The sequence below is a fragment of the Lepisma saccharinum genome, chromosome 11, assembly GCF_977018435.1.
Source record: "Lepisma saccharinum chromosome 11, izLepSacc3.1, whole genome shotgun sequence".
NCBI classification, from domain to species: domain Eukaryota; kingdom Metazoa; phylum Arthropoda; class Insecta; order Zygentoma; family Lepismatidae; genus Lepisma; species Lepisma saccharinum.
Genome location: NC_139239.1, coordinates 54,312,523 through 54,456,701, shown reverse-complemented (window position 1 = coordinate 54,456,701; position 144,179 = coordinate 54,312,523). Strand labels below are relative to the sequence as shown.

General features: G+C 38.2%; 1 protein-coding gene across 1 annotated transcript; it reads right to left on the bottom strand.

The window, feature by feature from the left end:
- Positions 1 to 59,776: 59,776 nt before the first annotated feature.
- On the bottom strand, positions 59,777 to 114,542 carry LOC145995257 (uncharacterized). Its single transcript, XM_083131831.1, has 2 exons — positions 114,457 to 114,542; positions 59,777 to 62,656 (listed from the first exon to the last, which is right to left on the bottom strand). The coding sequence occupies exons 1-2, from the start codon at positions 114,460 to 114,462 to the stop codon at positions 60,413 to 60,415; spliced, it is 2,250 nt and encodes a 749-aa protein (XP_082987957.1). The 5' UTR covers positions 114,463 to 114,542; the 3' UTR covers positions 59,777 to 60,412.
- Between the last annotated feature and the right edge of the window lie 29,637 nt (positions 114,543 to 144,179).

Sequence of the window (144,179 nt, the reverse complement as noted above, 5' to 3'; positions counted from 1 at the left end):
AAAAATTCTTCAATGACGAGGCAAATTTTTATGTTGACGGTGAAGTTAATAAAAATAATATGCAATACCTGTGATTTGCTCAGTCGAATGGTTGTTGCTGGTAAGCTAATTATGTGGTATAATGTATGGCGAACAGAAATGGTTGGTCCATATTCAACAACGGAACCTTAAATGGTGAGGGCTTCTTGGATTTGTTAAGTGAACAGGTTTTTTCACCCTTGCTTACGGGATATGGCACTTTTCGAGAGTTTTGAAACAGGACAGAGTGTGACCACACTATGTGGACATTTTTGCAATTTCTTCATGGTAATTTTCTAGGTAGATTGATTGACACACGGGGATCTATTAAAAGGCCTGCACATTCCCCAGATCTAACATCTTAGGAGGACTTTTACCTTCAGAAACATTTGAAGAGAATGGTGCATGCACTAAAAGTCCCTGATATTGACCATCTGAGAGAAGGCATAGTTGCTGCTTGCGATGTTGTTGCACCTGCTATAGTGGAACCACGAGCAAAACAACCTGCGCAGACCCTCGGCTCCTGTGCACCGTACCCCCGCGAGTAGGGGAGGGGGAGAGTTGACCATGCTTCCTTATGGCCCGAGGTGGAGGGAAGAAGGGATATCTGCGCGGGGACTTCTCGTCCCAAGGTTTTTTTCCTTGTGGTCGATCTATACATTGCCAAATGTTCTATGCGAGTGTGAGAGACGTCAACGAGTGTGCTCACAGGAACATTGACAACATTATAATGTGCATATATCGTAAGTGAAAGATATGTGTATAACTTTTTGCTGGCGTAAGATACGTTGGAAAATCCTTCGTCACTTCATTTCTCGTGAAATTCTAGCCTCATTTGATATATCACATCACCCCCTTTTCTTTGAAATTTTTGCGTTGAATTCAAGATGGCGGTCAACAATATGCCGGACCTGCGCTTGACACACACGGCTAGGGATCTCCCTGTGCCTAACCTATTTCTTCCATGACCAATTATACCCAGGATAACTCCTTCACATTTTGTAGGGAGTGTTAAGGGACATTTGACTCTTCATAGTTCATGTAATCGGGCTTTTATCAGTCACATAGTTACACATATTATTTTGTATCTTCTGATCGCATTGCAGTCCCAGAATGATTTTTTGATATGTTTTATAGTATGGAATGAGGGACCAAATATATTTTTTTCACGATTTTTGGTGATGACGTGTTTTGAGATATTCAAGGTCAAAAGTCAAGGTCACGTGACAAAATTATAGTTTTATCCAAAGGTAGGCTTGTTATATATCACTGGAAACCTTATTCAATTCCCTGTACAATAAGCTTTATTTGAGCTTCCTAGGCAAAATAGTGGCGGAGTTACAGCAGATTTAGTATAGCTAAGCGGGCTCAAAAAGGGCAATTTCTGCAAACTTTGACCTTGAATAATTTAACAATTACAAGACGCACGAAACTAAAAAAATTTATAGTTACTAAGTTCCATGCATAGTTTCAACTCCCCAAATTTCATGAAAATCGCAGATGGTCAGGTCAAAGGCTGTGTTGATTTCGCATGGAATGACTCGTGTGTGTACTCTTGGGAACGCATCTCGTCTACAAGGGCAAATTAGTATTTATGTTATATTGCCATTTTTCAACATTCCCTACAATGGTTGATTGTAAAGAAGGGGAAAATCTGAGATTCGCAATTGTTGACCTCGGTAAGAAGTTGCAAAACAGTTCGTCAAATTACATAATTAGAGATATTTCTGAACAGCAAGGCGTAAGAATTCCCACAACATAGTACGGTATTTAACATTATGAAAACGCAGTCTGTGTAAGTACTACACTGGTAATATGTATATCCACAGAAGGAGATGAATTGCGCTTGCACACACACAAAATGTAAAAGATCAATGAGAGAGAATCAGTCACAAGTTTCCATTTCGTCATTCACAAAACCAAGGCACTTGATTAGTAAATTGACGTATGCAAAAAACATTTGAAAGGCGCCTCGCAGCCAAGCGCGCTGAAAGGTAGCAGATTCGAGTCCTGGCCTGGCAAATGCTAATGTTGTGTGGATGCTTTTTCATCAATGCATGTAAGCACCGTCACAACATACAAATTAAGCTTATAGAAACACATACTGTCCAAACAATAGTGCCTGGCCTTGTCTTTCCTGTAAGTTACAGGAATGAGGTATTGGCTTTAGTTAATTGTGGTATTTAAATTTTACTCTGTGTAATCAGTATATTAATAGTTTATATTACAAGTATTATCTTTTATTTTTCTATATTTTAATATTTATACTGTAAAACTGATTTTCAGAAAGTGTTATGTAAAGTAACAATTGCAGTATGTACTTTACGAGGGTTTCTTGTAAGAGCGGCTCATGAGGCAGAAACACGCAACCCTCTTTGACGTCATTATCTAGATATTGTAAAGAAAAATAAAAGTGACGTTAAGGAAGAAGAAAACAAATACGTTCAGTCTAAGTTAGTAAATTGAATCTGATGTATGTGGTTAATTATGTAAAGTTCGTTCTGCACTGTCAAAGGTATTCACAGAAAGGGGTCTGCAGAATGGGGCTGACCTACAACGTGAATCTCATTTTAAATCACACTTAATTGTAAATTATAAATAATCAAGCAGTGCATGTGTAATGATCCTGTTCTTCTTGTCCCTGTGATTGCTGTTTCCCATCCAATACCATTTGCTGCCACTATATCTAAGGTACTGAAACTACCATGTGCGTGAAATCAATACCGAAGCTATATTGACAATAATTTGGCCGGAAAAATACATAAGAAGAGATCTTGATATCGTCCGAGCAGAGCACATATGGCTAGCTAGTATTATAATCATGCCGTGTGACCGATAGCACGGTTCAGCTGGCGTTAAATTGGCTGATGCAACCATTTGATATGTGCCTATTAGACTCCCGTAACTCTTTGATTATGTTAGAGAGAATGCATGTACACTCAACACCAAAAGTACTTGTGGTTCCCTAAAGAAAAAGGCAACATTTCCACGTGTATCTTTTAAGGCATGCAGGGGCTCCCAAACATTTTCGTTTCACGGTGCCCTTAGTGTTTCAAGATATTTCCGCGGCTCCCAAGTCAGAATGTAGGCCTATCTAACACTTGCAAAACACTGTTAGTATGGTTAGGTTGCTTGCATTAAGTTAGAAAATAAACACACATTATTTCAAATTCAGAAACATTTTATGTGTAAAAAGTACGAAATAAGCACATATTTGGAATAAGTGTAATTTCAGTGAAACTATTGGAACATTTCGCGGCGTCCTTGTAAGCCAGCGCCGCGTCGCACACTTTGGGGACCATTGGCATAGAGTATAAATTTCATCGCGTTTATGCATTGGATTGCGTAACAAGTAAATGTATTAACCATTGAAACAGTGGTAATGAGAAAAATAATCATGCACTGCAAATTAAGTCTAGATTAAATCAGAGGAAGTAAGACCAAATGCAGAGATCGACAAACTCCCAGCGCTATTGCCAGATTTTCAAATGCATTGCAAGCTACAAAGGATGGATCATATATTTTTAAATATTTTAATTCATATAAACTTGAAGGTGCGAAACTAAATGAAATTATTCCTTTTAATAGATGAGAATACGGGCAATGGAAATAATCTGCCTTGTTATCTTTGAAAAATTGTTTGGGTCTTCATATTTACTATTACCTACTGCATAGGCGCCGACTCCATTGGGCTTGGGGGGGGGGGCTCGAGCCCCCCCCCAATGTTAATGATGTGGGGGCAGAACCCCTCAAATAAATTTTCTTAAGAGGATATAATGTATTATTTCGCTCCTCTTGTAAAGTTTACTCTGAATTGTGCAACATGAATTTAACTTTAAATACACATTTGAAATGTTCTAGACCATCAACTTTGGGGGGAGGGGGGCTATGACCGGAGACAGGAAAACACATGACTTATTACTATATACTAAGTATATAATTATGAGTAACATTTTTACTAAACAGAGTTTCAAAATAACGAAGTGATATGACAATTATACCAGTATGTTGTTTAGTGAATTCTGAACAATTTGAGGAAAATATTGATATGTACGATATTTAGTTATCCTCGAAATCTCTTCCTCTAGTCCAAAGAATAAGGGGAAAATAATTCTAAAGTCTTTGAGTTTATTTGACACTGGCTTAGAGTAAAGTACGCAAGGAAAGCTTATGAAAAGTCTGTATTGCGAAAGCGTAAACGGCTATGATCAAAGGCATTATTGCTAAAGCACGGCGTGCTGTGTGTTTTTTTATTATAGCAAAATTAAATTTAAAGAGTAAAATATTGTAGCAAGAACAAAAAAGTAAAACTAATTTTACTGCGATTTGTGTTAGCATTTATGTAAATAATTAAATAAAACTGTTAAATATTGTAAATATTCGTTATTTTTATGGGTACGTCAACACTAAGGTTATTTGCACCCGTCACATGTCCTTTCTCTACAAGTCTGTTGCGGATATTAAAACACACCCATACCCTCGCCGGGACTCGAACCCGAGACCTCCGGATCAAAGCGAGTTGAGTCGACCACGAAACACGCTCGGATACCGAGGCCGGCATAAAACTATTATGTTGACCTATTAATGTAAATACATAACCTACTTTTAAATAAAAATGTTAATTGTTATCTAAAACACAAATGAGCAGACACAAAGGACATAAGGAGACTTTGAAACATTTTCTAAACTTTTTTCATGTTACATTTCATTTGCATGAGGAATATATGGGTAATATATAAGCTGCTTAAAAACTGCTATACGAAGACGTAATTTTTGTTTTTAAAAAGGGAGGGAGTGAGTCATTCATTCATTTATTTCAGTGATCAGAGGCCCCCCAATAATTTTAACAAGTCTGACCTACTATCTGAAATATATTTGATTGTTGTCTCACACGGCCAAACAGAGAGGCGGATCTACTTTATTTCTGTTGCATTTGGTTAGTCTATTAATCCACCAAATTTTATCTTTAGAGCTCTGTAATTACTGAGATAGCAATAGTTAACATGGACAGGTCAGTGTGACGGTACATAAGATACCTTTTCTTTTATGCTTTGCTGATTAGAACACAAAAGCTCGTCATTTTTATTGGCACTCGAGTGATAGGGTTTTGTTTGTGTATGAGGTTAGGTTGAACCGGGTTCATCTACGTCTGTAAAGAAGAGTTTAGGCTACGACGTAGCGGCTCGTGCCTAAAATAACAGGTGAAGAAGTATATTTATAGGCAATGAAAACAAATAGTAAGTGCCAGTGCCCCCCCCCCCCCAATTTAAAACGTCTTTTTTGTCTTCATCCGTTCATCTGGAAAATGGTGTCTGCAACAAATTACACACTAAGTCATTTACTGGGTTCATTGTAGAAACCACACCTCAACACATGAACACAACACACGATAGGAAACGCGAAACACACACGCGGAACAAGATCTCGCGAGAACGCGAAGATTTTGCCACAAGCACTGGATGCGATGTTTTCTCCGACGAGAGAACTGCTTCATCTAGAAGGCGACACCCGTTCAAGGCCAACGCTAGGTGACGTCACCGTTGCCATGACAACCGGCTAAGTTTTCCGCAACCTAGCGGTGTTTGCTCTTGGGTTGGGACGAACTCAATACGTGCGTAGCGCCGAGCGGCGTGTTATTTGAGTATTATCGTGTGCGTTCTGCTGGGAAATAGTTAAATTTAACAAGAAAATGAAAAATGTCAATATTAATTTGAAAATTAGGTGAAAACATCTGCACTTGTTGCACTTGGCCAGCCGCCACTGGGCTACGTTTAGATGAATCCGATCCTAACTAACCTGACAAAGCCAACCCAACCCTACACGACCACATGCATTCTCCTCAGTATTAGACGGCCCCCGTGGCAGAGTGGTTAGCACATCGCACTACGACGCCAAGGGTCCCGGGTTCGAATCAAGACCTGGGCATGGATGTTTGTGAGTGTCCATTCATTTCATCATATCATCAGTCATCCTAATCTTCGCAAATTAGCCAAAAGGCTAAGAAGCGAAGTAAAATAAAGCAATTCAATCAATCAATCAATCTCCTCATTATCAATCACAAGGGTAAGGCATTTAATGATCTAAAATGTGTTCTTAAAATGCCAAATAAAAATGCATTTATAACCTAAAAATAGTAAAAAATACAAAATGCTTTAAAAAATTTGCAATATTTTTTTAAACATTTCCCAATGATTAGTTCCTTTACGCGCAATCAATTAATTTGTGTGTGTAATTTAATGGATCTCAGTGCAAAATGTAACTTCTTCGGGAATGTGGATAATGCCCATCGGTGTGAGTGTGAGAAACACTCCAATTATTACAGAACTAGCAAATACAATTATACAATTTAAAATTAATTTACAAAACAAGGTTTTATCCTGTATTGTTATTCAATATATTGCAGTCCGTTTTCATAGTAATTCTGCATTAAAATAAACATTTGGAGGAGATTTTCAAACAAAAGTGATTGTCTATTGTCTGCTAGTACTGACATTTACATCGAGAGGCTCCTCTCTATTTCCACTGAAAGCAAGTAATGTCCCCTGGATTTAATTCACAGCGAGGAAGAAAAAAATTCCACCTGAATAAATAAAATATTTAAAATGTAACAAAAATGCTCAAAATGACCTAAAATTGACCAAAAATAATCTATTCTTTGAAAATGACGAAAAATGCCCAAATGCCTTTATTTAACCAATTGTGATGCTGATCACATCACCCCCACTCACGACCGGATCAAGAAAGTGTGGGGCGTTACCCCCACACCCCCTATACGCCTTCATGGCGTGGTGCTAAGCACAGGGGAGCACTTTACCTTTTTTATTTCATAATACTCGTTTTTATTTCTTCCAGCAATATTTCAACCTTTTTAAAAGAAAGGTGTAACGTAAACTCATCAAATTGTCATATTAATCACATTGACTTTACGCATTGTGTGCATAATATACCACCAACCTATAATAATATAAATACCTCAACATTCAATTAAGTGGCGACGTTAAATAAAATACATACGACATTAAACAAAAAAAATCAAACAAGCAAGCTAAAATTCAATAAACTTATATTCCAATTCTCTGTATGTATACAGCTTCACCTACCCAAAGGTAACCTAAACCATACTCAACAGAGGGAGATGTAATAGAAACGAAGAAGCTGTTAAACTGCATCCAATACGAAGACAAGCTGACTCTTTTTCATTTGGCACATTTTGCACGATACCTTTCCTTTAACTATGCATACAATAACATTCAGACTGGTTAAGTAATATGTATCTCATGCACACGCACGCTCGAACACGCAGAAATAATATTATATCATCATTACGATTAGATTATGCTTAATTAGAAATTAAAGTTAGTAGAAGGTAAACGCGATAAGGCCGGTCGCTATTTAATATTCGCAATTTAATTTGCACGTACTTATAACTAATTTGCACGGGTTTTAATTAATTCGCATGTACTTAGAATTCATTATCAAGTACTTAGAATACTTTACATTTATGTATTTGCATGTTTATAACTTTTTATGAATATATAATTATTTATTTTATGAAAAATATGTATATAGAAGGTAATTAGAGGTACTAAACGCTATGCATATGGTTTTATATTCATTACTGCAAAGTATGTAATGTATAAAATGTTAATATTAATGTTTATAATATTGAAAATAAGTTTTCTATGGTTTATGAACCGCTATAAACGGAGGTAATGGGTGTAGGTACAGGTCCAATTACGATTGGGGACGGTCCTGGTACTCAAACCTGCGATATGTAATATTATTAATTAGTACTATGCAGTAATTTCATCATGTTATGAAACACGGTGGTGCAACACGCTAGACAGAATACTGTCTCAGAATTTCGACTCCGCTCTGATGCCAGACAGAGAGAATGAATTAATATTCAGCGCAGGTAGAGGAGAATGGAATTTTGGGGAAGCGCGTTCAAGGTCAAATGACGTCACAACGTCAGAACAAAGGAGGAATCTGATTGACCAATCAGAGAACGCGTCGGTAGATTTTCAGAACCGGTTTTTCCAAGGTTAACCAGTACGCAAGAACAGGAGAAAGGTATGCAATAGTGTAGGGCAGGGGAGGGATTCAACCAGACAACAAAGAATGTCTGAGAATGCGCAGCAAGGGTCAAATCTCTGAAACTGAGCGTCGCTTGCATGCTACGACATGTTTCTGTCAAAGTATGCCAAGGTTACCGAGAACACTAGAACAAAGGATGATGGGAAGGAGTTCAAGGTTAACTAGAACGCAAGAACAAAGAAAGCGTCGGTTTTATTTCAACCAATCAGAAAACGCGTCGGTTTTATTTCAACCAATCAGAGAAGGCGTCAGTTTTGTTTATGAAGTATAAAAAAACGCGTAAAAGCGAGAAAATGTTAGTTTGAGAAGAATTTCTGAACCATTGTGTCAGAAAAGATATCAACTTGTGATTATTGTCTGAGATTTGAAGACAAAGAACTCAAAAGAAGCTATAATTAAGGTAAGTGAATTGTTACATATATGTAGCGTGTTTTAAATAATTTGTAAACCAAATAATGAACCGAAGCACGAAACAAATATGCGTAATGTGAACAAGTACTACAACTATTTTTTCTATTTTTTTACAGGTGATTCTATTTTCTGTGCACGTGCGACTGGAAGGATCTGTTACTGAAAGATGGCGTCTACAAGCTCCACAAACGAGGCTAACCACACTGCGGTGAGTACTTCGAACGAAATTATATGTAATTTTCATTCTGGAAAGTATACTTCCCCACTAGAACTCGTTAACGCATACTATGATATGTGTGACAGAGTTATTTTCCACGACGATATTCCTTCATGTGATCCGACTTTTTTCTGCGAGACAGTGCAAACAGCAATGTGTCAATTAGGGGTGGGGGCAAATCAGTTTTCAATTGTGGATGAAAGAGAAAGATATTTTAGGCGGTTTGGAATGCTAGGGCGGGAAGTATCCATTGAAATACCTAATCAGGTTGTGGGCGACCCTGAATATTTGGTTGGGTCCATGTTTCAATTTCTAATGAAAAAGATTTTCTTTGATGTGGCACCGGACAGTCAGGTTGGTTTGATTATTTTCGGCAATGAAACCAATAAGGATATTTATATCCCTTGGCGCCGCCTTTCGGCATTAAATCCTAAAATTATTCAACACTATGTGACCAAAGTGCTGAACAGCAATGAATCCTTTTTTGTAGATAACTCTCTGAAATGCATGGCGCATATTGTCGAACCCAGGCGTGGTAGAGGGAGGAACAAGTACCCCCTTTACAGAAAATATGCCCCTTTACTATCAATAAACAATCCTAACCAGAGACAGCGGGCTATCACTGTTCTGACTAACGATGACAATTTATGTTTGCCGCGCGCTATTGCATTTGCCCAAGTCAAAGTCGACAAGAACACAAACAAAATCAAATCCTTTCGTAGATACGATAATAAACTGAAAGAAGCGGCTATGCGGTTATGCCATGAAGCACGCGTCGATCCAACCAATGGATGCACTGTAGAGGACATTGTTAAATTTCAAAACCAATTGGGACCAGAGTACCAAATTGTTGTGTTTTCAATGAAAGAGGGGGAAAGGGAGTATGAAGTTATTCGGTCAACGCCGTTCGCCCCTAAACAGATTAATTTATTGTATCACGATCAACATTTTGATATAGTCAATTCTGTCCCCACACTTATTGTGAAACATTATTACTGCCCCAAATGCCAAGTCGGATTTGGATATAAATATCAACATACTGAATGCACGAGGTATTGTTCATTATGTGAATACAGTCATGATGATCAATCCAATAACACTATCCCCAGAAAATGCACTGCATGTAATAGGAAGTTTCTGTCCCCGGAATGTTATGAAAATCATTTGCGTACAGAAGGGCGGAAATCCAGTGTTTGCCAATCTATTCACCAATGTAACGTTTGTTACAAAGTAGTGAACAAGAGATTGCGCAAAACACCACACAAATGCGATGAATTTTTTTGTAAAAGCTGTAATGCTTTTGTTGAGCCAGCACACAAATGCTATATTCAGCCTGTAAAGCCCGAACCAAGTGCAAAGTTTCTTTATATTTTTTATGATTTTGAGTGTATGCTGGTAGAGGGCGAAAATGACCAGAAACACGAAGTCAATCTGGCTGTTGCTAAGCAAGCTTGTCATGTCTGTAAAGACACTGATGCTGATTTCTGCGAGACGTGTGGTCCCCGTGTTCATATTTTCCCCAATATTCAAGAATTTATGCAATATATACAAACTCCGAGGGAAGGGTTTGATAAAATCGTGTGTATTGCACATAATGCAGGGCGATACGATTCTCATTTTGTTTTAAATTACCTGATTACTAAAGAGAATATTACCCCCTCTGTAATTATGCAGGGTAGGAAAATAATAGAAATGTCTATTACCAAGAAAATAGTGTTCAGGGACTCGTTAAATTTCATGCTCATGAAATTGAAAGATCTGCCTGCAAGTCTGGGACTAGCGGAAGATTTGCAGAAAGGCGATTTTCCGTATTTGTTTTCAACCCCTGCAAATCAGAATTATGTTGGTCCATTCCCTGATATTCAATATTATGATATAGATTCCAAGTCCCCTAAAGAAAGAGAAGAGATGCTAAAATGGCACGAGGAAACTGTCCAAGCAGGGAAAATTTTTGATTTTCAAAAAGAGTTGCGCGAATACTGTATTAAAGATGTGGAAATTCTTGCTGCTGCATGTATTAAATTTTCTAATCTGATCGAAGATCTGACTGGAATACAGTGCTTTGTTCGTTGCGCGACTCTTGCGTCGTTAGCGTCTTTGATATTTAGAAGTAAATATCTTAAAGAAAACACTCTTATTAAAGTTCCGCCATTTGGATTTCGGGAACAAGACCAACAGTCTCTAATTGCCTTAAAGTGGTTAAAGTGGGTAGAAAATACTGAAAAGATCACTCTAAGACACGCAGGGAACCTGGGGGAGGCTAAAATAGGACGTTATAAGTTGGATGGGCTCCATGAAGAAAGCAAAACTGTTTATAGTTTCCAAGGGTGCTACTACCATGCTTGTCCGATTTGTCTTCCTGACAACAGGGATAAGCCTCTTAACGAGACTGGCGAGACCCTTGACCATAGGTACGAACGTACTGTTACCCGTAAAGAAATGTTAGAGCAAATGGGGTTCAAAGTTGTAGAAAAATGGGAATGTGAATTCAATGAGGAAATTAAAAAAGATCCAGAATTACGCAAATTTATTGCTGAGAATTGTTATTCCCTGAATAATCCACTTATCCCAAAACAAGCTTTTAATGGGGGCCGCACTGAACTTTTCAGGGCAGTTTATGAAAAACAAGAGAATGAAAATACAAGCATGAAACTGCTAGATGTAGTTTCCCTTTACCCTGCAATGATGAAGCAAAGAAAAATGCCTACAGGGAAACCAGTGATTTACACGTCAGAGTTTCCCACCTTGGATAATGTGTTTGGGGTTGTAAAATGTGATATTCTCCCCCCTAAAGATTTATATTTACCAGTACTGGGCCTGTCGTGCAATAACAAATTAATGTTTGCTTTATGCAGAACTTGTGCACAAAGCGAGAATCAAGAACAATGTTCACACACAGATAAAGAAAGATACTTACAAGGCACCTGGGTATCGGAAGAACTGAAACTGGCTGTAAAAAAAGGGTACAAAATACTCAAAACATATGAAATTTGGGATTTTCCTTCGGCTGACCAGAATGATAATGTGTTCAAAGACTATGTAGACACATTTCTTAGACTGAAACAACAGTCTTCAGGATATCCTTCCGGCTGCAGTTCAGAACTTGACAAAGACAAGTATATTCAAGATTATTTCGATCATGAGGGAATTCAACTTGTAAAAGATGAAATTGCACCTAACCCTGGACTTCGTTTTATTTCCAAAATTCTGCTAAATTCACTTTTTGGAAAATTCTCAGAAAATACGTTAAAAACTAAGTCTATTTTCGTAAATACAGAACAGAAATTCCATGATATAGTGTTTAATCCACAGTATGAAATCAGTAATGTTGTCCCTATTTCCGAATCTTGTTTATTAGTGAATTATATTGATCTGGAAAGCAAAAATGAACCGTTAGTACTCTCAAATGTACTTGTCTCTGCGTTTATTACTGCTTATGGAAGAATGCATTTATATTCTTTTATGGACAAAGTCAAAGAAAGTATTCACTACGTGGATACGGACTCTGTGTTCTATGTAGAAAGAGAACATGAAAAACTTATTCCTACAGGCTCATTTCTTGGTGAAATGACGGATGAGATTAAAGAGCCCTACCAAATTACATGCTTTTTGGGTGGTGGTCCCAAAAACTATGCATATAAAATGGTGAACAAACATGATCCTCAGGATGAGAAACATGTTATTAAAGTAAGAGGCATTACCATGAATTACAGAACTCGACTCCAGATTAATTTTGATTATTTTAAGCAACTGGTCAAAGGGGAAATTGAAAAGCGAGTTGTTGAGAACCCACGTAAAATTAAACGAAAAGCCAATTTTGAAATTGTTTCTGAATCTGAGCGGAAAACACACCAAGCAGTGCACACAAAACGAAGAAAAATTGAAAATTTTGAGACGGTTCCATATGGAATCTAAATAAAAAAAACGAGTGTTTTGTTTTATTTTTTATTGTTTTTTTACAGTCCTAAGACCCTTCTTAGTGCCTCAATTTGTGTATTTATCCAGGGGCACTCCCCGTTGATGCGCCGCCTGGCGCAGACACTACATCCCCCCTCTCTTCTTCGCCTCTGACGCGACGAGGGAGGAGACACAGGGCGCAGGCGGTGAACAGCACGCACGTGGTCCATAAGGGCCTTTTTGCCCCTAAATCCCACCTCCCAGCAGATATCACATTCGCGTTTAATTTCATCCTGAAAAGAAAAGATAAAATTAATTTGTGGTATATATTTGGGCCATTGTGTGTCTGCGCTTCAAGCAGAGAACGTGTGTTGTTCAACATGGAACTGCGTTTTACACACCCGTTTGCAATGATGGTTTGTGGGCCCTCACAAAGTGGAAAAACCACTTTTGTGGATAAGCTTCTATTTTATAAACATAAAATGTTTACACAAGTTCCAAAAACAGTAATATGGGCGTATGGTGCGGTTCCTCCCAGATTAAAATTAAGCCAAAATACAAATATTCAGTTTATTGAAGGAATCCCTAATGTAGCAAATATGGATATTGAAACTCCTGGATTAATTGTCATTGATGATCTAATGAATGAAAGCAGCAAAGATTCCGCTGTCGCAGATATATTTACGAAATATTCTCATCACAAAAATATAAGTGTTATTTTTATAGTACAAAACTTATTTCACAAAGGTGCTAAAATGAGAGACATAAGCCTCAACTCACACTATCTTGTGATATTCAAAAATCCACGTGACAAACACCAAATATACCATTTAGCACGACAATTCAAACCTGACAATAGTAAAAGTGTTTTGGAAGCTTTTCAAGATGCAACTGAAACACCACACACTTATTTAATGTTTGATTTAACACAAAATACACCTGAAATTTTACGTATGAGGGCGCATATTTTCCCCGATGAACAAATGGCTATTTATGCCACTGGAAAGCATGTCAACAAACCATTTCTTGTGCGAACGTCAGAATGACATCACAACTAAAAGAACATGCTCCGGCACTTAAATTATTGTGTAAATTAAAACCTATTCAACGGAAACGCCTTTTGCAACGAGCAACACCAGGACTAGTTCGTGTACTAGAACAATGTGCAGCCAACACAGTACGCGGTAATATTCCACTTTCAGGGGTACAAAAAACTAAGCTTCAAAAGTATAAGGCCAGTTTGCGTAAACTAGCGGCGAAGGGCACTTCGCTCAAAAATAAAAAGAAAATATTAATTCAAAAAGGCGCCGGCTTTTTACCATTTTTAATCGGTCCGATTATATCAGCGTTAGGTAGTGCATTGTTTTCACAATGAGCGTGAGAAAAATGATTCTTGTTCCCGAGGACTTTGCCACTAATATGCATGCCTCCGTTGAGAAAGCTCAGAGACACGAATCAAGATTAGATTCTAATATTCGTACAATATTAGCACGTGAAGATATAGGGGAAAGTGAAAAATGGAAACTTTACCAACAGGCACTTCGACAATTTGTTAATTTTACTAAGCCTATTCCCACACATCTACCATTGATCGAAGAAGAAAATAAGCTGCCACAAATAAGTGAACCAGTGCAACAAGACGACCCACCTCCTAGTGTTACTCTCAGGGAAGAAATTCTTGCTTCAGTACCGAAAACTGTTCAGAAGAAAACAGAACTTTTACTTAAAAGACTATTCTCTTCTCAATATATAAATTGGGACGCATATGGAACAGTGTACATAAATGGAAAAAGAATTCAGGGTTCAAATATCATAGATCTGATTAATGATTCTGTTCGCCCCCGTAAGAAAAGTAGAGATCCTGTCGGGAGAGATCAGTTCCAATCTATCCTTCATTCTCTAAACATACCCAAAGAATATATAGTTACACGCACGCCCCCAACCCCTTCAAGAAATAGGAAAGCTGAGTTTATATGGGAAGATATATAAAGTATGGATCTTAAAACATTGTATTATACACATGAACTACCGACTTCATTTTCCAATACTGAAAAATTATCCAAACATTCTACGCAATCACGAAAGAATATTTCTGAGTGGCTATCAAAACAAGATGCATATACTTTACATGTTCCAGTTAGAAAAAAATTCCCACGTAAACGTTACGAAACCACTTTTCCCCTGGAACTTATGCAAATGGATTTGGCAGATATGCAGAATATCGCCAAGTACAATGACGGTATGCGCTATATACTTTGTGCAATTGACGTGTTTTCAAGGCAAGCGTTCTGTATACCAGTGAAAAGCAAAACGGGTGAAATTATGGCAAAAGCAATCACTAAAATTATAAACATGTTAGAATATCCTCCTGTTTACTCCCAGACAGATCAAGGAAAAGAGTTTTATAACGCTCAAGTGAAAAAAGTGTTTGACAAGTACAATATTATTCATTATAGCGTTTATTCAGAACTAAAGGCAGCAGTAGTGGAACGATTTATTCGTACTTTAAAATCAAAATTGTATAAACACTTCTCAGCCAATAATACATATCGTTATGTAGATATTCTCCCCCTTGTAGTAAAATCATATAATCACTCGTATCACCGTTCTATAAAAATGGCTCCTGTTGAAGTGAGCGAAAATAATGCGCTGCAGATTTGGTCTCAGTCTAGAAACAATACAAGTCAAAAAACCAATAATATCAAATTTAAATTTAATATCGGTAACTACGTAAGGATAAGTAAAGCCAAAATGAAATTCGAGAAAGGATATCTACCTAGTTGGACAGAGGAAATTTTTATAATTAGCGATCGTATGAGTACTGATCCCCCTACATATCGTATAAAAGACTGGAGTAACGATCCTGTCAAAGGCATTTTCTATGAACCAGAATTACAAAAAATTACGCTTGATCCAGACAAGCCATTTACTATCGAGAAAATTCTAAAACGAAAGGGAGACTTTGTCCTAGTAAAATGGAAAAACTACCCCCTCGCATGTGCAAGTTATGTACATAAATCAGATATTACGCGTGTTTAGGTTAGTTGCCATTATGCCGCTGGACGAATTCTATGTTACATTACCTTCCAATGTAAACTTGAACTTGTTTCCTGATAATAAAATAGCACATTACCGTACTAAGCTGAGCGAACCAATAGAATTAAATGAACAATGGGTGGTGGCGGCCACAGAGCTTCATTTAACTTGGAGTTTTTATAATATTGTTTCCGATACAAATAGCATTTCATATCAATTTAAACCGAAAAAGAAGGACCAGATTTTTTATAGTGAAAGTATAGTTCCTAAAGGTTACTACTCCAATATTCAATTATTATTAAACAATATTCCCCCTTCAAAAAGAAAACTGCTTGCTCAACATGTCCGATTTGGCTATACTTTGTCCACGCATAGTATGTATACACAAACAACGCTAGAGGAAGATGAAATTATGAAATTGTATATATCTCCACAATTAGCTCCAGTGTTTGGTTTTTCGTTGGATACTCCCAAGTCGGAAATATCTATACATTCGGTTATTGGTCCAGGTACGGCAAGATCAAGTTCTATTTATCCTTGTAATTTAGATTATCATATCCCCCGTGAAATCAACATATGCACAGATATTGTCAAATATCAAGCAAATATAGGTCCCGTAATACGAACGGTTAGTGTGGTTGATTATGAATATGGAGCAATAAAAAGTTATATATTTGAGCCCAGGCAGTATCTAAAAGTAGAGAAGCGTTACTTTGAAACAATTGAAATTATATTAAAAACAGAGCATGGAACTTTGCTTCCATTTGAGTTTGGAGCGTCAAGCGTTACATTACATTTTAAAAAAGTGGAATAATGATTTCTGAAGGCAGTGATAATGATTACTATGTAACTTTGGTTTCAAATGCATCCAAAAATATTTTTCCGACTAATACACCTTCTCATTTTTTAACTAAACTTTCTAATGCTGTTAAGCTCGAGTCTGGAGGCTGGTTAGTGGGTCTGTCTGAAATTCATTTCACAAACAGTCTGTTTAATATTCAAAAAGGACAAAATGAAATTATGTGGACTTATTATAACCAAGACTCGGATCAGTCAAGTAAACAGAGCGGTAAAACAATCGTTCCCCCTGGATATTATTCAAGTGTGGAGTCTGTTTTACAAGTTTTAAATCAAGATCATATTGGAGAAGGGCTATTTCGATTCGGTTATAACCCGTCCAGCAATATTGTTGAGGGAAAATACAATGCACAATTATCTACACTGAACCTCTCTGATATTTTGGCTCTGCAGTTAGGATTCGAACCAAATAGAAATCTTGTTAAACAACAGCATAGTTCGAAACAGACCAACCTAAATATTGGTTATCCCCAGCAGGTTTTAGTATACACTAATGTACTCAGTTACCAGTTTGTAGGAGATACAAAGGCACCTCTTTTAAGAATGTTTACATTTTCTTCGGTGCCTTATGGCCGGTCACAATCTATAATATTTAACCCCGTTCATTATATGCCTGTATCGAAATATTTATTTGATACAATAGAAATAGTTTTAAGAGACAACACAGGTCGTAAACTCTCATTTGCTTTCGGAGATCTGAGTGTTAAACTACATTTCAAGCGACAATGAGATACGATAGACGACAGTTGTATCGAGATTATTATCTCAACCAGGCGGGAACAGGTTTACCTTATTTTTCCGGTCCTCCCTATCAAAAAGGCCACGGAGCCCTCGGTTCAATATTTAAAAGCTTGTTTCGTTTTGCGGCGCCTTTATTAAAACAGGGTGCTAAAGCAATTGGCCAGCAAGCTTTACATTCGGGAATGGAATTTGTTGGGGATGTTTTACAAAACAGGCCTCTCAAACAATCTTTCAGAGATCGCGTAAATCAGGCGGGAGAAGCTCTTCGTGAAAAAGGCGAGAGAAAAATTTCTCAGATTCTTTCAGGTAAAGGCAGACAAAAAAGAAAAGCTAAAAGTATAAAATTCGAACCACCCTTTATTACCTGCCAGTCACGCAAAAAAAGGCGAAGGGTACACAGAGATATATTCGCTAATTAACTACCATGTCGTTAGTAAACTGTAACTCATCGGAATGCACAAATACAGAATTGGATTTGTTTTCTCTGCCATTAACTCAAACTAGCATTGAAAATTCTTGTTTAGTGGAGTATCGTCCCATTTCATCTTTAACTAGTAACAGTCCAGTCGAGTTTGCCATTACTGGAGACAGTGGGGAATACATTGATCCAGCACACATTTATCTGTACCTAAAATGTAAAATAACTAAACCAGATGGTACGGCCTTAGCTGCCGATAACCTGGTTGCCCCCGGAAACAATTTTCTACATACAGCATTCAGTCAGGTCGATGTTTCGTTAAATGACAAATTGATTTCGTCCTCTGCAGGGTGTTACGCTTACAGGGCATACATTGAAACATTACTCAACTATTCTAATGAGGCTAAAAAATCTCATCTCACTGCTGCTCTCTGGTATCGCGATACGCCTGGAAAGTTAGAAAATCTAACTGAAAATAAAGGAATTGAAAAACGAATGAGTTTTGCTGCGCAAAGTCGGTCATTCGACATGTACGGGCGACTGTATTCTGATTTTATGTGCCAACCTCGCCTTCTCTTGAACAATGTGTCCATGAGAATTAAATTACATAGATCAAACGATGCATTTTCATTGATGGCCGCCGAGAATACTTCTTATCGTGTAGAAATACAGGACATTTCTCTTTATGTAAAAAGAGTTACTGTATCTCCAGATATAGGTCTTGCTCATGCAAATGCTCTTGAAACTACTACAGCTAAATACCCAATTACACGCGTGGAAGTAAAATCAATAACTATCCCTCAAAATATTACTTCTTATAATCTAGATAATATATTTTTAGGTACTGTTCCTAAACGTGTAATATTAGGTTTTGTTGAAAATTCAGCTTTCAATGGTCAAATACATAAAAACCCCTTTAATTTCCATCATTTCGGATTGAATAAAATTCAACTCCAAGTTGGAACTAGAACCATTCCAAACCAACCTCTCTGCCCCAGCTTCACAGACAAAAATATTATCCAAGCATATTACAATTTATTCTCTGGAACGGGAATACATTACCAGGATACAGGAAACGGTCTCTCCCGAGAAGATTTTGATAATGGATTTGCTTTGTATCCCTTTATTCTTTCACCCACAATGGAAATTGACTCTACTTGGGACATATTACGCGATGGGAGTGTAAGTGCTAAACTGTCATTCTCTGCGCCGTTGCCTACGGCGGTCACGTGCATTATTTATGGAGAGTTCGATTCTCTTCTCCAAATAGATAGCCATAGAGGTATTTTCCCAGATAATACAAAATAATAATCAGTTGAGTACCAGCCAGGAAGGAGTACGGATCACAATATGAGGGCTGTCGTTGATTTTCAAGGATTCCGAGACAATTCTGGCAACTTTATTCCTAAAGAACTAGCTATAGTCGATGCAGACTCAGATAGTATGCAATCATGGATATTTCTACCACCTTACGAATGGGATACTTTAGATATTGGAGCAAAAAACGAAAATATGTGGCAAACACAAAACAAGCATTCTCTCGAATGGCCTATCGGTGAACTTTGCTATTCAAAATTGGTTTCCGTACTTTCCCAGTACACCAGAAACGCATCAGTTATTTATGCTTTTGGAGCTGACAAATGCAAGTTTCTGATTACAGTACTTCACCGCACTGTGGTTAACCTCGAGGACCTAGGATGCCCTAAAGCGTCACTGTTAGCCTTCCCTGCACAAAATTGCTGTCGCAATTATCACAGATTAAGGACAATCAAATGTGCTCTTAGAGACGCACATTTATACGCATCTTATCTCCGTAGCTTCATGCTTCAACAGCATATTATAGGAGAAGCCACAAGGACTGCACCTAAACAGAACACCTCAACATCAGACAGTGGATATTCTTCTTTAGCTTCGTTTTACAACGACGCATCAAGTGTGTATTACTTATCCGAGCAAGGTTGCTCTTCCGAAAACAGTGCATTTTCGGATAGTGAACAATGAATAACATTGAAATTGAAAAAACTGTTCAATCAGACAAATGTCTGTCTTTTATTTTTCGAGGTGTTTTTGCTAATAACACATTGCCAAAAAATGTGCAATTGCCTGCTGCATTGATTATTAACACCGACAATGAATCTGGACCAGGAATACACTGGACAAATTTGTTTATAAACAGTGATAAGGAGGCCATGTACTTTGATAGTTTTGGTCAGCCTCCTAGTGCAAATGTACTAAAATTTATAAAAAAGAACTGTATATCATGGTGCATCAGTGAAACGGTGGTTCAAAACCCGAACTCATCAATGTGTGGAATTTATTGTATTATGTTTTTACATTATATGTGCCGTGAGTTACCCCTAACCTATTTTCTGTCATTGTTTGGAACAAACTTAAAAAGAAATGACAGAATTGTATGGACAAAATTCTCAAGTGCCTTTAATTAATTTACAGTGTGCCTGCAGTGAATACTGCATCGAAGACCAGTGTCTTATTTTCTCTATTGCACAAGCAATAGTAGAAAATTATCCCAAGCCTACATGTTCTGAATGTGAACTTGGCGAACCAAAAGAAGAACTTCACAAATGTCTAAATCTTGAGAGCATAGAAAAAAAGAAAATGGAACAGTTGATCAAAACTTACAAGGGTGTTATTTGCTGCTACTTCCAGCAGGCTCATAAAAGAATATTTATACGTGACAGAAAGGCGTTCGATGCAAAAGTGGACAGTGTAGATATCGAACTAGTTATGAAACTGTATACTAAATTTCTGCATAGTACATTTTTCTATAATAATCATCATATTGCATATACATGCAATGATTTGTGGGCTCCAAACAAATCAAAAACAGAACAAAAAGGTGTAATGTATATAAATGAATTTATCACCTGTAATAATAATAAAGTGTACTTTTCTGGGGCGCCAGTGCAGACATTACGCAGAAGAGAATTGTACGGTAATCCCGTACGTCACTGTGTGTTTAAATATAATGAAAAGCCAACAAAAAAGTTTCACTTTTGTGGGCAGGGATATATGTATATACCAGAATGTATATGTGCGTTGGATTCGCACCGGTTTCACTCATATGATTTTTCTTTGGAGAACAAGTTCTGGGAAGCTATTTGTTCCACAAAGTAACAACTTAAAAGCATTGTAATTTAGAGTAGTTATAATGTATAAATATAGCAGCGTAGTGTTAAAGCTGTATGAGTTATGTAAAACTCATTATATATAAATGTATATGTACAATTTTGCTTGAGAAAATATAAAGCGTTATGTGAACGCTATGTATTACAACATGTGTACAAAATGACTTATAAAAAACTGTAAAGCGTTGTGTTAACGCTATGTATTCTGTATATGTATAACCTGACTTATAAAAAACTGTAAAGCGTTGTGTAAACGCTATGTATAAATAATTTGTAAAATTAATTTGACTCTGTATTTATTTTGTAGTAGATTAGTTTTAGAACAATAAACTTGTATGTAGTAGACTTGTGCGTTTTATTTCTTTTTAAAAAATAAAAGTTTTATAGTTATATGTAGAGTAAAAAAAAAAAAAAGCTAATATTGTTGGTGCAAACGGTCGTAGGTTCGATCCTTGTTAGGGATCTTGCACAAATCTCAAATACATTAATCGCGACTGTTACTAGAATTCACTTTTATTCCGTCTCGCCACGCTAAACACTTTGCCGCTAAAACACAACCGAGATAGAACTTGACAAGTTAGTTTGTATTTACAATAAAACACTAGTCAAATTCCATTCTCGTATAACTCTTGTACTTAGATAAAAAAAATGCAATACTTACAATATGGATCATCATCTTCAAAACAGAAAACTCAAAAGACAAACACAGCAACAAACACCGTAGAAAAAATAACAAAAATGTGCGGACAAATTCGGATTCCCAAGTTTAAATACCCCACAATCGGGCCGCCCCTATTTTCCATACTGGAAACTAACATTCCCTTTAAATTCACGCTGCCTCGTTAACTCTACGAGTCCAAATTTAAAACCCTCAGCCTCTCTTTCCATTAGATAAATTCCTTACATCCACCCGCCTTGAATTATATCACCTTCCACTCATGTCCTTTTAACTTAAAATCCTTTTTTTCGTCCAAATTCTGTACCTGCCTTGGCGATTACTATTTTAAAGTCCGTATCGCCCCACCACACCCACACAGAGAGGGAGTTTCCGCTTAGCGGGAGACTTTTAAAAAATTAGCATTTTACAATCTTTTGTTTTCTTTCAAGGGACACAATCACCCCGTGATACATTTTCTTTTTCCACCTGAAATCGAAGCGGTTCGTTTCTCTAACCAATTTATTTTCTCCAAAATAACTTGTCGTGTATTTGCCCCGTCACAACAACAACATCCCGTCTCATCCACAACCCTTTCGCCTTGACCTACGTTAACAGAGGCTTCATTCTTGATACCTGGGCGGAATATTAATTTATTCTCTCTGTCTGGCATCAGAGCGGAGTCGAAATTCCTTTCTCGTCTACCTTCACCGCCGAGTCGAGATTCGGAGACTGTATTCTGTCTAGCGTGTTGCACCACCGTGTTTCATAACATGATGAAATTACTGCATAGTACTAATTAATACCGTTACATATCGCGGGTTCGAGTACCGGAACCGTCCCCAATCGTAATTGGACCTGTACCTACACCCATTACCACCGTTCATAGCGGTTCATAAACCATAGAAAACTTATTTTCAATATTATAAACATTAATATTAACATTTTATACATTACATACTTTGCAGTAATGAATATAAAACCATATGCATAGCGTTTAATACCTCTAATTACCTTCTATATACATATTTTTCATAAAATAAATAATTATATATTCATAAAAAGTTCTAAACATGCAAATACATAAATGTAAAGTATTCTAAGTACATGCTAATGAATTCTAAGTACATGCGAATTAATTAAAACCCGTGCAAATTAGTTATAAGTACGTGCAAATGAATTGCGAATATTAAACGCCCGAGGGCACAAACAGTCCTTGGCGCACATCAATACTACTAAAGTTATCAAGTTTTGGTATAATATTATTATGATTTTAAAAATTGTTATTTCAAAATGATTGCAGATTGTGTATATCATTCTCTACATAATTCTTGAAACGCTGCATAATAAAATGGTTTCACTACAAGGAAAAGTATAGTTTCCTTTACTGGTTGTTATATTTATATCTTGTCGATTCTCGAGCTTTGCCACACATCTAGAGACTCCAAAAGCTTCTAAATATTCATTTTTATCAGTCTTCGAAACATATAAGGTTCCAGTGATCAAAATTTTAAAATTGAGTATGACTGTACAAACTATATATATATATACACACACACACACACATACCAGCGGCGATTGGGTGCCAAAACTAAAGGGGGTGAAAGACAGTTTACTTTCTCATGTAGACAAGACTTAGCATAAGAGGACATGGTGCGGGGGCAAAGAAGAGGCCAAAAGTGAGAGTGGGCAACTGCCTTCCACGATCCCCTAATCGCCGCCACTGTATTGAAGCAATGTTGGTTAAAGATGAGCAAGACAAAGACGATTCTTTGAAAATTGTGTCGTACAGAAGTGTGAAAGTTTCCAGTATTTGTCCAATGAGAACATCTGATATTCATCTGAATCAACGTGAAACTTTTTACCAGATCATGTCTAGAAAATATTAGTTTTGAATTTACTTGTACGTAGTTGGACTAATGGAGAATAGATTTAAAATTTTAAAATGGGATAAGGGCCAATTGAATGTGCCCACATCGGGGATCTTCCTGGAAGAAAGTCATTACAAACGAATAGAGTCACCCACTACTCTATCGGGGTTTATACAGGACACTGCACAAACTAAAACTCCGTGCACAATATGGCTTGCCAAACTCAAGTCCCATCGTTGTGTTCTGACTCGAGATCGTTCGCACCGAGGAAGAGTGATAATTCGGAAAACCGTGGCCCAGAATATGCCACTGCAAACGGTGAGCATTGGATGACTCACGAATGGACATTTGGATGTTCAGATAAAATTGCCAATTGGATAATCTTCCAGCTGGTCTCGGATGCCTTATTGGTTTTTAAGGTGTGAGAAATGCGTACAGAAAAAAGTATCTGTCATCAAGGTCGGCGTGACATTGAAACGTCAACAGCGGCGACATCCTTCGTTTCGCTAAGCCGACGACAGAAATCACGGGACGTAAAAAAGAGCGGTGAAAAACAAAGGGGAAAGTCTTTCTTTCACGGTCTCCGGGTCTACCAAGCTTCACACAACGCAGCGTGAAATCCGCCTCCTGGTTGCAGAACAGAACACGGTAATAACTTCACATTGCAGTTTCGTTTTAACAAAATACTCGGGTTTCTCGCAGGAATACGAGAACGACAAAGTACCGTGTTGATCCAATTTGCTACCATATTTTTTGCAATGGTCAGTTGCCTCTGCAATCCGTTAGTCCTTAGTTTACTTTCTCCGCTCATTTCACTTGATATGTTAATTTTTAACTCTAGTTTTTCTTTATCCTCTCTCTCTTTTCGATATTTTCCTTTTTCGCGCTTTCTATTTGCTTTTGTGTATGCAAAGGGATGACGTATGTGCGTTTCATTGTTTATATGGATTAGCGTGCGTGTAAGTATGAGTGCTTCTTGAGAGCACATTACCCTATTGTGCGGAGGGTTGACCAGTCATAGTGAGATATGAACTACAGATCTGAAAGTATGTACTTTCTTTTTCACTTACGAGAAGGAAAGTTGATCTCTGTGTCCAATTTTCTAACATCGATTATAGTCAGGGTATCCTCTTGAAATTGGATTTTGATTGATTGGGATGGCCAAACGGATCCGGATCCGAAAAATTTTAGGATCCGGATCCCAAGGATTTCGGATCCGCGAGGATCCGGATCTGGCCATCCCTATCATTGATTGGTTTGCTTTATTTTACTTTGCTTCTTGTGCCACTTTAGGCTAATTTGCGAAGATGGGGATGAGTGATGATATGATGAAACTGATGAATGGACACTCACAAACATTCATGCCCAGGCCAGGATTCAAACCCCTGGCGTCGTAGCGCGATGTGCTAAGCACTCCACCTCGGGGTCGGCTATCGAACTTGGAGACGGCTTTATTTTAATTCTGACTAATCGCGAAGATGAGGATGGATGGTTGTAATATGATAAAAAAAGGGGAGAAAGCCCCGAAATATGCCCAACCTCCACCCGCATACTATCAGAAGTATGCGCTTATCGCCCTGGTGCCTTTAAATGATAATCAGGGCGTCTGTATCCTCGGATTTGTTGTACCCCCTTTTCTTCTTGTGTTTATTTATTTATTTTATTTCATTTTGGTTTACAATAATTGATTATTTTACAATATATGGTGGTATGGATTATTCAAATAAAATTCAATCTGACGTACAAATATAAGGAGCTCTTAACCCATTGTAATCCTTCGAGAAATATGTTGAAGTCTTACGTAATATAAAATTGGTTCCAGCATGCGGAAAATGTTGATAATAGGATGTGGATGAAGGGACAATCACAGGCAAACATCGACAGGATACAAGACAGCGGATTTTACTGGTTGTGTATCCAGATGTCATAACCTCGTTAGTTTGCCAAATGCAGTCCAGGGTGTACTAGGTGGAAGACAGGTTGACATTTGGGGAAATCTAAAACGAATTCACCTCATGAGTATTTTGAGACTTGCCGAGACGAGGCCGAAAACGAGAATCCTCTCTCCGAATCTCGTTTCATACAACAGTTGAGTACCTTGAACCGAGTCTACTTCGACAACTTTTGATACATTTCTCGATAGCACGCCACCTATATATTTATTTATTGAACTCAACAGGTACATACCTAATTACAGAGCCCATATAAGGGATACATAGTGAATACAGTTACATATATTTTTCTATAATACACAGTGTGTACATAAACTCCGTACCCACTTTGAAACATTTATTTGCAACAACCTATGAAATTTATAACCATCAGGAATACAAAATATTGTAGAGAATACATGAAAGTATTTTTACATGGCAATTTGGTTACAAATGCTCTATGTGGGAACCGCGGGTGACCCGACAAAAGTCTACACGGTAATGAAACTCTTGCCAAACACGGCTCAACATGTCCTCTGTAACTGTGGCTGTTGCTTGCTCAATTCTCCCCCTAACTTCCACAACATCACGTGAAAGAGGAGGGACATAAACAAGAATCTTCACATATCCCCATAAAAATAATCGCCGGGGGTGATATCGGGGGGCCTAGGGGGCCACTTCATCACCTTCACTCATGCCTGGCCTACCACCTCCTTTCTTCGAACGCAAGCACCCAGTGTTAACAAATTTTCGATACCAATTGAGGATCGCCTTTCTGGTAGGAGGTTCTTTCCCATACTTTGTACTAAATTTCCGTTGGACATCTGTAGCAGTTTTTTATTTCTCAAATTGTAGCACTCAAAAGGCCTTCTCAGGTTGAGTAAGCGCCATGATGAATCTGGCACTCTCTAGCGGCAGAAAATTGAACTACTAGAAACACCTGCAATTAAAAAAAAATTAACTTTACTCTTTAAAATAATCCACTTTGTTACTCGATAGTGCTAACATTTTGTCTACAATAAATTTTTCAAAGTGGGTTCGGAGTTTATGTACACACTGTATTTGTGCTTGCTACTGTTATCATACCATTTCATTAGGAAATTTATGTGTTTGAGGCCAATGTGTTAGTAGTGGCTTTACTGAATTCCCTTAGGTTCATAGAAAAGATGTCAATGGTCTCATTCTTGATAACTAATTTATTACATAACTGGTGCAGATTCTCCATAATGGAGATTTGTTTTCAATTTTCGATCTAGCTTTATTGAGAAGAAAAACTTCATTCTTGAGTCAAGTTTTCGTAGAGGAGATTCGAAAATTAATCTTGGATAGTAGATGTTCAGCATCTATTTCATGATTTAACCACTTCCATTAGAATACTATTTCTAGTAACGTTCTTCAGTGACAAAGCTTTGTAAGTTACTTTAACTCTCTAGCCTTTTTTAAACCCGAAGGTTTATGGCTACAGCAACTCAAGCCTTCCATCTGTCCCTATTCGGGGCAAGATCAATCCAATCTTTTACATCCTTATTCCTACTGTACATACCTACATCCTATCCTTAGTCCAGGGACCTTCGTAATATTTTACCTTGGGAACATCCATCCTCATGTTGCTGTTTCTTGAGATTTTTTTTACAGTGCAGAGTTGTCAGCTCTACGCCTAACCCCCAATATGACTGGAGGACCGCACCTGACGCTGGTCAGCGGATCCCTCGGATCTAGCTGGAAGGACCACGTACTAGTCCACCAACCAATTGTAGGACGCTCATAGAGCCATGACAGGAAAGCTCTATAAATCCAAACAGAACAAAATTTGACCATTTTACTTTGTTGGCTGACTAACCTTATACATTAACAAACGAGTAAAAACATGAAAAAAAAACACCAATAGAACAAGCGCGGACTGTTGAAGTGAGTGGTACATTCAAAATTCCTCTGAAGCGAATAGTTGGGGAGAAAAGAAACAAAAACAAATGTGTCAAAATTACCCCGGGTTTGGTGCTACTTGCCGACAACAATTAGTAATAACGCCTTAACCGAATTGCGCACAAATCTCACTGACCTGATTTGTCCACAGATTTCGATCCAACGTTGCCACTGAAAAAAACAACTGTTTTTTTTCTTTAGACAAGAAGAGAGAGATAGGTTAGGTTAGGTTAGGTTAAACACAACAGAAGTGAGAACGGCTTGAGAACATTTTACATCTGATAACATCGCCTCATTTTTTGTGTGCAATCCTGTACATTGTGACAGCTTGTCAACGGCTTATCAGATACCACTGATAGAACTGGAAAAGTGTGCGCAATCCCGCTGTTGTCGTTTCTGTAAGCAGTCAGTGCCTATCTGCTCAGTCCGAAATTTTTAAATAAAGTTTCGTCATTGTGAGATAACATTATGACACCGAAAAGGAAGTGTAATTTTATAGCCTTCGAAGATCAGAAACATGATAATGAGACCGTTTATAATTATTATGGTCTACATGCATACCAGCCACCCACTGTTCCTAACAGGCTTCCCGCGTCCCGGGATTTTCACTTATGAAATATAGAAACCCTAACTGTAGGTCCGGTCCTGATTACCCCATCTGTGAATAAAGTGGTTTTAAAACAAAAACTCAAATCGAGTTCTGTGTGTAGCGGGCCACAGACAAAAGTTATACTGCTGCGCAAGAAAAGGAGGTCTTTTATATGCTACTGAGGTAGACTTGCTGTTTATGGAGGGACACAACGGTTATCTTGTCTCCCTCAGAACTGGTCACTGACAAACGTCGTTTATACGACAGACACGTCCTTCTGTTGAAACACCACGGTTCACGACGCAGAGTAAAATAATTTACTTCAACAGACCCTTTCCTTATCTCACGCTTCACGCTCTCGGGTGTAATGCATTCCATCGTCGACGCAAGAAGGAAATAAGAAAGGAAATATTTGCCGACTGACCGTTCCGTGTGTGTCTGCAGTTACCTGTTGATTTCTGGGCCGCGTTGAGAGGATGTGGAAACCAGAATCGTGTGTCAATATCGAAACCACAGATAATGGTATACCTTTATCTGTGCCGGAACGAAAGCAGTAAATATTAAATGGCGTGAAATAGGATAAAATTGATAACATGGGAAGTCAGCAGAATTTTTTATTGGGGCAGTCAAGCCATTGACAGAATTTTAATAGTAGAAATAATAACAGCATTAATAATTATTGTCGTGTGTGTGATTATTATTGTACAATAATAATTATTATTAGCTAAGACCTTTAAGGGTTAGGTTAGTAAGACCTTTAAAAGTTAGGGCTCAAATTTAGTCAAACTTATACTATTGTCGTCTCACACAAAACTATATCTTTTGGAATTTTGAAAACTGTAGAACCATTTAATCCAAATAAACATAAACTGGTTCCTCTAATTATTTTACACAAGTTATTTCGATCGAATGTATTTTTCTAGTTTGGTTATTTGAACGTAATTTTTGCTATTAACTACAAAAATTACTAGCATTCTGATATTTTTAAAACTTGAAATGAACGATTCTTATTTCCAGGGGTGGTCGACCGTCCCCCCCCCTTTCTGACGCCTATAATTGATAATTTTAGTGTCCGTGGTGTATTATTTCTGTTGCTGTAGCTTTAGTTATGCGATTCTAATGATTGTACTCTTTGAAATCAGAAAACTGATTGACTTTCTTATGTGGTGACTGAAGTGTTCCTAACCGCGCGTCCACACCACATGATGCATGCTGAAGCCGCCGCTTGCTCGAAGAATGTTTCCGAAATGAGAATACACATGTGATTGATCCAATTTGTGCCAAGATCCGCACCATAGCTGCACAGGGAGGTACATTGTCGTTTACGATGCACGCGGCGGGTGTGGAAATCACGTGTTAATTACTCTGAGCCAGCTGCTCGCTTTCCGGAACCGAAGCAAGTGGCACAGCTGTTCCGAAGGTGCCTTAAAAATGACGGGTTTCTGTCTAATCAAGGAATTTGACAAACTAGGCACGATGCGCATGCTGCAGGGTCATTTCTCTTTTTGTTAAATTTCAATGTTTCGTGTTTCTCTTGCGGGAGGCGGCTTTTTATGGATTGGGTAATATGTCATTGATCGAGGCTGACAGAGTTAATAGAAGCAGAAGTTAGAAAAATGCAGTTTACAGACTATAAAAAGTGTGATGCAAGTTGTTCTGCACCACGTTCTTCTGTTGGTTGTTGGTGTCTTTTTACACTATCGCATGTCAACCATCACCAATTATAGAGGCTTTTTAAATGCACCAATTGTGGTTGTTAGGGAGACAAACCCTTGCCCCTTCAATACAGTTTGTCATTTTCTTCTTATGCTAATCGTGACTACGAGGATGAATGATGATTAGATGTGTACGCCACGCCAGCACGATACTAGACTATGTTTACGTACCCCTTGAGTCTTTGTATTCAAGTCAATACAAATCCGAACCCCCAGTTTTCATCTCAATAGTAATAATAGGAAAAAATAATGAATCATTATAACAGTTGGGCTGAAAAGTTCGTAGGCTAACATAGTAAAAAATATTTTTTTGACAAAATTCGATTTTATTATTCAATATAGTTGCCTTCGAGGGCGATACAACGATTATAGCGGTCATACAATTTTTCGATGCCATTTTTATAGTACGATTTCTCTTTAGCCTCAAAATAGGCCTCAGTTTCGGCGATTACCTCTTCATCAGTGCTAAATTTCTTTCCAGCGAGCATTCTTTTAAGGTCTGCAAACAGGAAAAAGTCACTGGGGGCCAGATCTGGAGAATATGGTGGATGGGGAAGCAATTCGTAGTCTAATTCATATAATTTTGCCATCGTTTTCATTGATTTGTGACACGGTGCATTGTCTTGATGAAACAGCACTTTTTTCTTCTTCAAATGGGGCAGTTTTTTCGTGATTTCATCCTTTAAACGCTCCAACAACGCTATGTAATAATCGCTGTTGATGGTCTGGCCCTTTTTGAGGTAATCGATGAATATAATACCATGCGCATCCCAGAATACTGATGCCATAACCTTGCCAGCCGACTGTTGCGTCTTTCCACGCTTTGGATTCGGTTCATCACGTGCAGTCCACTCGGCTGACTGTCGATTGGACTCTGGAGTGTAGTTATGGAGCCATGTTTCATCCATTGTAATATATCGACGGAAAAATTCGTGTTTATAACGGTTGAATATCGCTAAACATTGCTCCGAATCATCAAAACGTTGTTGCTTTTGATCGATTGTGAGCACGCGCGGCACCCATTTTGCACACAGCTTTCGCATGTTCAAATATTCATGCACAATATGTCCAACACGTTCCTTTGATATTTTTAAAGTCTCAGCTATCTCGATCAACTTCACTTTACGATCATTTAAAATTATTTTGTGGACTTTTTTGATGTTTTCGTCGGTAACAGCCTCTTTGGGGCGTCCACTGCGTGCATCGTCTTCGATGCTCATTTCGCCTCGTTTAAATTTAGCAAACCACTTCTCAACGGTTGATTTTCCTGGTGCAGAGTCCGAATAATGTTTATCAAGCCAAGCCTTGGCTTCAACAGTATTTTTTTTCGCCAAAAAGCAATGCTTTATTAACACACGAAATTCGTTTTTATCCATTTTTTCACAATAACAAAAGCTGCTTCACTCACAATGCTATATCTCACGAACTAATTATCCGGCAGCTGTGAAATTTATACACGTATCTTTTGAAGGTTAGTACTAAGTAAAAATCACATGGATTTAATTCTAGTAACGCCATCTATGAGTCAGCCTACGAACTTTTCAGCCCAACTGTTATACTCGTATGCGGGATCAAGTTCACTATAGTACATACAATGTACATTCCAACAATACTCCTGCAATTGGTGGCGATATACATGTCCAAGGTGTAATCCAGTCTGCATTAGCCTCTCTGCAATATAGGCTATTGTCTTTTTAATTGCTATTCATAAATCAATCGATTTTAAAGCACCATGAAACGCAAATTTTCTGTTTTATAGCTAGTTGTTCATGTAAATTTGTTACAGACTTACTTTATTATATTTTTATTTTAATACTACTTTTTCATTACATTTTTTATTATATTTAAATATTTTTTTTATATTATATTAGCACATATCGTCCTACCTACGCCAAAAACCACGGGTGTGCAAATTTTTACTTTTTCACCTGACTATATTTTTGTTGATAGATGCCTACGCTAACTCTCATGTCATGACCTAATGAACAGTCATAAGCAGGTAGACATTTTACCATTGACAACATTTATCCAAACGTAAAATCTTTTTTTTATCAGTACATTCGGAGGTTATTATTATATTTATGTGTAGGGCAAAGATTTGCTCCATACATTTGTAAAAGGTGTAAAATCAACTATGTAAATTTACGTATAATCTTACAGGAAACAAGAATAATAGTAATACTGAGTCACTTTATGTATGGACAAAAAAAAACACTTTTTTTGTGTGTTATGCATAACAACCCTCATAGTAAGTGTCCTGCTCTCCCATACTCACTTCTACATTCCACATCGTAGCGCCACCTATGATTAGATAGAAATAATGAAGGAACATGCAAAGAGCCACATCCCGGTAGGGACTTGATCTAGGTATACTGAAGACTTCTTGGTTGTAGTGAACCACCCGTTATCAAGGTGGGGGGGGGGGGGTTCGACATTTCCTTACGACATCAAAGCAGCAATTGTCAGTTTTAGTCGAAAATTGCATGGTTCTTTTTAGACCTAATAGAATAGTGGGTGATCAGCATTTACTAATATTATTTGGCTTAATTGTAGGCAGGGAACCCCATTATGAACGGTCAGCACGGTTCGGCTCTGCACAGAACAGACAGGCTTCAACAAACTTATTCAAAGAATATCAAATGAGTGGTAACCTACGAAGAGAACCCGGTATATTCGGAAAATTTGGAATCGGCCCGTCACATGAGCGGATCAGCTCCAATGCCTCCCCGAAAATTAAAACCGGTTCTGAGAGTGCAGATTCTTTGTTCATTGCACACTAGAGTACTGCATGAGTCCACTTTCGCTCGCTCAATCTCGTTCGAGTCTCCCCCTTCAAGTCTGCTACACTCGAAAGTACCGCATTCGTAGTGCAATGATTGGACACGTCCCGTATTTCAGAGCCTAATAACCAGCACTGTGAACCTGAAATACATACATGGAAGGAAACCACTCTATACAATTGCAATTCTAAATAATAATTCCGTAAATTATTATGTAATACTCTAATGCAATATGTAAGAAACTGCTTAAGCAATAAAAATATCGTATCACAGTGCAACTAGTACAGTGGGATCCATGAGTATTACCGTGCAAATTGTCCATGACTACTTTCATTAATGTTTTTCTTACATCCTATGTGTTTTTGAGCGATGGATTTTTATGTGTGCTGGTGTAGAAGTTGTCAACAGCTTTTTGAGTTTTCTTTAAATTCTTGAAGCTCTTATTGGGTCAAATAAAGTGCACGAACATGGTGATGGACAATTTGCACGGTAATACTCATGAATCCCACTGTACGTGCACATCGTTGTTCACTTACCGAAAAGGATAGTAATCATATTCTGTGAAATAATAAGTTGCAGTTATAACATTCAATCTAACTTCATTTAAATGTGACAATAATCGTAAAATGTCCACCTAGGCAGTTTCATATGGCAAAACATGCACTAGTCTTACTTGTAATTAATTATCAGTCCTTCCAGTATAGCACAGAGGTATTCATGAAGAAAGTATAACATTTAAAAACTAAGTAGGAGTTAATTTGTGCCGATCCAATAATACAAGTGACAATTTGTAAAGTTCTTTCTCGTCAGATGTGTTATTTGTTTCATGTTTTATTGATGCATCTGCAAAACATTAACACACAATGAAGTTTAAAAGTGTTAGTTTCTATATGAATTACTCGGTATTTAATGGAATGCATTGTCATTGAAATGACATGTTTTGTTTTTCGCCTTACTTTAATAGTCTGGGGGAATGGTTATGGACGTCCATGTGTATACCCACACTCTATTCTGACTAGAGTTTGTTTCCATCCTCCGTGGCAGAGTGGTCATCATAACGTGCTACACTCTCAGACATTCCAGTTCATCGTCGCGATTAACACCAGTGGTAGAAGAAATGCAATATAACCGAAATAACAATAAAGTGAACTTTAACTTAATAAAGGACCTTAGGTGTGGTATTGGATCTGATCCATCCTGAAATTGAAATCTTATAATTACGATGTGCTGACTGTAAATAGTTAAATAAACAACTTAGGAAGTCATTATTGTTACCGCGAATACACGTTAGTTCATCTAATGATAATCCAAAATACAGTCAGGAACTTGTTTTCATAGCCTACTCGTTTAAAAATAGCTTAGCAGGCCCGAAATAAAATGAATTTCTTGTTTTGTATGTTTTGAATGACAAAGTTTAGGCACAAGCATTTTCTTCCAGTGGCACTCAATCTGTTAGACATGTTTATGAGGTACAAGATTCAATTTCTATTCGCTCTATACTACGTACAATTTATGTTTAGTATGGTAATTGTTATTTCTATTTTCAAGCTACCTTAACCTTTGTCACTGCCAGGTTTTGTCATGAATCCGTTGATCTTTTAGAATTACAAGATTTGTAAACAAATGACAAGCAGCATGGGGTAGTTCAACATGAAAGATAGGTAATAAAAAAAATAAAGTCCCGTTATACGTTGTAAGAACTAAGAATTGCTTATTGCTGCCGTTTGGGAAGGCGAAAGTGTTTGCTGAATCTCCCGTGGTTCTCGATAACTGTTCTCCGTTCCAATTGCTGGAGAATCCCTACTACACAATCGCTTCCAGTTTGGGGCAGGTCTCTTAGCTTAATTTAGCGTAACAATTGAAGTCAACTAGTTCCACGCCGTAAGAACGCGGGGAGAGCATACTTAGCGTATGTGGATGGATGGATGCATTGTAGTGGAAACGGTAACTTCGTTCGTAAATTGTCTCGTTGCAACGGATTCTTAAGAAAACAATAGAATGCGACATTTTTTAAAATGAGACTTGTTTGAATAACTAACTCTTGTGGGATCATTGTGACGAGGTGAAAACTGGGTCAAAGTATCGTCCGTTGCTCATTCTGTGTTTGATATGCACAAGAAGTGGTTAACTTCAGAACTTCCTATTTAAAAACTTCGATATACTTTTTAAGTCTTGTGCATCATGGCTATAGGTACTAGGTACGTACCTACAACCACGTCCGTACATATAAATAAACTTTCAGTCACCCAAACACACTAAAAACGTTAATATTGTTATTATTAAGCCTGAAAGTTTGCCAACAAGACTCTTTTCTTCCTGCTGCATTTATTGATATTTTTTTCTTGATGTACATTGTTTGTGGTGTTGCTAATGTTTTAGACGCTGTTTTTCATTTTGCCTATTTCTAGGAGCATCGGGAGATGCGGCTATGACCAAGGAAAATATTAAAAATATTGCATTTTAAATATTTTAAAGAAGAACTAGAAATAATAATAATAAGTCAGGATATTCGCATGTTTATGCGAAATTAGCCGAGCGACAGCATGAAACAGCTCGAAATACACAAAAGATTCGCTAAAGTTTAGCGCATCGAAATGAGGGCCCGGTACTACCATTCGCACCGAACCCTCCCGCCAAGTTTCCTATTGAAGGCAATGTAGTTGGACGGCTCAGCTCATCGCAGAATTGTGCGAACCTCTCTGGTCTGCCGGTGCCGAGAACAGCCGAACGCTTCCGAAAAGGCAGACCTTACGACAATATCCAAAAACTTCTACTAGTCTACTTTTCCCCCACTCTTGAAGGTCTGGGTCATAACAGTCCTTTTTTCAGCCCCCATGTTTACAGTCACACGGCAGGGTTTCTTTGGAGTCATCAATATTTTTCCGATTGCCCAGTGGCGTGCTCTAGGAGGGGTTGGTGAGGCCATAATCTCTGCGTAGGCTCAATATAAAAATAAGAACGTCAAAGGTAGAAAAAAATGGCAAAACGATGAAATGATTACTGAAAAAAGTATACACGTAACAAACCCTTTCAAAAATCCTGGGCACGCCACTGCGAATGTCCACTTGTTAAAAGGAAAAACACATATTGAACGATATAATCATATTTAATAATTCTCATCGTATGGGATAGAATTATGTATTTTGTAGTCTAAGATGTGTGGTATGAGCTTTAACGTTGAACTGGGAATGACCTTGGTGTTTATCTCAGATAAATATTATACCCCCCCCCCCCCGGGTTGAAAGATCGAACCTGACGTTTAAAAAATCTTGCGATGACTACGTGAATAGGTCACGCTTCGCCACTGCCTATTTTCTTAATTTTAATCCCTTTTTTCCCTTCAATGAAATTTTAGAATTTTTCGAAAATTGTATGTAACTTATTTTTCATACAGAAAATTATTGATTAGTACATTATGGTGTTGCCAGAGACAATTTCGAAAAAAAAAGTGTGAAACTGTCATAGCATCCATGAATGCCTTCGAGGAATCGGTGCAGCAGTTAATTGAAGTGCTAGGAGAAAAAAAAAGTTAGCTCTTGCAGAAAAATCAAAATGTGTAGTGATACAAAATGTGAAATTGGAAAAACTGCGAACAATGTTCTACATTCTCAAATGTTGAAATTCCCTCTTTGACGATATGATTCCGGTTATAATAGCCTGTGCCATGTATGGTCCAGTTACTTCTGTCAGAGAGATCATTTTCTGTTATGAAAGAGCATTCTTTCCGACAGACAGCTATCCATGAATGTCGAAAACTTAAATATTAATAATAATAATATATTACTAGTGGTTATGGGCACTCAAGGCAACAAAGGAAAGTAAACATGTTGTTTTCATAAGTAGATTTCAACTTTTTTAATGAAATTATATATACAAGCGGCTATGAATTATCCACTTTTGCGATTTATTGTGCCTATTTGTGTTGCTTTTGTTACCTATTTTCTATATTATAGGGGAATGTGGCCTATATTGACACACTCAAGTAAAATTGCATAGTGCGTGTTTGTCGGATGTGGAGGTCTACAGGCGAGGTAAAATTCAGTCCTTCCGATGCACAGTGTACAGTGGGATCCATGAGTATTACCGTGCAAATTGTCCATCACTATGTTCGTGCACTTTATTTGACCCCAATAAGAGCTTCAAGAATTAAAACAAAACTCAAAACAAGCTGTTGACAACTTCTGCACCGGCATACATAAAAATTCATCGCTTAAAAACACATAGAATGTAAGAGAAAAAATAATGAAAATAGTCATGGACAATTTGCATGGTAATACTCATGGATCCCACTGTACAAAAGAAAAGAACCTGGGAAATGGCCAATGTGTACGACGAATGTGCTGTTGTTGGCAAGTGATTTTGTGAAAAAGTAGGTGGTGAAGTTTTGCAAGTAACGCGAAATGTATTTGTACATCTAAACTGTACACTATCTGTTAAATTTTAAGAAGCCATAATTCAAACCTGATACTGCATGTTAACTTTTAAGCCATTATTCAAACGAACTAAACTGGAAATAAGAAGTTTTATTTCTCTCCTCTTCTAGGCCACAGGACAATCTAAACGTAAAAAAAATTGCTTCACAGAATATATCACATTATGAAAAATTTACATGAACATATTTGAGTATGAGAATGTTTTGAATCAAAACATTTTAACACTTCCCCTTACTCAAATATGTATACTTTACATACATGTGACCATAATTATTTTATACCCAACTGTGATACATAATTGTCATGCACAATTTTAGATACAGGTTTTGTTAACAAATCTGCTATCATATCATTTGTTGGTTGATAAACCAAATGAAAATCTCCTTGTTGAACAGCATCTCTAATATAATGATGTCGAACATCAGTGTGCTTTGTACGCCTATGGTGCTGAGAATTTTCAACAATTTTATGAGCACTTAAATTATCATTAAAAATTGTAATTGTCACCTTAATATCAATTATCTCTGATAATAAATTTTTCATGAATTGTGCCTCTTTGGCAGCATCACCCAAACTATGATACTCTGCCTCGGTACTTGAGTATGCAACTGTTCGTTGCTTCCTTGATTCCCAATTTACAATTGAGCTTCCAAATTTTACAACTAAACCACTGTATGACTTACGATCTACCAAATCATTAGCCCAGTCAGCATCTGTGTACACTTTTACTTCATTTTCACCTTTTTGAAATTTAAGTTTATAATCTAGTGTACCTGCCAAATATCTTAAGACTCTTTTTGCTGCAACCCAATGTCTTACATCATAACAATTATTGAATTGACTGAGTTTACTACAAGCAAAAGCAATATCTGGTCGCGTACAAACTGCTAGATACATGAGACTACCTACCAATTGCTGATAGGGAAATTTGGTTTCACATTTCTCAGCTTTTTCTAATTTTACATTTAGCTCCATGGGAGTTGAAACAGTTTTGCAATTATTCATACCAAAACGTGTAAGTAACTGTTTAGTATACTGCTTTTGAGATAAAGTTAGAGTATTCAATTTCTTATTCCTGTCAACCTCCATTCCTAGACAATGTCTTACTGGTCCCAATAGTTTAACATCAAAATGTTCTTTCAGTACATGGATCAACATTTGTTTTTCACATGCATCTTCACTAAATACAAAAATATCATCAACATACAATGCTACAATCATCTTTTTACCCTTTATACATTTTGTATAAACGCAAGGTTCATATTTTGATTGTTCATATTTCATTTTGATTAATACATCATGTATTTTCTGATTCCAAGCTCTACTTGCTTGTTTTAGACCATACAAACTCTTTTTGAGTAGACACACTTTATTATCAACCTGATAACCTTGTGGTTGTTCCATATAAATTGTCTCATTTAAATCACCATTCAGGAATGCAGTACTTATATCAATATGATCTATGTCCATATTGTATTCCACACCAATAGCAAACAAAAGTCTGAGAGTAGAGTGTCTTACAACAGGTGCAAACGTCTCTTCATAATCGATACCGTATCGTTGCGTAAAGCCCCGTGCTACTAATCTAGCTTTGTATCTATCTACATCCCCATTTACATCTTGTTTTACTTTATATACCCATTTACATTTAACTACACTCTGGTCTTTTGGACGATCTACTAATTCCCAAACTTCATTCTTCAAGAGTGATTTATATTCATCATCCATCGCTCTCTTCCATTTGGAATTTTCTTTGCATGTTGTGGCATCTTCAAAACTTACAGGTTCCTCAAAACTCATAAAGGATGTGTCGGATAAATCATAATCACCCATCCAAATTGGTAATTGCTTATTTCTAACAGGTCTACCATTTTCTTGTTCTACATTTTGAGAAAAATCACTACCTACATTAGAACATTCAGCAGTTTCTGAATTTGTTACTTCTGGTAATTCGCCGACATTACTATCAACACATAAAGTGTCACTTGACTTTTCTTCAGATTTCTGTCTAGCACCTACAATATTTTGACTGTCATTGTTTTTAACTTGTGATCCACTAAATGGTATCTGTACAGTCAGAGGTAAAATTACATCAGAAGACATGTCAGTGTTGACATCTGTCTTACCGACACATGCAACATTTTCCAGGAATATAACACTTCTTGCTTTAATAACCTTACCAGAATTAGAAGTATCAGCTAATCTATAACCTTTTGTAAACTCACAGTAACCTACCATAATGTATGGCTTCGACTTACTATCCATCTTTTTTCGTTTATAGTCTGGTGTCAAAACATATGCTGTACAACCAAATACACGAAGATGACTTAGATTAACTTTATGTCCTGTCCACATTTCCTTTGGAGTAGCATCTTTAATTGCAACTGTAGGACAAAGATTCTTCAGGTATACACCTGTTGAAATTGGTTCAGCCCAATATCTCTTACTGAGATTAGCATCACGAAGCATGGTTCTAGCCTTTTCTACAACTGTTCTGTTTAGTCTCTCAACAAGTCCATTTTGTTGCGGAGTATGTGGAACACTTGTCTCATGGATTATACCATGTTCACTGAGAAATGCAGAAAATTTCTTGTTACAGTATTCTGTACCATTATCTGATCTAAGTTTCTTAATTTTTAAATTACACTGATTTTCTACAAAAGCTTTGAACTCTACAAATTTTTCAAATACTTCATGCTTAAATTTGAGAAAATATACAAAACTCTTGCGAGTATAATCATCAGTAAAAGTAACAAAATATCGTGCACCACCCCAACTTGATTCGGACATTGGTCCACAAACATCAGAATGTATTAACTCTAGTTTTTCTTTAGCTCTTTTTGCCACTCCCTTGGGAAAGGATGCAGTTTTCTGCTTCCCCTCAATGCAAGGGATACATTGTTTTGGGGTGTTATCATGAAAACATACTCCATCAGCTAAATTATCTCTCAAAGATATCATTCCTTTTAGATTCAAGTGACCTAAACGTTTATGCCATACATCTTGTGAAGCATTAACTGACAACATAGCTACTGTCTCTTCACAATTTTCAAAAGAATTTACAGTAGTATTGTCTAAATTCATCATGGACAAATTTTCAGCCTGGTCTAACTTATAAATGCCACCTACCTTTGTTGCTGTAAATTTTGGAGTAGCCTTAATCTCAATATCAGATACATTGTAACCACTACACCGTTTGTCATCGAAAATCATAACATAACCTTTTTCAGTAACTTTGTTAACAGACAACAAATTAGCAGTAATATCTGGAACATACATCACTTCAGATATTAACTTCTGCACATTATTTTTGAGTTTTACTTTCACATCACCAATTCCATTACTGATCATCTTTTGATTATTTGCAATGGTAATTTCAGATGATTTAGAATTTGAATAATTATCAAACCAATCTTTACGTTTACTCATGTGTGAAGTACACCCTGAATCTAGTAACCAGTCATCATCATTAAATATTTTACTGGCATAAGCACTGTGGGTAGTCAACAAAAACGAATTATTGTGTTGCGAAGAACTTGGTCCTTGCTTCGTAACTGTAGGTTTCTTCATCCGCTTCTTAGACTTCTGTAGTTGAGGACATCTAGGCTTTATGTGGCCTTCCTTCTTGCAATGATGGCAAATAGGTACAAATGGACCCTTCTTCTTATCTGAAGCTAAATATGCAGAATCCTTGGAAACATTTTCACTTCGTCGAAAATCACCCTGCATGAGCCGTGTCTTCACAAACTCGCTGGTAAGTTTCGTCTGTGTTCCTTCAATACCCATTACCAAAGGATTAAACTCTTCAGGCAATCCAATCAACATAATTTCGGCGATTTCTTCATCATCGACACTGCAACCCACGTCCGCCAACTCTTGTTGTAATGAGATGATTTCACCAAGGTACAAGTCCATTGAAGGAAAATCTTCATAACGCACTCTGGTCAGTCTTCTTTTAATTGCTAAGCGCCTACTTATACCTTGATTTTCGTAAGCTGCCTTCAAATTTTTCCATGCTGCCTTTGCACTTTCAGCATTTCTAACATGTGGGTAGCAAGAAGAATGCACGCACAAACAAATCTTGGCATACGCTTTCTGGTCTCGAACTGGATCCACTGGAGTAGCAGCTTCGATACAGTCCCATAAACCACTATCGATCAGAGATAATTTCATTACGAACTTCCACGTGGCGTAATTCTTAACACCTTCCAGTTTTTCAATGTTTGGCTGTCCACTATTAATCACGATTGGAGTCGTCATTCTAGTATCGAATTTGTTTCAATTTTCTTGACACCGTAATTTTCGTACAAAAAAAATTACATTGCACAAATTTCGATTCAAAGCTTCACAAGCACTTCATACATTATCATATCATGTGATCAGTCATGAGTACATCACAAAAATTTACGATAAAATTTTTCACTGTGATGAAGCAACTCCAAAGTACATTGCAGCACAGTTCATGAACACCTGGGCTGGGCCCATAACCTGTTAAATTTTAAGAAGCCATAATTCAAACCTGATACTGCATGTTAACTTTTAAGCCTTTATTCAAACGAACTAAACTGGAAATAAGAAGTTTTATTTCTCTCCTCTTCTAGGCCACAGGACAATCTAAACGTAAAAAAAAATTGCTTCACAGAATATATCACATTATGAAAAATTTACATGAACATATTTGAGTATGATAATTTTTTGAATCAACACATTTTAACACTATCGGATCAACAATAGGGATTTCTGTGCATAGTGTTCAATGGCTTAAATGAGAATGTACTGTCGCGTGGAATGTTCTATTTGCGTCTGAAAAAAACACTTCGTAACTTCTTTTCATGTTGTCGGGTAAAACGACACATTACTGATAAACCTAACATTACAATATGTCATTTTACCCTAATAATGAAAATGTGGAAACATTTATCTTATACTTACCGTTGTCGCCTTGAAATCAATGTGTCCCGGGTTCGATAACCAGTGAAGGCACATAGTAGTTCGGATCCTACTTTAAACTGTAGGTCCAGTTCCGATTAGTCTTTCTGTGCATATAGTGTACTTAAAACAACAATTCAATCAAAATTACACAGTATGTCATTTTACCATCACTTACTATGTCATTTTAGGCGTACTATTTCAGTACTTGAAAGATTGCATCTTCCACTTAAAACGATTATTACTAGTTGTTCTTTGAGCATATATCATTCTAATTATTTTTATACTGTAGCTAAAGTATGTAACAATTGGTTACAAAAAAATCAGCTTTCTAACCTGTAGTCTTGTCATATTTTTAGGCATTCTACAAAAAGTATGTAATTTTAGGCCAATTTCCCCTAAATGCCTTTTTGCCTGCCTATTTTGATCGAAAGAAATGCCGGTCTCTAGTTATAATTAAACATCATACGATTAAATGATACATTCTAACCACCATAAATCTAAAGATCTAACAGACACATATTGATTAAAATATCCATAATCACAGTTTTTATTTTTTATTTGATATCTGAGCGAATAATGAGTAAAACTTGAAAACCACAAAAGTATGAAACCTAGAAAGAAGCGACTGAAAGTTTGACCATCCCGTTGTGTCATCAGGAGATTTTGCAGAAACTCGATTCAATGCTAACTTAATTTCGGACGGAGTGTGGTGTTGTCGAGTTTTAATTTTGAAATTATGTGAATTATCTATGGGTCGATAGATCTCTATCATTGTAGAGTCCATGTGGTCAGCACCACTCTCCGGTCGTAAGGCATACGTACCACCCACATGACATACGGGAACATTTTCCTATCAGAGCAAAAATGTTCGGGTTGTCTACAAATTCTTAACATACACGTTTAAACGTTTATTATAAGCATAGCAAGTCAAAACATGCTCGTTAGATGTTACGCTAGTTTCAGTCTGAACACGTTCGTCACTGAAATCGATTCACAAAGCCTTTGTTTGAGTGATTTGTTGCATTTTTATAGTTACATTTGAAAATAGAAACAAAAATATAAGTTTACAGGTGACTTTAAAAAAACAACAGATAGTTATTTTCGAAAAATTTTGTTAAATATGATTGGGGGACAAACTACATAACTGAGCCCTGTCTTGAATCCTGTTTTAAGATTTTTTTGTGAAAAGTTTTATTAAACTGTCAGAAGATCCTGTAAGCATAACCCAATAAGCCATAAACATGTTGATGTAGAGATATAATGTGTGTGTTAGTTTTGCTGAAAATTTTTAAAAAAAATGTCCGTCTTTCTTACTTTCCAAAATATGGATGCGACACATGAATTTAATACTAATTGTTTCATTATGATGACATGAGCAATAGAGTGCTTTTCGTGACTCATTAAACAAGGATAAGCACTCGCACCACGTTCTTTCTGTAAAGTCTGTGTAGCAAAAAAGGCTTGGCAACTCACAAGCAGCTCTTTTCCGACTGCGGTTCCTAAATAATAAGATTTTTGGCTAGGGTTTGGTGTAGGAGTGACGAAGGTCGTCAGACTATGTCACGCAGAATATCCAAATTTGCCAGTCGTTTCGTTGCTCGGGTGGGAGCAAAGAGTTCGTTTGTTATCCGCGGTGGCGCTATAGTGTAGCTTTGACTTGAAAGCCACCTATTCGAGTTCCAGAAGAACTAACTGATACTTCAAGGAATTGAGGTGTAATCAGGGCGGGACAGTAATTTAGAGACTCGAATTATTCTCCATCCATTGCAAGAATGAAGTTAATGCAAACAAAACCACTTAGGAAAATTCTTGGATGTGCCTTGACGGTTCTGAAAATGCGAACACAAAATTTTTTTAAAAAAAATTTTGAGGCACCATTTTGAACTCAGACGAAAAAGAAAACAATTACGCGTACATACTGCTTTAGCAAATTCAAAAAGCTTGTGAAAATGATCTTTGTATGCTTGTAATGTTGCAATATTAGTATAGTTTGAACTTAAAATATCGTCTCCAATAAAATTAGTTTCAAATTCAAAGGAGAGGGTAGTTCTGATGACACCATACCAACTTTACACTTGAGATTGAGAATGTTTGTATCCAGTGACGGCGCCAGGGGGAGGGAGGGAGGGAGGAGAGAGGGGGAACATGGGGGCGGATGCCCCTCCGGTCGAGTCTCTCAGAAAGCAAGAAAAACTTGATAAATAAATTATCTTTTAGTCCAAATATGCATTTTTCAGGCACGTATCTAGAAATATAGTTCGAAGGGGGAGGCTTCCGAACCAAATGACTCAGAAATAGAAATAATAACAATAAAAATAATATAAATGCTTTATTGATTAATATTGTTATAATTACATGAATAGTAAAAAATGTGTTATAAGAATGGAGATACAAAGCAACTATCCATTATCTAGGTTACGTGTAGTTAATATCGCTAAAATTTGTATAAAATTAACTGTCCTAGCAAAGAAATTAATGTCAAAATTCAAGAGATAAAAAGTTGATTATGTACTGAGTAACAAAAAAGTATGTTAGGTCTAGTTGATGAAAAGTACAATTCCTCATTAATATTTTATGTAACTTCGCATAAATATTGTTTGATACTGTAATTCGAAGCCAATATAATCTCGGCGAAAATAAATAACCCTCTATTGCACAAGAAATGACAAGCAAGTATATTTTGATTACTTAATTTAGTACTTGACAGTCTTTCTGGAGGATGGTGTACAGACCCCCTGGACCCTCCTAAATACGTCCTTTGGCATTTTTGTATGGTATTTAGATTATACACTAAATATGACTGCACCCAGAAAATATCCTCTGAACTTAAATAAACTTGAGTAAAATATTGCCAATGGTTTCAGTTGAGCGTTAGTAAGAAAATACTTTCGTTCTCACTGAGAGAACACTCCCAAAGTAAGGAGTGACTTTTTGGGTAGATACCCAAACGTCGAACTCACTTTCACGTAGTACACTCCGGTAACTTCAGTCTTGCAGACAAGCGAGGCTCTGGCGTCTATTTAGCGGGGGTCCGGGAGTCCGGACCCCCATTCCGTAAGACTTATCAAGATATAAAAGTAGTAATGAAAAATATATTCGTTTAGCCTTTGTGGTATACTTTTCTCTGAACTTGTTGGAATACAAGGATTATATTGGAATCATACGGCTTTGAAGAACAGGAAGGACGTATTTTGGGATCCGGATCACGCCCCTCACACGAAATACTTATTATTAGGGACACAAATTTATGGTAAATAAAATTAAAAATTAATAATTAAAAATAAATAAAATGTTAGATCAGCGGTATATACGAGCGGTGGAAAAAAAATGGTACACACTTTTTCATTATGAGAGGAAACAACATACAAAAGAGCTATAAATTGATAAACTACTTCATTTTTATATGCTGTACACATACACAAGTACTTAGCTGTCCAACCAAAAAGAAAACATCAACACAAAATCACTTCATTTCAAAATTGCATATATCTCAAGTGATTTATTCATTGTATGTATTTAAAGGATATCCTTGATATCAAACAAATAAAATAATCACTACTGCACATACACAAACACATGTTGAAAATCACATGATGATAAACAAAATTCATTCATGACCAAATGACACCATTGTTTCCCTTGATGTGCGGAACAGACTAATCTTATTGCTGCTACAGCTAGCAAGTTCAATGAAACTGGAAGTTGAATAGACATTCGGGTGAAGAAAGGAATGCAGCTTGACAGGGAGCGAAGTTTTCGAACTGAGATTATGTGCATGGGAAATCCCAATTTTCAGTGTCTTCCTGATGTGATCGAAGATAAAACGTTCTTCAGCTGCAAGTGGTAGGAAACTTTAGGCAAACGTTTCGTTACAAATCGACAGTTTGCGCACACAACCTCGATTGCCGGGTTTTGCATGTTTTCTACTTAATTTGATGATATTTCACGGTTATTTCGCGAAAAAGCGTTCATTTCGTGGAAAAGCACACATTTCGCATTACTTCGCGAATAAAACTATGCATATTTCATCAATGGGTTGTAGTTACGTGCAGAATGTTCAAAATTGCATCTTTTTTTCACATTTCGCGAATCGCGAAAATTCAATGTCCCTACTTTTTATTAAGTACGAAAATTAAATGAAAATATAGTACTCGTCTAGCATTTGTGGTATAATTTCCTCTGAACTTATTGGAAGACAAGGATTATATTGGAATCATACGGCTTTGAAGAACATGAAGGACGTATTTTAGGGGTCCGGACCACCCACCCGAAAGACTTATTAAATATGAAAATTAAATAATGTACTAAATATACTCGTTTAGCATTTGTTGCATAATTTCCTCTGAACTTATTGGAAGACAAGGATTATATTGGGATCATACGGCTTTGAAGGACAGGAAACACATATTTAGAGAGGTCCAAGGGTCGGGACCCCTGAAAGACTGACCAAGTACTAATATTAAGTAATGAAAATATTAACATTTGTTGCATAATCTATGGTTATTAATTTCCTCTGAACTTTTTAGAAGGCAAGGAATATATTGGGATCATACGGCTTTGAATTGCACTACAAAGAAGATTTATGTACAGTACTACTCAAAATGAAACTTACTTTTTTCCAACTACATACATGTAACATCATTTTTTTTATTCGATAAACATTCAATTTTTCGTCTGTTTGACATTAATTTCATTGCCAGGGCCCAGGGCACTTGCTTTTATGCAAATTATTCCGATGTTAACTACAGGTAAGCTACGTAATGAATATGCGCTGTTATATCTCAATTCTTATACAGTATTTTTACCTAATTGTGTAATAATAATATAATATTAATTTGTGTATTAGTATTAGTATTAATTTGATTTTATTTAATTATTTTAAATTAAACATTATTATTATTGTTATTATTATTATTATTAATATTACTATTATTACTATTCCTGAGGCACTTGGTTCGGACCCTCCCCCTCCTGAAACATATTTCTAGTAACGTGCCTGTTCTAGACCTACGGCCAGGGTTGTGTGCTGTTCTTTGGGGGGCAAGGTACTTTCACGTAGAGGCATGGGCGTCCGCAAGGGGGGCAAGGGGGGCAAGGGGGGCAAGGGGGGGCAAGGGGGGCCGTGCCCCCCCTGGAAAATGAAAGTCAACCAAAAATTATGTATTTCACACATATAATTTCATTTTAGCCACAATAACATGTGTTAATTATTGCATGAACACCATAATTTCAAATTTAAGCAATGTTTTTTTTAGGGAACAACACTATTTTTGGGGAAAATAGTGCCTTGTTTGCCCCTCCTGGAAAGAAATACCTTCCTTGGCTCTCCATGGAAAAAATCCTGCGGACGTCCATGCGTATAGAGGGACACATTTTATATATTGCTTATGCCAACCTTGCCCCCCCCAAAACTTACCTTGCCCGCCAAATACAGATATTAAGTTGGCGCCTCTGGTTTTGTCCATATATGTGCTGAGCCTCAGCTTTTAACATGGGTAAGGAGATTTTAGTCTTCAGAGACAAGTGTTTTTGATTGATTGATTGATTGATTGATTTTAAGTCCACTTTATGCACAGTACCGCTAATCGGGACTGGGCCTACAGTGTAAAGTCGTATCCAAACCACTGTGCCTCCAACGGGTATCGAACCCGAGAACCCTTGATTACAAGGCGACGACGCTACCACTGCGCCATTGCGGCGGCCCTACAGACAAGTGTTGATTTTAGTTACGGTAACAGGCTGGACTCTGTATAAGCTGATAGGTGCAAATATCCCGAGTGTTGATGACGCACAAAAAATATTATTCCAAATTCCAATCAATCAAAGAACAGTACTATATGTGCACTTTGAAGCTACAGGTTGGGAATTGCTATATAATAAAATTCTCTTGTAAATATTTCCAAATTTTTCCGCAGTGGCGCTGGTGCACAGGCATGACTCCGAGAGCCATCTCCTGGCACTTCTTCAAAGTAAGCGCACAGTGAATCCTAACGGATATACACACTGCAAGAAAAAGCGCTGCCCTTCGAAAATTAGGAGTGTTCAATGTAACATAAAACAAATTGGAGTTGCGCTATGATCCATGTTTAGTAATTAAAATATTTGCATGTTATTGGTCAGAGATTCTCTTAACGAATGACAAATAAGAATTTTCTTTTTGAAGTTATTGCCTTTGGAAATTGTCAGCCTACGTCTGAAATTAGGAAAAAAAGAGAGAAAGCTCATTATTTGGATAGTCGGTAACAGAAATAAATTTCAATTATTTGCATTATCTTATTACAATGAGTGTAAAATGCAAGAATCAGGCCAGTACTGCTTGTTTGCACGAGCTTACAGAATTCCAAAAATGATATTTTTATATAGGAGGTCACATCGTAAAAATGATAACTAATATTTACCCCCAAATTTTCTACGATGTTTTTCATTAAATTAACAGAACGAAAGAATAAAGAAAAACAGTATTCTGGATCTTATCTGATGAATGACTAGAAGATTGTCCCCAACAACAATTCCAACAATATAATAGGTCATTGGTGGAAGGTGATATGATCAGCACCACCCTCCGGTCGTCAAGGTACCCACTTATCAGAGACTGGGTGAATCCTAGAGTACATTTATGTAGGCAGGGTTGGAAAAATTCTCAACCTTTAGATTACTCACTCGTGAATTGAACCCAGGTCTCCCGCGTGGTAGTCAGACGCCCTACAAATTAGTCTACCACGACTTCTGTACACTTCTGTTCACAAAAATTGGCACATTCGTTTGAGTTGGTCCAGCTTCGTAGATGATCGTGTCTGGCAGTACAGCGGCAGTTCAGCCGAAGTAAGTGTACGGAAAGCAGCCGTGTTGCTTACTATCAAACTTTTTAACCACATGCAGGGAATTTTGTGTCTCTAAGACTCAAAGAAAAGGGCTAATGGAAATATTGTAGCGTAAATTAATTAACTGGACTGTTCAGGTCTACAATGAAAGTAATGTAAATGCGAAAAATTCGTGAAAAATATATTTAAAAAAAACGCATTTTTGACGTTCGTGAAGAAGTGGTTATCACAATGTGTTAGAATGCGAGGGCCCCGGGTTCGAATTTGGTCTGAGCATGGGTGTTCTTTTTTAGTTTCTCTTCATCGTTGTGAGTAGCCGAAAATGGGAGAAAAGCAACACTAAATAACGAAAAGAAACAAAAAAGCAATTAGAATAAGCAAGGCGGAAATAGTGCTGTTGTAATTCCTGAAAATGATGCTAAAAAAATATTCTTTCTTTCGGAAAAAGCTTGGAGGATATATATATACATATAAACTCCTTCCCCGTCCACTTTGGCAAAGAGAATCGCAAAGTCGGCACTGAATATGCGATGGAAAAAATAACAGAAATCCGAAAGCAACAAGAGCACATGAGAGGAGGTACCGCTCCCCCCCCCCCCCCCACACACACACCCGTCATCCAGGCTATTAACAATAAGTCAATGGTTGTCCTCTCATTTAACTATAACAGTAAACTGATTTTTTTAAAAAATAAAAATTCTGGGGCTTTCCTTTTTATCACGTGCACGTTGGTTACGTATGAAGCCCATAAATGGAATGGTCACTCTCGTAAAATCCGTACCGGCTGAATCAATGTCTCCGTAGATTACAGAATAATAACTCTTCTTTTTTAAATAAATAGATTAAAAATAATATGTACCGTTGGTTAATAAGATTCGTCGTCAGATAACAGAATCCGCTATGTTGACGGAAGGTAGATGACGATGATCATTTAGGGTTGGAAACACTAACCTTCCACAAAAGCACGACTTCCCAACGTCTTCATTAATTTTCATGCACAACCTTGACTTGTATTCTGTCAGCAATGTGCACAGCATACAAACACTATCTGATGAAGCGTATTGCTTTCAAATGAATATAATTAGCGTAAAGCAACTTCAAAAGTTTCGAGCTGGACAGGAAAAGATGCAATCTATGAAGAGAGACTCAAAAAGAACACCCATATTTAGGCCAAATTCGAACCCGGAGCCCTCACTTTCTAACGCATTGTGATAACCACTTCTGCACGAACGTCAAAAATGCATTTTTTTTAATAAGCAAGACTGTTGCTTTCCGTATACTTACTTCGGCTGTCCTGCCAGACATGATCGTCTACGAAGCTGGAGCAACTAACACGAGTATGCCACTTTTTGTGAACAGAAGTGTATAATGCACTTGTGTCATAATTAAAGCAGGCTTGTGAAGAATTTTATCCTCAATACGTAATGAGAAAGTCAAAACATTCTTGCTTTCTTGCCACAATAACGAATTTATTTTTAAATATATTACAATCACAGATAAACGTGTCTGTGCTACTATTGTCACACTAAATTATTTAGTCCTTGTTCAGTCAGTTGTTACATTTCTGCTTGATTTGCCGTTATAAATTAATTACTTCTCAGTTCGTGAATTAAAGTAAGATAAGAACGACTTGTCTTCATTACAAGTTCAAGTCCTAACTTAAGAGCAATACTAAAGCTCCACCTGTTGCATTTTAGGGTAAAGCTAGCTCATACATTTTGTTAGTTACTTGTGTAGAGGCGCCGCCAGCTAAGGGCAAGGGGGGGACATTTTCCCCTCCCTGTCTTTTACTTGAATGTTTGATCTTGATTCTGCAAGACAGGGAAAAATGCTGACAGCAAATTTGCAGAGATGTATGCACGTTCAACAAACATGTGAGCACATTGATGTGGTACCAACACGACCTCGCTGCACTTCACACCAACAGTATTGGCCATCAGGAAGTGAAGAAGAGTACTTTCGTCGGCAAATATTTGTGCCATAATTAGATTCACTTATTGCTGTCGTGGATGTACGATTTTCACCCAAGAACCATCATTGTCGGGAACTGTTCCTTTTCATCCCAAAACACCTCAGACTATTGTCTGAGTACAGTAGGTTTGTAACAAAATTGACGACTGTGAATTCATATACAGGGTGTATCATAAGTAATAGCGCAAACTGACACAGTTGAAAGTACACGATAATAGAAGCAAAAAAGTCTCAGTAAACATGGGTCTGCAAACGAGCCGTTTTCGAGATAATTGCGAATGTGTGGTTACAAGCCGCCACTGACTTCATTGTTTATAAACGTAGTCCTGGTTGGTGAAATGCTAATAATGTGTGCGAATGTGTGGTTAGAAGTCGTCACTGATTGCATTTTGTAAACACCGAGTGTATTACTTCTTGCGTGTTCCGAGGTTTGCTCTTGGGAGTCACGTCACTTGTGTTGTACTGCGTAGTGGGAATGGAACCTCACAGCAACGAAGAGTATATTTTACCAACTAGGACGACGTTTATAAACAATGAAGTCAGTACTTATGATACACCCTGTATACTCGATAACCTGGAGGCTGAAGTTATAAGTTGCTTTCTTCAAGTGGACCAATACAAGAAAAGATTTCCTCATGCCGTCAACATTCAAAAACGTGATTCATACCGCTTTAATGTATCCACAAAAATTGAAACCACTTTACTGGCTACAACGTAGAGGCAGTGGCGAAGCTCGACATTTTTACGTAGGCATCGCAAGATTTCCCAAACGTCAGGGTCCATATCATTGCCATTTCAATGTAAAAGCTCATAGCACGAACCTTAAGATTACAAAATACACATAATTCTATCCCATACGATGAGAATTATTAAATATGATCAAAACTAAAATGAAAACACCTCAATTGTCGCGTTTAAAGGTAAGAACTTTTATGGTTCGCCGTCAGTTGTTGTTTTGATAATGGAAATCAGAGTTCATATCGTTTAATGTGTGCATTTCCTCTTAACAAGTGGAAATAGCAGACATTCGCAGTGGTGTGCCCGTGTACTTTTTAGTAGTCATTCCTGAATTCCTCATTTTGTCATCCTTTCCTGCCTTTAACGTTTTTTTTTTTTTTGTTAAGATTATTGAGCCTAAACAGGGATTATGACCTCTCACCAACCCCTCCTTGATCAAGGCACTGGAGACTCTGAAGAACCTTGATGACTCCAAACCCAGACAAACCCTGCCGTGGCTGTAAGCATGAGGATGGGGGCTGAAAAGAAGGCCTGTTATGACCCAGACCTTCAAGAGTGGGGGAAAGTATGCTGACTTATGTTTTATTTCTTCTCTAAAATATATAAAATGCAATATTTTTATTTCTTTGCTTGGTCATCGCCGCATCTCCCGATGACCGGACGCCTCGCCTCTGAGTAGTCTATCCAAACTTTCATTCTAGCGCAGTAGGTCTCAACGTTCTTCAGTCCGGGTCCCACATTTAAGGATATTACACTTCATGGAATCCATAAGCATAAGAGGCCGGCAGAACTTACTTGTAGCGGTGTGCACCCAGTTTAGGCTATAACAAAATAATTTTGCTAACATCGACTATTTTAAGAAGCCTTCTTTTACACTTGCTTAAGCAAATTACATATACTTCATTCCAGAAAAGTAAATATGTAATTTAAAAGACTAATTTAGTCTAGTCTAACATATAACTAAACACAAATGCTTAAATTTGAAACATTTTTATTTTTACCGGGACCGAACTCATGTGACGGTTTAGACTCCCATTTCCGCATAAGCTGGGGTGTGTTGGGTTCAATGGTGGTCGGAAATCTATGTGCGCAACACAAACATGAGGTGGATAACGGCATGAGCAACTTCAATGCTTCATCCGAATGTCGGCCGGAAATATCAAGCAACATGCATGTGACACACAGATAATTAAGAGCTCATTGCTGGGACCGAAACAAATACCATATATATTCGATTCCCTTGAGTTAAACATCAGAGAGATGCCGGTAAAAAGCAGTGGTAGAGCGCAAATAACATTGTTCAGACTTCGTAGAACATGGGTGGAATTTAAATGGTTAAAACAATATATCTTAGTAATTTAAATGTAATAGGTTCTTAAGACACATTAAATAAATTTTCCAGCCCAACTTCGCGACCATGGGCGTCGCCAGGAATTTTTGTAGGGGGGTCGGGCAAATGATTAAAGTTGAATAGTAGAAAAATAATAAGTATTATTACCACGGTTATAAATGTTATTATACAATAATAAATATTGTAAAACAAAAGTACATTTTATTCGAAATAATAATAATTAATATTATTGTTATATAAATGGGGAGACTCGATCTACCAATCGAGTCAATACCAAACACAACTATTTTTCATTATTTATTTTGCATTTTATGCGGTTATTATCTGAAATGCATTCTGATATTAACTTTTGCACGTCTCGTTCAAGGAAAGGCTTTAAATGTTAGGGGAAATTTTCATTCATAAAATGTGTTGTGTGGCCTCTCACCTACAACTGTAATTATTAGAATTTTGAAAACTGTGGAACCATTTGTTCTTTGAATAAAATGGTAGAATATAACCTTGTTGCTGTATTTTTCACTCAATGTTTTCGATCCAATGCATTTTATTTTGATATTTCTGTTCGAATACTAACAAAATTAACTTTATTTTTGTTCTCAACAATAAGAGTAACAAACTTTCTTCTATCTTGTATCTTTGAATGAACGATGTCAATTTCCAGGGGGGGGGGTCCATCGACCCCCTCCCGACGCCCATGTTCGCGACCCACCAACATCGCCTTGGGACTCAACAGTGGATCGCGCCCTATATGTTGAGAAATGATGTTCTAGAGTGACAGACTTCTTTGGCAGTGTCGCCTTCTACATGTGAAGGAAGTGGTAAGACTTCATATTTTTACAATGTGTTCATATATTTAGCTTTGTGTTTAGTCTTTCATAAATGAAACGTACCTGCTTTTCCCTGAGTTTGCCCCCTCCTGCCAAAATTCCCATCGGCGCCCATGTAAGTATGAAGCGAATAAGCTCGCAATCAAATATCAGATGAGCAGGAAGGCTAATTATGTTTTATCTAGAATAATCGTTTTGTAAGTTTTTCGATGGAAGGGGGTATAAAAATAGATCGTTCGCGTTCCACATACCAATCCACTGACAAAAATTAACTTTCAAAGATAATCAACAAAACTGAACCAAAAGAGACCATTATAAGCCGGTCATGTTTGTTCGTCTTTCAGTGACAATTATTGTTTTGCAAAAACTATCAGACCTGTAAATACAAATTGTGGTGGACTGATAGAAATTGTGAATTAGCGTCATCTGTCTGACCACAAGAGACAACAATATATCTGAAAATAACCTTTCGCTATCTAAATTAATAATTCTAATGTTTAAAATTTTCTCAAGTTGGATAACTTGAGCACGCTCCTTTTATACTTCCATTATGTTCATGTTCAAGGAAAGATTTATGTTTTAATGTTACCGGTCCGTTCCAAAACATGGTATATTATGTATGGTCCACTACCCGTACAAATGCTACATATTCCGCATTTTTCAGACTGGATTCATAATCACTATAATACTCTGTGTGGCTCGCGTTGTGTCGTCCCTATATGTTTGTGATTGTCTCTTCATCTATCTCATCTTATCATCACTCATCCTCATCTCTGTTATTAGTCAAAAGTGGCAGAAAAAAAAACCATTGCCCCCCCCCCCTTTCCGGACGTCCATTAGTTTAACCCTCCGTGAGGATTCCGTTGTCTACTATCTATGGGTGTTTGTGATTTTTCTTTCATCTCACCCCATAGCATCTAATCATCTTCGTTGCGATTAGCCAAAAATGGAAGGAAAACGACGCAAAATTCCTAAATCAAATCGAAATTATTTATCTGATTAAAAAAAATGGACTTGAAATAACCTGTTTGTTATTTGCCACTGGAAAATAGAGATGACACCCTGTTGCCGTAAGCATGACTCCAACTTGATTATTTCAACAAGTATATCCAGTCCTAGTCACCCGTCAGCGGTGTGAAACAGGTGTCCATATCACCTAGAAACACCTTGGGTGACCGGCTTCAATGAAGTAGGCTGGTGATCTTAACATATGACGCTCTCCTAGGCGTCGAAGACCTCCATATAGCCGGTCGTAGCCACCAGCGAATTCCTTAAAAGCCAAATTCTCCTTTTTTTGCTTCGTACATTTCCTCTGCCTACTTCCAGACACACAAATGACTTCCTTTTTATTCATGGTAGGCAGCGCACCTGATTAGTTAAAAAAAAAAAAAGGGAAGGAAAAGAGAGGAAAAAGTCGAAGTGATTACAAGGATCCCATTTGGGTCAGTGGTACATGATCTCCTTGCTCTGTGTTTACTGAAGCTCTGTTGTGATCCAGTTATCTTCTCCAGGTCCAGGTGTGTTCTTCCATAGGACCTGGCGTGGCTACAGGTCGCGGCTCTGGAAAATTGGTCCCTGCTTGAATGCTTGGATGAACCAGGATGAACAGATTTTAGGTTTGAAGGAACGATGGACAATTTTCAATAAGGTTTTTCTTGTTTGAGAGATAAAAATTTACAGGATCGTGGAGGAATACTGGACACAAAGGGTTACCGAACACGATTGTATCTAATGCAATCTTTGTAGAGTATATTATAATCCAAATGACCCACAAATTATAATTGTTTTGCTGTTTATAGTGCTGGAATCATTGTAAGGTAAGATATATGCCGTAACAACGTCACGGGACAAGTATAATAATCTATGATGCCGTGTTATTCTTGTTCATTTGCATTATAACAAATCGCTGCTGCAGAGTGTCCATTGAGATCCAAAGCCTGCTTTTCTGTGGATGACGTGGTCAGATCATCGAGTCCCATCGCCGCTGTTATCTGGCTACTATCGCTTTCAACTAGTTCCTGAGTTAACCCCACGATACTGTCCATACAACAATATGTTGGATATCTTGCTGGGTATCGAATCCGGGACCGCTCACACCAAAAGCGAAAGCGCTAACCATTATGCTACACGAGAGCTTTTGTTTTTCAATATATTATATTATGTTCTTATCGCAATAGTGGCATTCTGTGACTATTTATATTCAATATTCCACTACACACAAGTCTCCATACAATATCGAAAATAGGTCCTCTCGATGGCGCAGTGGTAGCGTCGTCGCCTTTTAATCAAGGTAATCAATTTCCGGATTCACATAGTGGATCAGACCCCATTTTAATCTGTAGGTGTAGTCCTGATTAGCCTTACTGTGCATAAAGTGGACTTAAAACACCGAACCAACCAACCAAATATCGAAAATACAACCAAAACGTCTAAATCAAAGCGTACCGTCCTGATAATATCCCACCTACATTCGAAGTATGCAATGATATCCAAAACATGTCCAAAAGTGATCCAGAAATGTCCATAACATATCTCTCTCAAAACAGTACGCTTGTAAACTTACAAATAGAAATCCAGGGTACATCCTAATAATGCCTATTACTTATTTCCGGATGTCTATTGCATATATAGAATATCGGACATGAATATTCAGGGGATATCGAATGGATGTATTTTGGACAGTGGGGTGTTGTATGGGCACACATGGCCATTTTAAAACACAGTTAAAGCATCGCTCGAATTGTTCATTGTTTCTTTTTCACAGGGTTGCTCCAGCATTCAGTCGACGAGAACAACAACGTCATCTGTTGATGTAGGGTTCACTTACAAGGCTTTTTGTTCTTCCTGTGATGCATTTAAGGAACTGAAAGAACCATTGCCGACTTGAACCATGCATAAGCGCCGTTACCTTTGAGTTACAGGGTCAAGGGGAGGGGGGGGAGCGGCATCTTGTATAATACACCAATATCTTCCATACATATATTTGGTTTTATTGAATTGTTGTTTTAAGTTCACTTATGCACAGATAGGCTAATCGGGACTGGACCTACAGTTTAAAGTGGGATCCATACATGGGGGACGTTGGCAGTAGCCTTGGTGGCCTGGTGCGTTGAGTACAGTACTCACGATCTGGCTACCAAAGGTCCCAGGCGTTCGATGATGTCGTCCGTTGTGAGCGCCATTTCATAATTTTCATCCATTCATCTCCATCGTCAGGATTTGTCAAAAATGACAGAAAAGCTTCGCTTTATTACTAAAAAGGAGCCAGTGCCCCTCCTAGCCCTTCTTGGAGATTTCAATTTTTCACATATTTTTCAGCTGGAGTGTTGTGTTCATTATTGTTTAATAGAAACTGTATTTGGCCGGTTAATAACAAGTTCTTAGGAAATATAATTTTATTGTTCGTATGAGGCTTTAAGATGAACAGATGATATTCGCACAATACGAATTTTTAACTACCTAAATAACGAGGGTGCTAATTTTTTAACTCTAGATCTCGGCTCGGAAGCTTCTGTGTTCGAATTCCTGCCAGGGCATTGTATTGTTATTGTTTCATCTGTTCCATCTTATTATTATTATTAGCCTTTCTCATCCTCGTAATTATTTCAGATGAGAGAAAAGCACGACCCTGTATAGCCAAATAAATATTACGAAAGAAAATAAAACAAATAATATTTAGTGTATGTAACATTTGTTTGTAGTATTGATTGGAATTGACATCAGAATGTTATGTTACCAGTGAATAAGTGCGCTAAAAGCGACCCTTTCAGTAATAAAATTATAAGTATGAACAAAGAAAGGAAAATAAAGTGGATATTTAGATTATCACAGAAAGAGCAAAAGTGAGTTGTTGTTTGATCACATATTTGCCGGATTCAGTAATATTATTTCGTTCTTGCTTACACCTTAGTTAAAACATCAAGACTTCATGAGATTCGTTACAGACAGACAACTGTTCCATCTCAATGTTCCATAAAGAAATGAGATTTCAAAACTTCAAGAGAAAATCAATCTCTAATGCAGAAAAAGAAACACTTTTGTGCCTTTGTAGTTAGTAACTTTTTGCATTACTTATAATTGTATAAAAATATCTAGTGCAGGTAAATCCAAAGATTGACGGAGTGCCCTTGCTAATAAGTTTGAAACCTGGACAAGGCATGGATGTGTGTTTGCAACATCATCTATTTCATAATTCATTCTCATCTTCGATAGTACATACACATTCAGTATTCTTTCCCGTATTTTTCGTTTGGAGTAATCATGCCAATATTTTAAATTTTGAAGTCCATACTAAAGCATTCAGGGAAATCTTTGCATCCATTGCCTATATGTTACAGCACCTTGAATACGTAGTGTGGAAAACGGCGCTGTTCTGGGCTTTCTGGCGGGTTGCAACATGTTCCACTCGAATATGATACCGCTAGAGGCGCTGGTGTCAGCTTCGCTGCATGGTATCCGTCTGCTTATAATGGAAGTAAATGGGGTTTACCCTGCAACGTCTGATTCTTTTACATGAAGCATTTATATGAATGTGATATTTACTTTGATATTTGGTACAGTGGTCGGGAAGATATTAACGAACATTCTAGACAGTCAACCACGTCCTGTTATCGTGACTTTCATTAATAATACGGGAGAAAATATACGCGTGAAATGCTCTTGGTAACTAGATTTGTGTGTATGAATTAGGTTTATTATTTTATTATTATTATTATTAATTATTTTATAATTATGTATTCATTTTTTTAATTTTGTATAACATAGTGGTTGTTTAATCGTTATCATCACTTCAATAAATATGATGATTATTATTATTAGAACAATACACAGTTAATTGCACAATATTATATAACAATAAACAATTATTAGTATCAGAGATATAATAGATCTCGTTGAAAACTGTAGCTTGAAGTGTAAATATGCTAACTTGTTATGTTATGTTATTCTACAGCTTACCTATTTTATTCGTGTAACTTTGTACTTTTGTATTTGACTTAGTGCTGTATTAGGTTTCATACTGTGCTCAACACTTAAAATAAAAGATTATTATTATTATTATTATCATCATCATAATAATTTCTTCTAAAAATATACACACTGAAGCATTTGTGTTTTTGATATTCACTGTCTGTTTGATTACCGACTCCTCGCTCCCAAGCAACACTAGTGGTTTTTCGCCTCGGTATGAAATACCTCTCAGGATACTACTTATAGTATTCTATAGCTCTGTTCAGTTCTTACGGCGGGCGCTCTAGAAGCTGGCAGGGGAAGTGGGGAGCGGGGAAGCGACCAATCCAGCGCGATAAGAAACTTAGCAGCCAGTAGAACGAGTTTCACGTAGTACTTTTTCAGGCCGCGTCGTGTCTCTCGGCGCCACTGCTGTTGTATGGTTGGTCTGTTGCGTAATCCCTCCTCCGCACTTCCCCTGCCAGCTTCTAGAGCGCCCGCCGTAAGAACTGAAAAGAGCTATAATAACATAGAAAAATAAACTCTAGTACACAATCCAGCATCCAACACCTGACGTCCGGAATCCCATTGCGATGTTTCTTCTTGTGTTATGCATGCTATTTATTTGTTACTTATTAATTTTACTTTACTTTTCTTTCCAAATTTTTGCCATTTCGTGGCTGCAAATCACTCCACACATATAACTGTTTCCATCAATTGACGTACCGCCTTTCAAGACAAACAAATCTAAACAATATAATCCAAAAACTAACTAAGCCGCATTACTTTCATAAGAAAATTAAGAACCGTTCTGACGCACTGCTATCTATATTGTCATCCGTCTTGGGAACCAGTTTCTTGGGCCGTTTTCCACATTATGTGTTCAAGGCGCTGTACCTATGTTCTTGATGGATATTGCATTAGAAAGCAGACATACAGAGGCACGAAATTAACAAAATATCACCCTTAGATAGTCCCAAGATTAGAATACAAAGATCTACAACATAATTATTAGTGGAATTCATATTTTCTTTAGCATCAAGCTTCCTTTACAAACATACTCATAGATAAGTTTCATGTATGTACACTACAACGGATTGCGTAGCATGCTGTTAAATAAACCATCTTGAATGTGCTTGTGTCAACAACATTATTTACTTTGAATGCAATCGTTTACGTAATGATAAGAATGTGACAATTTTTAATTGTATTAAATATATACATCTATATAGTCAACAATGACTCGTGGGTAATACATATATTTAGTTTCAAAACGCAACAATGTCAACAATGAAGTCCAATTATACATGTATAAATATCAAAATATGTATTTCACATAAATTTAAATTATGAGTATCGTTTGCTTATTGACACCTAATAACTTTATATGATACAACTTACTAAGAATAATAACAAGTAGGAAAACAAAATGCTTTATTGTCAAAGCATGTGGATACAAACATGTCATAAAGATCAGTACATAACAAATAAATACGTACACAGAATAGTTAATTCATCAATAGCATGCAATAATTTATCTTCGAAGAATGAAAAATATACATTAGTTATATTTTGCATTGGTCACAGTTTGGCACCAGTTAAAATTCCATCTGTAGAAAGAAAAGACATATGTTGAGAATAAGTTGCTTGATGAACATGACGAATTCAAGATGCACGTAAACACCTTAACATAAAATAAGAAACTACACTTATAAATATTACACCCATTTCCAGTACAATGGCACCGGATGTTTGTCTGCTGGTCCTCAAACGCCAGTTTCTCGAACTACACCTTCCTGAGACAAGCTTTAAAATCAGGGTGTTTTCGACCAGTCTTGTAACACTAAGATTGTATTGGTTCATCACGAGGACTCACTAATTCTTTCCTCTGAAGCACGTCAGGAGTATTGTAAGGGAGATACTGTATTGCATGTGCACCTTTTACTTTCCGTTGCTGAGAAGGATGTATTTCTTGAAGCCATGTCCTGATGCACGTCAACTCACCCCAAAACCTAATTCACTCATGTAACCATGTTTTTGGGGTATGCCCACTGAAAAAGATTAAGTCCTACATTTGGATAAAAAGTTCTCACTGTTTCTTCTTTGGGCGTGTTCTGGCACCGAATGGTAACCTGTAACTCTCGTCGCTGTAGACAAGGTCCTCCTCGCTGCTGGTCGATTTTGTGTTTTGCGGTCTCTTCGTCTCTTGTCGGTATGGGTTCGGGTAAGTGTAGGCGGACTGGGTACTTCTTATCGACACTGGAGTGGTGCTTGGAACTTCTCGCTCAGTTACTGTGCTACCTGCCTGCTCTTGACTCTCCTCGCTTTCCTCGGATTCGCTGCTGCTGTCTCCGTACTCTCTGTCGCTCTGGCTGTACTCGTCGCTAGACTCAGCGGACGATCCTGTGTCGTACTCTTCGTAGCCTGAATCGTATTCTGGATTCGCGTCTTTCAAGCTGACGGTCACGTGAGACTTCGGGGTGGAGTAAGTCGTCTCGTATATCCTGAAGCCATTTTCGTTGGGTTTCTTCTTGTAACCTTCCGGAAGTACTGTCACTATCTTCTCCCCTTCCTCTGCATAGTCCTCGTCGACTGGTATGTCTCCTCTTGTTGGTCCCTTCGATGCCTCTTTCCCTGACGAAGATTCAAGACCTGGATGGTACAAGTCAGATGGATACGACTGAGGCCTGATGTCATGGTAATCGTAGTTACTCTCAGGCGCCCTGCCATTATACCCGAGCTCATTGTCTGGTTGTCTCACTACTGGGACGATATTGGCTTCTTGACCTTCTTGATTGGCTGAACCTCCGAACAGCTGATAGGTGACGTACTTTGGAGGTTGGTCCACGTAACCACTGCCGCCATCATTTGATACAGCCACTCGGGGATCTTCGTTAGGGTTCAATGATAGTGAATTGTCTACCGGAGATGGCGTTGTGGAATACGCAAAGTCTCCGAACGTGCTGGCTACCGTAGACGAAAAGGTTGGTCCGAATTCATCGCGTATCGTTTTCAGTACCTGAGAACTTCCGCTTTGTTTGCTGCCGAAATCATAATCGCCGTCAATCTGAGAAACGCTCGGAGGATGGATGATCTCCTGAGTGTGGGATACTAGATGAGATCCTTGGACTTCAACGCTTGTCTGAGGACCACTCGGAATGTGTCGACTGCTAAGCTCGTCAACGGATGTTGGACTGTGTTGGAGGACATCTCCTCTGTTGAACGCATAGCCATGCTGGGGAACTACAGACACGGGGCCACCTCCGGATACCGGAACCCCGTAGCTATCGATGAACACCTGTCCACTACCCAACACTCCCGTCTGATAACCCAGGAACGGATTCAGTCCAGGATCGACCGAGTATCCTTGAAAATTGGCGACTATCTCGTGAGGAGATTTGCCGATGCTGGGTTGCGAATGCGGGTCTGTTGTGATTGGTATCTTCGCCGATGGATGATTGGGATCAGGATCCGGCGCGAAGTAAGTTGGGAAGGAGTTTACCTGCTGGTGGCTTATGGCGCTAGTGTGGTGGGAGATACCGTCGTGAGGCCTGACGGACTGCTCCTGGTGCAGGATCTCCAGAGGACTTACGCTAATTTCCGGTTGGACGTAGTGGAGTTCTTGAGACGGGGTCTGCTGGACGTGAGCCAGCTCTTGCGTGATGTGTCCGAACTCTTGAACAGGTTGCGGACCTTCATACTCGGGCTCCGGTTCCTCGTGGACCTCGTATCCGTGTGACTGCTGGATGGTGACCGTCGGTTCGTCGTCAACATGATATTCCGGTCTGCTGTACGTGATGTCGGCGGAAATAGGCTTCCCGTAGGTTGGATTCGAGTACGGACCTCCGGAAGACTGCAGGTGCTTCTGGAACTCGGGGTTGTCCTGGGGGCTCAGGTTCGGCGCGGGGATTGTGTAGATCGGTCCCTTGTCGTTGCCCAAGTCCGGAGCTTCGAATTCAACAGGTGGCAGGGGGTTGGAGCCGTGGAAGAAGTTCTGGATGTTCGGCTGCTGCTTCACCGGTTCGGGGAAAGTGTAGCCTTTCCATGGTCCTTTGATTCCCAGTGGACGGGACGGATGGTAGTGGAAGTGGATCTGCTGAGGTTTCTTCTGGGGAGGAGGGTGGAGGAACGACGGCGAGTGGTGATGGTGGTGCAAGGAAGGGCGCGAGTGAGGGAGGCGGATGTGTGGGCTTCTCGTGACGATCCACTTGCTTGGTTCCTTGAAGTACGGTTTGAAGTGCGGTGGAGGGTAGGGTGGGCGGGGTCCACGGATCTTGATTCTATACTCTCCGAGTACAGAGGCCAGGAAGAACAGAAATATTATTGTAGCCACCTGAAAAGATAAGAGAAACCTGCAATTAATGTCATTATCAAACACTGGATTCACAACAAATTTCAAATTATCCTATTGGAAAATTTCTTTCAAACTCCATCACGTAGAATTGCTAGTTTATAACTTGGTCCTGTCATGTTGTGCGAGAAATCGTTTTCTTTTGTCTAGAATTATTTTAAAATCTACCACCTCTTTGTAAGTTAATTGCAACCACAACAATTATAATAATTATTACGTATAAACATTGCACAGTGATACACCTAGGGTTTCAAACCCTGAGTTTTCGTCGACAAGATGGTGAGTAGAAGAGAGGATTGTAATTAACAATCTCAATGCAATAAAGCAAAAGGGTCCAAAGTTTGCTTTTCGTTGTGGCCTTGTCCAACAATGTATGAATCTTTTGTTTTTTTATATTCCGATTTCTGGATATAATAACTGATTAGATTATACATAACGCAATTGTGCCAAATTTGACGTAGAATTCTTGTAGATTAAAGATACCAGTGAGAAAAATAAATCATTTAAATATGACCTTAATTATATAGAATTGGCTACTTGGACTTCAAGATGTTGGGTATGTTTATCATTAATAAAGGCAATGAAGCTTAGCTTACTGCTTAAATTATTTAATTAATATTGTTAGAGCAGAGGTGCTTGAGTCGGTAGGACATCTGTCTGCCACACGGTAGACCCTGGTTCAATCCTTGGGTAAGAATAATTCCAGCTGTGTGGTACACCACAGCTTCCTAATAAAAGGCTAAAGGAGACCAGAGTGTGATGCTGATCACGTCACTTCCACAAATTGCCGAGATTTGGAAAGGGTGGGGCCTCTACCTTCACATCCTTCCATATGCCTTCACGGATGTTACCATGTACAGGAGTAGGGTTTGAACTAATATAATTGTATATCTATTATTTTTGATATTGTTGTAAATTTAAACAGGTCTGCAGGTATATGATATCAAATACCTTAGAATATTTCCTGTTCGTTTAATGTTAACCATAATTAAACCCATGACAAGTTGAGGAAACAACACGCAGACAAACATACATCACCCCTGACGTTCAGTGTATGCGGGAGGGATGTAAATACATTGTTTGTATTTGGTTATTTAACGTCATCTTTCAACATCTTTAGTCTAATCACGACGATGGAGGTGAATAATGAATAGATTAAATATATAGACGTGGATAAATATAATTAAACAGTGGTTCCATAACTGGATAGATTTGGAGTTCGACTCTCTATACACTGACACCGAGGGACATTATAACCTTTGTAGTTGAGCATATAACGAACTTTGAAATTCTAACACTCTATGTGGTATTCTCCGAAAGCAAGTGTTAGGTAATAATTATTGATAACAACTCGTTTGAACCAGCTTCCAAATTCAAGTACTTAGGAGTAATACTAACAAATGAAAATGATATTAGAGAGGACATAAAAAGCAGACTTAATTCAGGAAATGCATGTTACTTTTCTCTTCATAAACTTTTGTCTTCTCGTTTAATATATAAGAAACTAAAAGTTAAAATATACAAAACTGTAATTTTGCCTGTAATATTATATGGATGTGAAACTTGGTCCCTTACATTGAAAGAGGAACATAAATTTAGAGTATTTGAAAATAAGATCCTTAGGAAAATATTTGGGCCTAAAAGGGATGAGGAGACAGATGAAGGAGAAGATTAAATAATTTAGAATTACATAATTTGCATTCATGTCCAAATATTATTAGAATGATTAAATCAAGAAGACTTAGGTGGGCAGGCCATGTGGCACGAATGGGAGAGGAAAGAAGAGTTTACAGGATTGTTGTTGGGGAACCTGATGGTAAGAGACCTGTGGGAAGATCAAGACGAAAATGGAGGGATAATGTTGAGATGGACCTAAAAGATATGGTAGGTATGGAAAAGAGTATAGTATAGATCTTGCTCAGGATAGGGACAGATGGAAGACCTGTGTTGCTGTAGCCATGAACCTTCAGGTTTAAGAAGGCTAGAGAGTTATTTTTCTATGTGGTATTCTAAAGGAATAATAATACAATCCGCCTGCGTTACTAGCGACCACTAGCCCAAGCGCGCATGCGCTAACTGGACGAGTCCATAGAGAAAATAGGAGTGGCAGGCTGCAATTGACAACCAGGTTCCGTAAAACTGTCTCCTGGTAAAATAACACTGAGGTTTCACACATATTAAGGTCTCCGGCAAAATACATAAAGAGGCGATTCAAGAATTGCAAAAGTCTTTCTTCATTCAACAAACATTCAGAAGTTTCTACCTTCCTCCCCTTTCGTGTGTAGATTACTCCACTCGAGCTAGCCTCGTCTTCCACGGTAGGCAAGTACGTCATCATAGTTACTGCGATCGCCAGTTGTTGCGCAAAAGCAAAGGTGTTCACCAGTACGGCTATTGGCACCGTTAGCAGATAGATCCTAAAGAGATTGCCCCCCGTTATCGGGTTGTTACGTGTTGCGCGGAAGGTGAAAGTGGACTTGTTTGTCTCTCGGAAGTATTCAAATTACGCGTGCACAGAGCCAGGATAAACAGGATGTTTTTTAATGCATTTTCACACTACGCAAGAGCTATGGATCGTGAAGATCAGAAACTTTTGTTTGTCCCACCAAAAGTCTTCATTCTTCTTCTTCATGTTTTAACTTTATGAAATGAGGAGACACAATATTGTCTACCTTATCTAAATAATAAAAAGAGATGAGAGATGATGATGAAAAAGAAGAAGAAGCTGATGATCTGACAATTGACCTGTCTGAGCAGACATGTAATTTGATCCACACTTCTCAAAAATATTACCATCCACACAGTATTTATTATTTTCTAAATCCAACCAACTATTTTCAATCAGTTTTTGGCATATTAAATTATTACGCGGTAAGGATATAAGTGCAGATTGTAGATTTATCCGCAAGATGTCCTACTTTTCTGTCTTTATTTCATTACATTTCGGTTATTTTATTTCCCTTCTCTCTCTCTTCGGTTAATCGCAACAATCAGGATTAATGACGAGCTTGAAAAGTTGATAATTGGACAAAACAATGATACATTTGTTTCTTTACCAGGGTGTTTCAGCCTGGAACTTTCTGCATAAGATATTTAAAAAAATCTCATTCAGAGTGCGTACAAATCCTTCTGGTTGTACAAATGCTACGTGATTTATGAAATATAATTAATGTTTTTGAATAAGCGCATTAAGTACTCGGTACATTTGAGTTCATGAAAATTTATTTCTCTGAAATTTCTCTGAAATTACCTACGGAACGGCCTATGTCTGATTTGGATCATAAAAAGGAAAAGGTTTATGATCCAAATCAGACATAGGCCGTTTCGTAGGTAATTTCAGATAAATAAATTTGCATGAACTCAAATGTACCGAGTACTTAATGTGCTTATTCAAAAACATTAATTATATTTCATAAATCACGTAGCATTTGTGCAACCAGATCATCAGATAGAGGCGTACCTTAGAAACAACACGCTCACGTAATACATATTGCATTTACTTTGATCAGGTAAGGTTGGATTAATCCAAGAAATGTTGAGGCATGTGTCCTATGATATGTAACGTTTGTCATGCTGCTGATGTAACTTTAGGACAGGCGATCTTTAAAAAGTCACTTCGAGATACGAGTCGAAGAAATTTTCCTTATTGAACGTCCTTTTTCTGACACTTTTGGCTAATCGCGACGATGAGGATGAATAGTGTTTAGATGAAACTGACGTAAAGACGCTCACAAAGAAACACCCATGCCCACACCAGGACTCGAATACGAGACCGTCCGTAGACAGATCCTGAATGCAGCACTCAGTGCGTTCGGTCACAGACGCGGCTGCATATATTAGCAAAAGCATGTATAATTTATTTCTAATACGTACATTTGTTTAGTGAATTATGCACTGTCATACATGCTGTGAAAGCATACGGAGGGAATGTGGAGGTAAGACCACCACATATTCACGATCTCGGCCCATTTGTGAGGTGACAGGATCAGCACCAATCTCCGGTTGCCTTTATCCGCCAGGGTTGCTCCAAGGTAACTATATGCTAGAGACTGGGTAAGCCCAAGAGCCACTATATGTGTGGACATTGGTGCAGATGGGAGGGGGGTATAAAATTTGGTCCCCAAGGTTATCCTCTGTTTTAGCTCTGCCGACATTATTATTATTATTATTATTAACAGTTTTGTTATCATGGGGTACTGAACAATACAGATTTGCTTTCGAAACAGAAAAATGAATTGAATTTAGGTACGTACTTTCGAATTTCCGAAAGATGCTTTTCTTTTTTCACTTTTCGTTTATGAGCGCCACTTCCACTATGAATTTCGTCAAACAACACTATTACCGCACACTCACCAAAGGAAGGGAAACTGTCACTATTTTAAGGTAGCAACACTGTCCACGAACTGCGAAACAAGGATGTTGACTTCAACCAATCTCCATGCACCTGACTTTCAATTGTTGGCATTCAAAATGTTTACATTCGCTTCTTCGAGGAACATTATTATTTTTATATCTTAGCACTCTTAACGTGACCTCACGCGTCTTCCTTTGCAATATGCCAGACACACTTGCACTCTGGTTAAAATTCAGTACTGAAAATAGAGTTATGATGAAAGAAGTTATATAAATGCTAGAACCTCCTTCCTTCTGTCTTCTTTCATGATATAATCAAGTAAAAAGACCTGCCATGTTATTCTATATCGGTATTATCTCAATATTAAGGATTTTTAATAGTTGATGGTCCTTGTCACTTCTGCCCATTCAGCATCTCCTTTTTGTTCGCCGCCTGGTCCTGGCTATAGCCTAGGATAGATTAGTGGCAAATCCTCGCTTTTATACTCGTAGATATTCCCACCACGTAAATCGAAGCCGGGTTTTCGGCAAGGCAGTCAATTGAACTAGAGAATCTAATAGACCTTATATAGAAAATAGTAATTAAGACATAGTGACTTAAACACAACTAAATATACCTCGTACATGCAAGGATTTCATTGACAATATTACCAATAAACTCGAACATGACTTAATCTTATATTCCAGTAAACCGTCAGCCGAGAGTGAATATGTAGATTACATTCATCGCGAAAAGGTAAGTCTCCTCAATTCTTTCTTCAGTACTAATTTGATAAATCAACAAATCTTACTCTCTGCTAGTGCATGACACCATTCATTTTTATCTTAGAACAGAGAGATAGCATTTACCGACCTCCGTGGAGGAGTGGTTAGCACATCGCGCTACGAAGCCAGGAGTCCCGGGTTCGAATCCCGGCTTAGGCATGAGTGTTTTTGAGTGTTCCTTGATCAATTTCATCATATCATCACTCATCCTGATCTTCGCGATTAGCCAAAAGTGGTAGAAAATCGAAGTAAAATAAACCAAATCGATCAATCAAAATGCCCCATCAGCCCCTTCCTCCTGTGTACGCCAGTGCATGCAGGTAAGGTGTGTTAAAAATTCAATAAGAAGGTTTCCTCCCATGTTTTGGTAACACGTTTGTACTGTCTTGAGGCATTTGCGTACTAGACTCATCCTTTCGGGAGATCGATGCGACTAAAAAAACAATGCACTCCAATTTTGATTCATAAATCAAGTTCGATCATAAATCTCCAGTTAATACATTGACAGGTCATGAATTCTCCAAGATAACTTTGGACTGCGATGGTGCCATGTTGCTTGGCGGTTACCGATCTGCGGCCACGAGGCGCTTAAAATGCAAGACAGGTCTCTCCGATGCAACCAATCACCTTGCCATTGACCTCAAACGAGACTCAACAATGGAAAGTTGAACTTGATAAAACATTGCCGCTTTAAGCGTCCCACTTTGCTCAGATGACAAAAAAGGGGCGAGAAAAGACCATCAACTTCGCATTCAGTCATGCGTTGCTCTTTTTTTAAGTGGTCCATGTCTGGGAGGAAAGGACTGCAGACGAAGACAGACTTTTACAAATTGTTTATCTGTGTCAGGAGACTTCGAAGGCACTTCGAGCCATGCGGGAGACAGGAAATGAGCGAAGTGACCGTGTGCGCTTTCGCTCCTACCGGAATTCTACAACAATTGGAACAATTAATTAACTTCTCACGTTCATGCTGGACGAAAGAAGTACACTTCATGCACAGAAAAGCTAATCGGGTGTTGGGTCTTGTATGCCCTCACCGTGAATCGAAGCGGGAACTCCTGATTTCAATGCGACAGAGTTAACCACTATACACTATCCAAAAACCCATGAGCGTATTGGAAAAAGTGGCTAATGTACAGCATTTTTAAAGTAATTTTGGTTTAACGTCAATTAAATTATAATGAATATGTCAATACTCTTCTGTTGACCTGTTGAGGCTAAGGAAAGTAAGGTCAATGAACTTTATAATGACAAGTCCCGGCCTGGGCATGGTGTTGTTTGTGAGTGACCTTTGATTAATTTCGTATAATCATCTCTCATCTTCTTCGTCGCGATTGTAGATAAGCGACGTACAACCACAGGTTGTTATCCATAAAAAAATTAACGCACGGGTATATAGATATATAGTACAATACAGAGAGTATTTTCATAACAGCAATCACAAATAATATATTATTTAAATGCTTCACTTTTCAAATATAGTGTACGCTACAGTATTTGAAATATCTTCTACATAATAGTAGAATGTAGTTGTTACAAAATTAGTTATTGAAAGTACATACTTATCATTGTGAGCATACATAAAGTAAAAAGTAAGAAGTGCAGCGCACATGTTTGAATCCAGACGAATAAAAATTCATGAAGCAATTTACACAAACAACCACTTACTAAGCGACAAAGTACGTACAATTTAATTATATCTAACAACGTATATTATCCAAACACCAATATTATCGAAACGTAACAAGGCAAGATACGGAGCAAAATTCCTCGCATCTCTTGTGAATAAATTGTGTAGAATTAACTGTAAAACGCAGAAAGAAAATAAATTTGGCCAAATGTAAACAAGAAATTAGGATATTAACCTACGAATGCTGACAGGTGCGTGATTTACCCTCGTCGCCTTCGTGCCACCCATATGATAAATTACGAGTTTGTTTCATTCTAATCTTGCTTATTTAATAACTAATTATAATATCCTTCACTGAGTAATTTCTTATATTTGGTATATTTATATACTATTATCATAATTGCATAGCATAACACCTTTATGTATGTAGGGCAAAAATTTGTTTTATAGGCTTACAAAACCATTAGAAATTAACATAAGCTTAACTGTAACCCTACAGCAAATAATAAATAATAATTATTAGTGACATCTCTTTGTAAGAAAGAAACCAAATGGATACATGTGATTGTCAATAAAAATTAATTTTCGTAAGTAATTATTGAGGAATTCATAAACTCAAATTCTGTTTCAACAGAAGTAGTCATACATGAACTATTGTGTAAAGGCATGTACGGGTTGGCTCAAGAAACTAAAGTTATCGTCACAAATACTTAATCACCACTACCAAACTCATTCAGATAAAGAAATTTGCGAGTTGATAGATATTGGTTCAACTTGTGGATCGGATATTCCGCAAGGAGATGTTTGAAAAACTACTCAGTCTTGTTTCAAACAGCGAGCTCCATACTCGAAAAAATCGAACTAGATGATTCATACTTTGCGGTAAAACCTGAGTTTGTAGTTTGGTCTTATACCACAAAAGCATTGGTTATCTTTCAGCTGTAAGAGTTTAATAGGGGCAAAAATAATGTACTTTATTAATCGCTTAGTAAGCGGTTGCTTGTATGCATTGCCTGATGATTCATTTGGTAGGAACGTATATTTTCATCTGGATTGAAACATGTACGCGATATTTCTTTCTTTCTGTGTAGGTAAAAAATAATGAAGTGTTATTGAACATCTAGACTGTGTTGTATTTCAAAACATTTCCAGTAAGGTGAAAATTCTAGTATAAATTCCTGAAGCGTCGGTATATTATATAAATTACACACATATTTCCCCCCACCCAAGAGTAATAAAAGTAGCGAACAGAGGGCATGAATTCTTCCCCAGCGCCTCTTTAAATACCATTGTGTCTAGACTCACTATGTGTGTTATAATATCTGAGGTTAAGGGGGGAAATCATGCGCTAGTGTACCTTCTACACTGCCTTCATTTGGTTATTGTGTCCATCGAAGGTGTGCTCGTGTAGAGGCTGAAACCCTCAACTAAAGCGCGTAGATTTATTTTAATTAAACTATTTCACAATTGCAAGTTAAGTACACTAGACTCTCGCTAATCCGGCCCTCAATAGTCTGCCCCTCTCAGTAGTCCGGCCCACATCCGGCCTGTAGTCACTCAAGCAGAAATGACGCGCACAAGAATGAATTATCGTGTTCAACAATGTTGTTAGTTAAAAATGTTAAACAATGCTATACATACGTACAGTATTTGAAATTTTGACTTTCTTACAGTAAAGTTCAGTACATACTATGGCTTCTAAAAGTAAACACGTAAAGTACAATGTATAGTATGTTTAAACTACATAGTAGTACGTAATTTCCGACCCTCTCAATAATCCGGCACTTCCGCGAATCCGGCACCCATATGTGCAAGGAATGGCCGGATTAGCAAGAGTCTAGTGTAATAATAATCAGTAATAATTTATTCCATCTTTTGTTGGAAATGTTTTCCTTGTATTGCCACACATTTTTCTCATCAGTTGAGGAAGTTCACTTAAAAATCACACATCTGCACGAATTTGTTTTCACGTAAGAATCGTGCATAGAAATTCTTTGTTCTAAAGTGTACTTACGTTGCGTCATTATAACAACACTAATATAAGCTCCAATGAGTATATACAGGGTGTTTCCAAGAGCTTGATTCAATCTGGCAGGTTGGATGAATACTGACCCAAGTACCAATATGAGGTAAGGATCCCCAGTCCGGAAATGCGTGTCAAAAGGTATAAGGCAAAAGTAGTTGGGACTGCCTTTCACAGTGGAATAAGAAGAAAACTGAAAGATGGGACTTGTAGATGTAATACGGACATGAAGGGTGCACTGGCTAGCAGTATCGGCTGACGTTTCTGTGCCGAGCCTTGTGGCACCCTCCTGCCAAGAATCCTTGGTGCCCGCGATATCGTCAGAACGACTCCAGAAATGGTAGAACGGATGCGACAGAGCACCTTGCGACGCTGTCGTGCCGTCATTTTGAGTAACTACTGTAACCTTTTCGTTGTAGACTGTAGTAAAGTCGAAAGTCCGTATTAATCTGCAAGCCGCATCTTTGAGTCGTCTTGTTTTTCCACTGTCAAAGGCTTATAACTTTTAAATGACGCGTTTACAGACTGGGGTTCCTTATCTTACATTGGTACTTGGGTCAGTCTCCATCCACCCTGCAAGTTTGAATCGAAGTCACATAAACACCCTGTATAGAAAAATAAGGATATGTGGTGGAGATTTTTGAGGTTATTGTACCACGTACAAAAGAAAAAAAAGTTGAAGAGCATCTTGAAAGCGAATGTTGGTGGGTGGGTATGATGCAGAGTCACGTTCAGGGAAGAGGGATACGTAGCGAAGCGTGCACTGCAAGGAGAAGAAAGAAGGACCTGCACAGTGAAGGGTATATTGTTGAATGTCTGATAAGACAGGCAAAAAAGCGGTGAAAGGAAATGATGGATTACAGAGAATGGAGGACAGGCCAATTTCCGCTGCAGATGTTTCTTTGCATGTTTTTTTCTCTTTTAAAGAAATAATAGTAGTGTACAAACGTAGCTCAAGTACAAACAGTGGTTGTTGTTTGTCCCTGACCTTCTTTATATTGTGCCTGACATTGGCTTCATAAAGGTGTTTGTTAATTAAGCAAGCTGTTTATTTCCCGGTACAGCGATCCCTATTCATAAAATAGTCATTATGTAGAAAATTAATTACTATAATTATGAAATGGGTTTAAAAAGGATTATATTTTTACTATTAGCAGCTTTGCTCTGACGAACATCACTGGATTACTTTTCTTAAATGTACCCAATTTTCATTTTCTTGTCATTCTCTCAATATCTCAACATTTCTTAATTTTATCAGTAATTATCTCTGTCTACTCATCTATCGTGATTTTTGTCCTCAAGCAAATCTTTTCTTCCTCTTTACCCAGAAGACTCGTATTCTTTGAGTGGTGTTGTAAGAGAATTTCGTCTGGTGGACTCAATGGAGGACAAAATATTCTTCAGGTGGGTTCGCTTCGGATGTCGAATGCTTAAAGTGGTCGACTTTAGATCTCGCCACTGAAGTTTCTCGGTTTGAATCTATATCAGGGCATGGGTATTATTTGGCAATGCCCCTTCATCAATTTAATCTAATCATCACTCATCCTCATCATCGCGATTAGCCAAACTGTGGAAGAGAAGCGACGAAAAATAATGTTTTGGTGGTCATAGCTACTAATATTTTCCTATCTTGCCATCTCTTTCCTTCCTTCAGTATTTACTTTTCTATGTTCTCCCTCTCCTCCTTCTTTCTTCTTCTTCTTATTACCTACCATTTTTCTTTCTGTTTCTCTTCATCTCTATATTCCTCTGCTTCTTTGTCTGCTTATGTATTTCTTTCTGTGTTTATCCATCTACGCTTGTTTTCTAATTCTTCCTGTCTCTCTCTTCTCACTCTATTTACCTCTTTCTCCTTTGTTATTGTTTCTCTATTACTTTATTCTCGTAATTTGCCATTTTTCTCTGTTTTTGTCTCTCATGTTTGCTATTTGAGTGCGTAAATGTGTGGGCTAGGACAATTTTACTATACTCTAGCAAACCCTTCTTTCTCTTCATATGTGCTACTAGATATTTCACTAATGCATTCTTTCCTCATTTTGTAAAATGTCTTATCTTTCTATGCAGTGGTTGTACTTATTATGTATTAATATTTATATATTTTTTCTTAAATGTTTTCGTATCCTACTACAATGTAGCTACCAGTCATTCAGTCTACTTTCGAGGTGGTTTGTCTTGTACAAATCAATCATCACGACCTACAACTAGGTCCAAGGACATTTCTTCCAAAGTATTAAGATTGGTTAATCGTAGTTCTACTATTTTAATTGCAATGTTCACTTCGAATATGGCATTGCCTATTATCTTTAATTCTCTGCAAGCTCTTTAAATTAAATCTTCATTAAATATTTCAGATTTCACAAATTATGCAAACATACAAATAGAAAAAAGTTTTGAATACCCAGAAAATAGAGTCTCGAAAGGGAATATTTGTTTAAATGGGCCCCGAACAACTATTTTTCACCAGAAACAAATTATTTTAGTAACTGTGTACCTTTCCTCAGAGTTATAAAAAAATAGTGAAAATTACATAACTTAGTAAAGGTTACTAAATTTTATGTTCGTGGTTACCATAAAGCTCGACCATAGGTGTAACTTGAGACCTAACTTTGAGTGGGAGGCACAATCGAACTTGGAGCTTAACTTTGGGGCGGGGGGGGGGGGGCAGAATTATTTTTTCCAAGCCTATAAATATATCATCCAGGACATTTTTTATAAATTTTTATTTGCAAAAACAATAAAAACTACTCGTTACTTTTCTCCTCAGGTTCCAGGAGGTTAACAAAACTACCATTTACTTGTAAATTTTCATAAACCTTAAAATTTTGAGGGGGCAAGTGCTCCACTTGAACTCGCGAAGTTACGCCTATGAGCTGAAGCAAATGTGTTTCGTTAATTCAAGGAAATCCATTTCTTGCAGTGAGCCTAAGATCCAAATTTCTAAAATGTCAACAGATTCAGTTCTCAGAGTTAGAAAGAGCAATGGCCACGCCGTGAAAGATGATCTCACCGAACAACCACAAACAACAGAAAACCAATTTCGCTCCGCAGTTCACCAACCAATTAGAGACCACCCGCTATCCATTGCTACACCGTCATCGGCATGTTGGTGTTATTGGCAAATTGTCCACGGTCATATTTTCAGTTTGTTCTTGGGCAGCACTCACTTCACTTTCACTATTACCCAACGTTGCGTTTTGGCACGACGGAGAAGAGACTGCTTTCGGAAAACAATCCCAAGTTCATGCTGGGTCTTCGGTGGATTTTCGTAATTCTCACACGCTGGTCCCGTTTCTTTCTCTTTTGGTGGTGTCTCACGTTTCTTGTTTACGGACAACTTTCTTCCAATTCTGGAAGTTGTGAAGGTTGAACGGTCTCCCTGGAAACAAAACAGAAAGGAAAGGGACAAAAAATCTTGGAAAACTCGGTCAGCGAACTAAGATCCTCCTTCCCTTGAGGCGGTGTATTATTTATCTTCTCGCGGTTATCAACAACTTTACGTCCGGTAGTTCTTCCAAGTTAAGAAAGAACGAGTGGTATTTGAAATAGCACTCACATAATGACCACTCTTTCTTGTGCTGGACCGTGGAAAGTACAATAATTGTAGTCTTGTGCTGCCCGCAGAGAATTTTCCAAAAGGGGTGGGTGGGCAACAGCGAAAATTGTGATGTATTTACGTCATAGGAAAGGAATGTTTTCAGGGAGAGATAAGAAGCGGTTATTTTACGTCGCTCTGATGAAATGGTGATTGGACAAGCCCGACCAGGGTTCTAATCTGGCATGTCTGGGGTCATAGTGCATTATTCTGACAACTCCACCACGGAGGTCGGCGAAACAAACGATAGAAAATGGAAGAATTAAAAAGGGAGAAAATTAAGAAAGGAGAGACAGAAAAGAAAAAGAAGCGAGACAAAGGGTGAAAAAGAGAGAAAGAAGAGAGATAAAGAAGCGAAAGAGAAATAAAGAAAGAGAATCGACGCTGAGAGTAAAAGCGATACAGAGAGAATGGAAAGAAGAGAAAAAGGTGAGGGACAGAGAAAGAAAGAAAGAAAAGAGGGAGAAGGGACGGGAAATAAAGAGGCGACAGACATAGAAAGAGGGAAAGAAGAGAGAGGGAGAGAGATAGAGAGAGAGAGAGGAAGAGAAAGAAAGAAGATAGAGAGAAAGAAAGGGAAATAAAGAAGCGATAGAATGAGAAAGGGAGAATGGACAGAGAAAGAGAAAGAAAGAAAATAAAGAAGAGAGAGAGGAAGAAAGAAAATATAGAAAAGAGAGAGAAAGGAAGAGAAATATAGAGACAGAGAAAGAAAAAGAAGAGAGAGAGAGGGGGAAAGACTGAAAATAAAGAAGAGAGATAGAAGGGAATGGAAATAAAGAAGTAAGAGAATAAGAAGGAGAGAAAGAACAGAGAGAGAAAGAAATAAAATAAAGAAGAGAGAGAAAGGAAGAGAAATAGAGGAAGAGAAAGAAAAGAGAGAGAGAGACGGAAAGAATGAAAATAATGAAAAGGGATAGAAAGTAAGGGAAATAAAGAAGAGAGTTAGACAGAGAAAGAAAGAAAGACAGAAAGAAGTGAGAGAGAAGAAGAGAATTAAAAGGCGAGAGACAGGGAATGGAATAAATAAACAACGAAGAAGACAAAAGAAGAAAGCGTGAAAACTTCACCGGACAGAGTTACGAACTGACATTGGTAGATAAAACGCTGGATGTTGCACGTTGCAAACTCCTCAACAGAATTAATCTCTTAAGACCATGAGAATTTCTTCTGAAAGATCATATACAACTTTCTCGAGTGAAAGAAACGAAAGTCCGTGCTGCTCCCAGAACTCCTTTGGCGAGGCAGAAAATTCGAAGATGAATTATCACTGTCCGACTTAGAAACGGACATGCTTCAGTTGCAAGAACAGAAATCTCTAATTAGTTTATTGCTCTTCGGAAAAGTTGTAAATCGCAGGTTTTCCTCTGCCAAAAGTTAGAGTGACACGAGAACAATTGAGGTAAAATGGCATTGTTGGTAGAAAAGGCCGCGTTTTGGATTTTAGATGTTCGGAAAGTTACTTCAAGTAACTGTTACTTTAACCTTAACTGTACTGCTCTACTAAAAACCCTCTGGCGCTGTCGTCAATTTTTCAGTCCTAAGCGGCGGAGAAAACATAGATGATGCAATCGTCTGGTTGTCATGTAATCCTGCCCTTGCGTTGCCAAATTGTGAGATGTTCTTCAACACATCGTCGTCATCTTTAATCAGTGCCAAGTATTTGTATCATCATGAAGGGGGAAACGGTACACAGCGAACTCAGTTTTACAGTACTTTCTGCTAACAATCTAATTACGTACATATGCATGAGCAATGGTATCCACTTACTTTTCATTAATTTCAATGAAAATGTAACTATTACGACAACAATAGAAAAGTTCAGTTCGGTATACATTAATTTTTTAGTAAAGAAAAGAGGCACATCAATCACCTCTGTACTTTCTTCAATTAGCCTCAGGTTAAGAGGCCTTGTAAAACCAAGATGTTCAATGGACAGTGTTGAATATATGAAAAATTCGATTCAAGAAATAGACGTGTATTGAGTCTTGCTTTAATTTATAATTATTAGTGGGCAAAATAGTGATGGTGGTAAAGTGAAGTAAATTTTTCAATTTTTGCCGCAAGAAACGAATAGAATGCCTAACTTGCATATTTCTTCAGTTGTTCTGTATTTCTGAATGTAACTCAAGTTTCCCCATTGCTTAAAGAGGAAGGAAAATTTCCGTTGCATCCGAGTTGATTTATCCTTTTGCTGACGAAAGACATTTTACCATGAAAGCACTTGTAATTCACTTTTGGATATCGCTTCGAGGAGTGTGAAATACATGTGAGGGAAATTTTAAGTGGGAATTTTACAAGATGGGAAATTTCTACAATGCGGAAGAAAAAAAATAGGAAGTATTCTAAGTAACTAATTGAGTCGTATTTGGAAGAAAATATCCCAAATTAGATGGATCAATGTAATGTACATGTTTAATGAAAGATACTTTACTTCTTCAAGAATCTCATGACTGTGTCGTTAAATTGTTAATAAAATGTGACAAGTGGTTGCTGATAACTCATGATCGTAGCTGTATGTGCAAAATACTACTTATTTCTCCTATGCTCTTAATTGACTTATTAATCTTCACATTAGATTTCAAATCTAGCTTTTATATAAAGTTATGTACGAAAGATAAACAAAATTATTAAATTTTAATGTAGAATGCAATATTCATATTCATATTATTTCCATGTGAGATATTTTATTTAAGCTTTATAATTATCAAAGAACTCAATATGTTCACTATTCTCTTCGTTATTATTATTATCTATATTATAGTTCTTATTATCGCAATACTTATTTCAGTCATTATTGATCTGTAACTCTGGTGAGCACTCGCCCATTACCATCAAGTTATCTGCCAAGGGCGAGTGCTCACCAGTGAGGATGAATGAATAACAAAATACATCAACCAAGCATAATGGTTAAGATTCTTGGTTTGATCTCACGAACCTCACGGTTCGTTTCGATACAATTAAGTTGCTCTGAATCATTTCTAGAAGTTACTCGCCTTATATACAAAATAACAAGTAAGAAGAGATACACAGGGGCGGAATGTTTCTCGGGTAGGGAGCTCACAGAATAAATTCATAATTGGGTTCATGGTGGCTACTCTAGGACCTTGATAAAATTCAAGTATAGTTCCCGGTTTTCAAGGCGAACTATACAAAAATTCAAGGGTACGAGCAGATGTTTTCTCTACTTCAGCCTTACGTATTACCTCCTCTCACCGGCCACGTACACACAGCCACACACACAAATTTATTAGCAATATAAAGGATCTGTGCGATTCCAATTTATCCAAAAATTCTAATTCAATTGAATTAAACGGTACATATATTTAAAATATTTAATTTAAGGTACGGATTCTAGATTTGCCATTTCACATACTCAGACTCGAAATACATCTATAAACACAAGTCACAAATGTTACGTGATATACTAATCTACAAAAAAATTGTTAATTGTATAAGAATTTGAAACTGAAATTTACCTGTCAACTTCAAGATATCTTGCAATAATATTCCGTCAATGAGATAGATTGTTCTACAAAGGAGAGTAACAAAGTAAAAGGAATTGAGATAATTCTGTTTTATTTTCGCTTTCCTTTCTTTTCCTTCCTCGGTAAAAAGAACTGTGAGAAACCTGCCTCAGGGCATTAATAAATATGTAGAAATTCAATGGGATTTGGATTAATAAAATTTGCAATTTTTCACGTCTACGGAGAAAAATTCACATGGAATTCACGCATAATCCCCGGAATTCAAGGAATTCCCGGTGAGTAGCCACCCTGGCGGTTGTAAGTTCGATCAATTTTAAAGTTTTTTTATCGTCTGTTTAAGGCACGGTACCTGGCAATGGTGCTCCCAGCTCTTCATGAGTTGTCACTGTTTGGCGGTATTTGGGAGGGGGATGGCTACCCGTGCAATGCGGTAAGAAAGTTTAATTCCCCCAATCTTTTCATTCCGGTTCTAGTATTTCCCTCCCCCCCCCCTCTCTCTCTCTCTCTCTCTCTCTCTCTCTCTATATATATATATATATATATATATATATATATCAGTGTGTATATGTGTCTTTCCTAAGCCTACCTCCGTGGCGGAGTGTTTAGCACAACACGCTACAACACCAACCATCACCGGTTCAAATCCCGGATGTTCCTTTCCAGTGTCCCTTCATCAATTTCAACATATCAAGCATCAACATCGTCGCGATTAACCAAAATTTTTAAGAAAAGCGACGTAAGATAACCTAATTCAATCAGTCAATCATGTGTGTCTTTCCCACTGAAGCACAGTGCACTCAATCATAACTTCTTTCAATCGCGCTACCTCCGTCCAAGAGAAACTGCCGAAAGTCAAAACAAAATGAGAAATTAAGTTATTGATACTAATTAGAAAAAAGAACCGTATTAAAGCGTATGTTTAATTTAGCAACAAGAAAATCGAGTATACTATTATTTTTCTAGATCAAGTACAATGTCCTAGGCTACTTAACGGAAATTCCGTCACTCCGGCACCCAGATATGTGAAATTGTGCTCTTCACAATTACCTGTAAAAATTATCGGAGAAAAGTAACTGGGTTACATTCACAGTTAATCGAAAAGTAACTCTTACTCAGCAGCGTGAGAAGTAATTCGCTACTTGCAAAGGCCTGGAGCACATCCACAAGTAGCTCAAGAAGCTCTTTCTGCCTTGTTAGCCAGCAAGGAGCTCATCTCTTGACTCGTCGAATTATGAGCGATAAAATCGCTGCAAGTTGAGAAGTCAATGGTGCTTGAAGATACGTCGTTGATTTATGGATGGGACAGAACAGGTTGCGGCGCCTCTCATCCTGCTATGTGGCACATAAGCGTGGAGATCTGGATTATGCGATGTGCCTCGGGATTCTCAGAAACAAGAAGCAACAGGATGTCCTCTGAGGAACAAGGATCAGGACGTCAATAGCTGCACGTCATAACGTCATATCTGTGTTGTGGATCTGTGGAAGTGGGAGCAAGATTTTCACTCAAGTTCGCGTGTGTTGTTTTGCTTTGGGCAGTCAATAGGTTAAGATGAAATTTCAGAGGGTTCATGAGCACCGTAGCTGTCTGAAATAGGCTGTGCCTGAGGACTATCACAAGAATTTGCCTTGCGTGATTTTGGTTGTTGCTATTTCTCTGAAATTCCTACCAAAAGTTTCCCTTCGGTTGTTGCTATTTCTCTGAATTTCCTACCAAGAGTTTCTTACCGGTTGTTGCTATTTCTCTGAATTTCCTGCCAAAAGTTTCTTACCTGTTGTTGTTATTTCTCTGAATTTCCTACCAAGAGTTTCTTACCGGTTGTTGCTATTTCTCTGAATTTCCTACCAAGAGTTTCTTACCGGGTTGTTGCTATTTCTCTGAATTTCCTACCAAGAGTTTCTTACCGGTTGTTGCTAATTTATCTGAATTTCCTTCCAAAAGTTTCTTACCAGTTGTTGCTAATTTCTCTGAATTTCCTTCCAAATGTTTCTCACCGGTTGTTGCTATTTCTCTGAATTTCCTACCAAAAGTTTCTTACCGGTTGTTGCTATTTCTCTGAATTTCCTACCAAACGTTTCTTACAATTTCATGTGTTTTACACGGAAAGGCTATATAAAACTGGCTTTTTCATTTAAAGGTAAGATTACATCTCTGAAATGTGCTGTCGTTGAAAGTCGAATAGCAAACATTTTGACAGTAATGATATCATGTTAAGTGCTACCATGTCCTAGCCTACTCAAGAACCTCCTCCTTTAGTCGACTAGCTTACCAATTGCTTACAATACAGAATAACACCACAAAAACTCTTCTCTCCCTGAGAATCGAATTCTGGACTTGCGGAAGCAAAACGGAGACTCTCGCCTAAAAGGGCCTCCTAACTGCTTTTATTGAATGAAACGTGGTCAATGTATCGAGTGCCATAGCCGCTGTTTTCTGTCTTTTGAGACAGGAGTCCACTACTATTGCTTTTACGGTACTGAGCCTAAAGCAAAATTTCCGGGTTATAACCTGGAACCGCTTTGCACCAAAAGCAAAACAGGTCATGTGAGAGGTCGACTAGAACAGTTACATCAGTCAAAAAAGTAATTTTCTCTTTTAAGAAATAATTCAACATTGGACCTTACTGTCAGATAAATATCAGTTACTAATGAGTGCTTATGGGGTTAACCGTGGTGTACAAGAAATTAAAAGTAAGGTTTCAGAATTGGAAATTAATACAATCTTGGAGTTAAATCAGAACCTGTATATATTATAGCGTCTTGTAACACAATTGTTGTTCAACCCACCCCAAGCATGCATCTAATGCATCCTAATTAAATTACCTGCACAGTAAGGTGTCTGTGTTTAATATTTCAAGTGATGACTGACGACATGTTTACTTGTTGTTGCCACAGCACAGAAAGGTAGCATCACCTCACGAAAGAACGGTTGTCAACTTTTTTTTTTGTAAACAGGGAGATTGTTTTTTTTTTTTACGGAAACTTCTCACAGTCTGGTTGCTAGTCAGTCACGTTTTCATCATGTGTTTCTGTAAAATTCTGGCCATACATAAATCATGGATTAACTTGGATTTGAACTATAGACAAGGTAGTCATTTTGTGAACCCAGGAGCCATGTCGGTTGGCTGAGAGATCCTTGAAGATGAGAGGGGCGATTGTCTTCGTTGAAGGCCTCGTCTTATCATGACTCGGGAAACTCAATTTAAAGATTGATAAAGATAAACTTTGGCGGAAGCTTTCAAGTTCACGTGTGAGTTTTTCGCCATAACACTCCTTTATTTTAGACAATAGTTTACACCTGTAAAGATTATGTGATACCATAAAAATACACAACTTGAAATTCGCAAACAAGCAAAATGAAAATACTGCTCGAATATGCTAATCTGCTCTGTAATGCAATGCCTCCGCTGGGAATCAAACCGGGAATGTAATGAGCCTGCTCGTTGGTCGAGCATAAGTGCTCGATTTTCGATCTTGCCATCGAAGTTCCCGGGTTCAAGTTTCTGCCCGGACTTGAGTATTCTCTGTGAGTTTTCCTTGATCAACTTCATCTAATCATTACTCATCCTCATCTCGCGATGAGATAAACGTGTCAGAAATGCGAAGAAGAAATAACAAAAATATAAAAGAAGAAAACTTGACGCTAAAAATACTTCATCAGTCCTTCCAGATGGGAGTTGGGATGGCACATTTAACTATGGTTCTTTCCCTCAGCCACCCTCTCATCTTTGATTGAGTTGTTGCTTTAAGTACACTTTATGGACAGTAAGGAACTGGACCTACAGTTTAAAGTGGGATCCGAACAACTATGTGCCTCCACCAGGTATCGAACCTGGTCCCCCTTGATTACAAAGCGACGACGCTACCACTACGCCACCGGGGAGGCTCCACCCTCTCGTCTTTCCCACCGCAGTTAACCTAATTGTGAAAACAACTGGCGGTAAAATGTCAACACAAAAGAAATAGCCATAGGAAGTAGAGACTGAGAAACAGGTGGATGGACACTGCAGAAAAGGATATGTTCAATGCAGGATACAGTGGACCATTCCGGTTCGACACGCTGTAGCAGCAAGTAGACAATGCGGGCCAGCGGTTCTGTTTACCTGTGGTCGTGCATTAACATCACTTTCGCGTTGGAAAGCTACCAGTACGTGAACAATCCAACACGTTTGCTCTCCCCCGACTACAAGAACCTTTCCTGGACGACCGGAAGTGCAGTACCCGTATATCATACGTGGCTCCATCACCCTTGACACCCACCCATCCGACCTCGGCCTTAATGCACAGCATGCGAGGTGCCTTGGAGACCTTAGGCTTCTTCATATTTGAAGAAGGCTAACTTACGTCTTTGCGCTCGCACAATAATTATGGATTTGTTACATTAAGGATTTTTAAGAAGAGATTCTTGCTATGGAAATATTATTTCCATTATACCTATTGTAATTATTAAGAAACGTTCAACAGGTGAAAGTGTTATCGGTAGTCAGAGGTTTTCAAGTTATTGCTGAACTTCCAGCTTTCACGACGGCCTCAGCAGCGGTTCAGTTTATTGGTTGATTGATTTTAAAATTATGGGCTCGTCAACACATCGACTACTTGCGTCAATATTGTAGGCCTACTATGAAGGCAAGACCAGGGCTCTTTCTACTTTAGTTTTTTCACGTCTGGCTTGGGTTAATCGCTATTGTGAGGATGAATGGGCTTTATGTCAAACACAATAATACATCCCTACTTTACCCAGGGTTCGAAGCTAGAACTTCTGGCTTTATAGCGTTGTTACGTCATAGACCTCTTTCAATAAAATGACGTATACATTACAAAGACGGTGTTCCAAGTTCATACCACATTTCTGTCAACATTCTTCGGTGGTTTTAAAATAACACAAGACAAATCGCTGCAGTCAACATCATTTAACATAAAATGTTATGAAAACACAAATCATTCCAATGAACACAGTTTCAAGATAAAAGTTACAATAACATAAATAAATCATTGCAATCAACACCGTTTCAAGATAAAAGTTATAATAACATAAACAAATCATTACAATGAACGCCATTTCAAGATAAATGTTAAAATAACACCCAAATAAATCATAGCAATGGACATCGTTCTAAGAATACTGACGGAAAACGTTGATCAAAATGATGTTTGTACCACGTGGGACATCTGTCCGTGTGATATTAACACATATTTATTTAAAACAAAATTAAGACAGAACCCAAATTGTTTATGAAGTACTAACACTAAAATATGTACGTGATGAATAAAATCTCAGTAGCTTTGCGTATGTAAAAGCTGATAATGCAATGAGGTTCTCAGTACAAATTAGGACAAAGCATGGTAACAAGAATTGTTGCGGTTCGGAGACCAGACGCCGAAGCTTCGTTAAACATGAAGATTCTGAGTTGTACTACGTGGAAAAAGGTTAACACGAAGTAACTCGCAAAATAGGTCGTCCCTTACAGACCGATTTACACTATTATATTTCCTAGAGTTGCCACGCAAAGTATTGTATAAGAAAGAAACGTAAAGATGTGAAGTAATGATTACATCAGGCGACGCTTCAGAGCCATCTGATTTCCCGCCAAACGATTACCGGTAGAATGTAATATTGGCGCTTGCTTCCTGGTAGATCATTAGCAACAGCAACCGCTCTTTCCTTTTCAATGCAAATTCGGCGCTCTCGTCATTGTAATGGGAGGAAACAGGAAATTTCGGATACCGTGAAGAGTGGCGAATCGCACAAGGAAGAAAGAATTCCGCAAACAACCAGTCGTTAGATGCCCTAGCTTGTGTTACATAAAGCGATTTTATCTCTAGTGCCTGGGAGATTTTCAGATTATCGTCTTGTAATCAAGTAGTTACATGTTCAACACCTGCTGTGAAGTTCAACTATTTAAGTACAATTTGTCATTTTTTGAATGTTGCAAAACGAAAAATGAAATTGAACAAGTCAGACAAATTAAATGTCAAATTAGCTACTATTAGCAGTATCATTTAAAACTTTCTTTCCTAAATTTGCATATCCATCAATCATGGATTATATTGCTATATTGTTCAAGATTTGGAATTTAAAGATTTTACATTTATATAATATAAGTAATAGTCTTACCTTCCATTTTTTAATGGAGGCAAGTAGTACCTTTGCACAAAATTTAATGCCATTTGGCTTGCACTGAGCTAGTGAAATAAGCAGCGGACTCTATTGACAACATTAATTCCAGGTGGTCGAGCGTATTGAGTGCTGTAATCGCGATGTCGCCACCAAGGTTTCAGGTTCGACTTCTGGCATGGTCACGAGCAGGGAATGGATTTACATATTAATGTATGAAGCTGAAATCAGTTGCATTTGGTATTATCCTTGCGCATCGTGGAATGTAGACTCGAAAAATTCAGTTTATATATTCCATATGTGGGCATATATTAGGTTTGGGCTCATATTTTACATATTATTTCCATATTTCAGAATATTTCTCAACATATACTCCATACATGTCTCCATATGACCTAAAGAGTTGGGTGAATATCTTGCGATTTGCGAATAACTGACAATGTCTGAAGCGATGTTAAATAAAGGAAAGTTTACAACCTTTTTAATACCCCAAAATTGAGTTAATTACAAGTTTTCTGTCATCTGAACTATATATATATAGACTATTTTTTAAAATTTTACACCTCCCAACTGCTTTTTCTATAGTAAAACACTTGAAATTCCTGTTTGTCTGCAATTGATTGTCAACAATAGAGAGTGAGGGCTCAAGCATATGCTTCTGGTTGTTGCAAGCGCCATTTTGACAACATTGGAAGAGAGTCCCAACACGAGCAGTTGCGCGCCCGACATAACACCAGAAGCAACGATTTTGTTGCACACGTGTGTGATTCGCTTCTGGCTTCTCTTCAAGACAGTCACGGTAATAGTTACAATGCTGAGACTGTATTCTATGTAGCCCGTGTAGTGTCTTATGTTATTAAAAAGGTAAATTTTTACAATTTTAAGTCCACATTTAGCTCCATATTTTGGTGAAAATAAATATGTATTTATATATTTAGCACATTTTTACTACATATAAATCCGTTCCCTGGTCATGAGTGTTCTATTTTGAGTATCAATCTAACCACCATTCATCATTATCACCGTGATTAGCCTAAATTGGCATAAAAGCGACGCCAAGTAAGCAACACCAGAAGGAGTGTTATGTTACATCACTTCTGACTATTTCTGTAACTCACAGCACATGAAATGGTGCATTGTAGTATTCTAAATGCTTTGTAGGAGCCTTCATTCACCTCCATATCACTCATCCTTTCACAGCTGTCATCACGGGCAATCCAACGGCAGAAATAAGCGTCGTTAACTAACAAAATGATTGATCATAACAGGCAACATGGGCGCAGGTAGAAAGCTAAGCATCACTGCCCTATAATATAAACTGGTTCGACATCCTATTACACAGTTTCCACCGAAAGAAGGCGAAGAGAAGGTTTAATTGGCCCGATTCACGATACATGGTCACAGCCAGGAGAGGAAACAAGCCGTTCTTCTGCGGAGGATGAAAGTGATCACCCACTTTCAACGAAGTTTGACTCGGGAGGAAAAAATTTCGGCGTGGCTGGCTAACGGTGCCATTGTTCTCCCTAACGAGGGGTTAAAGCCCAAGAAAAGAGGAAGTGATATGTTATTTTTAAGGAGCAGCATCTGTCTTTCAGTGAAACTTGTGTTTACATTTCCTTGCCTTCATTGAGTTGAACGACTGCTTTATCTACGGCACAGGTGTGCGCTTCTGTTCTCAGCTCATGTCGAAATCTCTTTGTCCATTTCTGATTTTACGGTCTTTTGTCACTTTACTTCTCGTATGACGGTGTTAATGTCCTATTGTAAGCTTAGTATTCTATATACTTTAAAAGGGACACTGTTGAAATACCTTCGCTCATTAGTCAAACACTGTAAATCAAACGTTCATTCACTTGTTTAAAGTGTGTCGTTTCGTTATGGACTAGACGCAGTGGTTTCCAAAGTGTGCGCGCGAAATGGTCCAATATTTTCACTGAAATGAAATGATTGTTCCAAATACGTGCTTACATAGTACTTTTTTACATAAAAACGTTTCTGAATTTGAAATATATTTTTCTTTTTTAGCTTAAGGCAAGCAACCTAACCACACTCATGGACCATTTACACGAGGCCAATTGTGAAGACATTCCACTGAGCCAACCTAATGACTACTGGCGCCGAAAACTTTGAAACCAATCTAATTTAGTGGAGTGGCTTGAGACAATGGCCAATGTTGGATTGGCTTAGTGGAGTGTCTTCACAATTGGCCTCGTGTAAATGGTCCATAACTGAGCGTTACAACTGTTAGATAGGCATATATTCTGACTTGGGCGCCGCAGAAAAATCTTGAAACACTATGGGTGCCGTGAAACCAAAAAGTTTGGAAACCTCTGGAGAGTATGACTTAGCAAAAATTGTCTCCTGAGATTAGAAAGTAATGGAACTCAGCTCACGAAACAAGGAGTGTAAATGTATCAGTGACCTCATGTGACTTTTTTTTTTTAGGTGGGGGCTTATTTACGAAATTTATATGTATTTAATTCCACTCTAAACTCCATGGCTTAACAGCCCTCTAAGAGTCGGGGGCTTCTAAAGCGACAATTTCATTGCGTGACGCGTGGTCACATCGAGTCCCATCTCCTCTGTTTTCTAGCTTTCTAGACAGGAGCCCGCTACTTCTGCTTTTTCAAGTAGCTCTCAAGTTGTCCTCACGACGCTGAGTGAAGGCCGAAATCACAGGGTCTCCTAGGGAGAATCTAATCCAGGACCACTCGCATCAAAGGCGCGAGACGAACCATCTAGAGTGTGCGTCAAATCTCCTGCATATGGCGATAGCCAATAGCAGCGCACTGCAGCGGTGCCATGTCGAAATCTCACACGGAAAACAGACAGCGTGGTTGAGCGAAACGCGTTGTCACGGAGAGCACTGCAACGCCGCATGTCTGTGATTCGCTGGTGCTGTTCAGCCGTTCAAGGCCATATGCAGGAGATTTGACGCACACTCTAGATACGCAAGAGCCCTACATGTGTTTTACAAACAAAATAAGTAGTATAATTGATACTATTATAAACCCGAGAAAGTATGAACCCCTCCTCAAGCAGATTTGCTATAGTTAAAACAAGCTTAACATGAGCATATGAGCTTTTTGTTCAAGTGTGGAATCTTGTCTAATCTAAGATTTTTGTGAAAATGCCCTCGGGAATTTCCTCAGAAAGTATGACCCTCTCAGATTGATTTGTTTATACTTACAAAAGGCTCTTCTGTGAGATTGTTATCCATAAATTTGTTAAAAATATGCCCCTCTTGTGGCCACACTTAAAACTGGCCATCCACACACATACACACACACACATACACATATATACACACACACACACACACATACATATTTATTTCTGGTTTAAGTTCTTGGATACCAGGCTCAATTTACATATCTAATATTAAAACAATGTAATTCTTCTAGAATTGCTCCGTGACTCTCTCATTTCTTACATCATAAACATAAGATTTTTCACCTATGAGAATGACACTACAAATGGTGTCTTCAGGTAAAGCCTCATGGAATTCACAGATAATTTTAATGTTTGTTCTGTCATTCACCACAACTTGTTTTCTTTTTGAAGTGTTGATTACAAACATGGGTCTCCGTGTTTTGAATTCATCTGGAGTGTAGTACATATCAGTACTGCCAGTAGTGACTCTTTTGAAAGCCGAAAATGCCTCATATAATTTGAGAAAATCATCCTTGGACATGTCTAAATTGTAATTTTCTCTGGGGAATACCTCATTTCTGCCATTTTTAAGATATATGTTCTTGATGTTGCAGTTATCAAATCTACTTGAATTTTTTTCCTGATTATTGTGTCTTCCAGTCTGAAACAATACCACCACAAAATCAGGCATGTCATATTGAATACTGGAGAATGAATTTGTAGCATCAAACTCATAATATGTACCAGATGCGGGCTTCTGTACGCATTGATATGTATAAAATTGCAGAGGAATCTGTGGATTTTTTAGGACATCAGCTTTGTATTTAAGAGCGTAACTGGCTTCATATTCAACAACTGGGATTCTTAACTCCATAGTCTGAATAATGCATTTGCCTGCATCAGGTAGGGTATTAGGCAGAGCTTCTCCTGTAGGGTTTAATGTGCTGTACCTCATCAAAGCATTGTTATCATTTGCAGCTCTTCTAAATGTGATTCTTAAACCACCCTTCCACATAATATCTTTGTAATCTGAGAAGAATCCTGGCAACAGGCGCATCGGGAACAGCACTGTGTGGCTCTTGGTTAATATCTTATCACCAGCCTCAAATCCACCTATTTTGTAGTAAGAAGCTTCGGTTTTGGATAATTTTAGAGTGGCCAGAGCTGTGGAGGTAATGCCGGGATAATCTATTCTGTTTATAACAACGCCATGCTTTCTGATCTCAATTTCAGAGAACAGATGCGGCACAAAATTGTCTACAAGTCTTATATTCGAATTTGCCGGATAATCTGTTCCATCGAGCTTTACAACATCAAATTTGATGTATAGATCTGCTCTGTGGGGGTGTATAAAGCCGTCCCCTACATCAAGATCAACCTCAATCTCTGTGTTGGGTTGATTTAAATTTGCAAATGTCCTCCTGTTTGGGGGGAATGATTGTAGCTCATAACTCTCAATATTTTCCATTGTATGTATTTTTATTTAAATGTTAATCTCTATGATTGCAGTTGTTGTGGCTCCAGCAAAATCAACTAATTCTTCTTTTTCATTAGTGACCATCAATTCAATGTTATCTATTCTATTATGGCACACGGGAAAATATAATGTTGGGGATGGATTGTAGATGATGGGCTCCATGAATTCGGAATTAGGTTTGAATGTTGCAATGATGCCTGTTTGTTTGTGAGTGCCTATGCCATTTGATTTGGTGATCATACCCTCGGCCACATTACAGTGAATATTCAGAGTCTCTATGGCTAAGAATTTAGGTATATTCATAGCAGTGTGTTTGATGGCCGGTTCAAGTTTTGTGTTGTTCTCAAAGCCTAACAGCTCTCCTATAGTACCCAGATGCACTGTCTCCGTGGCAGATACAATCTCTACTCTGTGAGTGACAGAATTTTGACTTAACACTATACCTCTGGGTAATTGAGCATTTAGAGTGGACAGATTATACTGCCCTGGAGTGATGACAATTTTTTGATCCCCTACTGCAATTGTGTTGTTGTGGTGCGTAATATTTGGGATCAAGTACATGCCGTAAAATGCTCTGAGAGCTATTGTTTTGGGATACACTATGTCATCATGCAATTTGAGTTTCAATATTGAATTTTGGCTGGTGAGATGGAATACTCCCATGATGTTTCAGATACCACAAGGCCTTTTGAAAATCTTCAATTGATGGTTTATTTATTTGAGACATGTATCTAAGAACAGATAAACACAAATGTCCGCAATTAACATCTTTGAAGTTTTGAACACGGGCATTATTGTAATAAAGATTAGCTGATTTTAAATATTTTATTAAATTTTCAGGTGGAACACCTCCAAATGAATCAAACACAAATGCCTCATTGTTTAAATATTTAAGATAACAGATCCAGTGAGTGCCCTGATTTTTGTACTTATCCAAATTAACAATGCCACACTCTTTGTTGAGTGGTTGTTCCGGTAAAGAATCAGACATGTACACACCCCTAAAATGTTTGATGCCCAGTGGCTTGATTAAAGCTTCAATATCTTGGTTTGTAAGCGGCTCTTGTTTTTTTTAAACTTATTCATGGCTCTCTTAACACCTTTGCCTTTTTTCTCCATTGCCAGGTTATGGCGCCTCTGCTCATCTAATTCTGCCTTATTCTTCTTGGCATCTATTACTGTTTTTGCTATGGCAGCTGATCCCCCAGCCAAGCTCCCAACAGCCCCGAGAGCAGCTAAGATGGCCGGGATAGTAAATATGAATCCCCCCACATGTGATTTTTTTCTTGATTGCTGTAATTTTTTTAATTGGGGGGTACTAAGCAACAATTTCATACCATGTCCCTTTGCAAGACAAGAGCTTTTTTTCTTGCGCTGCTTTTTGGTTAAAAGACTGTCAATAGTTTTAAGAGATTTGAGACCTGCATAAGGTATTTGATACATAACACCCTTGGCCTTCATTGTAGGTTTATTATATACATATTCACAGCCCCCACCCCAGTTTTTGTTTGGTGCTCATAGCTATGGTGGTTCCCAATGCTGCTATTTTTTCACTCAAAGAAGCATCTTTGCTTACAAATCTGCCAAATGCAGCCTCTTCTAATTTCTTGTCTGCAACATGTCTCTTGTCAAGATCGGAATGTGTGTTGTATGCTATGTCATGGTCTCTACAAGCAGCATCTAAAGGATTAACACCAGGATCCCCTCTGTTTAATCTATGGTCCAATTTTGTGCCGGGACCACAATATTGATAGCCTGGAATGTGTAGTTCAAATGGCAGTTTGTTTATAATGTCATTAACCAGCCCCCGACCCTCAGAAACATTCCAAAATTTAGGTGGTAGAGTATTAATAATTTTTATGAGATATCCAATCCCCTTAGGGTCATTCACTATAAAATTAGACAATTTGGTGCTTATCATGTCCATAATTCCAACTTTTTCATTGTAAAAATTGTGGTTGCCAGCATTTTCCTCCCCTGCTATCACCAATAACCTATCTACAAGTTTCCTGACATCATCAACCCAGACAAATTCTTTAGGCAGGGTGTTGTATTGTTTGATTCCACTGCCAGTCTTGATCTGTGACCATATGGGCTTGATTAAATTATTGTATTTTGCCCCACTGCTAGACTTGACTCTTTTTTGTGTGGGATCATTGTTCTGGTATAGAGCATCTGATTTTATTAATATTTCTTTGTAATAATCATAATCTTGATCTGTATAGCTGCCAGGTCTCTTCCGAGTCATCAGTTCCCACAATCCAGGTGTTCCGGGGTACTTAACAAAAGCACCTTTTTCTCCGAGACGAGATTCTGAATAAACAATTATATCATCCCCCATAAAAGTTACTCTGAAATTACCAATTCTATGTATGATACTGCCATCAAGCTCTGTGTCAGCATATAAGCCAAACACCTCATCTTTGTTGTCTTTAGGTGTGGTTAAATATTTTTGAGCAAGAAGACCCAATTCAATAGGATCCAGAGTAGCTTCAATTCTTCTAGGAGCAACAGGACTAGGTGTATGAATACTGGAAAGTGGGGTGAATGGATAATCTAATATGTTCCTTGCAGCTACAGGCACAAGCTCCGTGATCAAATTTTGATTTTGCTCTGTAACAGTTTTGATATTCTTACCTAAATTATTAATAGCATCAATTACAGGCTGTTCTGTTTGTTTGTGTTTTTCATAAATTCCACGGTTCTCTGATTTCCATCCCTTAAATCTTTTTACAAGATAATCTCTTAACTTAAGATCATCAATGACTGGTCGTTTCATGGTTGTTTATTTATGTCTCAACGTCTAGAAAATCGTTGATTTTATTTCTGTATTTGCCAGTATTGGGTGTTCTTGTCATATCAATAGTGACAAACCCATAACTGTCCTGGTTCCAGCACTTGCTGCAAAATTTGGAAAAATCATTGTAGCTCAAGTCCCCACCTACATATTCATCGTGTATGTGTTTGAGGTTGGTATGATCTTGATGAAACACACATATAAAATTGCTGTTGTCTCGGATCAGCTGCTTCGGTATTTTAGAAAAAGTCTGTGCCAGGTAGAAGCAGTCAATGTTTTTGTGCCGGCCCTGTGTAAAGAAATTTCTAACCTTGTTTTGATTATCCAGTATAACGTCATCAAACACAACAACAGAATTATCGAGACATTCATCAAGTGGCTTAACATCTGGTTCAAAAGTGGCAATATCCAATCCATCATATAGCTTCATCAGCTGCTGATATTTTAATTGTTCCAAGCTCTTAGAGAAAACATACAAGTGCCTGTCTTTCCAGTCTAACCAGTTGGGGGCCAATAAAAAATTATCAACCATTAGTGTAGTTTTACCACAAGCAGATGGCCCAACAATAAGACATCTAATATTATCAGGCAGCAACTTGCCATTTCTCTTATTCTGCTGTTCAGGTTCTGGCAGCCTTTTTATAACATCCCAGGTGCTCATATTATCACTTTGTCTGCATCGATCCAGCTGTTTTCCGGATGACCCAGCCATTTGACAAATAACTTGTTGCCTTTTCTGCGGATGATTTTTTCTATGAGATATGTGTCAGGCTGTTTAGTTTTGCTGAGTTCTTGTTCATAGAATCGGCCTTTGAGAATTTCTCCTCGGTGATCTTTTATTATATATGTGTTAAGGGTCCCGGGTTTAACTTGAACTACTGTAAATAATTCGGTGCTCCAGTTTCTCGTAAAGCCTCTCTTGAATAAGTGCTTATATTTGCTGATTCTCACTTGATCACCCACCCTGTATTTGGCCCTTCTTGTTGTTGGCTGGTATCTAGGATAATAAACAGTGCTGATCAATTTTTGCTCATCAGATGAAGTTACTTCAGAGGGTTTCATGTTGATTGTGGAATGGACCGAGTTGTTGTATTTATGTAGAAGTTCTGGAAGAATATTAATCCATTTATAATTACCTTGAAGGGTAAATTGTTTATACATAAGATTTTTTAAGGTTCTGTTGAATCTCTCTACAATCGAGGCTTTGAGATCACTGTAACTCGAGTAATGTTTTATTGCCCGGCTTTTAATAAATTGTTGGAACACAGAATTATAAAATTCTTTGCCATTATCTGTTTGCAAATAGCGCGGGGATCTTCCTGAATGATTGATGATTGTCCTGATGGCTTCTGTAACACATTTTCCAGTCTTGGATTTGAGTGGCACAGCCCATGCAAATTTTGAAAATGTGTCTATTACAGTGAGTAGATACTTGTAGCCCTTGTTGATTTTGTCTAAGTTTTTCAACTGTCCACTTGACAACTCAATCAAGTCGCTCTGCCATAAATCATCTATGCCCTTTGTGACTACTGGGAGTCTCTTAAAATTATGTCTGGCTTGTCTGTGTAATTCATCAACAATAATTTCTCTAGACATAATATGTAAACAAGAATATTGCAACTATGGGGTGTTCAGCAGCTGAAACTGCAGGATTTTCTAAATATAATTTGTCCCCTATTTGTATTTTAAATTCCAGAGAGCCATCATCTTCAGTATAGGCTGTTTCTAATGTATTGGGGTCTGTAAAATCCTCCAACTCTACACTGGTGATTTTTGGTTTGTTGTCAGCATTTGTTATTGATAAGGTAGGGTAGTGATGTGCCTGTGGCTGATGCCAATATTTGATCTTGATTGGTCTCAGTGTGCCTCCAACAAAAAACTGGTAATAAAATTGTGCAGGGGACAGCATATATATTTTGCCACCTGGTGTAAATGGTGAATCATATTCTTTGTTGGGGATGCTGTACAATTCAAGAATTACTGTATGTTTTGGATTCTCGATTATGCCTGTTATTTCCTTTTCTGCTATAAGCAATCTACTTGTTACAGATTCAAGGTGCTCATTGATGGTCCTAACAACATCATCATGGCCTGGCTTGATCTTTACGTCCACAACAAGTTTCTTGTATTGTTGCACAATCTCTTGAAGCTGGGTGGCAAAAACAGACAGAGCATTTGCTTGATTGGATTCCATGGTCCCTAGCTGTTGCTTGATATTAGCTACAATTTGTTGCAAATTTTCAACAACTGCCAATTTTGAATTTTGAGCAGTAAGATCATGGACCTGTCTTCTGATATCCTCAAACAGGGCATGCAATTCATTAATATGTTGATTGGTTGGTAGAGTGGCCACTGTCTGAGTGAGTTGTTTGATCTCTCCCTGGATATTCTTGATATCTTCTGATTTCAATATCCTATTCACTGCTCTCTTAATATTTTTAAGTTCCTGTGATGTGGGAAGATTTGATACTGTATTCTGCAAAAATTCAAGTGCCAATTTTACATTGTTTAATTCAGATGCATCAGCCACATTTTGCATGGCATTTTGGAGCAGGGCTATATCTGCCTGAGTGGGTGTGGATTGTTGTAAAATTTCAAGTTTTGTTTGGATATCATCGATCAAGTGATGAAAATGAGATAGTTCAGATTCAGTGTTGAGGTTTTCAAGCTTTGTGATCTGTTGCTGGACACTGACAAGTGTATCTACAATTCCAGGCAATCTGGATTCTAGTACATTTGCCAAATCACTTTGCACTGCTGCTATTGTACCTTCAAGATGGGTTATGGAACTTTGAATTTTTCCAAAATCTTCATATGTTTCAAGTTGCAGCTTGATGTTGGCTACACTCCGAGTTATTGCATTCAAAGCATCAGAAGATGGCAAGTTGTTCATAAAATTTTCAAGTGTCACAATTTTTTCTTTAACCTCGGCTATGGCATTGTGCAGAGGATCCAGATTAGGTATCTGGAGTGACTGAATCTGTTCCTTTAGAGTGGAAATCACTAGATCAAAATCTTCTTGTGATTTTATGCTTTTGACAATTGTTTGGAGCTGTGTCTGGACATTATTTATCTGCTCTTCCAATTGTTGTTTCAATTGCTCGGAGTTGGTGGCCTGGGTCTTAAATTTAGCTTGAAGAGCTGCTACAGCTTCTTCCAAACTTTGAAAATTATCCAATGTAGCCAAATCAGTATATTTCTGAAGCAACAATTTGAGTTCAGAATCAATTTTAAGAAGAGGGTCCATGCATTGTGATTGTAAATTTGTAATTTCTAATTGAAGACTGGCATTGAGTGTGGTTTGCAAAGCTTGTAAATCACTTCTTAATTTCTTGACTCTGACATCAAGCATCAGAATCTCATCACTGTGATCTTCATGTCTTGTGTGGCCAAATATATCATTAGGCATTTTCTTTTAGTGGTTATTTATTATAGAGTATCTGATTCTTAATTCTATAAAAAAGGGTATAAGCTTGTCATATGATCCAGGGACCTCAATATATAAGCAGTCACCAGCAGAAACAGTATATACAGTGCCAGAAATCATGTTTGAGTGCTTAATTCTGTAAATATTTCTCCCTACTGAAATTTTAACATCACCCTCAGGGGTTGTAATAAATTGCAATTGCCCACCTACAGGTAATTGATAATGATTTAAATTATTGTTAAATATGTACAATGTTTTACCTGTTTCATCATCATTATCTGTAAGTATGCTGTTCAGATGAATAATTAACAAGCCACTCAGTTTAGACATTACAGATTGTAAATCAGGAGAGGCTTGTGGTGTCGGCAGATCCATAATAGCCTGTTTCTTGAACCCAAATAAGTTCATAGGCATGTTTATTTATTTCAAATCATGCTCTGTAATTGGGCATTGTTTCCCATTTTTCAAATCACAATGCCCCCAAGGTAAAGTATGTATGCCACATGACAAAATGCATCTCTTATCATCATGTGGGTCCAGGGCCACTTTTGTTACAATATTGCTAGTCAACAAGTGATTCTCACTCTGAATTCTATTTTCTGATGTTCTGATTGAACTCTGTGATTTGATGCAATTTTTGTAATCTTCAAATACAAGCTCTTTTTCAACAGTTACTCTGCCAATGCCCTTGGCCTTTTTGGCAACAGCACCACTACATGTTTCAAAACTGTACATCTTGGCTCTTAACCCAGCAAATTCCACAATAACATCACCAAGTGTCTCATCTTTTAATTTGCCAGGTACCTTTTTGTTGTGGTGTGGTTGAATTTTTGTATGTTCACTGGTATCAAAGTATTGAAACAATTCAGGCTGTGACATATCTTGATAAACATCTTCTGTTTGAATTTCAAGAATAAAACTATCCGTGTCCATGTACAATAATTTTACACGATCACCGTAAAAAGGTTTCAGCACGTCATAATATAATATTAACATATGTAATTTGGACAATTCCAATATCACAGCCCCTACATAAATAGGTTTATCAAACTTGATCTTTGTTTTCATCATGTTGAAAAGTGCCATGTACTCATTATAAATTCTTCTGTAATTGAAGTTGGGCTTTGCAACCAATTTTTTGCTCCGGCTGGGGTCAGTAATTATTTTAACATCGGTATGTTTCCTGACATTTTCAATTGTTTTGCCATACACTGAATTCACCATCAATTTAAACAAGCCCTTATCAAATTCGCTTTTTGCAGATGTTCGAAGCTCCGTATTTGTATCAATATAAGGTTTCAACCATCTTGAGTGCCTGAACCTCAAAACTTTGCCAACTTTGGTCACTTGAACACCATGTTTCATCAGGAACTGTAGGTTTTTGTAATATATGACATAACCCTGTTTTGGCTCCAGAGTCGTCATGAGCTTCTTCTGTTTAGAGCCAGGTGAGCACTGAACCTCGGGAATTGGGGGCAGATCAGAAAATTTATTGTGCAAATCATCAGGAATTGTCAGATCAACCTCTAAGAAGAGTCCATATTCACTGTCATCAAAATCCTGAAGATCTTCAATATTGAAATCTTCGACCCACTCAAGCTCTGCATATGGCAATTTATCCATCATAGCATAACCATAGAGGCTATTGGCATCTCCATACAGTATATAATTTGATGGCCGTGTTGGATCATAATCAGGCATGTATTTGTTATTTGCTCTGGCATATCTCTGGGGACATTGCACCATCCCCCCTCTTATACATTCCTCCATAAACAAATACTTATTTTGATCTGGGATCAGATCCAATGGCTTTTTGGTGTTGAAAAACATTGCAGCCCATGCTAGGCCCGGGGCACTGTAAAAATACACTGGGTCCAGTCCATAATTTTGCATAGAAGATTTTCTGAATGCCTGTATTACATCAGCTAAGAGAGTGACATCAAGTTTCAAATAAGCCATGTGATAATCACCAAATGTCTGGCAATTTAAACTCTTCCACATCAACTGAGCATGGCGATAATCTTCATCAGTGATTCCAGATCCTCTGATTCTGCTGTAAAACTCTTCTTGTGGTGGCAGGGAACACTCATCAAATTTAGAAGAATCTGTGACATAGTCATATGGATATACACCCTTCCGCCTAATTAATTTCAGGTCCTGATTTGGAAACAATGCACGTGTGATTTTGAATTGATCATCAGATAATTGATTTGCCAGTGTATCCAGGCTAGCAGGTAAAAATCTGTAAGAATCAAGAAATCTTAATTGAATAGGAACACCATCAACTTTAATTATCTTGCTAATAGATATATATTTTTCATCATTTTCAGCTAAAATGTTTAAATTCTGCTTGTCAAACCCCTCGTACCTGATCAGATGATGGAAATCATAATTGGATGCTCCATGGCAAAATATAGGGATAAATCTTGGTCTCTTGATCTTAATATTACAGCTATTACACAGGGCCATTAAGAATTTACCATCTGTATGAGAATGGTGTTTTACCTTGATATTTGTATCTGAAAATTCAGAATCACATACCGGGCATTTTTCTGCATTGTTGAAATCCTCAATCTGTTTCTCTGTTAAAGGCAGCATGGGTTTTGATATTAATAAGTTGTTAGATGCTATGTCACGGCACACATTTTCTATTCTATGTGCAAATTCTTTGATGGCATTTGGTCCCATGTATAAGTGTGGCTCACTAGCTACACCATCCCGTACAACCACATAACAAAAGCTGGAAGGTTCATGTTGCTGGTATGGTGTACTTGATGATTCTTCTGGATCTGGGCTACAGAATGCAATAGGTTTGAGGTTCGATTCGAAATCACAGACAATATATGCTGGGTGTTCCAACAAGGCTTCAAATTTTTTGAATTTGCAATTTTCACTTGGATTGGGCATCACCATATGAACAGGTTTATGGTTGCCACAGTATTTCAGATGCTCTTTTAACTTGTTTTTTGCAATTTCTGCATTTTTTTCACGAATCCCATTTACCATTTTTTGACCATCAAATACAGTTAAACATCTTCTGCACAACTTGAATATTGTATTGGATTTGTCTAGTTGTGTTCTCACTAAAGCTTCAAGATTATGTATCAGAGTATAATGGTATGTATCATCCCCTTCAATTAAGAGCAGATCAATCGGAATAGCAGATTCATCATCAATTGTACTGATTCTGAGAGGTGCTATCGGACAATTGCCAGTGGAACAAATAAAAACATTAATAGATAATTGTTTGCCATTGATGTGCTTGGCCCTTTTTTCAAATTTATCAATATTCTGAACTGACATTGGATATTCTAAACCCTTCATTGCATCGTCAAAAATATGTTCATGCTGTTTGTAATAACTTATTCTCTCAGGATGCCTTGAAACTAGAAACAAAGCAGCTAATATACACCACAGAAAACATTTCTGGTCGGTATTTTCTATATTAACCACGGCTCTTCTGTTTTTAATATTGGCAGGTAAAGGCAGATAAGTGGATCCTTGTAATGGAGTGAATTCAGAAATATTAACATAGAGCTTGTGTGATGAACCGCATAGACTCCATCCGGACTCTTTTGCCGCAAATTCAGAGTGTTTAATGTTCAATTGATCTATCAAATTGCCTATTATTTTGTCTGAATTTGAATTTGAATATACAGGTACAGTTTCTGTTATGTGGGGCTGTGTAAATTTTGTGCCATTTGGTTTCTTATATTGTACAAACAATTTGAGGGATAGCTTATAAGAGCCATTTTGTGCATTAAGAATTGCCTGCAGATCAGAATTTATACTGTTCAAGAAATTCTCAATGCCGCATCTTAGCTCTGATACAAACTGGTAATCCCTAAGTTGGGCATTAAAACTGCTACGGGTAGGTTCATGGCGTGGCTGTTTTGCTGCTCTGGCATTAACAGGTGCTTCGTGCCTTCTTTTCAGACCAGATGTAGATGGTTGTGCAGAGCAAGTATCTTTATGTTTATATGTGAAATATTCCATGTTATATTTTCTATTGCATTTGGGGCAAATTTTTGTGGGAGTTTTGTATTTGTCTGGATTACAAATTTTTTGATGCTTGGCCCAATTAGAGCTGGATATATTTTTATTGCACTGATTGCAATATTTTTGATTCGGCATTTTTGCTGTTGTTTATTATATACAATTTCCTGGGTTTCAATTCAAAACTTTATACTGAATAAAAATATCAGTTGGGGTTCAGCACTGTACTTTGTGTGTGTGTATGTATATATGGATGTATACACTTAATATTTTTTGGCTTTGGTATTTATATACAATTTCTTGGGATTCAATTCAAAACTTTATGCTGGATCAGTTGGGGTTCAGCACTGTGCTTTGTGTGTGTGTGTGTATGTATGTATGTGTATTAATAGTTTTGGCTTTGGTATTTATATACAATTTCTTGGGGTTCAAATTCAAAACTCTATGCTGGATCAGTTGAGTTCAGCACTGTGCTTTGTATGTATATGTATATATGACCTTACTTGGATTATTCCGCCAAATTATATGCTTCAAGTCTCCTATACTTTGGTGGAGCAGTGGGTTCCACTGCCAATCCAGCAATGGTGAAGAATCTGCACTGTACCCTGGCTTTTATAGTTTTACAGAGCCAATAGAAACACTGTAGGGGTATATTCAGAAACATGAGCTATTCTCTAACATTTTTGCCGAAGTACTTTCTTCTGAGTGTATCCCGTTTTTCTGCTGAGCGTACATGCAATCCCGACCGCAGCGCCTCCACGCTTAGGGGAGCGGAATTGTCTGGAACTAATTTGTAAAGGATCGCTGCTCCAAATATTGATCGACACGCCGGTGCTGGGCTCGAAATGAACTGATCGCTGTGTGGAAAGTATCGATCCCACCGCTTTGGGGCCGTCATGCGCACATATTGTTCAAGTATTGATCTTATATTTTCTCGGGGCTTGATTTTATATATGAACAGATTACAACAAATAAATTGAATATAACAAATGCAAAATATCCTAGTTTCTATTCAATCCTTTTATGTGAATTGAAGAAACCAACAATTCACATATCCCCATACCGCCATATGCTTGCCCTATTATTTTACTAATAGGCAATGTTCTTGAAGAGTCCTAATAGGCAATGTTCTCAAGGAGGCCTAATAGAACAAGATACAGCGGTATGAGAAATATGTGAATTAAAGATATTTTAGTAATATACGACGTCTAAGAAAAGGAATATTCAGCTCCAAAGTACTTTGTCTAATGCTTGCTACCATTTCCCTATTACTGGCAAAAGAAGTTAAAAATGTTGACATAATGAAAAAAATGGACTTGTTCCCAAGTATTCACCGAGTTCAGGCATTTGCACATAGATGGGTCTGTTGTCACGGAGCAATTCTAGAAGAATTACATTGTTTTAATATTAGATATGTAAATTGAGCCTGGTGGCCAATTGAACTTAAACCAGAAATAAATATGTATGTGTGTATGTATATGTGTGTGTGTATATATGTGTATGTGTGTGTGTGTATGTGTGTGGATGGCCAGTTTTAAGTGTGGCCACAAGAGGGGCATATTTTTAACAAATTTATGGATAACAATCTCACAGAAGAGCCTTTTGTAAGTATAAACAAATCAATCTGAGAGGGTCATACTTTCTGAGGAAATTCCCGAGGGCATTTTCACAAAAATCTTAGATTAGACAAGATTCCACACTTGAACAAAAAGCTCATATGCTCATGTTAAGCTTGTTTTAACTATAGCAAATCTGCTTGAGGAGGGGTTCATACTTTCTCGGGTTTATAATAGTATCAATTATACTACTAAAATATCATGACAACTTTACTGTGGATTCAAAGATGTTAATATATTAACACTATAAAAGGAGGTGCAACAAAGAAGCTGCTTCAAAAATAAGTTTTCTAAAACAAATGACGCTTTGTCTACACATATGTTTAGTTGGCGGAGCACAAAATGATTCCACCTCCCCAAAAATCGGCCCCTATGAAACCATACTTATTTAATTTTTAAAAAGTTCATTTCAAAGTGAATTGTTTTCAATGTTACCCATTATATCAAATATTTGATATGTATTTTGTATTTGGGTGTTTTGTGTATTTGAAATTGCCAATGTATTGTATTTCCTCGCTGCATTAATGGGGAAGATTTCAATATGAGATCAAAAAATACAGGACAGAACTCACAATGATACATCCACGATACCATCCGGTGTTCGAGTCCATGGGCTCTAACTTCACTAACTGGTACATTAGAGAGTCCGCTAGATCTTAGGGAAATATGAGGAAACCAGTAGATTAGTGGCGCCGAAACTACACGGCTTGCGGTCCAAATCCGGCCCGCCCAAGTGTTTACATGGGCCGTCTTATTACATATAAATCCTATCGAGTCTTGGTGTACGTAAAATGTGGCATGGCCCGTATATTGTATAAACCGGCTCACTGGCCATGCAAATGAAAATGGTTTGGTCGTCAGTGCAAAGTTACATTTTAGCCTCGATACTTTAACAGTTCTTGGAAACGAAACAACTATTTGTTTGTTGTCTGTTTTTAAGTTTATCTTACGCCCAGATAGGTTAATTGAGAGCGGTCATACAGTTTAAAGAGTTATCCGAACTACTGCAATGTGCCTCCACGAGAGATTGAACCCAGGACGACTTGATTGCCAGTCGACAACGTTACCTCTACGTCGAAGAGTCTTCTTATAAGCTTCTTTTTAACTAACAGTGACACATTCAGTTTAATTTGCTAGTTTTCACGACACATGTGTGGCCAAAGTACACTCATAAGTTCACAAAGGTCGACAATACCTTTTATATTTTTCACCCCCGCCCCCCTCTAAAGCGACAAAATAAAACCTGCTGTACATCTGTGACATTCAAAGTAATCACAATTTTCAAAGAATAAATGGCACAATTGCTTTGTAATCAGTGCTTGTGAATATATCCTGAAAAACATATGCTGTTGCCAAAGTATAGAAGAATCGTTACAAGGCCACTGAATGCATTGGGTTGTTTGTTGAAGAACTCAATTGGTATTCAGTGCTAAGTTTTCGAACGAGACGCGTATCGCTTTTGTAATATTGGCTTTCGAACTATTTACCAACTTCAATTGGTGTCCAATGGACACATAACAATGTGTAACGCACGCATAGGCTTTTGGGGTTGAAGCCCCTGCCAAAAAAGAAAAATGTTTAGCATCCTTCAAACTGCTGCATTGTTTACATGTAAATACATAGATACTACCAAACTTATATACAATAACATAGTTGCTTTATCGTTAGGTTGGCAACAAACATCTATTTACCCCTTTCTTTCATGGTGTGTTTAAAATGAAAATTTGTTTTGGTTTAAGAGCAAAGTAAAGTTAGTGATCGAGCGCGTTGAATCACTACCTCGGCACTGACGGTACAAGGTTCGACTCCTGAAATGATCGTTAATTTGTGAGTGTTACATTATCAGTTTTATTGCCCTTATAGCAATTCTACCAAAGATCCAGAAAGGGAAAGTAAATAAAAAAGAAAGAAAAAAGGGGAAAAAAAAGACCACGTTAGATGCGGATTAGATGTTCGATTTCGAAGCTTATACAAGGTTACAGCCATGCAACAAATTGTTTGCTCCATGAAGACCGCATCAAGAAAGAACCCTCAGTCACTGAACGCACAACACAATACAGGGTGGCCAATAAGTAGATAATTCCAAGTCTTGATTTTTGTGGAGGTAAGAGCATGCTCGAACTGGACGATATGATATCTTGCACAGAACGGAAATTACTGACCACAAAGAGTCTTTTCTATTCCAGCCATGCTTGAGCATTGTGTGGGAATCAAGATAGATTCTCACATATTTATGTGATTGCATTTCTTCTTATTTAACTATGACCGCGAGTATTCTAAATTCCAGCCTGAGAGGTGAAACATCTTAATTCTTACACAGCTCTCGATCTTTCAGGCTTTTCATTTTAACGTATGTACAGATGGCGCACGAAGCAACAACAATAATCATTTATTTTACACGACTGCCACTTAAAAATAAACAATTGCAATAGGTTATGTTTGTACCATTCATTTGCATTTTGTAACTATATATTATTTCCAACTTCAACAATGAAGTGAAAATGTGTTGTTAGATCACTGATTTAGTTACTCGTTCAAGTATAATGTAACTTCCTGGCCTGAATAAAAAAACGACTAATAAACATGTTATATTGGGCACCGTTCAATAATAGGAAGCTTGAAAACACATCAAGAACACCATTTACAAAGTTACATGATTGAAGTTGCCATTGAAAATTTGGTATTGCAATCCGTTTATCGCCGTAGAGTTAGGCAACACACATAACTCCTATAGGGAAGAGAGAATTTCAGGGTCTAAGGGTCCCTTTTTTATTGCCGGTGACTGAATATAGGCACGAAATGTCGGTAAGTATGATTAACTAGCTTCTGAAACATGGAAATAGTGCTTAAGTTTGCAGATTATTTTAGCAATAAAACCTTTATTGCATTTATCTTATTTATGTAGGAGTACACACAGTCGAAACAAGACGCCATCTATATATAAAGAGTTGTTACTGTTTGAGGGTGTGTCTAATGTTCATGGTTATATTAGGTTATCACTATCCTTATACATTGTGAGTTTTTCCTTTGAATTTCATTCTTTTTTCTTTCTAGAATGAAACGCGGTTATGGCCTGTCGTGTATATCTTACAGAGTGTTGTCTCGTTCTCATCTTGATTTGTAAAAGGCTGTCTCGGTATGATTCCTGATTCTTAGACCAGTGTTCGATTCCTGAAAGTCTCTTCAGAACCTGTCATCTAGGTAATGAAGACGGACTCTGTGGATGGAGTGCCTTTTCTCTTGCAGGCAAGATCTTCCTTTTGCCCTTCAAGAACTTGAAAGTGGCATTTACAAGACACAGACGCTTATCTCCATTTTCCCTACGTTGACTTCTTACAGATTTTATTCTTTCAATTTCCCACATTTCATTTATTGCCGGTCCCCGTGGCGGAGTTGTTAGCGCATCGGGCTACGACGCCAGGGGTCCCGGGTTCGAATCCCGACCTGGGCATGGATGTTTGTTAGTGTCCATTCATCAATTTCATCATATCATCACTCATCTCCATCTTCGCAAATTAGCCACAAGTGGCACAAAAAAACGTAGTAAAATAAAGAAAATGAATAACATACTTATTAAAAGTTTTCCTTCGCGTTCTCCTGACTATTTCTCGCATTACAAGTTGTCGCCGCTAAGCAAAAGCTACTATCTACTCTTAAAATATCTATACATCGGAGTGTATTATTATAAGTGTTCAAGATGTCAACCTAAAGACATTACAAAATATGGACTCGATATGCTGACACAAATACACGTGTAAAATGAAGAACAGAATCTACAAGTCATATTTTCAAAGTGGAAGAATCTTAATGTCTAATTTTTATTGTGCATTTCTTGTTTAGCGTCACTTTTTTGTCACTTTCGGTTAGTCGTCATGATCTGGATGAATTATTATTATATGAGTGATTGATTCAAATATTTTTTTGGGTGCGTCAACACTGGGGTTATTTGCATCTGTCACGTTATACGGGGCCCAGCTCCTTACCGTAACTAAAATCAACGTGTGTCTCTGACTACTGAAATTTCCTTACCATAAAAGCTAAGGTTGTAAAGGGAAACTCATCACTAGACTTCGAATTTTTAGGTTCTAAAGAGTGTGCTTTTAGATTCCTAAAATAGGTTCTAAAAATCCTAAAATAGGTCCTAAAAAATCTTACGAAAGCCTCGAAAAATCTTGAAGTAGGTTCAAAGAAACTTAAATTAGTTCAAAATTCCTGAAAAATGCTGATTATGTATAGTCACCCGCAATGAAAATGGGACACCTGTATCCTGAAATACACACTATCTTACATAACGTTATGTATGTTGCCTAAACCTACGCCGATGGTAGAACTTACCATTGGAAATTTACTATTAAAATCCACTCCTCGCCGTATAGTTAGGCAACAATCTTTTTAATGTTATCCACAGTCAAACTCCGCAATTTTGTGTATGACGACCATCTTATGTGCTGAAAATAATCTTTCGACGAAAACATAGTCAGTGGTGCAAACTTCAATGCTGAAATGTTAGTTTCAAAGGCGTGAATGCCACAAAGCACCGAAGTGACGCGAAAGTGAGCAAGACCACACAGAGCAGACCACTTTGGATTGTACAGATAACAGTGGCTCCGGACATAACACACAGCCTTAGAAAGGTCCAAACGCCAGAGCCTCGTCTGTCTGCAACATTGCAGTTATTGGGACGTACTGCGTGGAAGTGAGGTTGCGTGCTTAAGGAACAGTCACCCCCTTACACCCCATGCTTGGATGAGACTGATGCAGGGACACTGGAACCCATTCCTAAACGGCAAAATCGAACCTGGAACCTTCCGTCGTGAATCGACCAATTACAACCATCGAAACAGCAGAATTTGATTTATTTTCCGCATTTACCACCCCAAATGATATGACAAAAACATTTAATTAGAAAGTATCAGCTTCCGCACTTGGGCCTGGTTGATTTTAAATGGCGTTACAAGAAATCAGAGTTGATCCTTTGCCAAATCAGTTCCGTTCTGTTACCGAAAGGAGTGTCCGGTTCCACCACAACTGCATGTCTGACACTACACTACACTGAGAGGCTCTGTATGTTTCTTCACAAATGTGTGCCATTTTGAAACTACAGCTCGCGTAACTTGTTGACATGATTATCTTCCTGCAGTAACGACTCTGAAAGGTTATGTAAAAAAGTTGAAAATATGATAATGTAAAAACTTCTGCTACTGATTCGCCAACAAAAGCGGTATAAACTTAGTAGATAAAACAGAACACCTGATCGAGTGTTAATCTGATTTTCTTTGAAAGTCGGTGATGTAACAGGACACCAAAGATGGTGCTGAAAAAGGCATTAAAACAAATAGTGTGTTCTGGTACACCAAATCTGAATATTTATAAGACCACGCTTTTTATAATGTAGGGATAATAAACCTTACTGTAATTCCCAGTAGGGCACATAGTTATCATGCGTAATTTAATATATGCTACACCGAGGTTCGGATTCGCAGGATTAGGAACGACAAATACCGTGTCATGTTCACCCAGTCTAGTTCGTTTAAGTAGGTGAGCGAGTTAAGTAAAAAAGTGATTCTGCACGTTTTCCCTTTGATTTTACTATTCGTCTTTACACTTCCGGCGATTGGATTCCAAAACCGCGAGGTGGGGGGGGGGGGGCCAGCTGCCAAAAATGGAGGCAAGGATAGTTTTATTTCCCTTTTTAGACAAGGTTTAACATAGTGAAGGGACAAAAGTGGCAAAAAGGTAGGGGGCTGTTGCCCCCCCTAATCACCCCACTCCTTCTTTATTAATTTGCAGCGTCTTATTAATCTAATAGATGAAGAATGAGGTAACCTGAAAATATGGTTACTTCAAGTTGTCCCTGAAGATATATAATTATGTGCATCGATATACTATATGTGAACACGTTAAGTCCGTTAGACCTACAACACATTCATGTTTAAGATAGACTATCTTTGAATCTTGCATTCTCTGGCATTGAAAAACATTATACTACTTCCATAATAAAGAGCTTAGTTGTTCTATTCTGAATCTTTTTCTTCTATTGAGAGGGAACTGTACTTGATCGTAATCTTTACGACTTTCATTCATTTTTAAAAAGTGTTAACACTATTTATGAAGTTTACTGGGGCAAAAGTGTACAAAAATACTCATCTTTAATATTACGATGGTTCCGCCATCTCTGTCTATCTTTATGAGGAAACTTGAATGGTTCGCAAATCTCCTAAAAGAGAATTTATGAATGCGATTATCTGGTAAAGTGAGTACATTGCATATTATCTTCGGTACATGTGTTGAAACGCTCTTTCTACATGTCAGCGTGCGAAACAAGCCTTAGTGGTGCGGAAAGTTAACACTGTCGCTTGCGAACCGTGCCACATTACGCAGGCATTACGATGCGGTCTGCTTTATATTCCACGCGACAGTTTACAAAGCAAAAGATCGTTTCTGGATCAGTATGTGAGTGGGGCAACGGGTTGCCTGGCCTGGAGCTCCGAAGGAATCGTCGCAGCTGGTAAAAATAAACGACGATCGGCGTTGGCTTTCATTTGCTGACGTCATATTATTTCCTCCGACTAGACCCTTTTTTTGTACCGGATCTACCTTTGTTAATTGCGTGGATGTGGAAAAATCTGCATTTCCTGTTCTCGAGAAATCTCTTTCTCAGTTCAAGTCAGACTCTATATAGGGAACTTGCGTAACAGTCACATCCGCTTTCGTCAACTGTCTGCATCTCAGGAACTATATGGGCTAGAGACGTAAAAATGTAGCAGCCAAGGAAAAAGTATACATTATTTCAATTAGCATGCCAATACTAAAATATCAGAATATATTTCCATACCTTAGGAAAATAATATGTTTAGTATATATTGATTTGGTTTATTTACTTCTCACTTCTGCCACCTTTGGATAATCGCGAAGATGAAGATGAGTGATGATATGATGAAATTAATGAAGGGACACTCACAAAGAACACCCTTGCACATTCCGGAATTCGAACCCAGGACCCCTGGCGTCGTAACGCGCTGGCTGTGATAACCATTCCGGAACGGACATTGTGTACATATATACACGCACAGGCACGACTATACGTATAGAAGGGGTTGAGGTGTGGGGATGAGGACTCGTATTTAGAAGGTTCTCGATTCAACTCTCGTTGTCGGCCGTCTTAAGTGAGATTTCACTGTTCGTTTCCTCAGTATATTGAGGCAAATACAAGGTAGTGTACATCTTATCCACTTCCTTGTCTCTCTCCATCCCCTTTTTGCGGTTAAGCGAATGGTACAAATAAGCAGTGCTGATTGCACCAACCAACCAACCATTACGTAGCATCACGCTAAGATTTATGAAGATGACATTATTTACAAAGTTTCGTTAGTACTCCTGGATATCCAGGTCAAGGTCAAATTATACTGTACAAAAGAACGTAATCAACCAACTGACGTCACCTAAAACTCTTCTTGATATTCTAATCAAGGGATCCTATCGGGTTCAATATCCGGCGGGGTTAAGCAGCTGTTCGTATTACTCGTTAAGCAGCTGTTCGTATTACTCTTTAAACTGTAGGTCCAATGTCCGAAGCACCGTGCAACGTACCCCTTAATTAAAAGGCGACAATGTTACCCTCTGCCATCGGGAGACCCTGTTCCGTAGTATGTTATTTTCTTTGTCTTATCCTTATCGTCGCAAATAACTTAGAGAGGTTTACAAAGCAACATGTAGCCTAATAACTAAAGTGCAAATACTGAAATATAAACGTTTGTTGGTTTTAGCACATTTTTTAAAATTAAAACACAATGGTATCCCTATTAAGCCTTGTTTCCATGTTTAATAACACACTAAATAGCTAACCAAAGAACCATTATAGTGTCTTATTTTACAATACATTTTGCCTTGGTCGGAATTTTATTGTTTTATTAATATGACAATTTTAATATCGAAAGATAGTGTCACTAAATGGACAATGTCAGCTAAATTGGATCGCTTACTCTGCATTCTAGCACAGTGACATCTGTTGAACACACATTTTAATTCATAGGAAACATTGCTATTAGGTCTCAGCATTTGAAGTAGACCGGATCTTTTGAGATTCAAACCAGGATCGTCAAACTGACACCTTGTCTCTTTTGAAATCTACGACGTAATTAGATTACTTTTAAGCACTCCTCTTACACAGTGTTTCCTCACCTTAGGTTAAGAAGGGAGGTACGAAACCACTAAGCTTTCTACTAAAGAAAGGGTAACCATTGGTTCCGGTTAAATCTCTTTGGCACCATTGGACATGTACGTCACAAAGAACGTGTGAGTTGTAAACGCTTTGTGTTGCCGCAATCACGTGTGGAACGTGATTCAACATACGTGAACAGCGTAGTAACTCAACGTACCGTGTTTTTTTTTTTTTATCAAGATCGGAAAAGACTCTATAAAATATCCTACACAATAGAGCCGTAGATTTTGGGAAAGGTATGTACGACTTGGGCACAGCCCAAGAGGGCTCCGAAGGAATAAAATTATTCAGAGGTTGGAAAAACGTAAACGACGCGACACCCCTTTTCAATTAATATAGTTGTCGATTTGCAAAGAAAGAGTTTCATTAAAAGCATCAAGTTTATACTTACAACTTAAAATCCTTTATTAGGCATGTAAATAATTTGTTAATGATGCTGTAATATGCAAGACACCAAATAATGATTATCCATACGTGCAAGGTCCTTTAGGAAATCGGAAACTGTCAATACCGGGCATGTGTATTCGACCTTGCGATAAAATGATTTTGAAGATGGATTATTCTATAGTGGCATTTGGAGGCAAAAAAATATGTTCTGTACTAGTGACTAATATCAATTATAAAAATAACACTTCTTCGTGAGGTTATGTTTTTAGAGCATTTGTATAATTTTTACAATGTTCTAAGTAAGAATACTATTGCACGGAGAGGTTGAAATTAAAATTGTGGGAGCGTCAGTACTTAAGCTATTTGCACTGGCCTAGCCTCTTGCCATACCAAAAAACAACACTTCTTTCTTAGCACTAAAATCACCATGACTAGGTTAAAATCTAAGGCTGTAAAGGGGTACCAACCGCATGACAGAACAAAACACAATTCCACACAATTCCAGACACCAAAGCCTCGTTAGCCTGCAGAAATGCAGATTGCCAGGGTGTACCACGACTACGTGGAAGAGATGTTGAAATTTGAGTGGCTTTCAAGAAGCCTGCATTTTCATTACCGGTATTAATATATGGCATAGTAAAGCAATTGTCAATTCAATGTTAAAAAGGAGGTTTAACAATGAGAATAGTAGCAATTGTGTCAGTGGCGGCGATTGGGTTCCAAAACTGAGGAGGCAAAGTGCCAAAACTGGGGGTGGCAAATATAGTTTATTTTCCTTTGTAGATAAGGTTTAGCATACTGCGGGGACAAAAGTGGTAAAAAAACACCGTAATTGTTTGACTACGACCACTGTTTTATCCACAAACACCCCAACCTCCGTCCTCCATTCTTCAAACCCCCTAAAACCTTCACAGAGTCCCACTTTTTGTCTATTTTGGCTCTAAATTTACCTTACACCCCCTAAAATACGAACTTACACCCTCCAGATGGATAAATCTGGATAAACCTCATCTATGAGCAGGTTTCTCCACCCTATTGTGTTGGACTATGTCCGCGCGTTTCTTTCGTTGCACCATAACGTTAATAAAAAAATGTAAGCTCCTTGGTGCAACAGCTCTTGAGGTTCAAGCCTTGTCAATCGACTCTCCTTGTTCTACCTCGGTCAGCGTATCAAGTTCCAGTACAGCTTTTGACAGGCTTTCTAGATTGGAGCTGTTTCATTTCAAGTGGCTTGGAAGTTGTCCTCACGATGGTGGGTCAATAAATCTCAACCGAGACACACTCGTATAAAAAGTTATTTTATAAGTTATTAATTATAGAGGGAAAAAAATCTGACATTATAAATCAGGAACAGGTAAAATATAAAGGTGCATATGTAATCCAGCGCTCCTAAATCCTGCAGACAACTTAGTGACTGGGCGAGATGAGTGCTTGTCACGATTTCTCTATCGAAGGTTGTGGTTCGAGACTGGCATACGTTTTCCTCGTAGCCGCGATTAACTAAAAGTGACAGAAAAGCAACGCAAAATAACAAAATAGTGTCCAATATAGTTCAAGGAAGATGATTTTGAAAAAAAAGTGAAAAGACGGCTTAGTGCAAGTCACATTCAGAGGCTCACTAACTCTCAATCAACACCTACGCTTTGTTGGCGTGATTGTTGCTCACTCATTCTTGGCAAACTCCTTTCACGAAAAGCACGAGTTTTATCTTTTATCTTTAGTCTACTTTTGCTCTTTCTTTTTACGATCTTAATCAATTCATCTCCTTCGCCGCGCTTTAACATAGCGGTAGCTATACATTAATTAATGAAGTCCTGACTACACCATTAACAGTATCAATTTCCAAGGTCATTTTTGTTTTAAAAGAGAGAGAATTCTTTTGTTTTTTTGCTTCCGTGAACTCAGATGCCCATGAAACCTCGATCCTTCAATAACTGGGCACACATAAAAAATGTGTTGTGAAAGGATCTCATCAGAGACGGGAAAAGTTGGGCGAGATTGACTTTCCACAAAGCCAAACGAAAGGTCATTTGTTTAGCCATCGAGCTTGGACAACAAACCACAGGAAAAAAGTGAAGCGTAGAAAACGGAGATCACATTACACAAACAGCCATTAAGTTGTCCCTTTGCAGTAAAGCACGTTCTCTCTTTCTGGCTGTCGGTTATTTTACGCCGCTTTTCAAGGTATTGTGTTAATCGCGACGACGTAAATTACGTAGAGGTCTCTGAGTTTTCCAACTTCATGATAGACACGAGAGATTTCGTTCAGGAGAGTTGCTGTAGGTGCAAGAACACACCTATTATAACTATGTGGGTCATATGGGCATTTCAAAGGGGTGGACGGGGTGAGAATACCCTCCTGGGACATCTAAAATAAGATCACCCTTAATATATAAAATTAAGTGATCGCCTTTCCCGAAATATATGCACTAAATATTAAATAATAGTCAATAGTGTTAGAGAAAACAATCGACTTCCTTTGACATTCAAAACTTGGCGAACACCCCGATCTACTATTGAGGCGCCCAAAACTAATCAAAAATCATCAATTAACATAGAGCAGTTGCAGTAGGGAGCACCCCGTAACAACTCAACATTCACCTGGAGTGACTGAGGAAAACCAGAGGAAGTATCAATACGGATGTGCGACCACAGTTTGTACAACCCTAGATTCACTCGTATATAATTTATTTTGCTTGAATTAATTTGTTGAAGTAGAAGCATGCAATTATATCTCCTTTGTTTCTTGGTGATGGATGCTATCATGGATGTATCTAAGTTAGTTCACACTTACGGGAACTATATATACGTCCATGGATGCTTTCATCCACTCTAGCACACTCCAGCAGTTAGGCTGTACATATCGTATTCGTTAATTTACAATCAATTTCATCTTATCACATTTTATACTATGATAGTAATATATAGTAACAAGATGAAATATAATACGCCTCCATTCCTATCTAGCCATTAACTTGTAGATGTGTGGAATACCACTGATGCCATAAACGGGAGAACAAAAAGGACACATCTCCGCGAATAGGCCTCCCCGATGGCGTGGCAACGTCTTCACCTTGTAATCAAGGGATCCCAGGTTCGATACTGACAAAACAACAATTCAAATAAAAAGAAATTCCAAACATTTCCGCGATTAGTCTGGAAGCATAACAATCCTGCCATTGTCATGAAGTGTGAATTTCTGAAAATGTATGAACGTACCAAATATTATTCCACACCCCATGTAACAATGCAGAGTATCCCTTTAATAGTGTAATAGTAAAGCAATCAACTTCCTTTAGAAATTAGAATTATTTCGAAAAGGGCTGGTGGCTGTATAACTTGGTAATCCTTGTTAAATTGAAAGAATATCATCCAGAATGACAATAGTCAGTTCTCTCTGTAGGTCCATTTCTTTCCTGAATTCCACATTGGGGTGTAAGAGGCACCAAAAAAAATTCTCTTCTACTCCCTGCACTGCGTTTTGCAGAACTAAGGGGCTCTGATGACAGGACCCACAACCAGCATAATGCTCCGTGTGGCTTGTATTGTTTTGTCCATGCGAGTTTTGTAATCGTCATTAAATCAATTTCATATTATCACCTCTCATACTCACCTTCGCGATTAGCCAAGAGTGGCAGAAAATGCAAAGTAAAATGAAACAAAATTAATGAATTCCATAAGAGAATTAAGACTCAAAATTACACATTGCAGACGAGTTTATAATTTATAGACGATTTGATATTGTACACCGTACGTATTACAAATCAAGTCAATATAATTGTATAACTTTTGGTCGTTTAACGTCCATATTATAACTCCTTAGGTTAATTGCAGATATGATTTATATATTGTCTTTCCCTTTTCTGCAGCTGTTGGCTAAATGCGAAGATGAGAGTGAATGGTGATAAGTTGAGATGGATGAAGAGACAAACACAAACGTAAAGAAACGAGGCAACACGAGACCCAGAGAGGATTATACTGGCTGTGAGTCCAGACGCCAGGGCATCGCTAGTCTGCAAAATGCAGTCCAAAGTGACTGCAAGATTGACAGTTGAGTGTCTTTAGATTGCAACTATGAGAATGAATGATTAGTTGATGTGGACGATGATGTGGTAGGACTCGAGCCCAGTAACTTCGGAAGCGAGTCCAACACTCACTAGCCCTCGTAATTATACTTTTTAGTTGCAGTTTTATTATTTTACGTCGCTCTGCTGTCTCTTTGGGCTAATTGCGGCAATGAGGATGAATGGAGATTAGATTAAATTGGCAAGCTCTCAAAGGAATACTCACGCCCAGGGCGAACCTGGAACCTGATGCTAAATCAGGACACGATCACTCAGCACACTTCGCCACGAAGGCCCCCTCCCTTCCCCCGGGCATAGCCTTTCACAATTAAATTTGATATTGGCCAAAAACTTTGTCCAAATATTTTTCAAGTCCACGCTATGCGAACTAGGACCTGTGAATCCCCCGGGAATCTATTGATTACAAGGCCACTAGGTCTGACAAAGGATATTGGTGCACTACAGTGTTCCGCGTCCTGACAATTCAATTTGAAGATGAATGGTTTCGAACCAACAACCTTGCAATTCAAGGACATCATGTATACCATTCGCCCAAGCAACTGAGTCTCGTAATCTTCTATGCGATCGAGGCACATCATTAGCAGAGCATTTCAAATACTATCACTTTCCAAGAATCCAAAAACAAGGGTGACACATGTACTCCGCCAGGCACGTACGTACCTTCATGCTGACGTTGTCGCTGACGTCTAAATATCACGGCACAACACACACAAAACAACTAACCACCACAACCAACGAGGTAAGAGTTTGCACAATTAGGTCATTCGCCTGACTTTTATACAACGGTACCATCCTTTTCCTCCTCTTCTTCTTCTACCGGCGAGTTCCATCTGCTACGGAGTACTCGCACTCATCGCGTATTCGGAGGCCGTTGCTGCCTGCACCAATCAGAGTCGTCGCAGTGTTGCTGCCTCATAATTCTAGGCCTAAATGCAGTATCTTCGAATGACCTTGGGATGCTTTACTATGAAGAGTTAGTTTTCCTTGCGAAATTTAGTTTATACAGCGAGGAGTAGCTCACTATTTCTCACAATTGGGTTCGAACAGGACTGAACATTCACACCTTCTCAATTGAATTTTAAATTGAATTGTTGCTTTAAGTCCACTTTATGCACAGAAAGGCTAACCGGGACTAGACCTACAGTTTAAAGTGGGATACGAACCACTTGGTGCATTATTATTATTATTATTATTATTATTATTATTATTATTATTATTCAAAGGAATAGAAAAAGACACAATTCCGTTACAGGTCTAAATGACCCGGAAAGAAATTTCATCTTGATTGTACACATACTCCCATACTCATGTCAAGCATAAACAAGTTCTGCAGTTCCGCTTCGGTTAACACGGATTCTGTATCTCTTTGCAGTCTGTCAGAGCTTTGCCTCACCGTTCTCTCACTTCCCACAGAAATCTTACCACATTTTGCACAGTTTCCATGCTGTTCTTTCCTCCATCGTCTGCCACCTCTACCACTTCCCTTTCTGTTCCGCCCTTCAACAATCTATCTCTCCGATCATGAGCAGCAGGGCATCCAATGAGAACGCAGACGACCGTTGTCTCAGTGGGCATGTCGTTTCCCTTCTTAATTTTTTCATTCTTATCTGTTATCACACTCCCCATCTGAGTCAAGCCAATGCTCCTCTATTCTTCTTTCCCACCACACTGTCATTGATTGATTGATTGATTTGGTGTTTTAAGTCCACTTTATGCACAGAAACGCTAATCGGAACTGGACCTCTACGCCTTTGTATGCACATTTTTATATTTACGATGCTAATGAATTCTCTATCATTAACGCAACTAACGCTGCCCACTAAAAGATGGCTGGATAAGGAGCGGAGATAGTTGTAAAATGCTTCTTGAGAACATCAACATTTAATCTGGATCTTCTTTGCTTCGTGCAGCTGGAAACACTGCTGCTGAGCCAACGTAAAAGTGTCGGATACAGGAGGGAAGTAGAACGGCCCGCTTCCTCGAAGATCCGATCACCGGAGAAGCGACAGTGAAGATGCTTCCACGCCCAGGCCACACCTTGGGAGACGAGGACCAAAAAAACTGCGCCGTAAACATCGGTTGGAGATTAACCTTTAAGACGATTAGCGGGACTGACTTGCCTTCACAACACTACGACATCATGTACTCTTTGTACTACTTGCAATACTCTGCGATACGAAAGTGGCTTTTCGTGGCGTGTCGTTATAATTATTCTTCATTTCATCCTCAAGTTCATGCACTGGCGTACGCAGAGTGGGGGCTAAAGCTGCTACAGCTCTCTCCGAAATTGAGGAAATGAATATTTTCAAATAAAAGCAGTGAAGGACTCAGAAAAAAACCAGAGTGGCAAATACAAATTCGCTTTAAAATTACTCCCGCTGGCCATTTTGATAGTTGAAAGTTTCTAATGTCCGCCCCCCTGACCCCCCCCCTCAGAAAGCAGCTATGTACTATCCACCTTTACGATTCCAACCCCTCCCGAAAAAAAATTACGTACGCCAGTGTCTCCATGGGATAGGAGATCAAAATATAATTTGAATGTGAATTATACGGTTTTCCTTTCTCTATTTTGGGTAATTATCTGTTCAAGAAACTTTTGATTGTTCGATTGATTTGGTTTATTTTACTCGCTTTTCTGCAACTTTTGGCTAATCGCGAAGATGAGGATGAGTGATGTTATGATTAAAATGATGAAGGGACATTCACAAACACCCATGCCAGGATACGAACCTGGGACCGCTGGCGCCGTAGCGCACAGTAATGACCACTCTGCACGGAGGCCGGGCTCAGGAGACTTATGATGAACGCCAGTCCTTCTTTTGTCTTTTTAGTTCTGCCTTTCTCTCTCTCTCTTTCTCTACCTGTCTCTGATTCTCTTCTTTTGTTTCACTTCTTTTAGTTTCACTCTCTATCCTATTCTTTCCTCTCGCTCTCTCTCTCATTGTTTCTCTTCTTCTTTCTTTCTCTCTCTCCCTTGTCTTTCATCTCATCATGCCTGTTTCTTCTTCCCTCCCTCTTTCTTTATCTCCTCTGTCGTGGTTTCACTCTCTTTCATTCTCTTTTATCCTCTCACTTCTTCCTCCATTACCCCTCTCTCTCTCTCTCTCTCTCTCTCATTCCACCATCTCCATTCATTTCTCTGGCTGTCTCATTTTCTCTCTCTGTAACTTCTCCGTGCCTCTGTTTCTGTCCGCCCCTCCCTTTCTCGTATCTATTCCTCTGCTAAAATCATTTAAATCAGCTAACCATTTCCCACGTAGAAAATAACTTTTTTCAATTTAACTTTAATCAAGCAACATAAAGGTAACTACTGCCTGTTAACTCTGCAGTGAGAAGACTAAAATAGACGCATGATAGGTTTTCAAGTACACAAAGTATCTTTCCATATTCTAAAAGTAAATTTATGTTAGATTTACCGCTTAAATACACATAAATACCGTATTTACCATTACTGTTTACTTTCAAATTCGTGCACCATCCATACTTCGATATGATCTACGAACAGTAAATAAAATTTGGCACACGAGAAATGAAATATCGTGTTACAAATATGTGTATGAAAGTGTGGCATATTATTTTTACGATGATCCTAATCAGCAAAGTAGATCTGTAGCAGTCAGGAAATCCAAACTGTACGCTAAAATATTAATTCTTCCGAGATCTACATGAATTATTCCTGAAGATGCGTATAGTATCTGTCACTCTTGCTGTATCGTAAAATTGCGTGAAATATATGACGCTTTCTATGGAAACACTAATATCAGTGCTTAAGTTGTTAAGTTTATTTAAAAATTCAGTTGTTTTGGTGACCATTCCTACTAAGTTCTCCCTTTCTCTATAATTTAATTTATTATTTTCTTACCTCTTTCTTTTATGTTTAGGTTCGGTATTCCTTTTGACACTCACCTGCTCTTTGTCCAGTCTATCTCCTTCTTCCTATTTTTCTCTCTCTCGTTTTGTTTCTTCTTCCATTCTCTGTTAATCTACTTGTTTCTTCATATTTTATTCTTTATATACCTGTTCCTTCCTATGATTTTCTATCACTTTCATTCTTCCCCTCCCTCTCTCTCTTTCTCTTTTTTCCTTTCTTATGTTCCTACATTCCCTTCGATTACTATTTCATCTCTTAATGATTTATGTCAATGATTTATTCTGCCCTTATATTTTGCTTTCTTCCTCACTGCTTCTATGTATGTTTTTTTTAATATTTTTATTATTATAAAGGTATTAACAGTTGGGCTGAAAAGTTCATAGACTGACTCATAGATGGCGTTACTAGAATTAAATCCATGTGATTTTTACTTAGTACTAACCTTCAAAAGATACGTGTATAAATTTCACAGCTGCCGGATAATTAGTTCGTGAGATATAGCATTGTGAGTGAAGCAGCTTTTGTTATTGTGAAAAAATGGATAAAAAAGAATTTCGTGTGTTAATAAAGCATTGCTTTTTGGTGAAAAAAAATACTGTTGAAGCCAAGGCTTGGCTTGATAAACATTATTCGGACTCTGCATCAGGAAAATCAACCGTTGAGAAGTGGTTTGCTAAATTTAAACGAGGCGAAATGAGCATCGAAGACGATGCACGCAGTGGACGCCCCAAAGAGGCTGTTACCGACGAAAACATCAAAAAAGTCCACAAAATAATTTTAAATGATCGTAAAGTGAAGTTGATCGAGATAGCTGAGATTATTACATAGCGTTGTTGGAGCGTTTAAAGGATGAAATCACGAAAAAACGGCCCCATTTGAAGAAGAAAAAAGTGCTGTTTCATCAAGATAATGCACCGTGTCACAAATCACTGAAAACGATGGCAAAATTATATGAATTAGACTACGAATTGCTTCCCCATCCACCATATTCTCCAGATCTGGCCCCCAGTGACTTTTTCCTGTTTGCAGACCTTAAAAGAATGCTCGCTGGAAAGAAATTTAGCACTGATGAAGAGGTAATCGCCGAAACTGAGGCCTATTTTGAGGCTAAAGAGAAATCGTACTATAAAAATGGCATCGAAAAATTGTATGACCGCTATAATCGTTGTATCGCCCTCGAAGGCAACTATATTGAATAATAAAATCGAATTTTGTCAAAAAAATATTTTTTACTATGTTAGCCTACGAACTTTTCAGCCCAACTGTTACTTGTAGTTGGGTTACATTGAAAGCCACAATTTTGGCGTTTACATATCTATTATACATAGTGTTATTGTCATTATATGTGATTGTTAACGTCTTGTCTTCCAACCACGGTTAATGAAATTCTCTGTATTTGGATAGATGTTTGATTTGATTTTTGTTATTTTAATGTCGCTTTTCCGCAACTTTTGTCTAATGGCAACGATGAGGATGAGTGAGGGTATGATGAAATTGATGAAAGGACACTCACGAAGAACACCCATGACCAGGCCGGGATTCGAACCCAGGATCCTTTACGTCGTAACGCTAACGACTCAATCGCGTATGTTGGCTGTTTTGGGGCAAAGAATAGCCCCGTCTTGTTCGCTACACTTCTTGACACGAGGTGTAGTGCAGGTGCATCCCAGCCGGGCTGGTGTAAGGAAAGTGAGTTCATCAAAGGGAGAAGCTGTACGCGAGAACAGCGGTGTAGATTCAACGAATGCCTGTCTGCTGTTTTAAAGGAATATTTAATTTGTTATCACGTACCACGTGATCATACACCACACCGTACACCACTCCAGAACGTATTGCAAACGGTGCAGACACCAAATACACTACGTAACACCAAATGGACGAAGAAGACGGTTCGGTGGTGCACTTTGGAACCAACAAGACGCGAGAGCACAAAAAGAGTCAGTGCAGCGAACTAGACGGGGATAATGTCTTTCGTATTACCATCACCATACATCTGGTGTCTTTATTTGCTTATAGGTCTTGTCTACTCTTACGGTGGCCGGCCCAAGTGGAGCTGGTAAGCGACCAATCCAGCGTAATAAGAAACTCAGCAGCCAGTAGAACGAGGTGCACGCAGTACTTCTTCCTCCCGCCGCGTCGTAACTCTCGACGACACCGATGTTGTCTGATTGGTAGGCGTATTTCCCGCTCCCCACGTCCCTTGCCAGCATGAGGGTCGGCCGCCGTAAGAGTAGAAAATACCTATAAATGCTCTTCAAGAATAAAGTAACATCGTCAAAAGGTTGCTTCAAATATAACACTAAAGAGCAAAATATGTAATTCTTGCTGCGGGTCTTTCGACCACGCCTCAACAAATTTCTCCTTACACCCCCACACGATAATAGAGGTCTCTGCGCATCGATGCAGAGAAAGTGATTTCATCGCGAGGTTAAAACATCCGCATCTTGTTCGATTCTGGAAAGTAAGCGTTGATTTTACTGCTGCGCTCAAAGTCAATCTAACAGCGGAGTATAAGATAAAAACCCTTGCATTCAGTAGGTCACCGTTCAGAGACAATACCACAGGTACTCTCGTTGCATGTGAGAGAAACCAGGAGTTCGTAGATTGGAGTGGCCAATGGACCGAGATTACTACTTGCAGCGCAGTGAAAGCAGCAACTGAACTGATAAATCATTAGGAATTTGGCTCAAGATCGGAAGGTTGGACATTGGCCGCGAAAGATGCATCAGACTGTGTGGAAAGTTTTTAAGTGAAAGGATATGTCGTGGTGAGGCTTCATGTACTAGTGTAAATTTGGGAGGGGTTTGTTGGGCGATAGCTGTTAAAACCGGACGTACCAATTTCCAAGTGTAGAGTGTTCGGAGTTAGTAATTGGCTATGGTAGCTATCAGTGGCGGCTATTAGGGGGGGGCAGTTGCCTCCTCAGTTTTCGCCACTTTTACCCCCGCACTACGCTAAACCTTATCTACAAAGGGAAATATACGGTATTGCCCCCTCGGTTTTGGAACTCAAATCGACGCCACTGGTAGCTTATATATTAAATAAACTCTTCCTTCCTCAATGGAATTACAATTTAAGATGTCACAACGTTATGGAGATATTGAATGTGCAGTGTAAACAAGAATGCATTGTTGTCGCATCGGTTATTTTACTTCGATTTTCTGATTGATTGATTGATTTGGTGTTTTACGTCCACTTTATGCACAGTAAGGCTAATCGGGACTGGACCTACAGTTTAAACTTTGATTTTCTAAAAAATAGGTTAATGGCATATATTTGCATGAATGGTGATGTGATGAAATGCATTATGGTACAGTTACCGGCTATAAAAATGGAATACATAGATCCTGAAATGCTTGCTTTCCTGCGAGGTGTTGTGTGTGTTGCCAAACTAGGACGATAAGTGGACTTTACATGCTTCTTTGACGTGATGTTTCTTTAGATGTTTATTTGCATGTGACCCTTTTATCTATCATAATCATCCTCGTCGTCGCAATTAATGACAATTTCAATGCCAACTTCTACCACCGCCGTAGAGTTAGGCAACACACTTAATGCCTTGCAGGCAAGCGAGTATTTCAGGAGCTAGATGTCCCATTTTTTTTTTTGCCGGTGACTGTATGTACATCTATGGTATGGTATTCTATGGTGCGCAACTGATCTCACATTTTCCAGTGAGAGAAAAAAATCAGTTATTTACAAATTAATAGAATTCCCAAGTAACGTTCTTCCCAGACTTTCGCCATAAAATATATAGGCTTAATCTAAGCACAATTACCAATGGCCGAAGTGGAGTATCTAGCGTAGAACGATATGAAACCTGCAGCAATAGATTCGAATATCCCAGGTAACGCACGGGCGTTTGTTTCTTCATCAATTCACCATTCATCTTCATCGTAGCGTCATCAAAAAAATATAAATGCAAAATAATAATAATGCAAATAGGTTTTATTGAATGTTATATTCTCTTACACATACCCTACGACGTATGCCTTGAACTTGACCCTGTAAAGTTGCCTCGCTGTGTAAGCATATTGAGTTTTCGTCTCAATCTCTCCATTAAAGGTTCCTTGTTCGATTCCCGGCATCGACATGAATGTTCTAAACATGTCATCAAATCACCATCCTCGTCGTCGCGATCAACATAATTAAGTAAACTAGCGACATACCCTACGACGTATGCCTTGAACTTGACCCTGTAAAGTTGCCTCGCTGTGTAAGCATATTGAGTTTTCGTCTCAATCTCTCCATTAAAGGTTCCTTGTTCGATTCCCGGCATCGACATGAATGTTCTAAACATGTCATCAAATCACCATCCTCGTCGTCGCGATCAACATAATTAAGTAAACTAGCGACGTAAAAAATAACAGCAAATACAACCCAATTGCAACGCAAGTGTTCATATAGCTACAGAAAACGAAGAAGGGTTCTAAAACAGATCTCATTTTATAACAGAATGGCCGTGCGGTTGTTCGAAATTTAAGATATAAGTAATGTATTTCTAATCTGAAAAGTTACATTTGACCTCTCGGAATATGTTCTTTTAAGACCACTTTAAGCACACATAGGCTAATGGATCTGTTATGACTCCAGGGGTTCCGGGTTCGAATCCGAGCCTGCGCATGGATGATCAATTTTATCATATCATCACTCATCATCATCATCTTCGCGATTGGCCAAAAGTGTCAGAAACGTAAGTAAAATAAACCAAATCAACCAATCGGACAAGGGCCAACAGTTTAAAGTGGGTTGCGAACAGGGAATCGAACATAGAAAGATCTACAGGACCCACATCTTTCAACTCATTTCCTCGCCTCTCACAGGTGCTTTCTCTGCTCCGAAGAAAAGTAACAGGAACTACAGTTTCGAAAGAACATAAACCAGATCACAAGAGTGAAGAGGTCAGGTATTTAAAACCATCGCAAGCATCACGCTTCTCCTCAGCAAGTGTAAGTGGTTTTGTCGTTAAAAGAAAAGACACGGGGAAACCTTGGGTCAGTTGTTTCGGTTTTTTTATGTACCCTGCGGTAACTAGTTCCTCCGAGAAAGTTCAGAAACAAAAGACAAGGCGTTTTATGAGGCTACATGAGCTTTGTTTTTCTTAATATGATACAACATGAATATAGAGATCCGGTACTCTCATAGATGTTTCTTATTATGCCCATTCCAAATGGAAAGTTGTGACGACTTTGATTTCCAAATCTTAATCAGGTGAGTGCGCTGGGTAACAAAAACGGCGGATCGACTTAATGCGCTAAAAAGTGCACTTTTGTGCTTACACTGACCTGGCATGTGAAGTTAGCTTCAACAGTATATGTACGAATTTCTTTTGAGTGCCAACAAGGCCATCTACAGAGTCTTAACAGACTTACTCGTTTAGAGAATATCCAAAGTGAACTAGAAAACATTGTACAAATTCTGTTCGCAATTTTCAAGTACTTCTTTCTAAACAGTTGGTATAGCATAGTTATAAACTATTTAGTGCAGATTTCTAGAAGTATAAGGGGAGGAGGAAGCAAGAAAGATAATCTTAGAAAAGGAGTTTGTGAATCATATTACAAACTCTCTAAATTGTATGAATGATTCTAGTGTCAATTGTCACATGTATGACTTGACGTAAGATCCATAAGAACCAATGCTATTTGAAGCGCCAACCAAGGATTTTTACCTACGAAATGGCGGTCGCGAGTACTCGTATGTGATGTCAAGTCATACATCCAGGGACTCTAAGAAAAACAAGAAAAACGCGACAGCTAGTATGCTGTTTTGCTACTAAACAACCAGTTTTTGAAAACAATTTAATAGAGATAACAAGAAGTATTTATGTAGTTCGAATCACGTTAAACGGAACGGAAGTTAATGCATTTCTTTAGTTCTAAATAAATTATGTCACACTAGAGAACTCTGTTTTGTTTTGAAACTCCATACAGTACTGTTATTTATCAAATTTGCTGTGGAGTAGGGGCTAAAATACCAATGCCTCGACGACACTAGAAAAATGTAAGACGGGTGAAAAGCCACACGTATGGATAGAAAGGCACAGTTGAAAATGTGTGAATGATGAAAGGCTACTTGAATCAGTTGAATATGGACTAAATACAAAAGGACCAAGATGATCCAAGGAAAGAAGTGGATAGATAGTTAAGAAATATGTGGAAATAGTTGGTGAAGACTGAGTAAAAGCGAAGAAGGAAAAAATGTAATGGGACAGAGTATAGTAAAGATGTCTTCACATGAGATATACACGGATCGTTAAGTATAATGATCTAATAAGAACAAATATTTGGTATGGTTTTCTGGCTCACTTTTTGTACAAGTAGGCATAGGCCTATCGAAACAGAACCTGCAGTTTAATTAGAGATCCAAAACATGGATCCCTCTATCCCACAGGAAGGTCGTTCTCGCAGAGGTCTTCCTCTAGTCTCTTTAAATTAATGTTGGGCCTTCCCGATGGCGTAGTGGTAACGTCGTCGCCTTGTAATCAAAGGGTCCCGGTTCGATACCCAGTGGAGGCACATTGCACTGTAAACTGTACGACCCACTTTAAATTGCAGGTCCTGATTAGCCTCACTGTGCACAAAGTGAACTTTAAACACAAACTCAATCAACAAACTTAAATGATTGTCGTGATGGTACCTTTCACTAAGAAAAGGACAATTGCTAATTCTTCCTTCCCGTCCTTGTCTCACCCATCTTCCCGGTCTTTGCTATGAATAATTTACAAAGAAAGTTTACATAGTCATTTGAGTTAATAATTATCTCTTTAACGTTGATAAAATCTTACATTCTAGAAATATACAAATTTAAATCTTCCGCCATTATTTAATTACAATTAGGTTAGTTCATCAAGCATTGATAATCTTTGATTGGCGAATCTATATTTACATCATAATAAATGCCCGTTGTCTTAAGCGAGCTAACTACATTAGATTGCTACAGAAAGGTTAATATATTAGTTCGACAACGCCTTGATTGGCGCTTTCATATTTGAGTCACAATCTGAGCCATACAACATGTAATGTCATAGACATTAACAAGAACTCGAGGTAACACTATATCAATTTTTCTTTTAACATGTAATTGCAAAGTTACAAAATAAGTAAGGTCGTAAGACCTCATGGTAAAATAAGACACTTTAATTCCTGTCCATAACAGTCCTACATCCCGTACACGTTATTGGGCATGGTGCATAAATTCCTTTAAAGGCATTAATTTCTTCGGGGTAAAAACATTTTAAACTTCAATTAAAAGCACTATCTACACCAGAGAATGAACGAAAATTTAGCATGGCGTAATCACAGTCTACTTCCAGCATTGATATTAAGGTATCGACAAGACAAAAGCCGTTAAAGAATTTTACTACGAACGAAAGAGATCCATTGTTACATATGTAGGAGATTGCAACAGGTTCCCATAATGCATAGCGGAGGTTACCACATTAATTATGACGTAAAGTGCCACAGCATCAAAGACCTTTCTTGGCTCCAATTACCACGGTGCGAAGAGTTATGTGAACAAATGCATGTGGGTGTCTCGGAGGTTGAGGATGCCGTATGTAGTTCAAAGCTATCGGGAAAGGAAGGCTTTTTTCCAGAAGTTCTGTTGGGACAATTCTCCTGGCCCCATTGCTCCAGGAAACGTACCGACCGCAATTTTTCTTTGCATCTTCCTCTTCTTTCCCTTTCTTTGCCACTTCGCTTTACTGCTTTCGAAACTCGTTGATTCTGTTCTTATCCTTGTTATTTTAATAACCATCGACGAAGAGTGCAATTGACCTGAAACTGAATTAGGCATTGAAAGTTTAGGGGAAAAAATCATTCTACCACGTGTACATTCATTCGCCAAATTATAAACTTGCACTTCATTAAGCGGATTAAGTCAAAGTGATACTCAGACTGGATTGAATACGAGTCAACTTTACGTAGAGAGAAGCTAATCGGCACTGGACCTACAGTTTTTAATGTGGCATCCGAACCACTATGTGTCTCCATAGGCGTAACTGGTGGGGCAAGGGGGGCGCTTGCCCCCCCCCCAAATTTTCGGATTTATTACAATTTATAAGTTAGGGGACCTTAGGAGGAAAGTAATAAAAGTAATATTTGTGATTTCGCAAACGTAACAGTTATTTAGCAATATTCCTGGACGTTATTTTTAATGAATGGAAAACTTTTGGAGTCTCTTCCCACAAAGTTAAGCTCAAAGTTTGATTCTACTGTCTCAAAATTATGCCCCAAGTCTGATTCTGTTCCCTCAAAATTAGGTCCAATTTAAATTATGTCCCCTCAAAATTAGGCCTAGTTTAATTCTGAGCTCTTAAAATTAGGCCCACATTAATTCTGCTCCCTCAAAATTAGGCCCAAGTTTAATTCTGCCTTCTCAAAATTAGGTCCAGTTTAATTCTGCCCCCTCAAAATTAGGCCCAGTTTAATTCTGCATTCTCAAAATTAGGTCAAGTTTAATTCTGCCCTCTCAAAATTAGGTCCAGTTTAATTCTGCGCTCTCAAAATTAGGTCCAGTTTAATTCTGCGCTCTCAAAATTAGGTCCAGTTTAATTCTGCGCTCTCAAAATTAGGTCCAGTTTAATTCTGCGCTCTCAAAATTAGGTCCAGTATAATTCTGCCCTCTCAAAATTAGGTCCAGTTTAATTCTGCGCTCTCAAAATTAGGCACTTTTAATTCTGCCCCCTAAAAATTAGGCCCACATTAATTCTGCGCTCTCAAAATTAGGCCCCGTTTAATTCTGTCCCTTCAAAATTAGGCCCAATATGATTCTGCTCCCTTAAAGTTAAGTCCCAAGTAACGCCCGTGTGTGCCTCCACAGGGTATCGAACATCGAACCTCAGTCTCCTGGCTTACAAGGCGACGACATTGCCAATATGGCATCGAAGAGCTCTCCCAATCGTACTGCTTATAATCCATAACATTCCTGGTAATTATGAGAAAGGGGTCCTCGTAATTGTGTAATTATAGCTCCTCCCTGTGAACTTGAGTTTGATTCCCGAGGGAATCACAAAGATTCGGTGAGCATCGTGATGACAATTGAAGGGATCGGGGCGAGATATGCAAGCCACATTTATTTTTACCACGAGCTAGCGAAACGCTTCAAATCAAATTGCATGGACGTCAGTTACATACGTGCGATGAAATGTTTAATGTAAACGCAGATTTGTACAGTTATTTTAACATGTCATCGTTTCTAACAAAGTTGAAAATGTAATTTCACTTTGTTCATGATCAGAGGGAATAGAGAATTGCATAGAAGGGTCATGCAAAGGTAGAGAAAGTTTTTGCTCTCTAACGTTACATCTGTGTGGGTATGAAGGGGATGGTGCCTGTCATGGGCGTATTATATACAGAGAGATACCATGGCAAGGGTTCAACTTTTTCAGTAGGCCAAGGGTAGTAAAATTTTAATGGTTATAAAACGTTAATAATAATAGTAAAAATTACTGCTTGATGCTAGTGAGTTTATTTATGAAAGGGTTACTAATTATTAGGGCTTGGATTTTCATGACTTAGCATACTATTTTTGGTAAGGGTGATGTGTTCCCCAAAGATATAGAAATTCATATTATGAAGAAACTAATTAAGTTAAGACGCTTTTTAAGGGCATATTTTGGCATATTTGGCCATTTTTGCGTGATATAGCATATTTTGATGTATTTTTGGTCATATTCAGCGTTTCCATGAAATATACAGTCATTTTCGAAGTAAGTGGATTCGTTCTTTATCCCATGTTTAATCGAGAGGTTTTTTTTTTGTTTTTTTTTGGACTATAGCAAAATCTATTTAATTTTTATTTGAAAGTTTAGAGAAAGTATTCATTGTGCATTGTAACTCAGGGCCCATAAAGTGCACTAAAAATAGTACGTATGTGAAAATATCTCAGCATTTAGATGTTGATGTTTGAAACAGTCCAGTTATAAGGGCATATTTTTCAAATTATAGTGCATATTTTGTAAACTTTTAGGTCATAAGAGCATATTTTATTTTGCATATTTTGGTGATTTTTAGGTTATAAAAATCCTAGCCCTACTAATTCTTATTATTGTTATTATTGTCAATAAACAGTTTAAAATTAAAGATATAACATATTTCCGTTTGAACAATATCGTTGTGTAAATATCAATTTGCGTCTATTAACAACAACCTTATATTCTTCATTACGTTCATAGATCCATTTTCAACTTTTGAATAAAATCTATCAGAATGTGTCCGAATTTTCATTTCTTGAGACTATAATTAATGATTACAATTACAGTATAACTTTTTCATTCTGAAACATGCTTAGTTTATGGAGACATTATTATTGTAATTGTAGAATATGTGACCATTCGTTATGAATAAAGCAAAAATATTTAAAAAAAAATTCATTTAAGTAATAGAATGAACGGATAATTGTTTTTTGATTATGAAATCAATGAAAAACGTTTTCTAAACCAATGAGAGTTATGTACGGCAATGGTGGTTGTTTCTGAAGTCAAGGAGAAGAGTAGTTAGCGTTTGTCCTCCTTGCTTTCTTCTGTTCAGCCTTGTCAATTACGTTGCCTTTTCTCCACCTTTCATCCCCTTTCCTTCGCCATGTTGCTCCTAATAGCTGCCGGCCAGCGTCTATAACAGAAGGAAGTGCGTGAGCTCGAACCGGACCACACACAACATGTCCGGTGAAAGTCGCCAGCTACGGATTCCTCACGTATAGAGCGATCGCACGCCAGCCAGAGGAGGAAAAACGAACACTGCCTTTTGTTGCAGGCAACATCCAGAACAACGAGATTATATTTAGTCTGGAGGATCGGCGGCCTACATTCCTCGAGTACTTAGCTGGAAATCGCTCTTTGGTAATTGCAGTCGCGATACAATTGTGGATTTGCTTTCGGTGTCTGCGGTTCAGGAATAACTCGCGACATTGTCTCCTTTTGTGTGTCGCCAGCAAGAACGCCGACGGATCCCATCAATCTCCCGGGGAAAGTTTCCAAGTGTCATCCCGAAGGAACGGCCTCACTTCTGGGAGACGCATAAATATATCAATGGATCGAGGATGTGTCCGACGATGATATCGTGTATGAATATGCATGAGAGAAATTGCTCCAAATGGGTTCTTTTGTTTATAGCAACTGATTGTCGTATGTTTGGACGACGTTGCCAGATGACATTCACGATGCTTCTTTGCGTTTTACCGGCTGTTGTGCTTCACTGAAGCCGAGGGGTTGATAATGTATTTTCACTGCACGGCGGCGACCCTCGCATTGATACCAGCGATTGTTCTTTTTCATACCTCTCATACAGCTCTGAGGCCCACCAGCCCCTTCTCAGTAAAGTCTGCATTTTTGTGTATTTAATTAATTTGTTTTAACACATACACTTTAATATTTGCATTTCGTTTCGTGTTGTTTCGAGCCTGTAAGTGCCTATATTGCTTTATCTCGCTTAAAAATGCCTTTTACAGTATTTTATTTATTTATTCGATACCAAATACTTACACTATACACGTAAAAACAACAACAAGAAAATGCATAATCAATGATATTAATTAATGATATATAATCTAAAACAAATAATTTTGTTTAGCATTATACTCCATTAGACTTCTTGTCTCTGTTTGGATAAAGCGAACCTAGTTATCTGATCTACTGTTGGAAACCTGCTACTAAAAAACCCAGTGAACAAGGGAGTATGAATTTCTCCCCATGATTCAAGTGCAAGCAAGCATTTTTAAAAACGGATTATTAAGCTAGATAGATGTTTGAAAAATATGATGAATAAGAATTTACAGAATCCTGTGTATTCCTTATGGAGGAAAAAGACTGAACAACTTCAAGTTACGGCTAATCAAACGGAAATTTCGACTTTTCCGCCTGCCAATCAAATCCTTAACCTGTTCTCTTTCCGTTCACTTGTTTTTATGTGCCATCCGAAGTTTGATATTTCCAATGCTCACGTAAGTGTAATGCTAAGTTTTTTCCCCATCCAACAACAATCCAGCTCACCGCGGGGAAAATTGATGGGGAGTAGCAGATTAGGGCCTTCGCGTCTGACTGGACACCAACTGTATGGTATAAATAAAACATGATTATGACAACGCTAACCGATAGAGTTAGACATTCTATTCGAGTAGTGCTAACCATGATAACCTAACTACTGTAAACTGGGTCGTTCTGGTTCCCAGAACATCTATGGTGAATATGGACGTATTAATAATAATCTTTTCTTTTCTTTTTTCATTTTTACCACTTATATGCAACACATTAAATAAAACAATAAAGGGGAAACACAAAACACAGTGAACTGAAATTTCTGAGGATGCTGACGCTTTCTCTTGTTTTTTAAATTTATTTTTTTATTTTTTTACTTATTCTAAGTTTCTTTGGTTACTTAATTGGCAATCTCTTGTCTTCTGAGTACCCCTTCATCAATTTAATATAACCTCCGTTCGTCATTATATTCACTATCAGCCAAAACTAACAGGAAAATAACACAAAAGAAAAATATAAGAAAGTACCAAAAAAATCAAGTCTATAACGGTGCAACTGACTAAGAAAATATACAGTAAAACAAGTCTCACTACCTTCTTCCGCGTCACTTTATTTTAGAGTGTCTTTTTGCCTATTTATTTTCTAACCATTTCTCTGAATAGATAAATCAGAAATATGAAATTGGGAATACTTTCTCTTTTGTTCCCTGTCTGTGTCTGCATGATGAATGTATGCGATCCTGAAAATTTCTCTTAATCCTATTTATCACCTCAATTTTCCAGCCCAATAAGTAACTTCAAGTTCCACATGCACTTGCGATGCCTTGTATAAATACATTATCTATCATAACACATCTACATTTGCAAAATTCTCCCTTGCACTTTAACAGAATTTAAGTAAATAAACTCCTTTCGAGAAATTAGCGCTTCAGTCGACTAAACTCCTCATCGATTGAATATGTCGATCACATCAAGATGAACGACCTGGTTCTCGTGCAGGATGTTGGGCGCTCCGGTGAATGTAAGAGCAAAAGGACCTGTTTTCTTTCGCGCGCCATCTATCTCTCTTAGATGCCACTTAATAAAGACATCCTTCAGTAACCTCACCTAAGGGTGTATTCTGACGCGACAGGCGTGGTACACTATGCGGACAGAAAGAGTAACAAGAACAACTTTGTACTTTGGGGGAAACCCCTGGCAACTTCATTAATTTGCACCACTGATTCGTACTATTTGCACTTACATTTATATCATAATACAGGGTGTCTGAAAAGTCACGCAACCATGATTTTGAACGTAAGTGACTTTGTGGAAACAGTGATCGAGACATAAACCTTGGACTGGGTATTAACTTTGTCCATGTGGATATTTTTTTAAAATATTAAACTAGAAAAGGATTATCTACATGGACGTTCAGTATTGGGAAAAAGAAGGCGTAAAAAAATTGTACGAAGTAAATGGAAACATGAATAAAAGAAAGCTATGCAGTCGGAAATATTTTCGATGTATATCGATGGTCTGTGTATTTATCGAAGTGATAAAGAGCGATAAATATTTACGCATTTTGTGCATTACAGACGATTTATGGTGTTAATTATGACATGTTCATAAGAAAGTATGTTTTTCTTAATTACGAGGTGTACTGGCAACATTGGTTGCGTCCAAGGATAATACCAGGTGTGTCCCACGCCTAGCTACATATGTTATTCAATCAGCACCCAGATGAAAGAAAAAGTAAAAATATATCTTACAAGAAACAAACCTACCCATCTTTTTGTAAAGTGATGTGAGAAATATTATCATAATAATATAATAATATTATTATTATATACAATTATAATATTATTATTATTGCCATATTTATTCACTATTTGTTTATAGAAGTTACTGATGATTTTAGATAAGGTTCTTCAGCTTTGCTCAAGTTACTGTTTTCAGTTCTTCAATCTCACACAGAGACCACATCTAACATTCGTGCTGTTTTTATACTCTACTTGGTATTAAGGGCCTCCCCGATGGCGTAGTGGTAACGTCGTCGCCTTGTAATCAAGGAGTCCCGGGTTCGCTACCCGGTGGCGGCACATTGCACAGTGGTTCGGATCTCACTTTAAACTGTAGGTCCAGTCCCGATCACCCTATATGTGCATAAAGTGGACTTAAAACAGCAATTCAAATTCATAATTCTGTTATGCACCATCGCAAACTTATGTCATTTGTGGAGTTTCTGAATTGATTGGCATTTGACGGTGTGCATACTGTCTAAGGTGAAAGTGAAAGGCTATGGCCATAAGTTTATTGATATACCGTTTTGTCTGTTGAAATTGATAGGAAGATGGAGGCGGGTGTTAAATGCCTTGCTTTGTTTTTCGTCCACAATATGCAAATGAGTGTTCCGAAGAGCGAGATGATGTCAATGACCTAGACCCTGAAAAAGTGTGTGAAGGCCAGTCAGTGACTTCAAAAATGTTGGAGTGATTCAGCAGTGCGTGGAAGAGTAGGATGTCGGTCTTCCTTTGGAGATATAACGACGGGCTTCACAGCAGACGAGCGGTGAGATCCGTAGCTGTGGAGTATTTTATCCGAGGGATCTTTGGTAGTGTCCACTTTATTTTCTGAATCCTCGTTTGAAGCTTGTTACACTATAAAAATCTGACTAGTGTTTTGAGTTTTGAATTTAGGTTCTCTTTAAGTCCTCAGATAGGCAAACCGGAAATGGACAGTTTAAAGTGGGATCCGAACCAATTGTGTATAGATTCCAGGAACCTTTATTTAAATGAGACGACGTTACCACTACATCAATGGGGGAAGCACGAAAGAGTTGACTGACCGTCTTTAAAGTATTAACGGCAATTAAATAGTTAATCTAATTAATTTGATTTTCATGGTACGGTTTTTAAAATTATATTTATATTAGACACGGCTGCAGTTTATAATCATTATTTATCTCTGTTGAAATCGGTGAAAGGACAAGACAATTACAAACACAAATGAAGAGGAGACAACTCAAGTCCCGGCAGCGAGTGCAGACAGCAGAGCCTCGTTAGTTCGCAAAATGCGGTGCAGGTTGTACTACGTGGAAGTGAAGTTGACATATGGGTGTTTACAGAAAGGGTCACCCTTCACATAGAAATGCTTCAGTTGAACAACAGCGTTACAGCTTTGCGATTTTAGATACATTTGCTGAAATGTATCGAAGATAGTAATTTCCCCAAACTGTTTCTTTTATTTCAAAAGGCGTTTCTCCGTTCAAAATCAATCTTAAGTTGTCACATGTGTATAGGGGAAGGGGAGTTTATCCCAACTATCCCAGATTAATTATCACCGCTGCTTTCACCCCATTTCCTCTGTTACAGTAGCTTGAATCCAGTTTCTCTTTGGGGTCCTGATGGCCAAATACTCAGAAGGACAAGTGGGTCGAAACACGAAAAGTGGCGGGTTGCGTGTCCCAAACGCACTTTCCGCTTGTGCCTCGCCAGAAAACAACGTTCGTGCGTCATTTATGACGTACCCAGACCTTCCTCCTATCCTTTTGCCATCTCTGCTTGCATTTCGTTTCTTAGAAAAAAGAGTATCATAAAAGGAATGATTTCACCTCATTTCCGGTTATGGCATTTTAAGCATATAAAAAAAGATGATTCAAAAATGTGTTTATTGAGAGGCCTTGGGCAATAAGAGCTTCGATAGCTGTGTATCACGCACTACAATTGAGGATGCTGGTGAAAAATGATTTGCCTCGTTCTGTCAGAGAAAACCACAATTGCAGCGTTTTCTCGAGCAAATGGACCATAACGCTGCACTTCGAAAATAGGCGGCATTAACAGCCTGAAAGTTCTACACTGCGGTGAGGGATATATACGATTTGACTTGGGTAAAACTGCCGCGTAAGGTTTACTGAGGTTTCATTTTTATTATAGGAAATTGCGGAGGTAAACGTATTCAAAAAGCGGGAAAAAAATTTCCTCGAGATTAATCCAAGAGGTGAAAATCGACAAACAAAAAAAATAGAAATAGAATTGATCTTCAGTCTAGGTTCTCAGTCGGAATGGGGGAGGGGGTGTGGAGAGCGAACTGGAGTACGATCCAGAACCTCGACTTGTGGAGAACTTTGACAAAATCCGATACATGTTTTTGTTTTATTTTATGATAACGAGTTTCTCGGGATTGGTTTTGGATGGCAGGACTGAATGAATTTTCAAAATGTTATATTTTTTTAAAATTTCTAGAACCCTGTTCATTACTAAAGGGTGGCGGTCTAAATATTATGTGACGAGCCAATATTCTGACGCTCCTCTAACTTTAAAATTAATCTTAATTGATTGCAGTTAACGTGGACGCATAATTGGCAATCTGCCCTCCTAAACCATGCATCATATTACAAACTGTAAGTCATAAATGTGAATGTCGTTTCTAAATATCCGAAAACCTAGATTTATTAATTATTTTTTTTTATTTAACAAAGAATTCCAAATAGAGCGTTACATTAAAATGTCCTGCAATGCAATTTTACATTGGAATGTATAACAGTAGAAAAATAACAACAAAAACAAAAATTACATCAGATAAAGAGCCTTACACATATTTGTACAATCGCCTTTTAAAAAGTGTCTGATTATATCAAAAATGTATATTGGCCTGTTAACTTGTTGAATTGGCTGGGTAGTCTGTAGAGCAGGGAAAGCTGTATGAGGCAAAACCTTGGCTTCTGAGAAGCGAAAAGTTGAGTGCCTGTTGTTGTGCGAGACGGCACTTGAAAGGGAATTTCCTGCAGAAGGCGGCCACTTCTGATTTAGTGTTGCCCACGAGACGAGACTTTGGCCTGTCTCGTCTCATGGAAGTCTCGTGGAAATGCTGTCTCGTCTCGAAAATTTTCGTTTGTCTTGGGACACATGATCAATCTCGTCTCGTCTCGAATTTTTAAAAACCTGTCCCGTCTCGTCCCGTGGGCAACACTATTCTGATTGTACATACCATTAAAGGACTTCGCTCACTGAGAAGCGGGGGAACATGGATAAATCCGTCAGCAAAACTTCTGTCGTCTGCTTCTATTGAAATCAAATGATGTAAGACTTACTACAGAGGAACGTGCGGAACCAAAGCACGGAATTTCCGACTAGAAGTCTGCAGGTTATCTTAAAGGTTATTACCCACTCTGACGCCGGAAGCGAAACTGTTCCGTTCTGTTGCCACGCTTCCGGCGTCTCAGTGAGCGTGAAGCTTAATTATCTTATGCAGGAATACATGGTATGCCAGTTTATCTCTCTTGTAAGGTGGTTGGATATTTAAAATTTTTAGAAGAATAGGCTTTTGTAAGTGTTTAGACATATCAGTAGAATTTAGAACGCTTTCAATACAGAAAATTATCGTTTCCTCGCCTATCTTGACACTCTTCCACAGATTGCGTTCAAATGCATTTCAAGGCCAGTTACTACAAGAAATAGTACAATCTTAACTCTTAAATTAATTATGTTTATTCTTGTCACTGTAAGATTTCGGTTGGTTGGTTGATTTGTTACATTTCTCTTCGTTGTTCTGCCACTTTTGGAAAATCGCCAAGATGAAGACGAGTGAAGATATGATGAAATTGATGAAGGAACACTCATAAAGAACGCACACGCCCAGGCCGGGATTCGAACCCGTGACCCCTGGCACTGTAGCGTTATATGCTAACCACTCCGTCACGGGGGTTGACTGCAAAATGTCTGTTATGAAACAATGACGAAGAATACAAAATGCGGTGATAAGATTTGCAATGACAATGAAGACTCTGGACCATGACAATATTCCGTATTCCAGTATTCAACAACATTCTTCCCATGGAAGAAGAAGTATAGGTACATGAAATGACAATGTACAATTACATTTTAGTACAAGTGGAGTGTGAGGAAGCATTGACTGGAATAGAAATAGTCTTCAAGATGACTTTTAAATTGAAGTAGAATGAAATTATGCAACCAGACGACCTAACTAATGTTAATTAGTTAATCACGTGAAATGTAGTGGCAGTCAGAAGTGGTTTACAGCAGCAATGAGCAAATATTTAGGTCCATGTAAGAGTACACTAATTAAGCTGAAACATAGATGGAGCATTGTTCAATAGCTTTAGGTCATTGTTACGAAACCTTCTCCATAGGTTCATGTCTTCATCAAGGACTGAGTGTTGCCGATTCGTTAATTGATTGATTCATTTGATTTTACTTCGCCTTTCTGCCATTTTTGGCTAATCACGAAGATGAGGATGAGTGATGATATGATGAAATGGATGAAGAGACAAAAAAAGGAGGAATCCCCGAAAGGTGTCCAAACCTCCACCCGCATACATTCATATGCGGTTGTGGCCCTGGTGCTTTAAAATCAAAACCAGGGCGTCTGTATGCTTGGAGTCCATCTCTAGCTTGGAGTAGGAAGGAGTGACAGAGCACTGCGTTGTATTTTACAATTTTAACCTTTTTTAACCCATTTTTTTGAACTTTAAATATTGTTGTCTTATCTCCTGATGAAGCCACATGATCTGGTGAAAGTTAGTGTTAAACAATAATTACATGCCAAAACTGGACTTCATTACTTAGTGAAATGATGGCATGTGGCATAAGTTATGCCTTATCTAAACACACTACTCATCAGAATACCATCACAAAGTTTTGGAAAATAATAAACCATATTATTTTTTAATATTTTCTACCACCTAAAAATCTATTTCTCATTCCTTTCGGCCATAGTTGGATATTGCTAGATGTGTACGTGTGTGTGTGTGTATGTGTGTGTGTGTGTGTGTGTGAGAGAGAGAGAGAGAGGGGAGGGGAAGAGAGAGAGAGAGAGAAAGAGAGAGAGCGTGTGTGTATGACAACACTGTAAAAACTAGGTGGGTGTTTTGAGTAAATTTTACTCACACACACCCTTCCCCCACTCTTTGAGAACTTATTTTGCTACATGGTGTGTTTATTCAGTATAAGTGGCATAACTACCGAAGCATATCCCTTGAAGACCAATTTGCGTGCGTAAGAAAGTTGTTACTTCAGATGCCGAAAGGGCCCTTTTAGTTTAGTGATGACGCATCATCAGTTCGGAACATGTTAAGAGTGTTTGCGAATGGATTACGCTGAAGGTCGCAACCAGGACACAACAACACTTGTCCCTCTCGCCTCGGAGAACAGTTCCTCTCAATGTCCGCGATATCCTGTATATAATGGGAGCAGAATTCATAAGATGGATGCCAACCGCAAGCCAACACTGTTTCCAACTTGTCTATTTCGGAACCAGATCTCGATTTTTAAAACATTCCTTGGCTCTCCTAAAGAAACACGAAATGTGGAGGGGTGAGGTTTTCACAAGAGACCCAAATGTCAAACTCTCTTTCATGTAGAATAAGCTGCAGGATAATGAAAATCAGGCCACTGCATATAGAGGTTTGGTATTCTGTGTAATGCGTTTATAGTGCAGTTAGTATTGCTCGGCAATTGTTCATGGCTATTTCTCATTGGTCATTTTCTTGCATCCTACCTAGATTTTAAAATATACTGGTGTAGTGTAGAGGCTCTCAGCAGAGGATAAACATGGTGATGGATAATTACCTTGGTAATACTTATGCATCCCACTGGACAGTGTTACAAACAAATTGTCCATCACATTATCGTAGTAAACAAATTGTCCGCATCGTTAGAATTGTGCTGCTTCTCGACATAGAAAATAGCTAATTTTTAACTTTCTAGTCAACAGTTACTACAATAAGAATTAGTAACTCCTTTTCTATGGAACTTAAATTTGAAAAATACATTTATATGAGAACAATTACACAACATTAACTATAAAGTGGTAATATTATTTTCAAATTGCAGACACACATGTTTGACTACAAGTACGTTTACGGTGACGTAATTTGATCTTAAGTTTTACTGCCATCTAGTAGTTGCCTTGGTAACTAACTATATCCTGCTATTGTAAAAATCATTGTAAGGCAAACCTATTATGAAGCATAATTTTTGAAACATCGACATTTGTGTAAAACTAGTTTCAGATTCGTTATAAGCAGGCCAAGATAATTCAGAAAACGTTAAAATATTAGCATTAACAATTTCTTGTTGGGTAATGTTATTGAATGATTTCATCGATCACACTACGAATGTAGTTTTCTATTACGTTTTTTGGGCCTCCCCAATGGCGCAGTGGTAGCGTTCTCGCCTTGTAATCAAGGGTTCCCGGGTTCGATACTCGGTGGAGGCACATAGTGGTTCGGATACCACTTAAAACTGTAGGTTCAGTCCCGATTAGCCTTACTGTTCATAAGGTGGACTTAAAACACCAATTTTGATTTATTTTGATTTATTTTGATTTAGTTTATTTTACTTCGCGTTTTGTGCCTCTTGGCTAATTTGCGAAGATGGGGATGAGTGATGAAATGATGAAATTGATGAATGGACATTCACAAACAACCAAGCCCGACCGGGATTCGAACCCGGGACCCTTGGAAAACACCAATTCAATCAATCAATCAATTATATTGCGTTTCATAGAGGGAGCTCCGTGCGGTAAATAAAAAAGTGTTGCTTTTTATGGAAACTTTCTTCACATTTTTTAATTCGATCATTAGACAAATTTGTATCTTTTAAATTTTACAAAGAATTGTAATTTAATGTAGAACATAACCAACCGTTGGAGGCAATTTTATCGCTGTCACTGCTTTCGTTATGTTGTTACTGTTGATCTAACTAATTATTAGATCTTAGAACATTACTCAGTGAAGTGGTTGAAATCTTGTCCCACAATTTGATTATTTCATTGTTGTTATTCCAATTCGTCACGTCTGACGCACTTACCTTATTTTTTAATTTTCAAGAAATGATGAAACAGCCCTATAGATGAGCAACATGAGAAAATATGATCCCAGACGCATACTTTTAAATGCAGCAACACGATACTGATCTAGCCTTTTCATAGATAGTTTCTTCATGCTATCTAGGAACATGATAAAAATGTTGCCGTTTCAGTGCAGATATAGTCGTTTTATGTTATTTTGCAACATGATAACATGGAAGCGAATACCGGTAGTTATTTTTAATTCCTTTTAAGGTTGGATTTAGATGTTTTAACTAATCGAGTATGGAAACACTGCGAGTCAATGACCTTATTTTGAGATTATTTCCGATTCTTCTGATGCGGCGCGCTCTCTGCCGCTTCCAATTTTCTCGAAAAAGTGGGCAGAGCGATTGTGTATGAATGCATATGTGGATCAGGCTTCTGATTTTATGATTCAGTCCACGAGATGTTTGCTTTGGTGCTTGCCCAAATTACCCTTAATGGAGTCTATGCTTCATGTCCTGCTGCTGTCGTCAGGGGAATGCTTTCCGAGTGTAAGACGCTGACTTGCTACAAACAGAGATGTCACGATTGCAATTAGAAGAAGCGTACTTCAAGACGGGTGTGACGAAGAGCCTCAAGGGTTCTAATAAGCTTACGTGATTCAACTGAGTAGCCGTTCAGCTGACTTAGATTGCGACATTACTCGATACCAAAACGTTGTACTTTATGTCCACGTCTTAGCATGAGTCTAGTTAAGAGTTTGTTAAAGTCCATTGTATGCACAGAAAGGCTCATCGAGACTGGACTTACAGTTTAAAGAGGCGTAATCCGATTGATTATAAGCAAAGACGTTAACACCACGCCATCAGGGACGCAGTCTAGTTACGAGAAACTAGTAGTTTGTTTGTTTGTTCGTCCAAGTTGATCTATTCTAGTATGAACACACACAAAACAACACAAAGGACAAACTACACCACACAGAATGAACCCACTAGGTAGATTGGTGCGGGGAATCTCAGCAGCAGCGCCTAGCGACACAATCCGTAACTACAAATTCCGGTTATTTTCGGATACCCCCCTCTTATCTATCAGGCCTCCCTGATATGTCGGCCCCTGTGGCGGAGTGGTTAGCACATCGCGCTACGACGCCAGGGGTCCCGGGTTCGAATCCTGGCTCGGACATCGATGTTTGTGATTGTCTGTCCTGAAAAGTCCTGAAATTGAAATATGAATGAAATGATGTGAGTGAATGAAGTGTGATGGGGGAAGTTTCCGCATTGGGGCTTTCCTTTAAAAAAAAAAAAAAAATAGCGTAGTGGTAACGTCGTCGTCTTGTAATCAAGGGGTCCTGGGTTCGATATCCGGTGGAGGCACATAACACAATACACAATGGTTCTGATCCCACTTTAAACTGTAGGTCCAGTCCCGATTAGCCTCTCCGTGCTTTACAATCTATTGCTTTATGAATAGGAATTAGAAAAAATGACAGTTATATTACACAGAGGATAGTGGAGACTGCATTACATTTTGGACATGCGTATCGCCACCGAAAATGGAATATGTAATGTAGTAAACTTGCTTCCATGTATAATTACTCATAGCTAAGTTTTGTAATTATTACTATCACACGGAATTCAAAATGCGTCAATTGACACAATTATACTGACCCCGGTAACACATTAAAATGCATAAACTGCTAATTATGCATTTTTGGTGTCAAAATACTCACAGAAATGCATAATAGGGTACTTTTATCAGCGGCTATTCCATGTAATTCACTGAAAATGCTCCAATTCAGATCTGACACGACCATTTCATAGTGCTAATTTGTATACCGAAAGTGCATCATCAATTTTGACTTAATGCATTTCGAATTCTGTGTGCAATCAGATGAAAACTGGGGGTGCGCACACACCCGTGGAGTTGTCTATGTTCAAGGGGGAAACAGCGGGTGTGTACAGAGGAATTCGAAAGAAAAGCCTCCCTTACGGTTATGCAACCCGGTATTTTATATCGTCTAGTTTCGCCTGGTAGAGTAGTTCCCGAGAGGAGCAGTGTATCCAAACCTATAACCGTAGTGTTTCCAACCCCGTATTGGTTGGTTGGCTGTTGATTTGGTGTTTTCAGTCCACAATGAACAGTATGACTAATCGGGACTGGACCTACAGTTTAAAGTGGGATCCGAACCACTTTGTGCATCCACCGGGACCCCTTGATTACAAGGCGTCGACGCTACCACTACGCCATCCAAGCCTGTATTGCTTCGTAGAAGACGAAACCTTCACGTAACTTCTTCATTCGTGATTTACATTTGGGTTACAGACTCACATTACAGGACACTCTTTTCCTGTATTGCATGTTTTCTGGAGCATTTATTTTTCCTTCTGTGGAGAAAATTCTGTTATTATTTTACATCTTATTTTTCGCAGCTTCTCTACCATTTATTGGCTAATCGCAACAATGAGGATGAATGATGACTCGATGGAATTGATAAAAGGACAGTCATAAAGGAACCATGGGGAGCTAGATTCATATTTTTATTATTACTAATATATTTCTCTTTTTTTACTTTACTTTTGGCTAGTCGCAACGATGAGGATTAGTGTATGATAAAATTCATGAAGGAACACTCATAAACAATCATACCCAGGCCGGGACTCGAACCCGGGAATTTCGGCAACGAGATCAAAAGCCGACGGCTTACCACGCTCGGGCACAGCGGCGGCCAATTATTATTAGTGATATTGTCCCAAGTAGTGTATTTTTCCACCATATTCTTTCACACAATCATGAAAAGGATGAAAATTAAAATGTTAAAATACCTGCCTACGTTGTTTTTTTTAGCTTGCAATATAAAGCCCTACTGCACGAAGCTAAATTGTGGGAATACGAAACAGAACCAAGTTAACATATCTTGGCCGTGGAAAGTGTTAATAGAAAATCTAGAAAAGAGCCATTTAACAGTTGCCTGATTGCTTTTCCATTTGTTGTATGGGAAGAATTGTCTGAAATGTGTGTGTAGTGGCAGGCAAAAGAGAATACAAAGATCGAATAGAGAGGCAACACTGTCATTGTTCTGCACTGCACAGACCACGCGTCTCGTCGAGTGGGCGGGGCACTGTGTGTGCGAGCGAGCTGCTGTTGCTTCTGCAAAAAGAACACTCACAAACAACTGAATGACGCTCCGCTTAAAATCTAGTCAATCGAGAAAGGATTTGTTGAGGAAGTGAATTGAAATATAAACGCCAGAATTTGGTCTAAGCCTATAATGGTTACTAGCAATAAGAGCTGATCAATTTTTACATGTCGAATTCCGTAATGAACGAGGCAACAGGCCGCACTCCACACCTTTAGTCTGGTAACACTAATAAATCATCTCATTATATGCGTCCGGTTATGCTGATAGTCATGTTTAATATATTACCTTCAAACATAAACAATATCAAGGACTCACTCAGAGGCAGAATTCAATTTTACGCTTTACTTTCCTGAAGATATTGTAGCAATATAATCATTCCGCTCTATTTTCGTATTCTCAATTGAACTCGCACTATTTTCCCCCCTCCCTTCTCCCACCTTAAAAATTTTTGGGTGAGAGGCTACAAACTATACTAAAACTGAATTACAGACAATACTTTACGACTCAAAGTGACGTGACCTAGAACGTAGTGAAAAATCACTGGTGCAAAATTCAACGTAATGATGATAAAATGAAGGTAGGAAAATGGATGTGCTAGAAAGTTTTACATACATACACACAGTTAGCTCCGTGTAGAAGATAGTTCTTCACATTTTTCTCACCTTGGCTTCCTTGAATTCACGAAACTGTAAAGCCATGAACGCGTTAACCCCCTATAATCACGGAGTCCCAGGTTCGATTCCTGGTGGAGACACAACTGCCTAGTGGTTCGGATCCCACTTTCAACTGTAGGTCCCACTTCGGGTAGCCTTTTTGAGCATGAAATGGAATTAAAACAAAATTGGAACACGGTAACCCATCACAACACACGCGCAGAGAGCGTTGAACTTAATGACTGACAACTACATCGAACTTTCAGCGAAGCTGGAATAAGGTCTGTTTGCCATGACAAATAGTGTGAATTTTCAGTCTCGTGGTGCTTTCTATACGAAGTGCAAGCAAGTTATCTAAAAAAATTCAAATGTGAGGGTGAGTCGAGCTATGTTTCATTCAATAAGACTCTTCACTTCAAACATATTTTGCTCTATAGCTGTCGATTTCGAATGGGCATCTAAGACTGGTTGCTTAGCGGACCGGATTTGGAAAAAATCACGGACTGTCATTGTTCCAATCACACTACAGACATAGCAAAAATTGATCGCCTGAAGATGAGAGAAGAGGTGATCTCTTGATATGTCTCGAAATATATAGATAGAATATATAGTCAATCAAAAAGAAAAACAATGGATAATGTCCAATTAAGTATAGAAACGCTGTTAGAACCGGTGTTCATTCACAGAGCAGAAGGGTTATTTTGACAAAATTCTGTTTCCCGGCTGGCTGCTTCGGAGAAGAGGGCTTTGTGAAGTTGCCGCTTCTTGCCCAAGCGGTAGACCTAATTCGTTGTTTGGCCACGAGTTCCTTCGTAGGTAAACGCGGCAACAGAGGATCACTGCCATAAAGGTGGTTCCCGCGCCGGCTGAAAGAGCGACGGAAAATTAAAGAACCATTGTCACTAACTTCAGACAGACATCTAATCATTTCCTTAGGTTTCGAAGCTGATCCGAAGGGACAACAAATACCAAAAAAACGTCATGAATTAAATGATCGATTGGCCCGTCCTTCTGTTGATGGATGGCAATCCATATTAACAATAATAATCGTAAGCTTATCATTAAAGTGTCAACAATCAAAGCTAATACGCATCTATTGATCAGAAATTACTAGAGGGTTAAAGTTGTTTTTGTACCTCTTTGTTATTTTAAGTCGCTCTTCTGCCACTTTCGGCTAATGAGGATGAGTGACGATTAGATTAAATTGACACCATGATACCAATACTGAAGCCGTGACTCGAACCCGGAAATTTCGTTGTATCGGAAGTGGACCATTTAACGCGCTTGGCCACCAAAGAGAACCTTCTCTGCGGCCAAGCGCAGTTAGTGATGGACTAACGATCCAGACACCGAATGTTCCGGGTTCGAGTCCCTTCACAATCTAAGACATAACACTTTATCAAAACTTTATTCACCTCTCCTCCACCTCAAATTTAATACTCAATCTTCCCAACCAAATTTCCAAGCCAATTTTAGACTTCCTGTTGATATTGCTCCCTCCAAAAAAGCAATCTAAGACGTAATAGTAATACACAAGAGTTGGGATTCCCTGCCCCCAAAATAATTATCAATCCAGCTACCTGAAAATCCCACTAACTTCATTAATCGCCCACCATAATTTCCCTATCAATCTAAGGCCTAATATGTAAGAGTTGGATATCGCCCCCCCCCCACCAATATTACTTATTACCCGTAACAATTCCCCTGACAATCTACAAATTACTATTTGTATAACAGCAATGGCTAATTGATAACGTAATTAAACTTGTTCCCTGTTTACTCAGTCAAATTTCCATCACAGTCTGTGCCATAATGCCCCTCCCCCTGGGCACCACTGATTTAGAACTGTGACAACGTGATAGGTGTAATGTAACTAATAGTTAAGTGTTAGGGATGGGTGCATGTGTGCTGCGCATTTGAATTTTATGTGAATCATATCTGTCAATAATGTGAATAT